The sequence below is a fragment of the Stenella coeruleoalba genome, assembly GCF_951394435.1.
Source record: "Stenella coeruleoalba genome assembly, chromosome: 15".
Taxonomy (NCBI): domain Eukaryota; kingdom Metazoa; phylum Chordata; class Mammalia; order Artiodactyla; family Delphinidae; genus Stenella; species Stenella coeruleoalba.
The window spans coordinates 23338470-23481055 of record NC_137161.1 but is presented as its reverse complement, the minus strand read 5'-3'; the positions used below and the strand labels follow the sequence as shown (position 1 = coordinate 23481055).

Here is a 142586-nt window from a genome sequence, read left to right as displayed (position 1 = left end):
CAAACTGTCAAAAATTAAATACAAAGAAAACATATTAAAAGCAGCAAGGGAAAAACAACAAATAACACACAAGGGAATCCCCATAAGGTTAACAGCTGATCTTTCAGCAGAAACTCTGCAAGCCAGAAGGGAGTGGCAGGACATATTGAAAGTGATGAAGGAGAAAAACCTGCAACCAAGATTACTCTACCCAGCAAGGATCTCATTCAGATTTGATGGAGAAATTAAAACCTTTACAGACAAGCAAAAGCTGAGAGAGTTCAGCACCACCAAACCAGCTATACAACAACTGCTAAAGGAACTTCTCTAGGCAAGAAACACAAGAGAAGGAAAAGACCTACAATAACGAACCCAAAACATTAAGAAAATAGGAATAGGAACATACATATCAATAATTACCTTAAATGTAAATGGACTAAATGCTCCCACCAAAAGACACAGATTGACTGAATGGATACAAAAACAAGACGCATATATTTGCTGTCTACAAGAGACCCACTTCAGACCTAGAGACACATACAGACTGAAAGTAAGGGGATGGAAAAAGATATTTCATGCAAATGGAAACCAAAAGAAAGCTGGAGTAGCAATTCTCATATCAGACAAAATAGTCTTTAAAATAAAGACTATTAGAAGAGACAAAGAAGGACACTACATAATGATCAAGGGATCGATCCAAGAAGATATAACAGTTGTAAATATTTATGCACCCAACATAGGAGCACCTCAATACATAACGCAAATACTAACAGCCATAAAAGGGGAAATCGACAGTAACACATTCATAGTAGGGGACTTTAACACCCCACTTTCACCAATGGACAGATCATCCAAAATGAAAATAAATAAGGAAACACAAGCTTTAAATGATACATTATACAAGATGGACTTAAATGATATTTATAGGACATTTCATCCAAAAACAACAGAATACACATTTTTCTCTAGTACTCATGGAACATTCTCCAGGATAGATCATATCTTGGGTCACAAATCAAGCCTTGGTAAATTTAAGAAAATTGAAATTGTATCAAGTATCTTTTCCGACCACAACGCTATGAGACTAGATATCAATCACAGGAAAAGATCTGTAAAAAATACAAACACATGGAGGCTAAACAATACACTACTTAATAATGAAGTGATCACTGAAGAAATCAAAGAGGAAATCAAAAAATACCTAGAAACAAATGACAGTGGAGACACGATGACTCAAAATCTATGGGATGCAGCAAAAGCAGTTCTAAGAGGGAAGTTTATAGCAATACAATCCTACCTTAAGAAACAGGAAACATCTCGAATAAACAACCTAACCTTGCACCTAAAGCAATTAGAGAAAGAAGAACAAAAAACCCCCAAACTTAGCAGAAGGAGAGAAATCATAAAAATGAGATCAGAAATAAATGAAAAATAAATGAAGGAAACGATAGCAAAGATCAATAAAACTAAAAGCTGGTTCTTTGAGAAGATAAACAAAATTGATAAACCATTAGCCAGACTCATCAAGAAAAAAAGGGAGAAGACTGAAATCAATAGAATTAGAAATGAAAAAGGAGAAGTAACAACTGACACTGCAGAAATACAAAAGATCATGAGAGATTACTACAAGCAACTCTACGCCAATAAAATGGACAACCTGGAAGAAATGGACAAATTCTTAGAAAGGCACAACCTGCCAAGACTGAATCAGGAAGAAATAGAAAATATGAACAGACCAATCACAAGCACTGAAATTGAAACTGCGATTAAAAATCTTCTAACAAACAAAAGCCCAGGACCAGATGGCTTCACAGGCGAATTCTATCAAACATTTAGAGAAGAGCTAACACCTATCCTTCTCAAACTCTTCCAAAATATAGCAGAGGGAGGAACACTCCCCAACTCATTCTACGAGGTCACCATCACCCTGATACCAAAACCAGACAAGGATGTCACAAAGAAAGAAAACTACAGGCCAATATCACTGATGAACATAGATGCAAAAATCCTCAACAAATTACTAGCAAACAGAATCCAACAGCACATTAAACGGATCATACACCATGATCAAGTGGGGTTTATTCCAGGAATGCAAGGATTCTTCAATATACGCAAATCAATCAATGTGATACACCATGTTAACAAAGAAGGAGAAAAACCATATGATCATCTCAAGAGATGCAGAGAAAGCTTTTGACAAAATTCAACACCAATTTATGATAAAAACCCTGCAGAAAGTAGGCATAGAGGGAACTTTCCTCAACATAATAAAGGCCATATATGACAAACCCACAGCCAACATTGTCCTCAATGGTGAAAAACTGAAAGCATTTCCTCTAAGATCAGGAACAAGACAAGGTTGCCCACTCTCACCACTCTTATTCAACATAGTTTGGGAAGTTTTAGCCACAGCAATCAGAGAAAAAAAGGAAATAAAAGGAATCCAAATCGGAAAAGAAGAAGTAAAGCTGTCACTATTTGCAGATGACATGATACTATACATTGAGAATCCTAAATATGCTACCAGAAAACTACTAGAGCTAATCAATGAATTTGGTAAAGTAGCAGGATACAAAATTAATGCACAGAAATCTTTGGCATTCCTATACACTAAGGATGAAAAATCTGAAAGTGAAATCAAGAAAACACTCCCAGGGCTTCCCTGGTGGCGCAGTGGTTGACAGTCCGCCTGCCGATGCAGGAGACACGGGTTCGTGCCCCGGTCCGGGAAGATCCCACATGCCGCGGAGAGGCTGGGCCCGTGAGCCATGGCTGCTGAGCCTGCGCGTCCGGAGCATGTGCTCTGCAACAGGAGAGGCCACAACAGTGAGAGGCCCATGTACCGCAAAAAAAAAAAAAAAAGAAAAAAGAAAACACTCCCATTTACCATTGCAACAGAATAAAATATCTAGGAATAAACCTACCTAAGGAGACAAAAGACCTGTATGCAGAAAATTATAAGACACTGATGAAAGAAATTAAATATGATACAAATAGATGGAGAGATATACCATGTTCTTGGATTGGAAGAATCAACATTGTGAAAATGACTATACTACCCAAAGCAGTCTACAGATTCAATGCAATCCCTATCAAACTACCACTGGCATTTTTCACAGAACTAGAAGAAAAAATTTCACAATTTGTATGGAAACACAAAAGACCCCAAATAGCCAAAGCAATCTTGAGAACGAAAAACAGAGCTGGAGGAATCAGGCTTCCTGACTTCAGACTGTACTACAAAGCTACAGTAATCAAGAAAGTATGGTACTGGCACAAAAACAGAAATATAGATCAATGGAACAGGATAGAAAGCCCAGAGATAAATCCACGCACATATGGTCACCTTATCTTTGATAAAGGAGGCAGAAATGTACAGTGGAGAAAGGACAGCCTCTTCAATAAGTGGTGCTGGGAAAACTGGACAGCTACATGTAAAAGTATGAGACTAGATCACTCCCTAACACCATACACAAAAATAAGCTCAAAATGGATTAAAGACCTAAATGTAAGGCCAGAAACTATCAAACTCTTAGAGGAAAAGATAGGCAGGACACTCTGTGAGATAAATCACAGCAAGGTCCTTTTTGACCCACCTCCTAGAGAAATGGAAATAAAAACAAAAATAAACAAATGGGACCTAATGAAACTTAAAAGCTTTTGCACAGCAAAGGAAACCATAAACAAGACCAAAAGACAACCCTCAGAATGGGAGAAAATATTTGCAAATGAAGCAACTGACAAAGGATTAATCTCCAAAATTTATAAGTAGCTCATGCAGCTTAATAACAAAAAAACAAACAACCCAATCCAAAAATGGGCAGAAGACCTAAATTGACATTTCTCCAAAGAAGATATACAGAGTGCCAACAAACACATGAAACAATGCTCAACATCACTAATCATTAGAGAAATGCAAATCAAAACTACAATGAGATATCATCTCACACCAGTCAGAATGGCCATCATCAAAAAATCTAGAAACAATAAATGCTGGAGAGGGTGTGGAGAAAAGGGAACCCTCTTACACTGTTGGTGGGAATGTAAATAGATACAGCCACTGTGGAGAACAGTATGGAGGTTTATTAAAAAACTACAAATAGGGCTTCCCTGGTGGTGCAGTGGTTAAGAGTCCGACTGCCGATGCAGGGGACACGAGTTTGTGCCCCGGTCTGGGAAGATCCCACATGCCGCGGAGCGGCTGGGCCCGTGAGCCATGGCCGCTCAGCCTGCGCGTCCGGAGCCTGTGCTCCGCAACGGGAGAGACCACAGCAGTGAGAGGCCCGCGTACCGCAAAAAAAATTTAAAAAAAAAACTACAAATAGAACTACCATATGACCCAGCAATCCCACTACTAGGCATATACCCTGAGAAAACCATAATTCAAAAAGAATCATGTACCAAAATGTTCATTGCAGCTCTATTTACAATAGCCCAGAGATGGAAGCAACCTAAGTGTCCATCATTGGATGAATGGATAAAGAAGATGTGGCACATATATACAATGGAATATTACTCAGCCATAAAAAGAAACGAAATTGAGCTATTTGTAATGAGGTGGATAGACCTAGAGTCTGTCATACAGAGTGAAGTAAGTCAGAAAGAGAGAGACAAATACCGTATGCTAACACACATATATGGAATTTAAGGGGAAAAAAATGTCATGAAGAACCTAGGGGTGAAACAGGAATAAAGACACAGACTTACTAGAGACTGGACTTGAGGATATGGGGAGGGGGAAGGGTAAACTGTGACAAAGCGAGAGAGAGGCATGGACATATATACACTACCAAACGTAAGGTAGATAGCTAGCGGGAAGCAGCCGCATAGCACAGGGAGATCAGCTCGGTGCTTTGTGACCGCCTGGAGGGCTGGGATAGGGAGGGTGGAAGGGAGGGAGACACAAGCGGGAAGAGATATGGGAACATATGTATACAGTAACTGATTCATTTTGTTGTGAAGCTGAAACTAACATACCATTGTAAAGCAATTATACTCCAATAAAGATGTTAAAATGAAAAAAAAAATTTATTTACTTATTTATATTTTATTTTTGGCTGCATTGGGTCTTCATTGCTGTGCACGGACTTTCTCTAGTTGCAGCAAGCAGGAGCTACTCTTCGTTGTGGTGCGTGGGCTTCTCATTGTGGTGGCTTCTCTTGTGGCAGAGCACGGGCTCTAGGCACGTGGGCTTCAGTAGTTGTGGCATATGAGCTCAGTAGTTGTGGCGCACAGGCTTAGCTGCTCTGCGGCATGTGGGATCTTCCCGGACCAGGGCTCAAACCCGTCTCCCCTGCATTGGCAGGTGGATTCTTAACCACTGTGCCACCATGGAAGTCCTAAAAGGTGTTTTTAACAGTATGAAGATTCCTCAAAACACTAAAAATAGAGTTGCCATATGATCCAGCAATCCCACTCCTGGGCATATATCCTGAAAAAACTATAATTCAGAAACATACAGGGAGGGCTTCCCTGGTGGCACAGTGGTTAAGAATCTGCCTGCCAATGCAGGGGACACGGGTTCAAGCTCTGGTCCGGGAAGATCCCACATGCTGTGGAGCAACTAAGCCCATGTGCCACAACTACTGAGCCTGTACACCTAGAGCCTGTGCTCGACAACAAGAGAAGCCACCACAATGAGAATCCTGTGCACCACAACAAAGATTAGCCCCCACTTGCCACAACTAGAGAAAGCCCACGCGCAGCAACGAAGACCCAATGCAGCAAAAAATAAAATAAATAAAAATTTAAAAAAAAGATACAGGGAATTCCCTGGTGGTCCGGTGGTTAGGACTCTGCGCTTCCACTGTAGGGGGTACAGGTTCGATCCCTGGTCAGGGAAATAAGATCCTGCATGTCGCACAGTGCAGCCAAAAAAATAATAACAAGTAAATAAATAAATAAAATATAACCAAAAAAAGATACATGCACCCCTATGTTCATAGCAGCACTACTCATGATAGCCAAGACATGGAAGCCACCTAAATGCCCATCGACAGATGAATGGTTAAAGAAGATGTGGTACATATATACAATGGAATAATACTCAGCCATAAAAAAATGAAATAATGCTATTTGCAGCAACATGGATGGACCTAGAGATTATCATACTAAGTGAAATAAGTCAGAAAGAGAAAGACAGATACCATATGATATCACTTATATGTGGAATCTAAAAACACTTCGTATCAGTTGACAGAAATCTTCTTCATTTTATTTTACAGCTGCATAGTACTCTGTTGTACGGACATAGCACAGTTTATTCAACCCTTCTGCTATGTATGGGCATTTAATAAGATTTGATTTTTAATGGTCTTCCATCTTTAGAAATTTTATTTTATTATTTTCAAATCTGCCCAATTTTTATAGCCTTTTGTTCTCTGCGTGTGAAATCATTTTAAACTGTTTTAAACCGTGAAGTAATTTTAAGCTGTTTTATATTTCTAATATTTGAAAATTCTAACATCCAAAGCCCTTAGAGATCTAATTCTCTTTTGTGTTGTGTCTTTCTGACAAATTTTCCTGAGATTGTTTTCTTATATATTTTATAATTTGGGACTGTGAACCCAAATTTGGTTATCTAAATCTAGGGAAGTCTGTGAAGCCTGATTTGGGACTACTTTAAGCCAGTCTCTCAACTTTGAGTTTTGTGGACTAAGCAGATAATAAAAATTCAAGTCTTAAATCAATGTGAGGGCAAAACTCTAATAGTAAATCCTCAGGGAAGACATTTTTTCTATTTCCCCCAATTGGAACAGAGGCTGAGATAGACCATTTACCTTACAGGCTTCTTTCCCAGTGGGTGGGCTTCCTCTTGCCCACCTTTCACTGAGAGTAGAGCCCTTCCTGGGTGCTGCTTTGAGCAAGGGTCTTGGTTGTGTCTCCCACCTTGTATAGGCTATTAGATATTAGAACCTAAGACTTGGGGTCCAGGTATGGACAAATCCTCTCAAGAGAATCTGACTTCAGGGCTTGTTCAGGGATTCCTGCTGTTTTCTCATTTTGGCCCATTGGGAATTCCCTTTCTTATGAGCTTAGCATTTGTTTAAAAGATTGTTTATCTAGCATTTCTAGATCTATTATATCAAGAATTTATTTCAGACCATCTGGTCTGCAATGTTGCTAGAAGTAGAAGGTCCAGATGATGTCTACTCTCTGATGTATGCACTAGGATGCTTACATTATGGTAGAAGAGTGCCACAGAATGTTTCTTGAAATTACGTCTTAGTCAGAATGCCTATATTTAAACTAGATAAAAGTACAGCATCTGCTCTGTGCCGGGAGTGAAGGGGTAGCAACCCACTCATTCCCCTCTCACTCCCTGAGATGCCTTTAAGGAAACTGCAGGGCCCTGTTGAGCACTGTATGAAAACTGCAGCAATGGGAGGACCTGTACAAAGGTATTTGATGACAGGCCATCACAAAGCTTTAGAGTTGTGCTCTTCCTGGAATTATACTCCCCATTCTATGAGACTAGAACTACAAATAAGGAATTAGGGGATCTAAGCTCTAAATTCAGGTTCTGCCGTGAGCAGGATGTGTAACCCTGTGAAGTCTCTTAAGTTTGTGCCTAAGATTTCCCATCTGAAAAATGAAAAAGCTGGACTCTGATCCCTTCAGTCTGTAGGTTTTGTGTACATTACCTTTGCTGGAGTTAGAGGCGTGCCAGGCCAATGGCTGCTCACCTTTACAACATATACTCTGACTAGGAGCTTGATGGGCCGATTCTGTGTGGGATCCCCCTGGAGATCTGGGGATCAGAGAAGGACACTGCCTCTGATTCAGGGTAAATGAGGTAGGAGCCCTGAGTGGGATGGGGGGATATGGAGCAGAAAAAACACTGGTAAGACAGTCTTCTTCCTGCATCCCCACTTGTGCTCCCTGGTCCCCCATTCCTTCCCGAAACATACCTTGAACTTGCCCACAAGGTTTCCAGACCCTTCTTCCTCTCCATCTCCATCCTGACCTCCTTGCCCTCGATACAGGGGAAACACATTCAGCCAGTCTTCAAAGTGGTTAAACTCTTCTTCCAGGGAGCTGTTGTAAATCTGAAAGGCGAGGGCCTCAGTGACAGCTCGTCCAGAATCCGAGCAGAATCCCCTCTTGCAACACCCAGTCACCTTCAGAGTGGCGATTGCTTTTTTCTGGGACACAGAGCCTTTGACTTCAGCCTTACCCTGGTCTTGGGCTTCCCCATCCACAGAAAGGAGATTGCCCCCATCTGGGAACAGCAGAAATGCCCCGTTAGAAATACTGGTGTGGGGGAGGGAGGGAGACACAAAGAGGAAAAACAAGAAAGCCAATCTCTTACCTGAATCCCCAACATCATCCATTTCATCCTCATCAAAGTTGGTCTGAAATCAAAGCGCAGGTCAAAGATTCTTCCCTACCCTTTGCCTCCTTAATCTACCCCTTTTCCAGGATAGGGAGTTGGAAAACTTTAGCTCAAGTTCCAGCTGGGTAAGCCACTTGCATTTTCAAAGCCTTAGTTTATCATATAGTCCTGATATGTAACCACCAGGTACATGTGGCTGTTGAGCACTTGAAATGCATCTGGTCCAAACTGAGATGTGCTGGAAGCATAAACTACACACCAGATTTTAAAGACTAGTATAAAATAAGATTATAAAATATCTCATTATTGAGCTTTCCCTGGGGGCACAGTGGTTAAGAATTCACCTGCCAATGCAGGGGACACGGGTTCGAGTCCTGGTCCGGGAAGACCCCACATGCCGCGGAGCAACTAAGCCTGTGCACCACAACTACTGAGCCTGCGCTCTAGAGCCTATGCTGCACAGCAAGAGAAGCCACCGCAATGAGAAGCCCTCGTACCGCAACAAAGAATAGCCCCCACTCACCACAACTAGAGAAAGCCCACGCACAGCAACAAAGACCCAACACAGCCATAAATAAATAAATAAAATAAATCTATTAATTAAAAAAATCTCACTATTAATTGTTTATAATGGTTACTTCTTGAAATGATACTATAGATATACTAGGTTAAATAAAATATATTATTAAAATCATTTTCATCTGTTTCCTTTTACTTTTTTTTAATGTGGCTACTACAAAAGTTAAAATGACATATGTGGCTCACACGATATTTCTGTTGGACAAGACAGCTCTAGATAATGGAGTAAATAATCCCCAGCTTCTCAAATTGTTGTGAAGATGAGAAAAGATGGCTGTAACAAAGAGTTCTGAAAAACTGTAGAGCTCCATGTTTGATGAGATCCTTCTTCTTACCATTTACCCTCCTCTGTCTCCAGCCCCTCAACCCGCAGAAGCCTGCTCTGCTCCCACCTGCCCCTGGAGCTCCTGCAGAGATGCATAGTACTTGGACCACCAGTCGAGCTCTTCAGGATCTGGGATGTCCTCCTCCAGCTCTGGGCCTTGATTCAGGAGGCCTCCCAGAGGGAGCTTCTTCAGAGGAGCCTGAGGGAGCAAGAACTCAGCACCTCTAACCTAGCACCACCCCAAGCCCCGCCAGTCCCTTCTCCACCCATCCCCCATACTCCATCACCTTTAGGAGCCACCTGAGTATCCCCACTTCAGCCAAGAAGGGATCCCGGGACCTCTGTTCTGAGAGGGGATAAAAGACACCAGGAGGTCAGGTAAGTAGAAGCCAGACTCAGTGCTCCACTGGAGGGTCCCCTGGAGCCATCTCAGCCAGGAACCAGATGGACTTCTGTCTGGTGGCCCCTAAGGGGAAAGCCCCCTACCTTGAGGTACCTTGGGCACCAGGTCCCCTGTCTCCTCCTCTCCTTCCCCCTCAGGGGGATCCTCCTGACTCCAGAGTGTGACTCTCAGCATATGGGGGACAATGTGGGAACCCACGAGCACTGTGCGGCCAAAGGCCCAGCGCTCAATCACCAGGATGCTGAGGGGGGCTGCAGATAAGGCTGCTCTGGCAAGTCCTGGGGGTAGGGAGAGAGGACCTGTGTCTCTGCAGACTGTGGAGGGAGGAGAGGCAGCAGCAGAGATAGATGAGAAAACGGTGTAGCTAAATACGCATTCAAAGCCCACAGCCTCACTGAGTCATCTCTGGTGAGTCATTGCTTTCTGAACCCATTTCCCAGCTAAAAAGGGGACACAATCCTGGACTGGAAAGACTCTTGTATCAAATGATATAAGAGTACAAAAATTCTTTGGAACCTACAAAGCGCTATCAGAAATATGAGGTTGTTGTTGTTATTATCATTATGTAAAGGACCAATGCTCAGTTTGCTAATATAGATTTAGAACCATAAAACTACGTATGCTCTTTAATCCAGAAATTCTATATCTATCAATGGATCCTAAGCAGGGGGCAGGAACAACAGTTATAATACTGTATTGTTGGCTTTATTTTACATATATGTGACAGTTACAGCACAAAAGGGGGGAGGAATGAATGGAGTTATAACGGAGAAAAGTATTTCTATTTTACTGGTACTAAATGAGTATTAATCTGAAATAGATTGTGAAAAATCAGTATGCATACTGTAATCCCTAGAGCAGCTACTAAGTAAATATCAACTAAGGAATTAAAGCAGTATACTAACAAATATCTATGTAATACAAAAGAAGGCAGTAAAGGAAGAACGAAAAATATGAGACTTATAGAAAACAAATAGCAAAGAGGCAAATGTAAATCCAACCATATCAATAATAACATCAAATGTGACTGTATTAAACAGTTCAAAGACAGAGATTGTCAAACGGATTAAAAAAAAAGACGCAACTACATGCTGTTTAAGAGATGCTCTTTCGTGAGATACATATAGGTTGAAGGTAAAAGGATGGGGAAACATATGCCATGCAAATACTAACCATAGAGAACTAGAGTAGCTATATTATCAGACAAATAGTCTTTAAGACAAAAAAGAGAGACAAACTAGAGACAAACAAGGACATTTTGTAATGATAAACAGATCGATTCATAGGAAGTTATAACAATTATAAATATATATGCACCTAACAACAAAAACTGAAAATACAAGTAAAAAAAGACCAAAAAATAGGGCTTCCCTGGTGGCGCAGTGGTTGAGAGTCCGCCTGCTGATGCAAGGGACACGGGTTCGTACCCCGGTCCGGGAAGATCCCACATGCCGCGGAGCGGCTGGGCCCGTGAGCCATGGCCGCTGAGCCTGTGCTCCACAACGGGAGAGGCCACAACAGTGAGAGGCCCGCGTACCGCAAAAAAAAATAAAAATAAAAGACAAAAAAATAAAGGGAGAAACAATTCAACAAAAGTTGGAAACTTCAATACCATATTCTCAATAATGGATAGAACAACTAGGCATAAAATTCCCAAGGAGGCTTTTTTTAGGAAAGCTTGAATAATACTATCAACCCAACTTGACCTGACTGGTATCTGATATAGAACATTCCACCCAACAACGAAGCATTCACATTCTTTTCAGGTGCACAGTGGAGAGAAGGGTGTTTTCCTCAACTTGCACTATGAAATGGGAAATGAGAGGAACACCCCCTAGAAGTTCAGCGAGCAAAGTGCTTTCAGTTTCATCATCTTATAGCACAATGAAGTTTTCAAACTGAAAACTGCTGCATGTGAAACAGAGACATGAAATAGTGTTGCGTTTTGTTGTTGCTGTTGCTGTGCTCCCCCTTGCAGTCGGGAACCACTGTGCTTTGTCCCAGTCCCCGCCTTGCCCCCCGCACAGCACTCTTCAGATTACAAAGCCCTTTCACCAAGATCCTTTCTTTCATTGGCTCCTTATAGCACCCTTTCGTCCCTTTTTTAAACAAACAAACAGAAAAACTAAAGCTCAAATCAGACAAGTGATTTGACAGGCTCCTAAGTGACATTGCCAGAATTTGACTCCAAAGCCCATACTAGAGTACAGTAATTACAAATTAAACAAAGAATGTATTTGTCTTCATGGCCCCTGGTGTCTCAGATTCCTTTGGACTCACACTTCATGACTTTTGGCTAATCCACTCAATCAACAGAGCCAACAGAGCACAACCAGTTCATGAATTAATCCAGGGGTCAGCCAATTATTGCCTGTAAACCAAATCTGGCCTGCTGTCAGTTTTTGTAAATAAAGTTTTATTGGAACTGCCATACTCATTCATTTCCTTGTCGCCTATGGATGATTACATGCTATGATGGCAGAGTTGAGTAACTGCAACTGAGACTGCATGGCCCACAAAGCCTAAAATATTTACTATTTGGCGCTTTATAGAAAATTTGGTGACCCCTGGGTTAATGTAATATAACCAGCCGGGAATTCACCATCCCACTGCCCTCTTTCATTTCTCAGCCCAGACTTCCGGCCTCCAGCCCATGTCCTCACCACTGTCAGATGCCTGACGAGCTCAGTGAAATTGGGGTTCTCACGGTAACTGGTCAGGACCTCGGACTCCACTCGCCGACCGGCCACCTCCAGCACAACCTGGGGCTGCTCCACCTCAAACAGATGCACACGGCCAAGGCCCCTCAGACCCCAGAACAGTACCTGGGGTTGGGAAGTGGGAGATTCAGGGGCCTGTACCTGACTGAAGGACACCCAGGTGTAGGGAAGGGAGGAGGATGTGAGTGCCTGGTGCTACCTCAACATGGAACTCCCTAAGCAGTGGGCGCACATGCGGTGGCAGGGATAGGCGTCCGGAGAGGGGCTCAACCAGGGCGGTCAGGTCCTGGGGCTCCACATCACTAGGCACTGAGGGCTGAAGGGAGCAAGAGATCAGAGGTCAAAGAGGAATCAGGCCAAAGGAGGGAAAGCCTGGGCTCGGGGAAAAGAAATGGAGGACTGCTGGTGAAATATAAAACCAGAGGAACCTGGCAAGGCTGGATTGATGGGAGGGGGGTGTCTCAGGAAACAGCCATGTACAGGAAGGAGGATGGGTGTCTGAGGCATGAGGGTCAACCTGGGCTTGGGTTCTCTGGGGTTGGAGGCCTGGCAAGGTGAAGCTAGTGTAGGTCTTCTTCAAGTGTTACCTGGAGTCAGGAGGTCCAATGAGGCGGTCCCAGGACAGACCTGCAGCCTGCATTCTCTGGGGGTAAGGGAGTTGGAGGGGTAACCCTGGGACATGCCCACATCCCTGGAGCTGGATGACCTAAACAAATAGCAGAAGCGATCCACGGTGTGTCCAGCTAGTCCACAGCACTCTGACCTCAAGTCAACTACTGTAGTCCAGTTCAATGAGTTCAAAGGTGGCGATGAGCTCCCCGGCTGCCCGGGGCCCCTTCCTCAGGGGGAAGAACTGCAACTCAGGATGCTGGTAAGGGTCCTCCATCAGCTTTACCCTCAGGGCGGCCAGCGTCCTTCCCAGGAACACAGAGGGGCCCTTCGGGGAGCAGGGCAGTGAAGACAAAAGTAGAAGAGGCTCAGGAACCAGGGGAGGGCACATCAAGACAAGAAGAGGGGATCCTTGGGGGTGGGAACCCAGGTGGAGCCCAGGCCGCACTCACAAACTTATTATGGTCACAGACATTGACAATCACTAGTGGGGTCTCCTCCTGCAGGTGCTCCCTCAGTCCACGAATAACTGATCAAACACCACGAGTTCATCCTACAGAGGGCTCAGCGTCTGCTCCAGGACCTTGAGGGCCATGCAGGGAAGGAGCCAACAGCAGTTGTCAGAAGAACTCCTCACCCCTAAGACCCTCTCGTTCTACGCCACCCCCTAAATCAGAGCAGTCTGATCCAGTATCCTGTCCTGAAAATCCAAGGCAGGAAGAGAGACTTAGGGTCTTGGAAAAAGCTCAGCCTCCACCCCGCCTTGTCTCCCAGTGCCCCTCCAGCAGCAGCCCAGCCCAGCCCTCACCCCTGTGGTCTGGCACTGGGTAGAGATGAGGACTCGAGCAAAGGGGTCCGAGAGCCCACTGTCATCTGCTGCTAGCATACGTCGGGCCTGGTACAAGAGAGCCCGGAGCTGGAAGTAGCTGAAGTCTGGGGTGGAGAGAAGGAAGGGGTCATGTTAGCTCAGGGACCACTGGAGTCCCTGACCCCAGACCCCTCTTATCCGAACCCCCAGCTGAGCATCTAGCCCCACACCTCAGGCAAATAGAGAACTGGCCCCGCCTGCCCCACGCCCCGCACTCCCAGTCCCGGTCCAGGCTGAGGGGCAGCCCAGCCGAGGGCTCAGGCAGCAGGTCCGGGGGGAGCTCTGAGGTGCAGGCCTTGGCTTGCTTGCCCAGCTCCAGCCCCAGGAAGAGCTCCAGCTCGGCAGGGACCTCGCCAGCGGCTTCCCCAGGTGCCTGCTGCGGGGAGGAAGCATGTTAGGGACCACCTCTTATTACCCCAGCTAGGCCAACCATCTTGCTCCTCCAAGGCAGGCCCCTACTCTCTGCATCACCAGATCCTTAATCCAAAGAGTACTCCTTGTACCCCACCCTCCTCATGCCCTCTATCCAATGCCCCATCACCCTTAAACTCCCTCTCATTCCCTATCCCTCCTGCCCCAACACTGTCACGTCCTATAGCCCAGACCCCAGACCCCAAAACTATGCTCTGAGCTTGCTCTCCCCTACCCCACCCTCACCCATCTGTCCCCTCATCCCCAGCACATTTAGATTCCCCGTCCCTTACCCCTGTGGTCACAGCTTCTCACCACTAGGGAACCCTGCTGGTGTCTCTCCCAGGGACACCTCATTTACAAATCTTTTGCCTCCAAATCAGCTGTACTTATAAGGAACTAATTAGTCACACTCCCATTTTCATAGCCCTGCTCATCTGTCAGAGCCTAGTCAGCAAAAGGGCCAGTTCAGGCCCAGAGATGACAATATTTGGGGTTTATCTCACGTCAAAGCTCACCTGGGTAAAGGCACAATCTCCTTTTGGCACTTTGGATAATTAAAAAGAGTTTGGTACACTTTAAAAAATAATAATTTTAAAACAATTTTAAAAGTTAAAAAAATTTTAATTAAAACATTTTTTAATTGAATAAAATTTAAAAACTTTTTGACCGGAAACTTAATTTAAAAAAATAGTTTGGAGGGAATTCTCTGGCAGTCCAGTGGTTAGGACTCCACACTTTCACTGCTGAGGGCACGGGTTCAATCCCTGGTCAGGGAACTAAGATCCCGCATGCAGCATGGCGTGGCCAAACATTATAAACAAATAAATAAATAGTTTGGGGACCTCTGTTGCGCTCCACCCCAATGTCTGTGCTGCCCTATGAGCCTCAGCCCATTCTAGTCCCAGCACCCTCGCCCCCGGGACCCCTCACTGTGAGCAGCAGATTCTGGCTCTTCCCACAGTCCCGGCCCCGTTCCTCCTCCACCACAGAGAACAGCACATCCTGGGCGGGATCCGGGCCCAGGCCACATGGCGCCGCCCACTGAGCTTCCAGACCAGCACATCCAGGAGGGATTGCTGGGGCTGCAGGCAGAGAACTGGGTTACAGAGGTGAATCTGGAGTTGAGATCATCTGCTCCCACAGCTGCCACTGGATGGACGGACCAAAGTCCATCTCCAGCCCTGACCTCCCCCCCAACCCCAGATCCATCTGGCCACCTGCCTCCTGGACATCTCTCCCCTGTGGATGCCCCACAGGCCACATCAGACTCAAAAGTCCAACCTGACTTTTATTTTCTGGTCTCTCTCTCTTTTTTAAATTGTGTTAAAATACACATAACGTAAAATTTACCATCTCAACCACTGTTAAGTGTACAGTTCAGTATGACATTCACTTTTTGTTTTTTTTTTTTTTTGGCTGCCTTGGGTCTTTGTTGCTGCACGTGAGCTTTGCCTAGTTGCCGCAAGCGGGGGCTACTCTTCGTTCTGGTGCGCGGGCTTCTCATTGCGGTGGCTTTTCTTATTGCGGAGCACGGGCTCTAGAGCGCAGGCTCAGCAGCCATCACTACCGCCCACTCCGGAACTTTCTTCATGGCAAAACTGACACTCTGTATCCGTTAAACACAAAGAGACCAAAAAGCCCAACTGCCACTTTTGAAGAGCCTGGAGCAAAAGCAAGGGGGTCGGGAGCAAAAGCAGCGTTCTGCGCATGCCTCCTGCACACCACACCACCTAAGGGGTGGGCAAAACACCTAAGCCGCCCCTCCGGCCCGACCCCTAGACACACCCCTACCCTCACCCCATATAAGGAACAAGCTCGCCCCGCTTCGGGGAGCGAGCCAGCAAGGGAAACTTATTTGTTGTCACTGCCCCCTGCTGCAGCAGGGGCCCCAATAAAGCCTTGCCTGAAAAAAAAAAAAAACCCACTAACTTTCCATTTCCCTCTCCCAGCCCTGATAATCACCACTCTACTTTCTCTCTATGAGTTTGACTACTCTGAGTACCTCATATGAGTGGAATCATTTGTCCTTTTGTGACTGGCTTTTTTTCGCTTAGCATAAGGTCTTCAGGGTTCACCATGTTGGAGCCTGTGTCAGCCTGATTTCCTTACTTTTCCCTCCTCTCAACCTGCTCTCTCCCCAGTGATCCCCACTGTGTGCCCATTCACATCAGCTAAGTATTTGAGCTGGTGTCAGCCTTCTCCTCCAACATCTAATCACCAAGTCCTGCCAATGTCCCCCTTCCTCACTCTCTTAGATCAAGACAGTCCACTCTTGTCCAGACAACTGAGACAGTCTTCCTGTCTTCAGTCTTCCCTTCCAACTCATTCTCTCATGAATGGCTGGCTTGCTACCATCCTCTGGGTCTCAGTTTAAATGCTGTCTCTGCAGAGAAGTCTTCCCTGACCACCTTATGTAAGCTGGTTCTCCCCTGACCCCTTAGCTTCTATAACATCTTCTTTAGCAATATCTACAGATCATCATTATTTTTCTCATGCATTTAAGATGCATAATCTATCTCCCTCGCCAGAACATAAGCCCCAAAAGGGCAAGAAACATGACAGGGGTGGATCCCCAGGGTCTCATACAGAGCCTGGCATAAAATAGGACTTCAAATATCATTGAGGAAGCAAACAAACAATAGCTAGAACTGATCACTCTAAAGCTGACCCTCTCCTTCCCCTATTTAAAAATCATCATGCCTTGTAAATCAATGAAGTTACACCACACACAAAAATAAACTCAAAATGGCTTGAAGACTTAAATATAAGACAGGACAACATAAAACTCCTAGAAGAGAACATAGGCAAAACATTCTCTGGCATAAATTGTACCAATGTTTTCTTAGGTCAGTCTCCCAAGGAAAGAGAAATAAAAGCAAAAATAAACAAATCGGACCTAATCAAACATACAAGCTTTTGTACAGCAAAGGAAACCATAAACAAAATTAAAAGACAACCAACAGACAGTGAGAAAATATTTGCAAATGATGCAACCAACAAGGGCTTACTTTCCAAAATATATAAACAGACCATACAACTCAACAACAAAAAACAACAAACAACCCAATGGGCAGAAGACCTAAATAGACATTTCTCCAAAAAAGACATACAGATGGCCAACAGGCACATGAAAAAATGCTCAAACATCACTATTATTAGAGAAATGCAAATCAAAATTACAATGAGGTGCCACCTCACACCAGTCAGAATGGCCATCATTTAAAAAATCTACAAATAACAGATGCTGGAGAGGGTGTGGAGAAAAGGGAACCCTCCTATGCTGTTGGTGGGAATGTAAATTGGTGAAGCCACTATGGACAACAGTATGGAGGTTCCTCAAAAACTAAAAATAGAGTTGCCATATGATCCAGCAATTCCACTCCTGGGCATATATCCAGACAAAACTCTAATTCAAAAGGATACATGTACCCCAATGTTCACAATAGCACTATTCACAATAGCCAAGTCATGGAAGTGACCTAAATGTCCATCAACAGATGAATGGATAAAGAAGATGTGATATACATATACAATGGAATACTACTCAGCCATAAAAAAGAATGAAATAATGCCATTTGCAGCAACATGGATGGACCTAGAGATTATCATACTAAGTGAAGTAAGTCAGAAAGAGAAAGACAAATACCATATATCACCTTTATGTGGAATCTAAAATACTGCACAAATAAACTTATTTATGAAACATAAACAGACTCACAGACATAGAGAACAGACTTGTGGTTGCCAAGGGAATGGGGGGTAGGGGAGAGATGGATTGGGGGTTGGGGATTAGCAGTTGCAAACTATTATATATAGAATGGATACACAACAAGGTCTTACTGTACAGCATGGGGAACTATATTCAGTATCCCGTGATAAACCATAATGGAAAAGAATATGAAAAAGAATATATATATATATATATATATACACACACACATATCTGAATATATGTGTGTATATATATATATTTATATATGAATCCCTTTGCTGTACAGCAGAAATTAACACAACATTGTAAATCAATTACACTTCAATAAAATAAATATTTTAAAAAATTATCAAAAAGAAAATCATCATGCCTGACTTCCATCTCCAGTAATATCATGAGCTAGGAATTAAGACCTACCTCTCACTAAAACCAACTAAAATGACTTGAAAAAATATTTTTAAATATTTATTAAAGGCAGTGGTGAGATAATAAGAATGAAGAATTATCATACTAAGCCCTGAATGAAGACAGGAATCCAGGGAAGTTAACAGAGCATTTCAGCAACTTTTGCCACAAGGGCATTTGCCAAACCTGGCAACCCTGAGCTTTTCATGACCTGGCAGTGAGTAAAAACAATATAAAGAGCTCAGATACCATTCAGAACAGGAGTCTCATAGGAGATATCTCCCCTCCTTAAAAACTAGAACCCCAGAGAATCACACCTTCAGGATAAAGATAAACCATAATGGAACCTGCCCCACTTTCTCACATCCAGTGATCAACAAAGAGAGTTGTCTGGCTGAGTGTAGTGGAAGGTGGAAATTGTCCCTGAAAAGAATAACCACAAGCCAATTTTTTTCACTGTGCCTGGGTGTTGCTAAACATCAAATTTCAGTTTAAGGTGATCAAGGGCAGAAGCAAAGTCATATGTTTTCTGGAAGAATGTACCTTTATTCCAGGACTCAAAGAAGTCCCACAAATAATTTTTTGAGGAAACTATAATGAATAGTTCACAGTTTAAAGCAACTAAGCAGAGAAGGAAACAACCATGAGGAAGTATCAGCAGAAACAGAGAGTGAAAACAAACCCTCAAAAACTGACTACTGGAATCATCTGACATTATAAAAACAGCTCTGCTTACTATTCTTAAATGAAACAAAAGACAAACCTGATAAATACTTACTGGGAATAATAAACAGTGAAAAATAACACAGCGGATTTGAAAAAAAAAGAACTTACAGAAATTAAAAGTGCAGGGACTTCCATGGTGGCTCAGTGGTTAAGAATCCACCTGCCAATGCAGGGGACAGGGGTTCAAGCCCTGGTCCAGGAAGATCCCACATGCTGCAGAGCAACTAAGCCTGTGCACCACAGCTACTGAGCCTGCGCTCTAGAGCCTGCGAGCCACAACTACTGAGCCTGTGTGCCACAACTACTGAAGCCCACATGCCTAGAGCCGGTGCTCATCAATAAGAGAAGCTGCCACAATGAGAAGTCTGCACACTGCAACGAAGTGTAGCACCCGCTCACCACAACTAGAGAAAGCCCACGTGCAGCAACGAAGACCCAACACAGTCAAAAATAATTAATTAATTTTAGAAAAACAAAACAAAGCAAAAAAAATGTGCAATGATTGAAATGAAAAATTCAACAGAGGAACTTATACAACCTCTTGATTTTCAATTAAAAAGCCAAAGCAATTCAACAGGAAAAAGAAATCTTTTCAACATATGGTGCTAGACTATCTCAATGTCCATATTTTAAAAATAGGATTTTGACCCATATGTTACACCATATGCAAAGACTAACTTGAGAACAGTTAGAGACCCAAATGTAAAATCTAAAACCATAAAACTTTTAGGAGACTATCTTTATTCTCCTAAAAGCATAGGAGAATATCTTTGTGGCTTGGAGGTAGTAAAATTTTCTTACACAGGTAACAGAAAACAGAAAAATTAGTTAAAGTAGACTTCATCAAAACTCTCTGGAGATATTATTTATTTTAGCCTCTACTGTTCTTTTATACAAAACTCCAGGTACCTAATGAAAAATTATAAGAATAGGAAAAGCAAAAAATGTGACCCATGGTCAAGACAAGAATAATCAATAGAAGTAGACCCACAGATAACCCAAATGTGGGAACTATTAGAAAGCGATATTAAAATAACTGTGATAAAAATTCTAAAGGGTCTAGTGGGAAAAGTACAGAGTTTAAAGTGGATAATTTCAACAAACATAAGAAAACTGGAGCCAGATGGAAATAATTGAATTAAAACATGTGATTGGAGGCTGCAATATACCACTTTCAATAGTGGATAGAACACCTATACAGAAGATCATTAAGGAACCAGAGGACCTGAACAACATTATAAACCAGCTAGACCTAACAGAGATATATAAACAATGCATCCAACAGCAGAATACACATTCTTCTCAAATGCACATAGAACATTCTCCAGGATAGACCATATAGGTCACAGAACAAGTATAATACATTTTAAAAGACTGAAATCATACAAAGTATCTTTTTTTGACCAAAGTGGAATGAAACTACAGATCAATAATAGAAAGAAAACTAGAAAGTTCACAAATGTGTGAAAATTAAACAACACACTCTTAAACACCGCATCGAAGAAGAAATCACAAAGGAAATTAGAAAATACTTATAGGTGAATGAAAATGAAAATGTAACAGCAAAACTTATGATATGCAGCAAAGATAGGGCTCAGAGGAAAATTTATAGCTATAAATGCCTACATAAAAAGAAGAAAGAGGGTCTTCCCTGGTAGCACAGTGGTTAAGAATCTGCCTGCCAATGCAGGGGACACAGGTTCGATCTCTAGCCCAGGAAGATCCCACATGTCGCAGAGCAACTAAGCCCATGCGCCACAACTACTGAGCCTGCACTCTAGAGCCCGTGCTCTGCAACAAGAGAAGCCACGACAAAGAGAAGTCCACCTACTGCAACAAAGAGTAGCCCCCGCTTGCCTCAACTAGAGGAAGCCCATGCGCAGCAACCAAGACCCAACACAGCCAAAAATAAAAACAAATAAATAAATAAATTTATAAAAAAAAAAAGAAGAGAAAGATCTCAAGTCAATAACCAAACTATATACCCTGAGGAATTAGAAAAAGAAGAGAAAACTCAACCCAAAGCTAGCAGAAGGAAGTAAATAAAGATTAGAGTGGAGAAAAATAAACTGGAGAATAGAAAAACAAAAGAATCAATGAAACCAGAAGTTGGTTCTTTGGAAAAATCAACAAAATTGATGAGCTTTTAGCTAGACTGACAAAGAATAAAAGAGACAAGATATAAATACCTAAAATCAGAAATGAACATGAGGGGCTTCCCTGGTGGCGCAGTGGTTAAGAATCCGCCTGCCATTGCAGGATACACGGGTTTGAGCCCTGGTCCGGGGAGATTCCACATGCCGCAGAGCAACTAAGCCCTGTGTGCCACAACTACTGAGCCTGTGCTCTAGAGCCCACGAGCCACAACTACTGAGCCCACATGCCACAGCTACTGAAACCCGCACACCTAGACCCCATGCTCAGCAACAAGAGAAGCCACCGCAATGAGAAGCCTGCGCACCGCAACGAAGAGTAGCCTCGCTCGCAGCAACTAAAAAGAAAGCCCGCTCTCTCTCTCTCTTTTTCTCTCTTACTCCTCTTCCTCTTTCTCTTTCTTCTCTTTCTCTTTCTCTTTCTCTGCTATATGAGGACACAACAAGAAAGCAACCATCTGCAAGCCAAGAAGAGAGCTCTCACCAGAGCCCAACCACGCTGGCACCTTGACCCCAGCCTTCCAGCCTCTAGAACTGGGTTGATGATGAAAAGTTTGGAAACTTCTGATCCATTTTCATGTTCCTGCTTCGAGAAGTGCAGGGAGCAGCTTTCAGATGGAAAAAGTTGCCACGAGGACCAGAAGTAGAATAAAGGCATTTATGTAAAAAAAAAAAAAAAAAAAAAGAAAGCCCGCGCACAGCAACGAAGACCTAACATGGCCAAAAATAAATTAATTAATTTTTTTAAAAAAGAAATGAACATGAGAACATTCCTAGAAACATAAAATTTATCTAAACTGACTCAAGGAGAAATAGAAATCTCAACAGACAAAACAAGAGATTGAATTAGTAATCAAAAACCTCCCAACAAAGAAAAGCTCAGGACCAAATGGCTTCACTGGTGAATTCTACCAAACATTTAAAGAAGAATTAACACCAATACTTCTCAAGCTCTTCCCAAAAATAGAAAAGGAAGGAACACTTCCTATTTCATTCTGTGAGGCCAGCGTTACCCTGATATGAAAAACACACAAAGATACCATAAGAAAAGAAAATTACAGAATAGTATCCTTTATGAATATAGATATATCCCTTAGGAATAAGTTCTGAACAAAATATTGGCAAACCGAATCCAACAGCATATAAAAAGGATTATATACCATGACCAAGTGGGATTTATCTCAGGAATGCTAGAGAGGTTCAACCTAAGAAAATCAATCAACGTAATTTAGCACAATAATAGAACAAAGGGAAAAAACACAAATGAGTATCTCAACTAATGCAGAAAAGGCATCTGACAAAATTCAACATCCTTTCATGATAAAAAAAAATACATACTCAGAAAACTAAGAACAGAAGTTAACGTCCTCAACCTGATAAAGGGCATTTATGAAAAACCCACAGCCAACATCATACTTAATAGTGAAAGAATGAAAGCTTTTCCTCCAAGATTAAGAACAAAACAAAATGGAAAATTACAATTTTGGAAACACGGTATCTCTTGTATCAGCCATTGTAAGCTTGACAGCTTCCCAACACTTAAAGATTTTTCTAATGAGGTTTGTGATGATATTAACGAATATGATTTCTTAATACTGTATAATGAAATGCATGAACATTTGGAAAGTATGCATAATTCAGGGAAGCAAATTTCCAAGTGACCTATGTATGATGATTCAAAGTCATTCAAGGATAATAGATCCATTCAAAGTGCAAGACAGACCAATGGATTTTAATATAACAGAGTATAAAAATTCTTTGCCAGACATTTGCAAAAAATGTAAAGCAATATCGTTGTTCTCACTACATTTTTTGTTTTGGAGAATTTACTTATTTTACTTTTTTTTTTTTTTTTTTTTTTTTTGCGGTACGCGGGCCTCTCACTGCTGTGGCCTCTCCTGTTGTGGAGCACAGGCTCTGGACGCGCAGGCTCAGCGGCCACGGCTCACGGGCCTAGCCGCTCCGTGGCATGTGGGATCTTCCCGGACCGGGGCACAAACCTGTGTCCCCTGCATCGGCAGGCACACTCTCAACCACTGTGCCACCAGGGAAGCCCCTATACTTATTTTTCTAAAAATATATGTATGTTTCCCTATATAAATATACAAAAAAACATGTAATAGGTTTACTATTGTTATTTTAAATGAATTAATAAATAATTTTTTATTTCTATGGTTTTAAATTTTTTCAGTTTTAGTTTATATAATAGGGAATATCAGTAGATACATCTATATAAACAAAAGCTCATTTGGGTCCCCAGTAATTACTCTGAGGCTGTAAAGGAGTCCTGAGACCAAAAAAGTTTGAGAATCACTGCCCTAGAGACTCTTCCACTTACATCCAGGACATGTATAAAAATAGTCTTGGAAACATTGTTTCTAACCACCATGCGTTGGAATCAACACACATATCCATCAGTAGTGGGATGGATAAGTGAATTATAGTATAGTCATACAGTGGGATATTATACAGCAATGAAAATGGACAAATTACAGCTATATACAATAAACATAATATTAAGTTTTAAAAAAAGCAAAATAATATAAACAGTATTATACAAAGTTTGAAAAATAGTGAAACTAACCTATATTATTTCAGGAGGCATATTTAAATCAGAAAATGTTTTTAAATGTCAGCTGACAACAGAAGGTTTTCATTCCAAATAAATAAAGTAATTTGGGGACCTCCCTGGTGGAGAAGTGGTTAAGAATCCACCTGCCAATGCAGGGGACACGGGTTTGAGCCTTGGTCTGGGAAGATTCCACATGCTGTGGAGCAACTAAACCCATGTGCCACAACTACTGAGCCTGCCCTCTGGAGCCCATGAGCCACAGCTACTGAGCCCGCGTGCCTAGAGCCCATGCTCTGCAACAAGAGAAGCCACCACAGTAAGAAGCCCGTACACCGCAACGAAGACCCAATGCAGCCAAAAATTAATTAATTAATTAATTTTTCTAAAAATTAAAAAAATAATAATTTTGCACTAAAATTCACTTTAATAAGGTCTCTATTCTGTATCTCCTTCCACTACTCTGCCTTCCAGCTGCGCCTTTGCACATGCTGTCCATTCTTTCATATTTGCCAAACTCCAACGTGCCCTTCGAGATCTGAGACCAATATCCAAACTCCTCACTGTTTGACCCTGAGGACATATTGGCCCCAGCGATCCAAACTTTCTGTGCCTTTGGGAATGACTGAGCTTCAGAGTGGGGCAGAACTGGCTTTGAATTCTAGCTCTGACACTTAACCAGCTATGACATGGTGGATCAGTCACTTTCCCTCTCTAAGCCTCAGTTTCTGCACCTGTCAAATGGGGTAACATCTTCCCAAGGCTGTTGAGTCACACGAGGTAATACATGCAGATGCTTAGCCAAGGAAGCTTTCTATAAATGTGAACTTCCTTTACCCTTCCCGTGTGTTGTGTTCAGAGCTTCAAACCAGGAAAGTCATGCCAAGGAAATGTACTCTCAGACCTTCTTCCAAAGAGATCTTGCATGTTCCCTGTATCCCTGCTGGGCCCTACAATGTACATCGTCACCCTTAGCTACTCCAAATGGAGCTCAGTCCTATGCTCAGAGCAACAGGTCCCATGGCCTGGTATCAATCCACAGGACAAATGTTAGGTCACCCCTGCCCAAAGACCTCCAGTAGGCTTAGAAGAAAGGGTATTCAGGGTGGGGAAATGGGTGGGTGAGGCATTACCTCCTGGGCCAGGAAGCGCAGTTTCACCAGGAGCTTCTTGGCCAGTGCCACCTTCTCTTGCACATTGCTCTGTCTCAGGCCCCGAAGGAGCCACAGTCCTTGCTTTGCCAACAGGTTCTGAAAGGGCAGGAAGAGAACATGAGTGGAGGGTCCTTGCTGGGTGCCCCGATCCCCCTTCCCCAGACTGTACCAGGCTAAACGCCAGCTGTTTCCCTTGGCATCTGCATAGATCCAGCGCGTTGGGCCGAGTCATTGTCCTGTGCTCAGCACCGTGGCAAAACTGTCTGCAAGAGCAGTAGCGGGTGTGGCAGGTGGGAATCAAAGGAGAGAACACTGACCCTTAGGGGCCACCTCCCTCAGAGCAGGCCTCCCATGCCCAGCCTCCGTCACAGCTCCTCTCAGTCTTGTTCTCAAGGAGGCATCCTTCCTCAGCCAAGGATGGATTCTATATTTGAACCACTCCCCAACTCATCAAGGCCAGCCTCACTTTGGAGACCCAGAATGTACTAGCATTTAACTATTTACTGCCCTGGCTACTCAAAGTGTGGCCCAGGCCCAACAGCATTGGTATTACCTACTTAGAAACGTAGAATCTCAGCCCCACCCCAGACCTGCTGCATCAGAAATCTGCATTTTTATACCTGGAGGATTCAGATGCATGTTAAAGGCTCACATGGGCTGTACTTGACAGTTCCAACACTGACCAAAGATAGTTCAAACATTACATGCTCAAACCAAGTGCATGAGTTCCAATGACTGCTCCAGGCCCCCACCTTGAAAGCGAACCCTGCTTCACTTCAAAACTTCCAAGTCATCCTTCACTGCTCTTTCTTTCACTCACATTCCACATCGATCCCATCAGCATATCATTTAGGCTCTACTTTCAAAATATATTCAAAATCTGACCACTTTCCCCCTTTTCCAGGACCACCCTAGTCCAAGCCACCATCACTTCTCACCAGGATTATTGCAACACCCTCCTAGCTGTTCTTACCACGTCCACTCTTACCCTCTCTCCTACGGAATATTCTCAATATAGCATCCAGAATGAGCTTTTCAATGCTTTCCAGACCATTTCACTCCTCTCCAGAAGTTTCTCATCTCAGAGTTAAAAATAAAATTCCGGGCTTCCCTGGTGGCGCAGTGGTTGAGAGTCCGCCTGCCGATGCAGGGGACACGGGTTCGTGTCCCAGTCTGGGAAGATCCCACATGCCACGGAGCGGCTGGGCCCGTGAGCCATGGCCGCTGAGCCTGCGCGTCTGGAGCCTGTGCTCCGCAACAGGAGAGGCCACAACAGTGAGGGGCCCGTGTACCGCAAAAAATAAAATAAAATTCCTTTTTTTAAAAAATTTATTTATTTTATTTTTGGCTGCGTCGGGTCTTCATTGCTGCACGCGGGCTTTCTTTAGTTGCGGGGAGAGGGGATACTCTTCATTGTGGTGCGCAGGCTTCTCATTGCGGTGGCTTCTCTTGTTGCAGAGTACGGGCTCTAGGCGCACAGGTTTCAGTAGCAGCGGCACATGGGCTCAGTAGTTGTGGCTCGGGGGCTCTAGAGCGCAGGCTCAGTAGTTGTGGTGCATGGGCTTAGTTGCCCCGTGGCATGTGGGATCTTCCCAGACTAGGGCTTGAACACGTGACCCTGCATTGGCAAGTGGATTCTTAACCACTGTGCCACCAGGGAACCCCCCCAAATAAAATTCTTTAAATGGCCTAGAAGGCCCTACATGCTCTGTTTCTCTTTATCTCCCTGTCTTCACCAAATATTACTCTCCCCTCACACACAGCCCTACAGTCACACTGGCCTTTTTGCTGCTCCCTGAATACGCCAAGCCCGTTACTACCTCAGCACCTTTGTATTAGCTGCTCCCTCTGCTGGACTGTCAGGCCCCTAGATCTTTCCATGGCTCACTCTCCCCTTCTTCATTCAGGTCTTTGCTCAAATGTTATCTCTTCACAGACCTTCCCAGGTCATCCCCTCTAAACAGTCCCTGCTACTTTCTCCACCCTCATACTCTGCTTTATCCATCTCTCCAAATAGAATGTAAGGTATGGGGCTTCCCTGGTGACGCAGTGGTTAAGAATCTGCCTGCCAATGCAGGGGACACGGGTTCGAGTCCCAGTCTGGGAAGATTCCACGTGCCGCAGAGCAACTAAGTCCATGAGCTACAACTACTGAGCATGCACTCTAGAGCCCACGAGCCACAACCACTGAGCCCATGAGCCTAGAGACCATGCTCCACAATAAGCCCGCACACCGCAACAAAGAGTAGCCCCCACTCACCGCAACTAGAGAAAGCCTGCACACAGTAATGAAGACCCAATGCAGCCAAAAATAAAAATAAATAAATTTATTTTTAAAAATACATTAAAAAAAAGAAAGTAAGGCATGGCGGGGACTTCATTTTGATTACCACTGTAACCTCAGGGCCTGGCACCTAATAGATGCTCAAAAAATATTTGTCAGGTAAAGTAAAATGATTTTTGAAACATGATATTTTGGTCCCTTTTTGACCCCTAATGATGTCTTAACTTTTTATTATGGAAATTTTCAAAAATATATAAAATAAGTGACTCCAAGGATTTTTCACCTAATACTGCTCCCAGAGCTTATCTTTTCAACTTACTAATGCTCTTTGCTCCAAGACTTCTATTGGCAGAAATAATCTGACATAAAATAACACAAAATAAAACTGACAAGAGTCAAAACTGCACCTATTTAAATGTCAATTATACCTCAATTTAAAAAAAAACTGCACTTATTGGGACTTCCCTGGTAGTCCAGTGGTTAAGACTCTGTGCTCCCAGTACAGAGGGCCCAGGTTTGATCCCTGGTCAGGGAACTAGATCCCTCATGCCGCAACTAAAGATCCCACATGCCACAACTAAAAAAAAAAAAAAAAAAAATCCTGCATGCCACAACGAAGATCTCACACGCGGCAACAAAGATCCTGCATGCCACAACTAAGACCCACCTCAGCCAGATATATAAATAAATAAATAATAAATAAAAACTGCACTTATTAACATTTGCTATTGATTAAAAATTGACAGAAGAGGGGCTTCCCTGGTGGCGCAGTGGTTGAGGGTCCGCCTGCCGATGCAGGGGACGCGGGTTCGTGCCCCGGTCTGGGAGGATCCCGCATGCCGCGGAGCGGCTGGGCCCGTGGGCCATGGCCGCTGTGCCTGCGCGTCCGGAGCCTGTGCTCCGCGGCGGGAGAGGCCGCAGCGGTGAGAGGCCCGCGTACCGCAAAAAAAAAAAAAAAAAAAAAAGTTGAAAAAAAAATATTGACAGAAGAGGGGCTTTCCTGGTGGCGCAGTGGTTGAGAGTCCGCCTGTCGATGCAGGGGACACGGGTTCGTGCCCGGGTCCGGGAAGATCCCACATGCCGTGGAGTGGCTAGGCCCGTGAGCCATGGCTGCTGAGCCTGCGCGTCCGGAGCCTGTGCTCCGCAACGGGAGAGGCTGCAACAGTGAGAGGCCCGCGTACCGCAAAAAAAAAAAAAAAAAATTGACAGAAGAAAAAAAATCTTCTTGACAAGATTTAGATCCACAAAATTGGATTCAGGGAAATTAGATCCGCTAGAAATAATAGCACCCCCACAAACCCACACACACACACATCACACTGGATAAAGCTATAAGAAGTGAAATACAGGGACTTCCTTGGCGGTCCAGTGGTTAAGACTCTGTGCTTCCACTGCAGGGGGCACGGGTTCAATCCCTGGTTGGGGAACTAAGATCCCGCATGCCATGCAGCCAAAAGAGAAAAAAAAAATTTTAATAAATAATAATGCTGTTTTTTAAAAAAGATGAAATATGATTTGAACAGATCTTTCGTTGAAAGTTCCCTGACAAAGAATAATTTTAGTAATAAAATAATTTCAGTAAAGTGAAAATGGAAAGAGTTTAATTGCACCTTATAGACAATCAAGCAAGGAATTAAATTGGATTAAAGTTTGTTGCTCTTTTGGAAACATAGAGAATGTAGACAGAGAAGAGAGGCTTACAATGAAGCCCTAAGACATACCCATATGAACGTTTGGAACATTCAGAGGTAAAGAAGATAGAGAGCGAGCAAAAGAGATGAGAAGGAATGGCCAGGGAAGCCGAAGGAAAACCAAGGGTATGGAAATCAACACCAGAGTCTTTCAAGAAGGAGGGTGGGGTCAACTGTGTCCACTGATACTGAAAGGTTGAGTAAGATGAGGACAGAAAAGTGACCAACAACCAAGTCCTTGGCTGAGTCCTCCTCCTTGACCCTCCCTCTAAATGCTGGAGCTTGCCAGGTCCTTAGATTTGTTTGGGGTTTTTTTGGCCTCGCCGAGCAGCATGTGGACCAGGGATCGAATCCAGGCCCCCTGCCTTGGAAGTGCAGAATCTTAACCACGGGACCACCAAGGAAGGAAGTCCAGATTTTTCCTTTTTTTTTTTTTTTTTGTTCCCTAGGTGATCTTATCCAATCCCATCTACATATAAACACCCTGCAATTTTACATTTCTAGCCCTGAACTCTCCCCAGAGCTCAACTCCTATAGCTAACAGCCTGGCAGACATATCCATTTAGAAGTCTAACAGGCATATATCTCAAAGTTAACATGTCCAGGGACTTCCCTGGTGGCTCAGTGGTTAAGAATCCGCCTGTCAGTGCAGGGGACATGGGTTCGAGCCCTGGTCCGGGCAGATCCCACATGCCGCAGAAGAACTAAGCCCATGCACCACAACTACGGAGCCTGTGCTCTAGCGTCCGTGAGCCACAACTACTGAGCCTGAGTGCCATAACTACTGAAGCCCGTGTGCCTAGAGCCCGTGCTCTGCAGCAAGAGAAGCCACCCAATGAGAAGCCCGGGAACCGCAATAAAGAGTAGCCTCCGCTTGCCGCGACTAGAGAAAAGCCCGCACGCAGCAACAAAGACCCAAGGCAGCCAAAAATAAAAATAAATTTAAAAAAAAAAGTTAACATGTCCAAAAAGGGGCTTCTGATATCCCCTCCACTCCCATCAGAACTTCTCCTTCTCTTGTTTTCCATAGCTCAGTAAATAGCACCATCTACATAGCTGTGCAAGTCAAAATCTTGGGAGTCATTCATGACTCTCCTCTGCACATTTTCCTCCTCCCCTAAGCCTATTCATTAGCCAGTCCTGAGGTGTCACTTCCAAAGTCTCTACTGCTCTTGAATTCATTCCCGTCACCCTGTATCCACTGCAACCACCCTAGATTCATTTCATCATTATTGGTCACCTGAATTATTACAATGCCCTCTATAGTACTCTCTCTGCTTCCTCTCATATCATCCCTCCCACACTGATCCTTTTTAAGGATAAATTAGAGCATATCCCTTCTCTTTTCAAAATGTTCAGTGGCTCCTCATTTCACTCAAAGAAGAAGCCAAGGCCGCTACAATGGCCTATGTGACTCCCACATGCCTCTCCCCACTATCATCCTCCTTTCCCCCCACACCCTCCAGCCTCAGCTACTCTGTTCATTCTGCTGCACTCACACTGGTCCCTTGCTCTTCCTCAAACACACCAGGCATGCTTCACCTCAGGGCCTTTGCACATGCTGTCCTTGCTGCCTGGAACACCCTTACAGACATGGCTTGCTCCTTCATCTTCTTAATGTCAACATCACCATGGCCTCCCCTTGCCATCTTTTCTAAAATTGCAATGTCTCTCTGAAATACTTCCTTGCTTTATTTTCTCCCTAACACTATCCTTATCATACTTCTTATATTTCTGCCTTGTTGTTTACATGTTTATTATCTGTGTCTCCATTCAGCCTCCACCCCCACAAGAATGTAAGTTCCAGAAATCTTTGTGGACAAGAATGCTTATTCACTGTTATTCTTGTGCCTAAAACAGTGTCTGGCATAGTCAGTCTTATAAATATTAGTGAGTAAATGGATAAACAACCCTTTTGAGAAGAGGATCAGAAAAACACTGAAGTGCCTGGAGCAGGTTATGGAATCCAGGGCAGTGAAGGTCAAAGATGGAAGTGACTAGAACAAATATATGTGGTTACAGTAATGACCTGGTAACTAGGGACCAGTTGGTGCTGCAGGAGAGAAAGTGGACAATTGCAGAGCTAATTCTTCCAGTAGGTGAGAGGAGATGAAATCAGGATCACAGCTGTGGCTTTGGGAGGAGGTCACCTCCTCTGCTGTAGCAGGAAAAGAAGGAGAGCAGATGGTTGCAGAAGCTGGCAAGACAGTAGACTGGATGGAGGAAGATGAGGCTTCTATTTTCTCCATGAATTAGGAAAGGAAGCCATTAGCTGGAAGGAGTGTGGAGGAACAGAGCAGGGGAATCTGAGGAGAGAGGGAAATGCATAAGCCTATAGGAGCTCGGCAAAGGGAGTTTATTGGAGGGGAGTGGCCTAACCCCCAATAATTTCTATCAAGTTCCCTCAACAATCATCTCCTCATTCTTCTGTACAGTGCTGAGCAAACGCAGTTTCCAGAGCCCTTGGGTCCAGACAGCCATCATGAGTTTCCCTCACCCTGGAGGTGGCAGCAAGGAGGGGGAGGCTCTCAGCTCACCTGCTCCCAGCCACCAGCTCTTCCAGTGCCTGCTTCAGCCGTGAGCAGGTCCCGGAAGTGGGGCTGCGCTGCAGACTCTCAACCTCCTGCAGCCCCCGGTCCTGCGGCACCAGGTGAGAAGGTCAGACTCCGACCTCTTTTACACCACACCCTCATCCCGAGGCCCCGCCCACTCACAACTGCACCTCTTGGCCCCACCCTTTGACTCCAACTTGTTCTCTGTTCAGTTTTTCAAGCCCTTTGCTGGCTCCGCACCTTTCTAAGCGGAGCTAGGTCGCGAGGATGGGGTTTGCAGTCGGAGGCGGGACCCAGGGCAGAGAGGGCCCAGGCAGAGGCTGCACGCGTCGTCCAGATGCGCTCACCCGCCCCGCCCGGATGCGAGATCTGCCTCAGGTCCAGCAAGTGCGTGGCGAGGGCCACATCGACCAGGGGCGCGTCGTCCCGTAGCTGCAGACGAAGGCGGCGCATCAGCGGCGGCAAGAGCTCCACGAAGCTCAGCTGCTCGTTCCACTCGGGCGCCGTCGCCTCGCCGCGCAACGACGTCTCGCCCTGAGCGCGGCGGCGAAGACAGGCGGAGAGGGGTCAGCGCCGATCAAGGCCTAGGCCTCCGCCGAGTGAGGACGGGAGGGACTTACCTGCTGCCCCAGGAAAGACACCCGCACATAGGGGTCCATGAGGACGCGCTGGTCGTGCAGGGCGCGGGCCAGGCTGCCCAGCAGACCGGGGCGCAGCGCCGGAAGCCCCTCGGCGCGGTACACACGCACTCGCAGCCGCGCCCACGGCCTCTCCGCTGCCACCCGACGCGGCAGCAGCAGGTTCCTAAGGGAGCCGGGCGCTGAGGGTCCCAGAAGCCCGAGGCTCGGCCCCTCCCCGTCTCCGCATCCCAGAGGCCACGCCCCGTCCTAGTCTCCCCTCCCCATCTCACCCCAGCTCACTTCTCGATGTCCGAACTGTGGCCAGGGCCCGGGGGTGGCAGCGGAGGGGCCAAGGCCCCGCGCGCCCTCACGGACAAAGTGACCTTGACGAAACCTTTGGTCCCGGCGCATGTATCCCGGGAGTCGTGCAGAGAAGCCCATTTCTGATAGAAGTGGCCATATGGGGACGGAGGAGCAGACCAGGGGTCAGGGGAGACCGGTGGGATGCGCAGGGTGGTCGTGGGGCTGCGATCCGAGTGCTGGACAACGGCCGGGGTTCAAGTCCAGCTCAGGAAAGAGGAGCGGCAGTGCGTGGAGGTCAGACGTCGGAAGAGATTGCTGTCTCACAAGTTAGTACACTGGGCTCAGGGCCCAGAGGTTCAGCTTCCCTTGCCCGTGCAGAGGAGTCTCAGTGAGGGGAGGGTTCAGTACCTGGCTGGTCGAAGATAATGCCCAGGTCCATTCTGAAGGTGCCTATCCGGGTGGCCATAAAGGGGAGGGTCTACGAATGGAAAGCCTGGGGAAAGGTGGCGTTAGTCCTGGAGCTTCGGCATCTCCCCTTCTCTGACGGAAACCTCTCACCCCTACCCGCCTCACCGTGATCTCCAGCAGCAAGTCCTGGAGGTGAAGCCGGGTCTCATGAAATTCAAACAAGAAGTACTGGGTTGAAGTGGGGAAGCGAGAGAAGTGAGAGAAGGTTATACGTGAAGGGTTCACGCCAGGTGGTCCCTGCCTCTGGCAAAGAGAACGCTCTCCTTCCCCACCCTACCTCACCACCACCGCCCGCAACTCGGAGACCACACCTCTTTGCACCCTTTCCCGCAAAGAGCCCTTAGCTTCAGGCCCGCCAATAGGCTCGCTTCCACCTAGGCTACGCCCCCTCCACACAGTTCTTATCCTGGGTCCCGCCCATTCCCTCCGGCTCCCCCGTCTTTGGTTGCACCCACTTCGTTGAAGAAGGGGCAATTTGTCCCGCGCTGCGTGGCGGTCACTCGGCGTTGCTCCCCAACGCGCACGGCCACGTAGGGATTAATGTTGACTCCCACCAGCTTCCGGGCCTCGAGCACCGTGACCCCCACCTAAAGGATGGGGAAGGAGGAGAAAAGGAAGCTAAGCCTGCCTCGGTATGAGGGAAGAACGGGTGTGGAGGGCGGGTGGTATTCCCCAAGGGTTCAGGCCTGGAGGGGGAGCGGTACCTGGAAGTCCTGGGCCCTGGATACCTGGAAGGGATCCCCGCGGGCCAGGTCCCGAGCTCGGCTGCGGAGAGGCTTACAGTCAGCTCTCACTTCACTTCCTCCCCTCCACCCCGCCGTCCACACACACACCCTTGCTTGGCGCTGGAGATAAGATCTCTCCCTCTGAAGATTCTGAGTCCTTCTAGCCTTATCTTGCCTCCATCTCAGTTCTACACTCAGAATTTGACTCATTCCTGGAGCCCAAAAACCATGCATTCATTCAACAAAGATTGAATGAGCACCTTCTATGTACCAACACTGTTCTAGGCACTGGAACACTGCAGTGAACAAAGGAGGCAACATTCCTTGCCCTCAACAGGATTTCATCACTTTCATGGGTTCCAGAGGCCATGTGTGAGCCAGTGTAACTGTGTGTGAATGTAGCAGTGTCTATGCCTAGGAATGAATGACCCTTGACCGCAGGATATCCACTCCCCCACCCATACCCTGAGACCATGTGTTTGTGAGGGTGGACAGGCACAGGCCTGCATGTATGAGTGAGTGAGGTTGACACACTGCTAGGCTATGGGAGCAGGTGCTCAGTGGGTACAAGTTACCTCTTGAGGGGGCTGAACGCGACGCCAGAAAGCTCCACATCAGGCTTGTCCTCCAGCTCCAGCTCCAGCTTGTTGTCCTCATCGCCCTGCGGCCCAATGCCACTGCCCACTGCTCCAGCCGGGCCTCCCCAGGCCTCACAGGAAAGGCCGTCAAGGAACATGTCTTGGACTTACCACCCATCTCTGGGCACCCATCTCTGACTTCCCTGACTCTAGGACCCACCCCTGCCCCTTGGTCTGACCCCTAACCTGGGAAACCTCTAGTTCCAGAATTGACCCCTGATTCTAGGACTGAGTTCTCACCCTGGAATTGGTCCAGTACTGATCCCAGACCCAGGGACTGACCCCACATCACTGGCTCCCAATCCCAAGACTGACCCTGTAATCCCAGGTCATCCCCACGTACTCACTCCAGCTCCTGGAAGCCCACATTGGGAATGATCAACTCTGAGCTGGGAGAAGGAGAAATGACAGGAGAGGGCCATGCCTGACTACAGAGCTACAACCTGGGCAGCACGGGTCCAAGGGTCACCATATCCAGCAGATCCACAGTGGAATTGGGTACCACTTCTCTCTTACCAAGGCCTGCCTGGGCCTTGGTTAGGTGGGTGGGAGGGTTACCTGTCCTGAATGGGTGCTCCAAAGTCCTCTTCTGCCCAGGCTCCAGTTTCACCCTCTGGGGGCTGGTACTTCAGGTCAAGTTCCACCTGGACCTAAAACCAGATACACAGTAGGCCTTGGACCCCTCAAACTACCCTGATGCTAAGAAAAGCCCAAAGACAATGCCTTTTATTCCACCTATAAACAGAGACCCTCCTGGCCTGCATCTCTGATGACTTGTGGTTCCTCTATGATCATTAATAATAGTGAGTACTCATAAGCTATCAAGGGTTTCCCTGGTGGCGCAGTGGTTGAGACTTTGCCTGCTGATGCAGGGGACACGGGTTCGTGCCCCGGTCCGGGAAGATCCCACGTGCCGCGAAGCGGCTGGGCCCGTGAGCCGTGGCCGCTGAGCCTGCGTGTCTGGAGCCTGTGCTCCGCAACGGGAGAGGCCCACGTACCACACACACAAAAAAACAAAAAACATAAGCTATCAAGAGCTTACCTGATGCAAGTAACCTCTTTAAGGGGGCCAACACAATTCCAAAATTCTCTCATCGCTCTTGGAAATCCATTAGTGTGGCCTTCACAGCTCTGCGTGATCTGGCCCCTGCCAACATTTCCAGTCCCATCCCTTATGGGGTCTGCTCCTGCCCTGCACCCTGGTTATGCTCTCTCAGGGCGCTGGGCTTTTGCATATGCTGGTTCTTCCGCCTGCAACATTCTCTCCTCCCACTTATTTATCACCTATCGTATCCTTCAATTCCAAGCTCAAACATTACTTCCTCAGGGAACCTTTTCTGAACCCCAAATAGGTCACAGCCCTCTGTTATACATTCTCCCAGCCCACTACCAGCTCTTTTGTAACACCAATCGGTGTCAATTTTACATTTATTTGTGTGAATATTTGTTTAATGTTTGCCTCTCTCTTCAGATATGGAGCTCTAAGAGGGCAAGTCCTTATGTGGTTTTGTTCACCACTCAGTCGTCATTGCTCAGCACTGCACTTGGCTTATACTCAGAGCTCAGCGAATGACAAAAGACTGAATGAAAAGCTGGACATTTTGTACAACTCCACATAAGGTAAGTAAGGAAACAACCTAGAGAAGCTGAATAACTTGTCCAAGTTCTCAGCTGGGAAGTGGTGGACTTGAGATTTGAACCCAGGTTCATTTCTACCAGGCTGTACTGCCCCTCCATGAAACACCAGGAAAATCCAGCCAGGTTCATCTTCGTCCCCTACAGGAGCTGCGCCTGGTACGGGGTCAGGGAGCAGCACGGAGCTCCTTATCTTCCCTTGCCACACAACTCTGGCCCTCAGAGCTGAACCTGAATCTTGGCCTGGGGGCTGTAATGAAAGGCGCCCTGGCTCAGGGGCCTTGTTACCACTCCTGTCTGGGTCTGGGTTTTCCCCCCGGAGAAACGGAACCCTCTATCTAGAGGGACTCTCAGGCTTGGGGGTGGCAGGCTGGGGGCTGACGGAACTCACTGGGGACACGCGCAGATTCTCATCCACTAGGGCCTCCTGCAGCACCAAATGCCCTGCAGTCTGTAGCTGCTGCAGGGATATCACCAGCGTCCCCAGAGACCTGGGGGTGTGGCATGAAGCAGAAGAATGACCCAGGAGAATGGTCGCAAGCCACCCTCTCCCCCTACTTGCATCCTTGGCTCCCCAGGCCTGCTCACCTGGGGCTGAACACATGGCTGCAGCTGACCACCTGTACAGACAGTCACTCCCCAGCCAGTGGAGCCTCATAGTGTGGCCAACGGAACAGCTGGGAATTGGAGGAACCTTGTGACACCCAGTGCTGGGCTGACACTGACCCCTAATCCAGAGTCTGAAATAGGAGCCAACCCTAAAAACTGAGAGCTAACTCTATGACTGATCTCCTAAACCTGGAACCAACCCTCCCAAACTAGGGCTGATCTGGGGCTAACTACCAATCAAGAACTAATCCCCCCCAGTCTTGATTCTGACTTGCCCAAACTGAGTCTAACCTCTTTAGCCGGAAATCAACCCCACCTCCTGAGACTATACCTCCCAAAGCCAGGAATAAACCTCCCAAACCAAGGATGGACTCATATGGGGCACAGATCAGCCTCTCCCCATCCAGAATCCAACCCCACTGACCTCACTGATATCTGCTTCTTGACCACAGTGAATTCTCCTTGTTTTCTGGATGAAACCTGCTCAGAATTGAATCTAGTCATTTATCAGCTCCTCCCCACGCACACAAAAAAATCATCCCTCCATTCACTCTTGGCCCAGGGTCTAATCCCCCTGGACTCACCCTTAAAGAGACATAGAAGATAGGGAGGGAGGGAAGCAGAGAGTTGGAGACATTGGACTTGGGGAGAAAGGGGACAGGCTGTAGAGATGCCTAGGGATGGGGTGGGGGGCCTGGGGAATGGAGGAACTGGAGCTCTCCAGTTCCAAAAATTCTCAGAGCACCCCTGCAAACCTCACCTCGAAAGCTGAGCCTCACCTGTAGGTCATGGGTGCCCGGCAGCCCTGTCAGTCACCGCACACACACGGTCAGAGCCATTGTCCCAGGGCCAATGGCTCTGCCTCTGCCTGCTTGCCCTCCTGCCCACCTGCCCACCCACCTGAATCGCCTCTGACTCACTGGACTCACTCAGCAGGTTCAGCAATCCCTGCCCTTTAGTCAAACACAAAATCAGCAGGCCTGGGGGTCACGGGTAGGGAGGAAGTGGGAAGACAGAGAGATAGGGGTAAGGTCCCTGTGGTCAGTTCAGTCCTCCCTGCCTGCACCAGCTTCAGCCTCCTTCCTGCCTCCTTGTAGGGTGGGAGCTGCGACAGGGTGGGGATGGAGGCAAGGGGAGAGGGCCAGACCCCAGGCTGGTCTCTGCTAGCCTGTGAGGACTCAAGGACATGGGACCTCATGTTGTTCCTTGTTCACTTCACTGTCCTCAATGCCCAGCTCAGGGTCTGGCACATTGCAAACCCTCAAAACACGGCCCGAATGGATGTATTAATAAATGAATCCCCTAGCTCCCAGCATTAGCATGGAGGCACTCAACACATTTATTGAATTAATGAGTGACTGAATGTGTGTCCCTAGCTTGTACATAGCAGGTGTTCAAAACACTTCTTAACCAAAAGCTAGAGGTCCTTCACTTGGGGTTTACTGGTGGTTTACTGGTGAGTACTGAACTCCAGGGCAGGATTTTGGAATTCTAATCTTTGGTCTCAGGAAAATCCTTTCCGCTCTCTGGACCTATTTGCCTAGCTGTGTAATATGCACAGGATGAACTGCGCTGCTTTTCAAAGTATGGTCCCTAATCAGGATCACACATGTGGTTGTTAAAAATGCACATTTTGGGCTTCCCTGGTGGCACAGTGGTTAAGAAACCGCCTGCCAATGCAGGGGACGTTGGTTCGAGCCCTGGTCTGGGAAGATCCCACATGCCGCAGAGCAACTAAGCCCGTGCGCCACAACTACTGAACCTGTGCTCTAGAGCCCGTGAGCCACAACTACTGAGCCCACATGCCACAACTAATGAAGCCCGCGCGCCTAGAGCTCGTGCTCCGCAACGAGAGAAGCCACCGCAATGAGAGGCCTGCGCACCGCAATGAAGAGTAGCCCCCGCTCGCTGCAACTAGAAAAAAGAAAGCCCGCGTGCAGCAACAAAGACCCAACGCAGCCAAAAATAAATAATTAATTTTTTAAAAAAATGCACATTCTGGGACTTCCCTGGTGGTCCAGTGGTAAAGAATCCACCTTACAATGCAGGGGACGTGGGTTTGATGCCTGGTCGGGGAACTAAGATCCCACATGCCTCCGGGCAATTAAGCCCACATGCCACAGCTACTGAGCTCGCGAGCCTCAACTAGAGAAGAGAAAACCCTCGTACCACAACTAGAGGGGAGCCCGCGCACCGCAAGGAAGAGCCTGTATGCCACAACTGAGACCTGACACATCCAAAAATAAATAAAATATATAAATAATAAATAAATCTTTAAAAAAATATACATGAAAATTCCTGCGCCCACTCTAGAAATGCTAAAGTATCTCAAGGTGTGCCTGGGAACCTGAATTTCTATAAGCTGCACTGGTACTATCCTGTTACACAGCAGGAGTTTGGGAACATCTGGTCGCTTGGCTGTGATCATGTGTGATTCCTCATTCCCTTCTAGGTGACTCAGATGATCTGAGTGTGGGTATGGAGATTGGTGGGTACTGAATTCTCACCCCACAGACCCCTGGTGAATATGGGTCTGGGAGAGGAACCCACAGATCCCTGAGGTCAGAGTTCTCTGGCCTAATGACTAGGATGAGAGGAGGGGCCTGAAGGGTTGTAGAGCAAAAGAGACTAAGAAACTAAAAAGACTTTATTGAGAAGTGCTGTGGGTGATCCCTTGCTCCTTAACATTTATTCATTCACAGATATTTGAGCACCTACTACATGCTAGGCCTATCTAGGCACTGGAGGATACAGTAGTGAACAAAACAAAAATCCCTGCCTTCATAAAGTTTACTGCTGTACTGGGAGTAACAGGTTATGGAAAGAGAGGAAGAAAGGAAAGAAAGAAAGAAAGAAAGAAAGAAAGAAAGAAAGAAAGAAAGAAAGAAAGAAAGAAAGAAAGAAAGAAAGAAAGGAAGGAAGGAAGGAAGGAAGGGAGGAAGGGAGGGAGGAAGGGAAGGAAGGAAGGAAGGAAGGAAGGAAGGAAGGGAAGGAAGGAAGGAAGGAAGGAAGAAAGAAAGAAAGAAAGAAAAAGAAAACACATAGCATGTCAGTAATAAGTGCTAAGGAGAAAAACAAAGCAGGAAGGGGGACAGAAATTCTTTTACGCAGAGTGCAGTTTTGGACGGGGTGTCCTGGGAAGTGCTGTGATGTCACTGCTTGCTTTAACCTGGGAAAGAATAAGAGAGACTGCCAAGGCTCCCCAGTGACGTCACGACTAGCTCTGTGACTCCACACCAGAGCGTTCGGCGGAGACCCTGGTCTCCTCTATGAAGTCAGCAGCCAGGCCCAGATATAGGGGAGAGGGTTGGGTCAGGCCGCCGGGCACGCTGGCTGCACGCAGAGTCCTTGGGGTACCGGCGGCGCGCACCTGCTGAGGGAGGGCCGAGGGCCTTGGCGGCTCAGGCGGTGATTCTGGCGTCCGTGAGGGGGGCAGCCCGGGGTCAGGATGCAGCGAAGACCCCGCCCGGGCTCTGCCGCGTTCCCGCACAAGCACACGCCCAACTTCTACAGCGACAACAGCAACAGCTCTATGAGCATCACCTCGGGGGAAAGCTGCGGGCACCGGTCAGCTGGGCCGGAGCCCGGGGAGCCCGAGGGCAGAAGAGGCCGGGGCTCTAGCTGCGGTGAGCCCGCCATGAGCGCTGGAGTGCCCGGAAGAACCACAAAGGCTGAAAGCTCTCGGCTGAAGCCGGCGTCTCGGAGCCACAGTGGGCCGACCGCCTCTGGCGCGGCAACCGTGAGGGGCGGGGCCTCGGGTGCGGGCGGGGTCGAAACCGGGGGAGAGGAGGGGCCTAAGGGGTGGGGCTTGGCGCGGAAGCGGGATAAAACTATCCGGGCGCCTCCTAAGGGGCGGGACCTGTAGGGTGAAAACAGGAGGTACTAGATAAGATGCCCCAAAGGGGGGCCTCGGTGTGGTGGACTGTCCTGGGGAGGGGCGGGGAAAGTCCTGTGATTGGGCACCACTGAGGAGGCGCGGCCTCGGTGTTAGCATGAGTTGGCTACCAGGGAAATGGGGCCGTATCAAGACCTAAGGCTGGGGGCGGGGCCACCGTTTGGGAGGTGGGACCACGTCTAGACTGAGCTTTCTGGGCGCGGGGGCGTCAGAGTGCTGCGAGAGACCCGGGATGGGGCTGCATTGGGACCAAAGCCCCTGAGGCTGCTCTGCTTCTGGGCTGGGGAACCTGCGGCCAGGTGCCGGGGAAACAGCGGGCCTGCGGTGCGCAAGGCCTCAATGGAGCCCCTTGGGCTCCCGCAGAACCGGCTGGCTCTCCCGGTGTCCCTGAGGAGCAGCTCGACCTCTCGACTCTGGATCCGAGGCAGGAGATACCTCCCCCGCGAGTGTCCAAGAGCTTCCTGAGTACGGGCCAGGCCAGCCCAGATCCCCTCTGACCCTCTGGCCCCCCTCTCCGAATTCCGTTTCTCACCTCTGGGGCCCTGGTTTCAGTTCTGAGCCCCCAGCCCGTGTCTGATTCTCCAGCTCTTTCTCTGAGCCCGATCCATCTTCCCTGAGAATGAGAATCCAAATCATTCTCCTCGCCCGCATCTAATTCTCCTAGCCCACACCGCTGTTCCTGAGTCCCTATCCCCGAGCCCCCTTCCTGAGCCCCTTCTGAACCTCGAACACCACGCTCTGTGAGCCCCTCACCTCTCCCCCTCCCTAAGCCTAGTCCCTTCTCTGAGCCCCCTCTCTTCTCCTCAGGCCCACTCTTCCAGGTGCTGAGCGTGTTGTTATCCCTGGTAGGAGGTGTGCTGGTCAGTGTGTACAGGTCAGAGGGAGGGAAAGGGGAGCCCCAGGGGCTGCTCCTTGAGGGGGTGGGGAGCAGGGCCAGACCCGGCTGCGGCTTGAGCCGATTCACACCTGTGTTCACAGGAGCTGGGTCTAGGACACTGGGGTGGGGTCCGTGGGGTTCGCTAGGGTATCGGGGCCTCAGCCTCCCTCCGGTTCTTTAGGGAGGTCTGTTCCGTCCGCTTCCTGCTCACGGCTGTGTCACTGCTGAGCCTCTTTCTGGCAGGTGAGAGGGCAGTGAATTCCCTAGGCCCTAGCCCTGGCTGCTTTGGAGGCAAACGTGGTACATTTTCTCCTGTACCCTTCAGCCCACTCAGTCTCTTCAGAGGCTCACAGCTCCTCACAGTCCCCTTCAGAGCCTTCTAGTCCCCCCCTCAGACTCAGCCCCTTCAAGCCTCTTCTCTCCCCACTGTCCCCTTTATGCCAGGGAAACCCTCTCCCTTCTCTTCCCCTGAGACCAGCCCCCTCTTTCTCCAGCACTCTGGTGGGGACTCCGGTACCTGGCCCCTCCTTTGGAGAATGTGAGTCGGGGAGACTGTCCCGGGGTGGGTGGTTGGCAGGCTGTGAACCTGCAGGTTGTGTGGAGTCCCCTGGGCCGCTGGGAGCAGGGCAGTGCTGGAAGCTATAACCCTAAGGAAAGGCTGGATATAAACAGGAGATTTCTGAAGGATTGTGCCCAGAGGTGCTTGAGGGTCTGTCTCTGAGAGGTCCTGGAAGGGCAGGGCAGGGGGGCAGGGGTTGGCAGTCCTCAGAAGCAAGGCCCTTTGAGTCTGGCCTCCCACACTGAGGTGGGAACAGAGGTGGGTGGGAGCTCAGCAGCACTGTATTTTGTCCCTCCCTCCTCCCTCCAACAGGAACCTAAGGAGATACTGACTCTAAGGTGAGAGAGAGCACCTGGGGTGGGGAGTTGGGGGCCTCAAAGGTGCTGAAGTGTCCAGGGGGACAGGGAGCCAACTGCACCGTGCCAACCTTCTGTCTGCAGCGAATACCACGAGCGCGTGCGCTCCCAGGAGCAGCAGCTGCAGCAGCTCCGGGCTGAGCTGGTTAAACTCCACAAGGAGGTGTCCAGTGTTCGCGCAGCCAACAGCGAGGTGAGCCCCGCAGACTCATCCTGTTCTCAGAACCAGGTCCAGGAGCTCGGGCCCCAGGAGCCTGGCCCCGTGGCTCTGCCCATTGCACAGTCCCGGCCCACCTTGCAGCTCTGCTCCCTGAGTCCTGAGCCTTAAGGCCCTGCCTAGAGCCCCGCCTTTGGAATTTCTCCCGGGGCCCACAAAGTCTATCCCCAGAGAACTCTGCCCCACTATAAAAGCTGCCCGCAAGCCCCGCCCCTCCAGGCCCCGCCCTCTCTCTTTTCAGAGAGTGGCCAAACTCGTATTCCAGAGGCTGAGTGAGGACTTTGTGCGGAAACCCGACTATGCGCTGAGCTCTGTGGGTAAGACTCAGAGACACAGGCAGAACTATGCACATGAGCGGCTCTAGGAGACCAACCTCAAACAGACCCTGCCCCAGCTGTCAGTCAGGCCTAGGAGCCCCTGAGTGGTTGCTTCTCCCTGCTCCAGGAGCCTCCATCGACCTAGAGAAGACGTCCCCCGACTACGAGGATGCGAACACTGCCTACTTCTGGAATCGCTTCAGCTTCTGGAACTATGCGCGACCGCCCACGGTTATCCTGGAGGTGGGCCTGGAACCTAGATCCCTGAACGGGACGTGGGGCGGGACTCTGGGAAAAGGATCCCCGCAGCTCCCCTGGGGTGGGACCTGACTGAACTGAGGGCGTGGCGCCAGGCGGAGCCCTGCTGGGCAGAAGTCCTGGAGGCAGGGCCTGGCTTGTTTGGGGTGAGGCTCTGGGTGAGGCCGAGACGTGATACTGAAGAGACCTGGCCCTACTAGGTACTGGGGCCCTGGGCAGACACCGGGCTGGGGTTGGAGGACTGGGCGGGGCCCATGATGGGGTCAACCTATCCTGTGGTTCTGATGGGCTGTGTGTCTGTCTGCCCGCCTGCAGCCAGATGTGTTCCCTGGGAATTGCTGGGCTTTTGAGGGCGACCAGGGCCAGGTGGTGATCCAGTTGCCGGGTCGTGTGCAGCTGAGCGACATCACTCTGCAGCATCCACCGCCCAGCGTGGCACACACCCGGGGAGCCAAGAGCGCCCCGCGTGACTTCGCAGTCTATGTAAGTGGGGCTGAGGCCAAGGAGGTGGGGGATTTTTGCCTAGAGAGCACAAGGCAGTCATGAAAACTGAGACTACTGAGTCTTTGCTCGCTCATCCATAAAATGGAGATACTACCACTTGCCTCTCAAGGCTGCTGCAGGTTATAATTATAACCATATTCAAATATTAGTTATGGTTTATTGAGTGCTTACTCTGTGCAGAGTACTTTACATGGATTATATATCCTTGCATCCACACAACAACCTATGAAGTGCAAGTGGTCGAACTAAAATTTGCAACTTGATTTCTTTGAGCCCACATTCCACACTATACTATCCTAACACCAAAAAATAAATGAGAATATGCATACAGATACTGAACAGAGTTGGTGCTAAACAGTTACTCTCCCTCCTCCACCTGTGCCTCACTGTTCCTCCACTCATTCTTCACTTACTAGGGCCTCCAGGTTGATGATGAGACTGAAGTTTTCTTGGGGAAATTCACCTTCGATGTGGAGAAATCTGAGATTCAGACTTTCCACCTAGAGGTATGTTTGTCTCACAGTGAAGGAATATTGGGGAGGAAGGCAGTCCTTGGGAGACCAGGCCTTGGCATGATCCATTTGTCTCCCCAGAATGACCCCCCAGCTGCCTTTCCCAAGGTGAAGATCCAGATTCTAAGCAACTGGGGCCACCCCCATTTCACATGCTTGTATCGAGTCCGAGCCCATGGCATTCAAACCTCAGAGGGGGCAGGGGACAGTGCCACAGGGGGGGCCCATTAAACATGCTGATTGTTGGAGTAGAGTGGAGGTCTATGCTGAAAGAAGCTGGATCAGTGCTGGGAGGGCTATTGCGGGAAGAAGGGTGTGTGGCGCTCTAGTTGCCTTTGGTATATAAACATGGTTGGGGGGTCTACCGAAACGCCCTCTTTGAGGGCGCAGCAGTAGATGATGTTTATGGAGTGTTTACCATGTGCACAAGACAGTACTCTGGACGTTATATGCCTTACCCTAACTAATCTTCACAGCCACAGAGGCGGAAGCCACTCAGGTCAGGAAAGTTGCTCAAGGTCACACAGCTAACGAAGAGCTCAAACACAGCAGGACCCCAAGCCTACCACCCTCTTGCAGAGCTGCCAGTCAGCATGAAGCCATGCTTGTGCACCTCAATTCTCACCCCAACTCTTGCTAGGTGCAGGTGGAGGAGGAACTACCCCTTCAGGTAAAAACTAGGGAGACTTGAGAACCTCTAGGAAGCATCTGAGTCAGAGTTGATGCAGGCCTGGTCGCCTTTACTCAGGTTGTCTTTACTGGGACCTGAGTGCACGACTATGCTAGGCACAGTACAGGTGGTCTAGTATTTACCAGTCCCTGCCCTCAAGGACCCTGATAGGGGAGAGACGATGCTCCAGAAAAATGGGAGAATTCATTGATCCAAGAACTCTTCACTCTAAGGGTCAAAAGTAGAATGGGAGGGAAAAAGAGGGAGGAGACGGACATTAAAGGGTTAATGAGTTCTGCCCAGGCCAAGAGGAGAAAAGGAAAACAAGTGTGAACAAAGAAACGTGCAACATCTTGACTATTAGGATCCTTTGTAGTGTGTTCATGTTTTGGAAGAATATATAGACTATTAACAGTGGTTACACCTCTAGAAAGTGGAATGCATGAGTATGTGGGGGGAGTGGAACATGCATCCATCTGTTTAAATTTTGGGGTTATTACTCTTAAAGCCTAAGGTTTTCTAACTAATGAACTAATACAGCTTTTCTAGAGGGCAACTTCATAGTAAGTACCAAAAGCCTTAAATTTTTTTTGCAGTACGCAGGCCTCTCACTGCTGTGGCCTCTCCCGTTGCGGAGCACAGGCTCTGGACGCGCAGGCTCAGCGGCCATGGCTCACGGGCCCAGCCACTCCGCAGCATGTGGGATCTTCCCAGACCGGGGCACGAACTTGTGTCCCCTGCACCGGCAGGCGGACTCTCAACCACTGCGCCAGCAGGGAAGCCCCAAGCCTTAAATTTTTTTATACTTTTTAATCACTGCAATTCCACTTCTAAGCATGGATCCAAAGGATACCTAGGTATAATCTAAGTTAATACTTTAAGGATGTCCATCCTACTGTTGTTCATGAAGGAAAAAACTGGAAATAGTATCTAAGAAGACAAAGTACACTACAAAAATAATATGGAGACAATAGAAATGGTAATATAAGGGCATGTTTAATGTCATGAAAAGTAAATAATGATATATGGATAATTTCTTAAAAAGCAAGCTAGGTTGGTATACATAAAAATTTTTAATTTCCATATCCGAAGAGTTACATAGACCAAAAGATACTATAACTGAAAAGACAATAGCCTTGGAGGAAATATTTTCAACATGTATTAATAACTGAATAACTGTAACAGAATAAGGGCTATAAGGACAACAACAACAATCTATAAAAAGGCTGTTCAGAAGAAATACAATCGACAAATAAACATATAAAATGATACCTAGCCTTCATAAATAAATTCAAACTAAAAATGAGATTTTTTTTGCCTGTCAGATTAACAAAATGGGTAAAAAATTGTTATGAAAGGCAATTTATAATATCTATTAAAATGTTAAATATTCTTATCTTTTGAGCATTTTCACTTGTAGGAATAAATCCTTCAGAAACATTCCTGTAAATGCACAGATAAATGTAGAAGGATATTCCTTACAGCACTGTTTGTTATAACAGAAGAAAACTAGAAGGGACCCAAATCTTGATAAATTAGGGATTGGCTAAATAAGCTATAGTACACTCATACACAGAGTAATACACAAGCATTAGAAAAAATGAGGTCAGCAGTAAGTTCTAATGGATAAAATACCCAAAATATAATAAAAACAAAGTGCAAACAGTATAATATCTATTTAGGGAAAAATCTGTCAGACCTAGAAAATACACCCTGCTCCATAATCTATTTTATACAATATTTATATTTGAAATAATTTTGTACTAACTAGCACACATTTTAAAAACATTTAAAGCATACTAAAATAGTATGTATGGTATGATCCCAATTTTGTAAAACAAAAAAACATGTATCACTAAAAATATGCATAAAGTATTAAAAAATATGCACCAAATATTTTATTGGGACATAGGAGTTTGGGTGATATTTATTTTTTCCTAAAATGAATATACATATTTATTTTCTAGTAAGAAAAAAATTAGCTATTAAAAAATTTAGGCTTATAGCCCATTTTTAGGACTAGAATCACCACTGCTCCATCCCTCCAGGAAGTCTAGCATAGCTCCTGCTCCATCTTAAAACTCACCCCTCCCCTAGCACTTTCCACCTTGTCTGTGTTCACAGCTCAGCTCTGCTCTGAGGCAGGGCAGGCTAGGTGTTTGGCTTACATTCAGTCTTTGCATTTTCAAAAACAGAGTCAGTGTCTCTAGATATGTGACCAGGAATACCCAATTTCTTTGAGTGGGGCTATTATATCAGATGAATCCTTCACTCAACAATCTCTAAGGTCAACAAATAAGCTCAGAGAGAAGTAAATGTGGCTAATAGCAGACTCCCACCCAGAAACACAGAGTGGTAGCAAAGTGTGGTCTTCATTGATCTTTATTGAATGAGAGGCTCCAGGGACAAGCAGGTGAGATCAAGAGTGGCTATAGCAAGTATAAAAGTAAGCATAAAAGTATAAAACATATAAAAGTATAAAACAGGGTTGGGGGACCTTAGGAACACAGGACTGAGGACTGGCCACAGTCTACCCCTCCAAGGGAATCTAGGCCTGAGGGACCTGTGCAGGGCACTTGGCTGCAGGTGGAGGTGCTTTGAGTGGGGCCCAACCTTGGGCCTTGAAGTAGGAGACCAGTTGCGTGGGTACTTCTGCAAGTACAGTCTGCGCCAGTGCCTCTCGAGGGGCCTGCCAAGGAGAAGAGGGGCAGGTTCAGTGATGACCCATGACAGCTTCCCCAGGTCTACATTTCATACCCCAGAAAGGATACAAAATCCAACACCCAACCCTGCCCCAGGCTCAGATGAAAGGGTAAGTATCCCCACTCACATCAGGGAGAGGTGGAAGACTAAACTCCACTGAGCTTGTCCCTACTCACATTCTGGAAGCGGCGGTAGGGCACAAACTGCACTATGTCACGAGCAGCTGCCTCCCCGGAGCGTGTACGCAGGGGTCCACCATCAGCATCCAGCTGCTCCATGGCCTCGAAGTCAGCGCCACCCACACCCACGATGATCACTGACATGGGCAGGAAGGAGGCACGAACCACAGCCTCACGTGTGGCCTCCACATCTGTCACAGCACCATCGGTCAGCAGCAACAGCACGAAGTATTGCTAAGGGCAAGTTCGTTCATATACTGAGGCAGACCCTCTAAACATTCCAGCCACATATTCCCACACTGACAAGAAGCCTCCTGTTACAAGGGAGGCCCTGACCAAGTCCCCTCTCCCCACCCACTACCTCCCATGACCCTCACCGAGGCCGTCCTCTGATGTGCAGCCTGGGCTGCAAACCTAGCCACATGGTTGATGATGGGTGCAAAGTTGGTGGGGCCATAGAGCCGAACTTGGGGCAGGGCCTGGCGGTAAGCATCCACAATGCCCTGGATGCCTAGAGAAGAAAGGCAAAGAATACTGTAAAATACTGGGCCTGTCAGGGTTCAGCTAGTCCTGACATCACTCTATACTGGCCAAGGAGATTTAGGAACCTGGGTGCATTTCATTCAATTATCCCTGTAACCCACAGTTCTACCCACATCATCCCACATCATTGGGTAGAACATCAGTTCTACCCAATCATCCCTGTAACCCACAGTAAACCCAGATTAGGGGGAATCCCCTGAACAAATCTAGGAGTGCTGAGAGCATCAGATTATAACCCACTTAATAAAATAATGAATTATAACCCATTTAATAACATAAGAATCCACAGAGATATTAAATAATGGGAGAGAAGAAAACGTTCTTCCTTAATAAATGTAGAAGGAGAAATTATAGAATCATTTGACAATCAGAGATAACTGATTCAGGCAAGGATCATCAATGGATTCTAAAACTAGAGGGTAAAAACTGATGAGTGATTGGATATTTATACAGCCTCAAAGTATCCTCCCAAAGGATACTTATTAATTAAAAGGGAAAAAAATCAGACTCACACACCTATGGTCAATTACCTTTGATAAAGGAGGCAAGAATATACAATGGAGAAAAGACAGTCTCTTCAGTAAGTGCTGTTGGGAAAGCTGGACGGCCGCGTGCAAACCAGTGAAGTTAGAACACTCCCTCACACCATACACAAAAATAAACTCAAAATGGCTAAAGACTTAAATATAAGACAGGACACCATAAAACTCCTAAAAGAGAACATAGGCAAAACATCCTCTGACATAAATTGTACCAATGTTTTCTTAGGTCGGTCTCCCAAGGAAATAGAAATAAAAGCAAAAATAAACAAATGGGACCTAATCAAACTTACAAGCTTCTGTACAGCAAAGGAAACCGTAAACAAAATGAAAAGACAACCTACAGACTGCGAGAAAATATTTGGAAATGATACGACCGACAAGGGATTAATCTCTAAAATATACAAACAGCTCACACAACTCAGTAACAAAAAAAACAACCCAATCGAAAAATGGGCAAAAGACCTAAACAGACACTTCTTTAAAGAAGACATACAGGGACTTCTCTGGTGGCACAGTGGTTAAGAATCCACCTACCGGGCTTCCCTGGTGGCGCAGTGGTTGAGAGTACCCCTGCCGACGCAGGGGACACGGGTTCGTGCCCCAGTCCGGGAAGATCGCACATGCCGCGGAGCGGCTGGGCCCGTGAGCTGTGGCCGCTGAGCCTGCGCTCCGCAACAGGAGAGGCCACAACAGTGAGAGGCCCACGTACCACAAAAAAAAAAAAAAAAAAAAAAAAAAAAAGAATCCGCCTACTTATGCAGGGGACACGGTTCAAGCCCTGGTCTGGGAAGATCCCACATGCCGTGAAGCAACTAAGCCCATGCACCACAACTACTGAGCCTGTGCTCTAGAGCCCACGAGCCACAACTAATGAAGCCTGCATGCCTAGAGCCCGTGCTCCACAACAATAGAAGCCACCGCAATGAGAAGCCCGTGCACCACAACGAAGAGTAGCCCCTGCTTGCCACAACTAGAGAAAGCCCACATGCAGCAATGAAGACCCAATGCAGCCAAAAATAGATACATTAAAAAAAAAAAAAGACATACAGATGGCCAATAGGCACATGAAAAGATGCTCAACATTGCTAATTATTAGAGAAATGCACGGAATTCCCTGGTGGTCCAGTGGTTAGGACTCTGTGCTTCCACTGCAGGGGGCATGGGTTTGATCCCTGGTCGGGGAACTAAGATCCCACATGCCACGCGGCACAGCCAAAAAATAAAAATTAATTAATTAAAAATGATTAAAAATTAGAATTAAAAAAAGACGTGACACACACACACACACAGTGGAATACTACTCAGCCATAAAAAGGAGTGAAATATTGCCATTTGCATCAACATGGATGGACCTAGAGATTATCACACTAAGTCAGTCAGAAAGAGAAAGACGAATACCATATAATACCACTCATATGTGGAATCTAAAATATGATACAGGGACTTCCCTGGTGGTACAGTGGTTAAGACTGAGCTCCCAATGCACGGGGCCCGGGTTCAATCCCTGGTCAGGGAACTAGATCCCACATGCATGCCGCAACTATGAGTTCGCAGGCCACAACTAATGAGCCTGGTGGCCTCAATTAAGGAGCCCACGAGCTGCAACTAAGGAGCCCGCCTGCCGCAACTAAGACCCAGCGCAACCAAATAAATAAAAAGTGAAATATTTTAAAATATGATACAAATGAACTTGTGTACAAAACAGAAACAGACTCACAGACATAGAAAACAAATTTATGGTTAACAAAGGGGAAAGGGGATAGGGGAGGGATCAATTAGGAGTTTGGGATTAGCCAATACAAATTACTATACATAAAATAGATAAACAACAAGGTCCTACTGTGTAACTCAGGGAACTATATTCAATATCCTGTAATAAGCCATAATGGAAAAGAATATGAGAAAGATATATATGTGTGTGTGTGTATATAAACTGTATTTATATATATAAACTGAATCACTTTGCTGTACACTGGAAACTAACACAACATTGTAAATCAACTATACTTCATAAAAAGAATTTTTTTTAATTACATATAAAGAAAAAAACAGCAGTGGTTGAGAGTCCGCCTGCCGATGCAGGGGATACGGGTTTGTGCCCTGGTCCGGGAAGATCCCACATGCTGCGAAGCGGCTGCGCCCGTGAGCCATGGCCGCTGAGCCTGCGCGTCCGGAGCCTGTTGCTCCGCAATGGGAGAGGCCACAACAGTGAGAGGCCCGCGTACCGCAAAAAAAAAAAAAGAAAAAAACAGACTTGTATAGTAGAGAAACCTGGTAGACTCTACCTTAACCAAGTGATCGAAGTTAATATGACTTGTAAGAGGATAAATCAACATCATGTGCCTCCTGAATACACAGCATGGCTTCTGTGGTATTCCCGCCAAAAATGCATAATTTGAATCTAATTATGAGGAAATATCAGGTAAACGCAAACTGAAGGACATTCTACAAATGATCTGGCCTTTAACCTTAAAAAATGTCAATATCATGAAAGACATGAAGAACTCTGGAAGACAACTGAATGAAACGTGTGATCCAAGATTTTCTTTTGCTATAGAAGAGGACAACTGGAAAATTTTGAATAAATTTTATAGATTGAGTAATAGTATTGTATTGATGTTAATTTCCTGATTTTGAGAATTGCACTGTGGTTATGTAAGAGAATGTCTTTGATTTTAGGGAACACTGAAGTATTCAGGGATAAAGGGCCATGCAGATGATGATGAGTGTAAAGTTGATGGGGCCATGGAGGCAAACTTGGGGCAGGGATTATTCACCACAGTTCTCAAACATTTCTGGAAAAAAAATGTATATATATATAGAGAGAGAGAGAGAGGAGGAAGAGAGAAAATCTGAGTGAGAGAATGACACAGCAAATGTGGTAAAATGTCCATGTCTGAGGAATCTGGATGAAGGTAAACAACAGCCCCTGTGACCCAGGCCCTGACCCCGGATCCCCAGTGACCTGAATCCCTGTAATTATTCTTGCAACTTTTCTCTAAGTCTGAACCCATGTCAAAAATAAAAACCCAGGTCAGATCAGGTCAGGTCAAGTTTTCCACTTCAGCTTGTTGCTCTTGTGTGGGTGCTAGGGAAACACTGGGTTTGGCCCTCTCTAGACAAAAGAGTGTGGGGCAAAAAGTACCATGAATAGAGCTGCAGGGAGGCACCAAGGCTTCCACTGATGCCCTGTGAGCTTCTAGGCAAAGATAATAATGATAATATAATAGCTCTCATAGTTTAGAGAACACTTAGTATATGCCAGGCTTACTGCTTCAAACTTTATATGCATCTTCTTAAATACTCAATATCCTATAATATTTAGTCTTATTATGAAGCCAAAGCACACAAAAGCTAAGCAACTGGCCCCAAGTCATATGATTAGCAAGTGGCAGGATGAAGATTTGACTCCAGAGGCCTAGCTCTAAAATCCACTCCTCTGGCCAATGGAGTCAGGTGTCTATCTCCCCACCCCCATTCTCCCTTGCCTCTCTAGATATGGACAGATATACCTTACGCTGGAGGATCGGGGACTTACCTGCACAGTAGGGGTTATTAGGGTTGAAGTTCAAGGCAAATTCATGGGAGACCTGAGGGCAAGAAAAAAATGAGGTTCTTTCCCCATGACCACTTTTGTGCTAAGAAAAAGGGCATTATGGTACGTACCAAGCAACATACAGAGATATTTAGTCCTGAGCATTTGTTATATACATGCCTGTAAGGATACATCCCTGCAACTCCGGGATGCCAAGCAGCAAGTTTACCACATCCCCCAAAATCAGGACCCTGAAACTAAAAACAGGAGTAGGGGAGGGGAAAAAACACTCACCTGCCAGTCAGGGGGTACCTGGGCCCCAAATCCAAATGCTGGGAACAGCTTGTCCCTGTGGGAAGACAGTGAATGGGGGAAGAAGCAGTGAGAGGACCATGAGCCCAGAGGCTAAAGCATCTGCAGGAAGTGGGGACGGGCAAGAGACAAAGTTACTTACGAATCATAGTCCTGAACCACACTGCCCACACTCCACAGTGCTGTCAGGTACTCATTGACCCCTGTTGGGCTCAGGTAGTGCAGGGAATCAGGTGAGGAAGGGTCTCCATTGGAGCCCGTGAAGTCCACACCCACCTGGGAGAAGAAGAGGAGGGGAGCTGAAGGCCACCTTGCACCCTGGATCTGTTCTCCTGCCCCTGATGAAGCAACTTACAGTGAAGTTGATTTGACAGCCTCCCATCACATAGTCCAAGAATGAATATTCTGTTTCTACCTGTAGATGAAACCATGGTCATAGCTGGAGTGAAGGGGTTGGGGTCACGGAGCTTAGAAGTCAGAGACTGGGTCACATGGGCTATTGTCTCACCTGACAAATCTTGACACAGATAGTTCCAGAGTTCTTGTAGCTTTTCTTTTTCTGCTGTTTCTCAAGGTGGATGCATTCAAACTCAGCCTGGTAAGGAAAGAAAAATTAGAGTAGGAAACTTCTAGAGCATTAGCTAGGATTGGAGCTGCCCTGCCCTCCCTCTCTTCCTGGAGCTGTAGCCCCTAGGCCCACCTCAATACCCCTGAGCCAGCACTCACTGGGACTGCTTGCAGCTGGGCCAAGCTGGTGTGGAAGGTACCAATGAGGTCATGTGAACCATCACTGTCATAATCTGAGCATCGCACCTAGGAGGGAAGGTGTGTGTGTGTGTGTATATAAAGACCAGGAGGCAAGTGGCAGGTGAGAATAAATCCCTCCCCAGGCTCTCTGCCCCTGCTCAGTCCACTCAGGAGGCAAGCTCCTCACCTGGATGGGTGTGTTGGGGTCTCCCCCACAGAAATGTTGAAGGGGAACAGAGAAGCGCTTCCAAGTAGGGTTCAGGTTGTTCTTGATGACCTGAAGGTGGAGGGCAAGGCCTCTAGTGAGCTCTGCGTTGGCATGTGGGGAGCTGCCATTCTTCTTACCCATATGCAGACTCTTTAGCCCTGTGCTCCAAACCCTGGTAATCACAAGCCCCAGGAGATTCTCTCCTACCCCATCATACCCAATCCCAGGGGTCTCACACCTCAGATCTGTATGCCAGGTGCCATTTCCCATCACCCTGATGGAAAAACTCCAAGAACGGATCCGATTTTCCCAGGAAGTCCTGTCAATATCACAGAGACCGCAGTTTAGACTCAGGCACCTGACAACCACTATGAAAGACCTTCCCACCCTTCCCCTTCCAACACACCATCCCTGTCCGCTTAATTCTTGAACTCCCAAGACCTCCTTCCACACACACCTTCTTATCTAGGTTTCTGGCCTCCACCTCCATGGTCACTACACGACTATCCTTTAGCTCCTGAGCTGAGACCTAGGTAGGGGAAGAAGCAGGAGACTGTACCATCTCATGAATTCCTCATGGATATAAGTACACAACCACCCACAAACCCCAGCAGAGTTCCTCCTTACCGTGATGGTCCCTCGCCCAGCAGGTTTTCCAGGCTTCAGCATCAAGGGTAGAGTTAGTATCCGACTGGACACAATCTGGGGCAGAGCAGGGGTGGGTGGGGTACCAAGGTCTCAGACAAGGCTAGGTCCTGTTTGACCCCAACCTCCAAGTTCCAAGCAGTCTGGTTTATCTGACAGTGCTCTTACTTAACCTGTGTCTGAAGGATTCTAATCCCTGGCTCTGCATACCTGTCCTAGGGAACACTCAGCCCCTCCTAGGAAGTCATCATCCCCCAGCTCAGGCGTCTTGTTGTCTATGTCATAGATGCCAAATCGGAGCTTTTGGACTGTTTCAAAGTGGTACTCAAGCTGCAGAGTCTTGGAGAACTCAGGGCTCGAACAGTTCCGTATTCGCTCAGTCCGGCCAAGCTGTGGGCAGAAGCCAATAAGCATCACAGTCATGCACCTTCCAACCCAAAAGAGTCCTAGCCTCCCTCCACAACTTTATCCCCCATAGTCCTTCTTACCTCAGCCCATTTGCCCCCTCCCACATCCTGTAAAAGGACGCAGAGTGGGTCAGACTTGGAGCTGATGTCCTTGTCAATGAGGTGGTCACATGAAATGGACAGCTGAACCAAGGTCACGCAGTGGGCCATCTGGGGGGAAAAAAGACCTGAATCAAGCACCTTCCTCACCCCTCCCTGACTGTAGGTCCCAACTTGTAAAGTCAGCTGGCTTCAACCAGGCAGGGCTGAGCCTGTGTCTACCCCCATGACACTCAAGGAAGAGAAGGCCCTATAGCTTCCATATTCCTCCAATCCCCCTGGGTAAGCTCAATGGGATGGGAGATGGTGGTTACAACCAACCCTGGTCCAAGAATATGATGAGAAGATGCAGAAAAAGTGTACTGGCCTCCAACAACAACTTTGACCCCAAACTAGTCCTCAGCCCAAAACTGGTCCCTATCCTAATAATATTCCCCAGACCCAGACTCCAACCCTGATCTTCTCACAGACCAATGAATCTCACTCTGATGCCTTTACTGGCCCCAGACCAGGCCCTAATCCAAGTTCCAAGCCCAATATTGCCCCCAATACAGCCATGATCTAGATTCTGCTCCCCAAAGTCTCTTCCTCCAATGATTTCCCACTAACCCTGGGGCCCTACACCTTGAGGCAGAGTTATGATCCCCCACACGGATTCTCCTAGCCTATAATCAGCTGTTCAGGTCCAACTCCTATTTTTTTTTTTTGCAGTATGCGGGCCTCTCACTGTTGTGGCCTCTCCCGTTGCGGAGCACAGGCTCCGGACGCGCAGGCTCAGCGGCCATGGCTCACGGGCGCAGCCGCTCCGCGGCATGTGGGATCTTCCCGGACCGGGGCACGAACCCGTGTCCCCTGCATCAGCAGGCAGAGTCTCAACCACTGCGCCACCAGGGAAGCCCCAACTCCTCACTATTTGCACTACCTAGTCCAAGCCATCATCATCTCTCACCAGGCTTACTGCATTACCCTCTTTTTACAGGTCTCCCTTATCCTATGCCATCCTCACCTCTACTCCCTCATCCTCACACCAACAGGCTACTCTCAATACAGCAACCAGGGTGATCCTGTTAAAACATAGGTCATGTCATACCTCTACCCAAACCCAATAATGATTTCCCATTGCTTAGAAAAAATCCAAACTCTGCATTGGCCTACAAGGTTTTGAAAGATCTAGATCTCTCTAACTTGATCTCCTAACACCTTCTTGCTCACTCCATTCTGGCAACACAGGTCTGCTTGTCATTCCTCAAATATGCTTGTTTCTACCTCAATGCCTAGAATTTTCTTCCCTCATATAACCCACACGGCTTGCTGTTCCTCACATTCTCTCTAGGTCTCTATTCAAAATCATCTTCTTGGGCTTCCCTGGTGGCACAGTGGTTAAGAATCTGCCTGCCAATGCAGGGGACACGGGTTCGAGCCCTGGTCTGGGAATATCCCACACACCGTGGAGCAACTAAGCCCGTGCGCCACAACTACTGGGCCTGCAACTCTAGAGCCTGCGAGCCACAACTACTGAAGCCTGTGCTCCTAGAGCCTGTGCCCTGAAACAAGAGAAGCCACTGCAGTGAGAAGCCCCCGCACCGCAACAAAGAGTAGCCCCCGCTCGACGCAACTAGAGAGAAAGCCCGCGCGCAGCAACGAAGACCCAACGCAGCCCAAAATAAATTAAAAAAAAAATAATCTTCTCCAGTTTGAAGGAAAAGTTTCTCCTTTTCTGGCCACTCTAAAATTTCAACCCTACTACCACTGATACATCACATACCCATTTCCTGTTTTTTCTATTTAGCATTTATCACTGTCTAATATACTATATATATTTATGTAATTTGTCTTCCCCACTAGAATGTAACCTCCATGAGGGAAGGGATATCTGTCTGTTCTATTCACTGCTCTGTCTCAAGCACCTAATAAATATTTGCTGCATGAAATCCAAAAGGCCATCTCCAGTCTCTGCTCCCAGCTTAGCCATCTCCAAACTGACTGGCAATCAAACAGCACCAAGGTTCTCCATCCATTCCTTTTGCTAGAAACACTACCTTCTTGCATGGATCACCATGACTCCCATATAAACCCCGCCTCCTAAGTCACCATAACAGTTATCCTCAGACTCCTCACTAACCCTATGTCCCCCCGACCGATACGCCTGCGACCATCTGTACCAAGAGTGCAGACGAAGTCAGATCTCTCACCCAGCTTCACTCAGCATTCCAGGTTTCCCAGCACTATACCCCAGGACGCCTCCAGCCTCAACCTCCCCTAAACTGACCCTCAGTCAATCCCTCTCCCAACCCTGCCCAGTTAGTGCTATTCCCATCTTAGTGCCTCATGGTCTCTGTCTTGAATGCTGTTATCAACCAAAATTGGAATGATTCTTAGAGTTCAACTTGCTTCACATACCGTCCCCTCCATAGCACCTCAGTCTCTGCTTGAATGCACCCAATGATGGAAAACCCACCACTCTTATAATCCAATCATCAGAAAGTCCTGCTCCATAAAGTCCTACCCAAACTAACCCAAGTCTGTTGAATTCTCACTTCTACGCATTATTCCTATTTCTTCCCATCTAAAATTCCACAAGAAAGCCTTATTCCGTCTCCCTCTGAGAACCATCTGATACCTGGAAGCAGTGAACTGCAAGCTAAAATCTGGAGAAATAGCCCCAGTTCTTTTGAATATTGCCACTAGAATGTGGCTTTTAGACTTCTGACCAGCCTGATCACTGCTTTGGAGGTTCCCCAAGGACAGATCCAGAGCACAATACATACTCCTGAGGGAACAGAACCACAACTTCCCCCGTCATAATCCGACTCCATGCTTCTCACCTCACACATTCTCTCAGGCAGTGTTTGCATAGTACAGAGACAAATAAAGAAGAATGATCATTTCACCGTTGCTCAGAACAGTAAAAAACCTGAGACCACTTAAAGGTCTACCAATTAGGTGGTGACTAAGTAAATTACGGTACTTAGTCAATGGAATGCCAAGTAGCGGGTAAATAAACAATTAAGGCAGAAGTATACTGGTATCATATGAAAAAATAAAGTTGCAAAAAAATGGTAAGAAGACTATAACCCCATTTTAAACTTCAATTGTATGTGTATATACAATAGATTTAAATACATATACAAAATAAATACACACAAAAAATGGAAGACACACCAAATAAATGCAACTTTTAGGTACACCTCAGAGGAATGGAATAAAGGTGAGAATTTTACACACTCTTATACACTTCTGTATTGTTTCAATATTTTATACTGTTTGTTTTGTATTTTTTAAAGGGACTCATCAGCTTTTTGCCCTAATCCACACCTCATGTCCTCATGACAATTCATTCTAACCCCAAAGCCTCTATACCTTCACTTCAACAACTTCTACCTAACTTCAGGCCCCATTGTTTCTTGCCTCCTCCCTGGTTTTTAAAACATCCATACCAGTGCCTTACCTAGTCATCCCTGACGCCAGCTTCCAGAAAATCTCTAACTAGAAGCCCTGTATAGTAGCTGCTCATGGCCCTTAGTTTCAAAGCCTAACTCCCTAGCATGGCCACCTTGTGGCACAACTCCAGAGGGCCCATCTATACAGAACTAAGTAATTGTCTAATACGATGACCCTGCACCTGTAATTCAACCTTCAAAGCCCTTCTTAGACTGTTCTACCTCCTGCCGTTCCACCATCCACCCAACTAGTCATCCAAAGCTATTTCTCGTTTCTCAAACACACAGACACAACACACGCTGATACCTCTGACTTTTCTGCCTAGCAAATGCCTTGTCATCCATGGTTATGCTGTGACATTATTCTTATATGAAGTTTTGCCCACCTTCCCCAGGTTGGATTTATCTCTCCTCTGGATGACTGCAGTGGTTTCTTCACCAGTTTTTCTGTATGTGTGTGTTTGCACATGCACGTGCATGCGCGCGGACACACACATACACACTCACAGCGTTTATTAGCCAAACAGAAACCAGCTCATGCCGCTTCTCTGCTTAAAACTCTGGAATGGCTTCCCAAAACACTCAAAATAAAATCCAAAGTTCTTACCATGGTCTACAAAGCCCTGCAAGATCTGACCATCACCTAACTAATCATCTAGTCATGCAAGTACGTTCCAGCCAGGTTTCATTTCTGATCCACATACACGCAACATCAATCTCATTCCCCATCTCAGGGGCTCTGCACTGTCTTCCCCCACATACACTCCAGAAAACAAATAAGCTGTATTAGAGTAGGAACTATGTCTGGTTCGCCTACCTCTATATGTACAATACCTACAACAGTACCTATCCTATAGTAGGTACTCAGTAAATATTTAGTGACTTAACGGTGAAACCACTACATCAGAATTTTTACTTTTGTCTGTCTACCCTCATAATCTTGGCTCCTTGGAACTGGGGCTAGGTATTATTTCTGTATCCCTAATACTAATGCTTAGTTGGTACTCATAACCATTTACTGAATAAATGGTAAATGTGCTTCTGCTCAACTCAAACCTTCATGCCTTTTCCATTTGAACTAATGTCCAGCAGTAATGCAGAAGTTGTACTCTTCTACAATGCAGGACTCCTAGAATTCAATGTTAAATGATAGTCAATTAAAAAATGGGCAAAAAAATTGATCTGATACTTCATAAAGGAAAATATATGAATTGGAAATAATCAAAGGAAGTGATCAATAGCACTAGTTATCAACGAAATACAAACTAAAACCACAATGAGATACTACTACATACCCATCACAATGGCTAAAAGTAAAAAACTGACAATACCAAATGTTAGCAAGGATGTGGAATTCTCATACGTTGTTAGTGAAGGCACTAAATGTACCATTTTGACGGTCTGGCAGCTTATTAGAAAACCAAACGTATATCTAGCCCAAGAGCAATTACACTCTAGATTTTTATCCAAAATAAATAAAAACATTATGTTCACAAAAAGATTTGTACATGAATGTTCATGGCAGCTTTATTCATAATAGCCAAAAATCTGAAACAGCCCAGTTGTCCATCAATTTGAGAATGGATAAACAAACCATAATGTTTGTATATGTAATAGAAAACTACTCAGCAAAAGAAGAAACAAACTATTAATATCTGCAACATGGATGAACCTGAAGCATAAAATGCATAGTTACACTTTATAAAGTTTTATGACAGGCAAAACTAATCTATAGTGAAAAAATTCAGAATAGTGGTTGTTCTTCCCCTGTCCCCCAGGGGAGGGGGAGGTATTAACTGCGAAGAGGCAGAAGAGAACTCTAGGGAGAATGTGAAAGTCCTTTACCTAGGTAGGAATGTGAGTCATAGGTGAATTTGTCATTTTCATCCAATGGTACACTTAAGGTATATACATCCTACTGCATGTAAATTTTATCAACCCCTACCCCAAACCCATAAACAAATATTCAGCTCAGGATAAGGCATACGGAAATATTTATGGGTGAAGTGTGCTGATGCTCGCAACTTCTATGAAATGCACCGAAAATTAAAATGGTGTGCTGAATGGATAGATGTGGTAAAACAAATATAGGAAAATATAAACTGTAGAATCTAAATGGTGGATACATGGGAATTCACTGTATCATTTTTTCAACTTTTCTTATGTTGAAAGTTTTCATAATAAAATGTTGGGGAAAAATTTAAATGGAGGGCTACAGGTTTATCCCTGATAAAGACTTTGTTGTGGGCCTTCCTTGGTGGTCCAGTGATTAAGACTCCGAGCTTCCACTGCAGGGGGCACGGGTTTGATCCCTGATCCCACATACCGCGCAGCACGGCCAAAAAAAAAAAAAAAAGTTGTGAACTATGAGAGCATTAGCAGTAATTAACTGTGGTGGTAAGATCACAGGCAACAACTGGAACTGCTGCCCTTCCCCTCACTCCATAACTTCTGAAAGATCCCAGAAAGAGATGCTTTTGGTGGGGGCCAAATACATGCAGAGGGTCAGGAGCTTCCTCCTGTGCTAAGCCTCTATTTCTAATAGACTATTCTTTTCTAGTCTGTTAGCATTTCTACCACTTTCTCCACAGCTGGTCCTATTCTATCTTTTTTCAGTTTCTTCTCTGCCCAGACTAAAACCCCAACCAGAATGCTGTGGGCCCACATATGCCCCAGGAGCACACGGGGCTAGATTTCATTCTGAGAGGTCAGAGCTTCCTGGATAACTACAGTTTTGTTTTTTCACAAATCTGACTTCTACTTTCTCATTGGAATTAGTGACTCTTATAAGCAAATCTTTATAATGTGCAGTTTTCTATCCTTTGAGTCATATTCCCTTTAAATCATCTAATGCATGAGATTATTAGTATCTCCTAAATCCTGTTTATCTCCTTTAAAATTTACCTCCAAACCTACCTCTGTTTGGAAATCTTCTGTAATTAAAACTAGTTCATGTCACTCTTCTGTCCCCTATCCCTTTAACAGGTACATACGTTACATCAGCCTCATTTACCTTTCATCTAGTCTCATTAATCTCATGGGATTGTCAGCATCCTTTATAGGACTGGAGCTTTACAGTTTATTAAATATTACATTTAAGTGACTCAATAAAAGGAGTCTCAGAAATTTTTTTCATTTATTTTTGTAAGAGACATCTGGCTAATACTCGCCAGGTCTTTGTGCACTCTCTTCTGAATCAGCGTATCTTGCCTGGATGTCTGTAATAGTCTCCTTCTGGTCTCCCCATTTCCACTCTCAGTCCCTGCCGATCTCTTTTCCATATTGAAATCAGAGATCTTCCCTGATTCCAAACCAACAAAACCCAGCTTCTCATAAACCTATCAAAATGTGTAACTTACTTGCTTATTATCTATTTCCCTACCAGATTATATAAATTCAATAGGGGATGGACCAGATCTGTCTTATTTCCATTCCAGTGACTCATACATAGCAGGTGCTTTATAAATAACTGCTGAACTAATGCTAAAAGAAAGGAGTGATAATCCAAGGATTCTCAGAAATAACCCAAATCTAGCCCTGGCCTGCTGCAGAAGCCATCAAGGGAGAAGTGAGCTTTCCAGGAATATTCAATACAAAAGCCAGCTTGTTATCTCTGTTTGCACCCACAATCCACACCTTTCCATCTGGGAAAGTGCAAATGGAAACAACTGAGTATTCAGCACCAACCTTTCCTGCTTTTGCTTTCTACCACTTGGAGTCTCATTCCCTTCACTCGCCCTTGTAGACCGCTTTCCTCTGCTTACCCCCATCGCCAGCCAACCTTAGTGCTTCCCAAGCCTCGTACCCTGGCAGGGCACTTTCTCCAGTATTCCTTAAAGAAACTATACACACTCTCATTTTTATAACTTAAAATTCACAAAATGTCAGAAATTAAAAGAAACTGAGTGATCATCTTATCCAAGTTCCTCAATTCAAGGCAGAGAGGGAAGAAGTGATTTGGTTACGGAGACATACATCGTTAAGTAAAATGAGGACCAGAACGCTTATTCTGACTCCCACCTAGTCTTAAGACTTTAGACTGTAGTTAACACCCTTCTCTACTGGAATAACCTCCCTTCTTATATTTAATAGCAATCTGATATAGTGGGCAAGAGTATGAGTTCTGCGGTGAAGTAACCAGGCTCCAAGTACTGGCTTTACTCCTTTCTAGCCACAATGAGATACTATTACACACCCACCAGAATGATGTCCTATCTCTGTAATTTGGGCAAAATTTTTACTCAGGTGTAAAGTAAGGGATATTATCTATTTCTGAAGATTGACATAAACAATGTATGCAAGATGCTTAGTACAGAGTCTGATACTATTATCACCAGTAAGTGTTAGCTATTATTATCCTTCAAGCCTAGCTCTCATATGCTCCCCTTTTCATGATCTTTCCAGCACTCAACAACTTCTCATTCTGGACTGCTATACTCAAGCCGCACCACAATTGTGCCCTGTCAATGTTTCTAGCTCCTGTCAATGAAATAACAAGGTTCTTTAGAAAAGACGCTGCTTCAGCATCTCCTATGTCACACAGAACAGACCTGAGCACAGAATGGGAATTCAAAACACCTGAGGGAGGCTTGCAGCAGCATGCCAGAGCAGGCTTGTACAGTTTGCAAGAGAGAATTGTAAAGGAATTTGTAAGCAGGTGGCCTCGTTAAGTTTTAAACCACAGAAATTGGGCAAATGCTAAAAATCAGGGCTTCCCTTTGCCCGACTAGCACGTGACTGTTGATAGGGAATCTCACTGCCAATAGGCAGTAACTCACCCTTCATTTTCTTCAGCTTCCCCTCTCCTGCCTCGGGAGATTCTATCTTGGCTCTTATAAATCCAAGAACAGATCTTTCCTCCTGGATCTAGTTGGATCCAATTCAGTGCCAACTGAGCTGAAACTCTTCAGTCGTTCACGTTCAGGAGTTACACTGCCTTCCTCCATTCCCAAAAGCCTAACAAGGCAAGGCACCAGACTTCAACCCCATTTCCAGGCTGTGAGGAGGAACAGAGCACCCATCTGTATGGCAGGATCACTCATTCACAAACCAAAGCCACGCTCTCACTCCTGTTGCCTACCTTGGCACACTGGAGCAGCTGAGATGCTGGATCAAATCTTGAAAACCCAACAGGAAATTCTCCATAAGTTCCCAATGGGAGAACACCACCCAACGGAGTACTCTTTTCTCATAAGATTGAAAAAGACAAACTACACCCATCACCACCACTCTTCTTTTCCCTCTCTGCCTCAAGGGACATGATGAAGGTAGACAAAGTATTTCTATCCCTGCCTCTCCCTCTATAACTCAGGAATTCCCCAAAATTAAATCAGCAGCCTCAAGGACAGTCCTCTTAGATCACGAACTGAATCCAATATGCAAATCCTTACTACAAAACTACACATTCTTTATTCATACATCTGACTAAGAGCTACTAACGTGTTTATAAACGAAAATCTTAAGCAATAATTTGGTTTAGATCCATATAATACTAGGAAGTCTGGCTGCCATGCAGCATTTGGCAATATTAGAAAGCTTAAAATGTGCATGTTCACACAAAAAGTGGAAAGTGGGAAAATAATGGTACAGTAAATGGTCACAGGGTTTCCCATCCTGCTGTATTCTACAATGGTCAAAAAAGTTTGGAAGCCACTGATCCAGCTCCAACGTCCCAAAAAGACTTATCCAAAAAATGGACAAATCCAACCTGTGTGCAACTCTCCAAAGGGAAGCTAGCTTGAGGAGAGAATTAGATATGGGAAAGGAAGCAAACCAAGAAGGAACACATGGCCTTCCACCAAGATAGAACTGTATCTGAGTGGACATTTTTCCCCTCGTGACTTTGAATGTGCTTCAACAAAGCCGCCACCTTCTTACTTCAAAGTAAGCATTTGGAGCATCGGCACAAGACTGGAGCCCCTTCCCCAGCCAGCTCGGGACCCATGACAGAAGAGTGCTGCCACTGGCCTCCCATATCTCCCCCACAAAAGTCAGGGAGAGGAAGGAAACAACGAGGAAAGGAGGCGCTCTGCCTCTAGAGTCATGCAGACAGATGATGACTGAATAATCTCTGTTCACCCCTTATCAATGAGACTTTGGGCAAGTTATTTTGCTTCTCTTTGCCTGGATTTCTCCATCTGTAAAGTGGGGATAATAATAGTGTCAACTTTAGAGGATTATTTTGAGAATTAAATGGGGCTAACCATGGAAAGTGCCCCCTGCCTGACCCAGTTTAAGTGCCCTACATGTGTTAACTGCTCCTCTCTTCAGTGCTCATAAACGGATCCTTTTACTGTATGGTATCATCTACTTGTTGGCTGACGAGACACCCAGGAGGAATGCCTCGGTCTACCTGCTCCAGAGGACCTAAATGGCAGGAAAGGAACAGCCTCCAAAAAGGGAAAGACCCTTCCCTCTTTTCTCTCCTAATGAAGTTCTCAAGCTTAAGTGTGGAACTGCTATCACAAGCAGTAGCCAGATCAAAACTTTTAGTTCCACTGGCCTCTCTTTTAAGGTTCAAATTAACTACAGATTTCCAGAAAGAAATGAAATAGCTGGGTTCATAGAATCACAGAAATTTAAAACTGAATATAATGAGCTTATCTAATTTAACCCCATTTTGTTAATTAATCCCATTACTACTAAAGACAGAGAAAGGAAATAACTAGCCCTGGGACACACAGTAACTTGGATGAACCACAACTCGCTTCCCTAAGGATGTCATTTCCATCCATTTTACCAACAGCTCACACCTTGTGTAATCCAGTTCAATCTGAAGTCCACTTGGCCACTAAAAGAGCAGTGAGGCTCATGTGGCCTCTTCCCATGATCTACACTAATCTTGCACACAGATCAAAAATAATTCTGCACCCACCACACATTCTCCCTATTTGTCTGCCAAGGCAAAGGAATCAAAGGAATAAACTTCAAATAACAAGCACGAATACAGCAAATAAAGTAGAAAATGTGACTTCTACCAAAATTTTCAAAGAACACCTACTGGGCAGCCACCTTTGCCCTCATCCTGCCCTGGTGGAATCTATATATTTAATCTATGTACTTTAAATGAGACACCTGCCTCTCTATTGCCTGCAGAGTGTCTAAGACAACAGTACTGGACCACCTTCCTTACCATCTCCAGGGCAAGGGCATCAACAAGAACTTGTGCATCTCCAGTGTGCAGTGTGACCAATGGCACAAAAGGTGTTGAGTTAATGAACAAAAGCAGCAGACCAGAGCCCCTGGAAAGGAAACCAACCTACTGCTGATAACGCAAGCCCCCTCACTGGAATAAATTTACTTGGGATACATGGGAAATCTTAAGATGGGTTGATCTTCAGAATTCATTATGTTAGGGAAGCTGAGAAATTAAAGAGAGAGGATTTCAAAAATAAAGACGCTACGTTACAGACACACAATGACTTGCCCACTTGCCATTGTGGATGGCGTACAGAGTGGAGGGGAGAGATTCTACTTCTGTGGCTGCTTCTAGTGCAGGATTAGTAATGTTACAATATAAAACTGTCACCTAGTTAACCTCCAGTGTGGCCCATAAAAAAGGTAACTGAGGCAAATTCTCAAAAGCAAAACTAACCTGCAAACACAACAGGAGGGGTAAAGGTTAGGAGGAATGCAACAAAATTTGAATACTCAAAAGTGAAGAAACAGCTGAAAGAGGCAGCAAAACTAGGAGAGAAATGGCAGTGAATAACTTTTTTAATATTCTAAATCTGTGCTGTCCAAAAGGGTAGCCCCTAACCACATGCAGCTATTGAGTACTTGAAATAACGCTTAGTTCGAATCACAATGTGCTGTAAAATATACACTGAATTTTGGAAACTTAGTACAAAAACAAAAATGTAAAATAGCTCAATAATCTTATATTGAGTATAAGCTGAAACTGTAACATTTAAGATCTACTGGGTTAAATATATATATTTTTTAATTTTTATTGGAGTGTAGTTGCTTTACAATGTTGTATTAAGTGTATTCTTAAATTTCACTTGTTCCTTTTAACCTTTTATAAATGTGGCTACTAGAAAATTTTAAATGATGTCAAGTGATTCTTATTTCTATTGGATAGTGCTGCCTAACAAGATCTCCAAAGATCAGACCTGGGAGAGGAAATCTGCAGCTGCACTGTGAATCTACAGTTGTGCTGTTCAATACAGTAGCCACTAGCCACACATAGCTATTAAAATTTAATTACCATATTAGTACACATGAGAACATTTCCATTGGAGAAAATTCTATTGGACAGTGTTGGCCTAGAAGAACAAGAACCAAAAGGTGGACATCTCAGACGGAAAAGCTAAAACTCTGTGTCAAATTGATCTAAAACCACAAAGGAATGAATTTCAGGTAGACAACTATGCATATACGTGGTTAAATTGATGGGGAAATTCACTTAATTCTGAGTTGTTTATGAACGTATTAGAGCATTTGTTATCTGGCGGCTAGTCAAAAGAGTATTAAAAAGATAAAAGGTTCTGTCCCTCTGCTAGGCCAGGACATCCCTAGAACCAACCTTTGCCTTGCCTGCCTACCTGCTCTGTAGACCATTCAGCTCAGTCATACCAGTTAGGCTGCCAGAACCTCAAGCTATGCTGTTATGGGACAACTTTAAGAGCTTTCAGGACAGGCACAATTTTAGATACTGCTACTGTGCTCCCTCACACAGTCATTTCATTTTACTAAACTAACAGTATTGTGTCCCCAAGAACACTGGTTAGAGATCGCACCTTCCCTCAGCTTACAACTAAGGATTCCATTACACTTATTTCTGTCTGACCATTCAGCAGCTGGCCAGGAAACCCTTTATCTAGTTCCTGTGAGTCATGAGTATACCCTGAACATGTATAAGTACAACTGAGCACTTACTTGCATCATTTAGGACTTTAAAGTCTTGAAGAACAGACATTTTTTAAACTTCCTTTTCCAACACAATGTGTTAAGTGCTAGGTGCACAACACCACTCAAAACATTTAATTAGCATGGGTTACAGCTATGGCTAAGCTGTATATCCATGTGAAATTGTCTTAAAGTTTGGAGTTAACAGATGTTTCCAATTCCAACCTGTCAATTCAGTGGTCACAGAAGCAAAGGTAATCAGCATTATCTACTTCAGTAAGAGGTGCATTTGTCTTTCCACCACTTAAGCCAGATTTATAGCCAAGGGATCCTGCTGGGCCCACACTACAGAAAGGAGTTATGTATAAAGGACATGACACCCCAACGTGTGGGGAAGTGTGGAACAAAAGAAAAATGAGGAAATTAGCAACAGCACCTGTTAGTACCATTTAAGACCCCTTAAGTAGCTGAACTTCTTTACCCTTAAGATGTTCCCACTCTTTGAGGACTAACAAGTGATTTGCAGTACAATGTGGTTGTTACATTTGATGTGTAGCACAAACGCATAAGTGACAAATCTTATTTCACTAATCAAGAGCTGTGAGTGAACTCACACCCACCCCCACCCCAATTAGGAGGTTAGGGCTACAGAGACACCAGTGAGGGGGCTTCAGTCTAAGTAAAACTCATAGTGCTGGTTACCAGCAGGCTTACTATACAAGCAGGTAAAAGGGGAAAACTCAGAGCATCAAAATAGAGAGGGAATCAAACACCAAGGGGCAGTCTGTTTGAACATAGCACAGCTTGCTATATTGTAATACTGGGATGTGTTATGCTTATTCAACATCTTTAACTCTGTCCATATTTAATTATGTTCTCATAGCTCTATTTTCCCCAAATAGTCACCTCCTCCTTCTCTCAACATGAAATGGCAGGCCATCAGTTGACTAGGAAAAATGACATTAAACTATTAAGTCACTGAAATCACAGTCCAGATGTCCGGAACAGCTAGGGTGCCAACTCCAATGCTCTGCTGTGCTATTTAACCACTTCTCTACAGCTGGTGTTTGCTTAGTCTCTATGACCTAATGGTCAACATTTTTGCTGGGGAGAGGTTCCTGGGACTCTTGACAGAATTCAAGGAATATGGTTAATGAGCACTACACTACTTCCCTGTCCTCAGAGTTTTAGAGTGCTGCCCTCTGTCCCTGGGGCTGGAATGTTTGCATTAGGTGGCTTTTTGCCCCTTCAGTAGTAGAGCAATATGTAGAAAAGCAGCTGCCACCTTAGTTGCTTGTTGCTAGTTATGTTGATCCAGAAAACGACCCATATTCTAGGATGCTTGTGAGATCCTCTGGCACAAAATAGCTCAAGGCACCAAGGAACAGCACAGTGAAGAATTAAGATTTACATGAGCAGGCACCAATAAGAGATGAGCTTGCTTATTTGTTGAACAGAAGAGTTTTCCCAGAAAAGTCACTACAGCATCAGAGAACTGTGCCACCACGAGAGTACACTCTTTCCAGAACATTTTACAGTAAGTCAGTGTGATCTAAAGATTTTATGCTAAAAAGACAAAACTGATATCAAGCAATTTTTTTAATTAAAAAGGATAGCCATAAGTTTGGATTCTACCATATCCCGTAAAAGCTCTACTTTTGGGGGGTAAGGAGAACGGTGGCGATGCACAAAATTGATAGACTATTACTTGCTGTAAAACAATGGAAAGCAGACAACAATGCATTACAGAAGTTGAGTGATCACTCCTGAGCAATAAACGGAGACATATTAGCACATAGTCCACCCTTTTAAGATGGTAAACGCCATTCTGGATATCCTTAGGCAGCCGATTTCACTCTGTGATTTTTCAAATGCTTAGTCAAACTGTCGTAATTTTAAAAACAGATCAGCAACTACCTGGAATTAATTATGTCTAGTCTAAACCTCTCTAAAACAAATTGGGTATTCAAACTCAAATACAGGCTAAAACTTTCATGATAAAGATAAAAGTTACAAACATTTTTCAAGAGTCTTGGTTAAAAGGAACAGCCCACTAATTTCTCTGCAAGTCCAATCCAGATTTTTTTTTTTTTTAAAGAGACTCTGCGGAGTTTACAGAAACTTTTTATTTGCTAATTTTTTCAGTAGAAGTTGAACCAATGTGGAAAGGACAAAACCAGAGCATCAATGTCGGAGAGCAGCTATATTTTTGATTCCTCTCCCCTCTTCCCCACCTCAAATACCTCACATACTAATGCAAAAACAAATAAGTAAACAAAAAAGAAAAACAAAGCTTTAGAGGTATGTGCAACTGACAATGTATTCTGAAAATTTGTTTTCCCATTTCCTAAAGTAATCAGTTTTAAAAAAACAATTCACAGCCCCCTTTAAAACTCCTTTTGTGAAAAGGAGTATCTGGCTTTCAGTTCTTTCTGAGTCCACATAACAAAGTGACTTGCTAGCAAAACTCATGTTAAGTCTGAAAAGGTGGATACCACAGATTTGACCTAGAGTCAAGATTCCTCCCTGCAGTTCCAGGTATCCTCTTCTTTCCACACTTCAGCATTAGCAGACAAGGATAAGCAACAATTGTTACCTCCAAGATCACCAAAGCCACCTTTCCAAAGGCACAAAATATTTTCAGGAGTTTTTAAAAAAACCCCAAATACCTGGTATAGCTCAGTAAAGTACTCGTGTACAGTTAAAGCATTAAAAGCATCAGCCTGTTTTATTTCGTGACAAGTTTATTGAACAGTATTCAAGACTTTATCTATATAAACAAAAATCTCTGCTGAATGAAGCCAAGGCAGTATTTGCTGGCACTGTTGTGGCCACATTGGCAATGAGTTATTTTATTGTGTTTGGTTTCTAAAGTTTGGACTACTACAGAACTGCCAGTAAAACAATTTAAATGTTTGCAAGAGTGGGAAATAATTTTTAAAAGTGATCACTGCCAGAAATTCTTTCCAGAAGATTTGACTAGCAGCAATTTTACATTTTCTTTACACATTTTTAAAGTGTTCTTCAACTGATGAGTGGATTTATTTTTAAACCTTGACCCACACCTCTACACAATGACGGAATCCAATAAAAGGGACTTTGAGTTTGATTAAGGCTTTCGTGCATCCTTATTTTTATCTATTTCCACCCAAAATGTATGTTTGCTTACTTCCATACACAGCCCTAGATTTTCATCCAGTGGGTTAAGACTGACCTAATTACACTGTTACCTCTCTGAAATTCTGAATAAAGTTTCCTAATGGAATTTCCACTAACAATGCTTTGACAACTTGGAGCACAAAGCTAGAAACTACATTTCACTTAACAGTGTTGCATTAAAAAAAAAAGCCACTAATAATTATACATCCAAACTGCAGTGGAAACACAGAACACACCTCCAAATTTTGCTTACCAACTGTTTCACTAAAGTTCAGGAAAAGTTTACAAGTTTGCTTATTTATAAAATACATTTTGTAGATCTCTCTAACCCTTTAAGCTAAAAAAAAAAACCAAGCAAACAAAAAAATGGGGGGTGGGGAGGAAGGTTTAAACCTAATGGAAAAGTTTCTCTTCTATTAATGTCAGAGTCACCAAAAACAGGCAATAAAATTTACACATAAGATTGAAAATATCATGATAGTGTTTACAAATACACACCACTTTAAGTGAAGCTTTACAAATCCTTCATACCATACAAAGCAAATGAGAAAATAATGTAAATTTTCACCCCAAACCTAGTTCTTACGAGAAAATTTGCAGGTAAGAGAGGTATGAATAGTTGCACAGAACATATTTTCAAGAATTTTTTAAAAAGTCAAACTCCAATGCCCAGAACAAGATGAACAGTATGCTTAGCAGTTAGCACTATGTTAATAAGTCTCAGATACACAAAAATCAAGTACCAGAGGGCAAAGCATTTAATTACATTTCACAACAAGAGAAGCACTGTTGTGATTCAACCAAATATGAAACACAATTCTCTCCAATTTCTACACAAACCACTATTTTCTTAATTTATTTAATTTGATGAACAATGAAATCAAGTTTTCCTTTTCAGCATTAATCTAAAACGTAGAAATAACAAAGTAGTTGCAATAAAGTATATGAAATATTTAATAAGAACGTATGAACACATAACCAAAATAAACTGTGAAAAAAGATAAAAAGACTTTCATCTTCAAACAACCCATTTTTCTAAAATGAAAATAGTCAGCTTTCCAATGGGGAAAATAATCTGCAGTTGAAATAAGACTCCCAAGCAGCGCTGAAGTTTTTTGCACTCTGTCTTTGGAATGAGAAATGATTACTTAACAGAAAACTTAAATTGAACAGCATATACAAACATCATATTGCTTTTTTAGTTGAGGAGGCAATACCTAGTTATCTGTCAAAGCAAATTTGTATTCGTGAATTAGCAAAAGACCCACAACACAGCCATTTCTTCTTTGAAAGTCTAAATAATCCTTTCCCTAAACAAAATATCCTGTACTGTCAATCCTCTAAGATTGTAGTGATGAAAAAGCTTTCCAAATCTTAGCACACAAATGAACTGTTGCCACTCTTAACTCTAAATTACACGACGCTGTATTTCAGTGTTCCACTGAATTGCAACACCCAAAAGGCACTATTTTTCTTAAATAGAAAATATTTCTTTTAAAAGGCTGACCCCTTTGTAAGTAAATTGATTTGTAGGAAATGTTGGGGATGTTTCAAACCAAGACAGAGGCCCATGTAAAAGACAAAATTTGTTTTTCATGATATCTCACCAATCTCCCATTCCATGTTTATAATATAATGTGACACATCTTTAGAGCATTTTAACTAAGAAGAAAAGTAACTATAAGTAGAGCCTTTTGTGGCAGTGAGCAGGACGTTGTAAGGCAAATGTTTTCGTGACAAGGACACTCACCAACCAGAACCCACGTGGTCCTCCTGCCTTAGTCCTGAATGCCAGAGTATGAAAGGGCAAGGAGCCTCAATTCTCTCCCCTCTGGCAGCTGCACTTGTACTCTGTATAAGGAATTTTTGTAACCAGGCTCCTGATCAAACAACTAGACCAAAAAGCCTCCAATTAACAGGATTAAATATATATTGATCTATGGACCAGCTTATGGATCTTTTATTCTGTTAACACTACTGCTAACAAAGCTAACAATTTCAACTACAATTTTAAAGACCTATATATAATAATGCTTTCTTATGAATGGACCCTTTTTGTTTAGTTACAGGTCAAAATTTCACATAAATTTGGGACAGAAGGAAATTGCCAGAACATTAGTCCATCTTGGGCAAGACTTCAAATCAGGCATCTTAAACAATGACCATTAAAAGTGGTTTCTGGTTTTTGATGCCATCCAAACAACATGAACAATTTTTAAACTGACTAAAACTTGGCGGTCAAACCAAAAAGGCTCTGGTAGGTAGAGGACTCCATATTTTATTTTTGTGGCAAACGTCTTATTCCACACAGTTTTAAGTGTGACTGACATTAGAAATCAAAGTTCAAGGTTATAGCACAAACCAAGTGTGGAGTTTTATATTAGAAAAACATCAACAAAACAATTCTGCTCATTTACAAATGAGTCAATTAGGCAAATAAAGCAGCAACTTCAGAAGGACTGTCTATACAGCAAGAACCCTCAAGAAGCAATAAAGGTACATACAGTGAATCTGTACACAGAGATTTTATTCAATTTTTAAAGAAAATGAGGACTTTAGACAAAGCTTTGACCCTATAACAAAGCAAATCTGTCCAGCTTTAAACCAAATTCCAAGAGTAGCCAGCTTCTATTTTTCAGCAGCTGGTAAGAGCACCCTCAATGAGCTCTATTGACATTTCTATTTTCTTCACCCCATATGGTATAAAACAAAACCAATCTAGACTCCTGGATAAGCTTTATGTGGTCATTTGAGTTTTACAAATGGTTTCTCTAATAGTATGCCAAAATCATTTTTGTGTTCTCTCCGGAAAGCTTTACTGTAACATACAGCAATGTTTATCCTGGTAGTGAGTCTTCTGTAAACAGTAAACCAATGCTCTATGTTATGGAAACCAATCTATATGCAATTGAAACAATCCACAGGCTCTAACCTGGAAACACTAGGAAAACAATCTGAATGCATTAATCACAGCACTATGAAGACTATATCTACCCTATGAAGAACTGATGTGAACAGCTACCCTAATACGAGTTTTACTTTCCTAGAGCCAATAGGTCTGTCATTTAAGTCAATGACAGCAGCTGTGGCTTCATCCCGAGATTCGAAAGCCACCATAGCTTCACCTGTGGGCATACCTTTTTCATTGTATTTTAAACACACTGAGCCTGGGATCACTTGATAGCCATAAAAGAAATCTAAAATCTCATCAATAGACACAGTGAAGGGCATGTTCTGTACTTTGATTACTGTTGGTCCTGGTTTTCCAGAACTAGATCCAAAGCCAGGAGGACCACCAACATGGACTGGGCCTGGGCCTGGGCCAGGGCCAGGGCCAAAGGCTGGAGGCCCACTCAAATGCCCAGGGGCACTTCCAAGGCCAGGAGGGCCGCTTCCAAAGCCAGGGGGGCCACCTAAGCTACCAGGGCCATTTCCAAAATTCTGAGGGCCCCCTCCAAATCCTGGTCCACTTAAATTATTTGGTCCACCTCCAAAACCTGGAACATCCAGTCCTAGACCAGGCAAACCACTATTTCCAACTGAAGGCATTCCAGGCCTAGCATCACCAAAGGCCCCTCCTAATCCTGGAGGAGGGAGTGGTGGTCCAAAGGCATTTGACCCACCAAAATTACCAGGAAAGTTAAATGGAGGCCCATTGTTGGCCTCCTTAGATCCTACAGTCAAGAAGGCATGCTCTTCACCTCCTGCACTAGGCATTCCCGCACTAGGCATTCCCGCACTGGGTATTCCCACACCGGGCATTCCAGCACCGGGCATTCCTGCAGCAGGCATTCCCGTATTGGGCATTCCTGCATTGGGCATTCCCGCACTGGGCATTCCCACACTGGGAATTCCTGGAACTGCGGGATTACCTGGCACAGGCATCTTTAACCCCTTTTTTCCTTGGGCAGGAGGATTTTTCTCAATCTCTCTCATATCTTCTAGAGTGACTACATGAACAAAAGCTTCTCTCCCATTAAGTTTTTTACGGTGTAAGCGTTCAGACTTACGTGCATCATCTTCATTTTTAAACTGAACCAATGCCTGTCCTAGACCTTGCCCATTGTTATCAACAAGAACATGTACAGCATTTTCATCCACTGGGATTCCTTCTAGGAACTGGAGAACATCCATCTTGGTAATGCTGAAGGGAATATTTGTTATATGCGCACAGACTTTGGCAGAGGTGACATCCCCCTCCGGATTTAACATCATTTCCCTCTGGTCATAGCTGAAGTTCTGCAATCTTTTTCGAATCATATCTATCTTTTCTAGCATACCTTTCTTGGTAATTGGATGAACTTGAATAAAGCGATTGCCCATGTATTGTTTATGACGACAAAGAGCAGCCTTATAGTCAGCCTCATTCCTGAACTCTACGAAGCCTTCACCCGTTGCTTTCCCATTGGGTCCATAAGCAATATAAATACTATCTTCCACAATATCCAACTTTTTAAAAAAATCAATGACATGTTTGTTTTCTGCTTCAAAGGGTAGCCCTTTCAAGTAAACACAAAAACCAGCCTCGTGTGGTGATCTTGACCTTGACCTTTTCTGCCCACTGGGCGATTTTGACCTGGGAAGTGCCTGAGGAGGGGGATGGTTTTGTCCAGAAGGTCCTATACTTTGCTTAAAAGTGATATGGCCTCCAGCAGCTACCCACTGTCTCTCTGTGGCAGGACTAACTTCCACATAGCGTTGAATCATCAGCATTCTGTTTCGCTTCAAAGCTTCAAATGTATCTTGAGGGGAGAGAAACTTAACCAATCCATTCCCATTATTTCGACCTACATGATCTTTCAACAAATGCACGGCATCAACACGGAGCCCATGGAAAAAATCTCTGACATCATTTTCCATTGCAGAAAAGGGCATTCCATGCACACTGACATACAGATCATCAGGGTTGATGGGAAGTGGTTTCACACTGCTTTGAGAGTTCATCTGGATAGGGTTAACAGGATTCAATGGACCCAGAAACACAGGGTTCAGGTTATTGTTCAGATTCATAGGTGCTCCAGAGCCATTCATTCCAGCAGGTAGAGGTGCCACAGGTGGCGGGTTCAAGGGTGGCATGCCTGACATGGGTGGCAGTGGGGTCATGGGTGGCACAGAAGGGACTGGGGGTATTGGGGGCACAGGAGGCACAGGAGGCAATGTAGGTACCGGGGGAGGAACTGGTATTGGAGGAATGGACGGCATTGGCGGCAAAGATGGCATCGCTGGGATTGGAGGAATTGGTGGAGGTGGGACTGTGTTCATTGGAGAGGCTGTGCTCGGAATGGTTGAGCTAAACGTTGGGCTCCCAAAGGAGGCCCCCATATTTGGAGGAGCCGTTCCTATGCTGGCTGTGGAAAATGTCTGTACGTTTTTGTTGCTTTCATGAACAGAAGTGGCGGCAGTAACTACACTGGGTGAGGGATTATTAAAGTTGGGTACTGTCGTAGGCAAGTTTACCCTGCCACTCATTCCTGAACTAGGTGGAGGTCCTGATCTACTAGCATTTGCTGGTGGTATATCTAAGTTGGCAGTTTCAAAACGCCTACGACTCAGTTCAATCATATTCTGCATTTCCGTTTTACTACTCAACAATAGTGTTACTTTTGACCCTTTAATTGTACCACCTGTGCGCATCATACCAAGCCTTGCATCTTCATCAGTGGCAAAAACGATGAAAGCCTCACCCAGTTCACCCCCTACAATATGCACGCCCCCATCAGGGATGGTCAATCCAGAGAAGAAGTGGCGAATGTCCATGGTCCCCGCCACAATTGGGAGACCTTGCAAACGGATGACCACAGCCATGCTGCGCTGAAACCACACACACCTGCAGATGAGAAAAGGCAACGGCCAGGTCAGACTCCTGTTTATCACACCAAGTTTTCAGCTACAAGAATGACCATCTACCGTATTAGGCCCTCAAGTATTCCCTCAAACTATCACGAGCAATGTCGTTTTTTAAATTTGGATATTCTAAAACTGAATATTATATGCCATTTACAATGTAAAACCCAATTTCAACATCCAAAAGGCATTAATTCTGAAAACACTTAGAAGTTCAGCCCCAAGACTCAAAAATTTCAGGAAAAAACAACCATAGGACAAGAAAATCACCAATTATATCATCATTCAGACCACTAATTATTCAATAAGATTTAAAAGAAATGTGTAAGTCAAATCAGGAAACAAAGTTTAACAATCTACAGGGGAAAAGATACAAAGGATGTATCAAAGTTAATATTTAAAACTGGCTCAGCATCTTCCTTATAAACTTTTGACAACTTTGTAGAATTATTGGTATCATTTTATATGGCTTAATCTCAAAACAACAGAAACAAAGCGGGAATAATACTGAATTTCAAATAATACTTAACACTAAAGCAGATTCAAGTCTCAAATGAGAACTGATTTCATATTTCATCCTAGGATGAAACCACTTTATTTATTAAAGAAATAGCTTTACTTATTAAAGAAAATGACATATGGAATTACGTATTACATATAAGGTTAATACATACTAAGTATCCAGAAGAAATACTGAGTAAAACAGCCAAAATATCAGTTACCTGTAGTCATCATTCCAAAAAGTAGAACCTGGTTACAGTGCCATTCACCATGGCTATTTTAATTAAAACCCAGGTCCAAAGACTCATTCTCATGCCCTCCATTTAATAAAAAGTCTTGTTTATCCCACAGGGGAGGGCTGATAATGAAAAAGAGGGATTTTTTTATTTTTGAACTAGTGTACGAACTTTATTCAGTGGTTGTGACCCAAAATAACTCCTGTGGAATTTCTGGGTACTCACTAATCTCTGTAGATAATGTCCATTTTGATATAATCAAAAAAGAAAAGTTTCTCCCAGACTTAAATACAATTTCAGTATTTCAATTCATATGGTTTCTAAGAGTAAATGGAAGGGCAGCCATGTATAAAGTAATCCAAAACAAACTCTTGCGACTGAAAAAAAAATTAATTTGAAATTTATATGGTTAACAACAAAGGGTGTTATCCAAGCCATTTTTAAAATCAACTTTTAAATATAAACCTATATTAAACTGGCTCTGTGATCTTAGCAAAATTATGAATTATTTGAGCTTTGGTTTCATCACTTTCAAATGAGAACATTAGAAGAGCAAAGTTTCCTGCTCCAAGAATTCTGTAACTCCGTGAAAGCAGTTTTTCAATGTCAAATATTACATGAATACTAATTTAAGGCAACAAAATCTGCAATTATATCTCAATATTACACTTGCTGCACACAAAAGAGTAATATATTGTTTGGCTTTTACACTTTTCTCACACACACATACACAAAAATAAAAGCCACCTTCAAACTTAATCCAGAAAAATGGACTGGCAAACAGAAAACGAGACCGTATAAAACATTAGAAATTTGGGAAGGGGCAGGGGAAGCTTTCCATTTTTGGTCTGCAAGCGTCAACAAGAAAAATTAATACTAAAAACGTCATACCAACAGACTCTTTTGCCCTTATTTACTATTTAGCAGTCTTTAAGAAGTTCATCAAGAAGGTTCCGATTCATTGAATCAAATTCTCACTCCTTACTAACTCTAGAATATTGGCTGTACGCAAAGATGAGATAGCATTCCGTTCAACTTCAAAAATCACTTAATCACTAACTGGGGGAAACATCATGGGTAATCTAGATCCCCAAAACTTCAGAAAGAGAGAGAGAGATGTTAGTTTGCATTAGCACAATAAAATGGAAATTTGATATGGTCCCAAGAATTAAGCACAGGGCTAAAGTGACCTACACAATTAAGTCTTCAAACCATCTGCAGCTGAGGGAAGGGATTTAGTGAAAGTCTGTACAAGGTACATGTGAAAACATGATATTGAAAGTCTGCCCAAATTACCATCTAGAAAAGGGCTGAGTAAACCAAAGCAGTGCACAAGATTTATTCATAAAGTCATCTAAACAGGAAGAGTTTTTAGGTTCTGAAAAACGTGAAGTAAGATATGCTATTCTGCTACAAAGTACCTGTTTGACAGATGAGTCATTTCAACCTATCTTGCTTGAGTCTACCTTAGTTATTTAACAAGAAGTTAGGTTCCAATCACTAAGGTTCCATCTAAAGTCAATTTGTACTCTAAAACATGACCCATTTTCTATACCTATTCCGCAAAGGAATATTAAAAAACCGTACCAATAACAAGCACCCATATTTGTAGTTAGTCTAGAATGCTACTGAGGGAAAAAAAACAGCTACTTACTGCCTAATAATCAGGAATTCAGCAGAAGAAATGCATCCATAGAAAACTGACTCCCAAAGGAAGCAACAACTGTTCAAGACACCCAGTCCACCCCTCTCCCATCCCTCAAGTAAGCTTATTACAAACAAAAACCCACAATTTAGTTATTATACATATTTTCATGTTATTTAATAAGCTATCTCAATTTATTTTGTATAAAAATAAACCCTCTATTCAAAATCTCTTACCTGATAAAACAAGAGATGTATTTTCTTAACAAGAAGTAGAGGCCAAGTCAATCCTGTGGGCAACCAATTAAAACCAACTTTTAGACTGCAATAGAGAATAAATGGAGGCAAAAATCAATGCAGGAAACACAAAACACGCACAGGCCACACTGAACTGTATATTAAAGGGCGAGTCTGAAACCACTGGAGTACATCATTACAATGTATTAGGAAAAAAAAAAAAGACGTACCAAAATCCCACACGTTTATTATTTGGTTGCTTTCAAGTTGCTTTCTCTCAAAGCATTATATATTTACATACATCAAGAATGTGTCATAAATTAGCCCAAGAAAGAATCAATCGAAAACTAAAACAGTCATAAAGATCGGCTTCACAGCTGGTAATTGCTTTAATCACTTGATGATTAAACCAGTCCAGAAAATTCCATAACACAAGTCCAACGGCGACCTATTTCCTCAGGTTCCCACCAAATTTTTGATGAAAAAGCACAAGTTCACATAGTAACAGTTCCTGGACAAATTAAGTCATCAATTCAAGGATATTCATGGAAATTACTGCAATTACTCTTTCAACATATTTTCCTTTGCACCAAAATAGCAATCGAACAACAAATAAACATAAGTGAAGTGAAAGGTCTGGCCTATAAGGACTAATTCCTGGCTAAAACCACTAGAGTTCAATATATTAAAGAAGAGTGCTTTTTCTTCTAACACCAAAATGGTTCCAAGAAACTTATTAAAAAAAAAAAAAAAAAGTCCGGCATATTAAGAGTCCTTCCAAAGTAAAAACAGGTCACTCATCTTTCACTGGAATTTCTCCCAAACTAGTGAAGTTATGAACAATTTACAAGCAATTTATATGACCAAATGATTAGACAACTATATTCAAAAGAGTAGAAGAAAATCGTCACTGTTAGGTATAAGATTACCCATAGACACCTACTTAGAATGATGATGCTTATTTTTAACTATCTTTCAAGATCAAGATACCACCATTGAGCTTAATATTCATCACCAGAAAGACATATTCAAACGTTTTAGCATTACTCCAAACTTTTTCTGAAGAACAAGCTAAACATCACCTGGACAACCACTCAAATTACTAAAGAACAGTGTGTTTTGCCACAAAAAGCTATGCTGTATATCATAAGCAACACCTTCAGAAACCCAGAGCATTGTGTTAATCTTTTAAATGTTGTACAATCGATCCTCTAGATCAATTAATTAAATTAAATCTAGAATTTAAATTAAATTAAATCTAGAATTTTAAGTCTTCATTTAAAAACAAGCCACATCTAGTAGTTTATCTAATGGGTCACAAAGGGAAATGTAAAACAGAAAAAAGCTTGCTTTACATAAAGTTTACACTCAACAGGGAAGAGCATAAATTATTGCAATATTTTTTTTCTAAATGTACAAGTTTAACTCTATGAGCCTCAGAATCAGGGTAATTTTTTAGTTAAACACTTGTGATGACTCCTACTGAAGATTCCAATTCAAAAGGTCTGGTGTGGGGCCAGGACCCATGGCCTGAAGGTAAGGGAAACAGGTTCCTCAGCCCCTTTCCTTCCAGATCCAAGAAGGTACCATATGTCCACTGGAGAGGAACAAGTTCGGGGTCAGCCAGTTAAGCCCAAAGAAAACATTCTAGGTCTACTCCCTAAAATGTTTACAGGGTTGCCAGAAATTACTAAACAAGGAGAAAAGGTGAAAGGCCCAGCTGAATTCAGCAAATCCCTAGTTCAACTCATTCAATTTAAAGTACAAAATCAATCTAGTCATAAATTTGCTAATCTTTTCTATTTCAGCACAAGGGAAGATACACCTCACCCCATGCCAAAGGAAAGTACACAGAAAGCTCAGGTTAGCAGCCAGAACTTCACAACTCTTGGTGTTATGGCTCTTCCTTCAAATAGAAATTGAGAACTCAAATACTTTTGTTTTCAACAAAAGTATTTTGTTTCAACAAAAGGGGCACAATAATTTAATAGAAGTATCACTATTTTCCAGGAACCTACTTATTCCTGCGTTCTGTCAGCTAGCAACTGAATGTAGGATACCAGTCACTCCAGTGACTTTTAAAAATTCACTCCACTCACCTTTAAACTTTGGTGAGTTTTAGAAAGATAAGACTGAAACAATCCTAAGCAACAAAACACCTAAAATACATGTTTTACCTATTCAGAGAGCATAACGGAAAGAGAAAATGGGCTTGATTTGCCATTAAATCCATTGATGTACTTCAGAAGATCGAAGACAAGAAGCTTTAGTATACTTTTGCACTTTATCTTGAAAATTAAGCCACATAGTGGCTTTGTTTCTTACAAATTCCAGATATATGCACAATTACAAAAAGCTACTACAAAAGTTTAGCATATTATTATGACAAGACAGATTTTCTTAAATACTAGCCATTCCAGAAACTTGGAATTGCAGGATAAAATGTCTGACAACAATCCTCTTTACCAGGAAGCCAAGGCAAAAATCAGAACTTGACCATTTCCACTCTTCATTTGGTAATAAACATCCAAAAGTGAATTTTAACTTTGTTCAATAGTAAGTCTTTGATCAACAAGAACCAGGGTACAGCAGACCTAAGTTCTTCAGATTCAAAAGAAACAATCACCCTTCAAATGTTCACCACAGAGATGAGCAACAGAGAACCAATCATAATGGGCACAATGCTACAAGCAGCATAATCATATTATGGTATGTATTATGGAAAAAAACACAGCTTCATCAACTTGATTTTGTCCCCATCCCCAAATGGAACACATTTCAGGTTCTGGGACCATTCTTAATAAAACAATTCTTCTGACACTGAGGGAGATATAAACCTTTGATAGCATGTTACTCAACTTTCCCATTAACCTCCAGTCAGTACTCAAAGACAGCAAATCAAAAGACATTTCTAAATAAGATATTTATTCTCTTGCCAAAAACACTACAATATTAAGTTATTTTTCAATCCCCCCCAAATGCCAACAAAAATGTTTACTTGCTTTAAACTTCAAAGAAACAATATTTCTTCTAACCTAGCCAACCACATTCACCCTCACTACTGGTTTTAAGGCTTTAAACTTAATGAACTAAACTCTATGCAAACCAAAATGTATATGTGTGGTGGTAGTAAAATCTGATAAAACTAAAGATTGATTTTTCTTAGTTGACCTAAAACACTTAACAATATTCACTTATTCACAAATATTCATCAAGCAGTTATGGGCCAGGCAGAAGATTACAGAAATGGATGACAGTCCCTGCATTTTAGGGAGGGATATCTAAAAACATCTTTTGTGCAACGGTTACTGACAGTTCTTCCTACCTCATCTACAGAAGAAAATATTCAACTGAAATGATGGAGTGACCATCTACAAAATGGAATAAAAACAGCATGAACGTTGTCGGTGGATTTCAGCACCTGGAACACACTGGCCCACAAAATCAAGTTTCACATCCACAGATTGTACCAACAACCCCCAAACTCACGCAAAAATCAAGTCATTTGGTATGTCAAAGAAAGTGAAAGAAGCCTGAAGTTTTCTGGTATTAGCACATAACAGTATGTTCCAAGTAACTACCACAATGGTTTCTAAAGCTTCACATTTTTCACCTAACAGATATGAACATAAGAAAAATTGAAATTATGCATCACAATCCATAAACAAAATAATCAATATATAATAAGCATATAAATGATATAAAAATGCATTCCCTGCGTCATTTTTTCCAGCAATAATACTAAGCACATCCTCAACTTTTATATAAACACGCCAAACATTTTTCTTCAAATATTAATTACCATAAATTTTTTTAACCACCTGTAACAGTTCTTCCCAATTGTTTTAATATTCTTGGAAAATGCCTGAGCACAATTTCCTTCCACTAAATCCAGAATCCTCCACGCTATCAAAACTACCAAATTTCAAAACAAATACAACCAGTCTTGTATTATATTTCTATAATTAAAAAACAAAATTCAACAGGAACGGCCTATACATCCAGACTTCTAGGATTTTTTTCTTCAACTGCAAAGGCTCTGAAATGCATCAACAATGTAAACTAGATAACAAAGTCCAAGGCAATTCATGTTGCTAGTACTGCATTTTACAAAAATTATACCATTTACAACCATTCAAGCAAGAAGCTCTAAAAGAAATACTCGTCACAAGTCTCTCCTTCAACAAAACCTTCAGTTGCAATCACATTTTTTTGTTAGTAGCTTATATTGACTGGCATCACCCTAGTCTTAAATAATATAAAATGGTTCCTGCCAACTATCCCAATTTACATTAGGTCATCTCTGGGAATCCGGAGTCAAGGAGGGTTTTAGAGTCCAGAAACCTCTCTTACGGAGCCTGCTATTTTCAGTATACAACTCTCGGCAGGTTCAGGGCTGAATAACCGAGAGTAACCCTCACCGGAGCTCAAATTTTTCACTATAAATCACACATTGGAAGCACACATACAGTCCATGCACTTACAATCTAGCAGCTAAGCCTCCTGCACTAGTGACCATCCCCGTCATTAACCTGCAGATTCTCAAAGCCCCTTCACCCACTTCACGTGGCCGAAAATACCACCTCCAGCCTTCAAAAGAGAAACTCAGTTCACTCTCCATCAAAATCACTCAGCCTCCACATCCCATTGGACCTCCTCTTTCTTCGATGCTGGAGGCTCTCTCCCAAGGGACGCGTAAAGGTGATGCTCTTAGCAGCCCCCTCCCTACTCCGGGACCAAGAGGCCCGGGAGGCGGACTCACCCCACGCTACCGGGGCCGGCTTCTCAAATTAACGACACCCCGGAGGGTAAGCCCCGCCCCAACGCTGGGCTTTGGAAGCGTTTCACTGCAACCGCCTCCACCTTGAGGCCAAGAAGGCGGCCAATTCCGACTTCCTTCCTACACTCACGGGAGAGCACCGACTACAGCTCCTTTCCCCCACGTGTGTCCAGAGACTGTAGTCCCCTTTTTCTGGTAGGCCACCGGGGCCTCCATTCCACTTCCGGTGGAGGGAGTGTCCTCACTACGATTATCTCCTCACTTCGGGGCACAGTTAACCTCTGCCCCACGTGGGGGCATAAAGAATCTTGCTCATTCGGGATGTAGTGTATTTTCACTGCAGTTCCCGTTCGTTCGCAGGCCGCTGGGCCACCCAGTTCTGGCCTTCTCCCTCTCAGACCACGGGGGCGTCCTCGCTACGGCCTCGTCCCCTCTTCGGTAGGCAGGCTCCTCCTCTCTTGTGTCCTACTTGCACCCTCTCAGGACCGAGAGGCACAAGCGGCGCCCCAGGCCCCTCGCAGCCATGCCCCGACCCTTCAGCGTAGGGCGCTCACTGCGGCGGGCTCCGAGGCCTCCGAAGGCCCCGCCCCGGGCCACCAAGGGGCGGCTCGAGCCCCGCACAGCCCCGCCCGTTCCGAGGCTGCGGGAGTCTTACCGGGGAGAGCTGCGCGGCACCCGAACCCAGACCCGAGTTACCCCCCGCGCGAGTGCCTCCGCCCCGCGGTCGGTAGCCCCAGCCCGAACGGCTTCCCGGAGCCCAGAGCAGCCACCACCTCTTTCGCCGCTTCACAAGATGGCCGCCGGCCCGCTCCGCAGCTCCGCGTTCCAGAAAGGGCGGGATGGAATGGTTGACGTCACGGGGCGGGGTGGGGCGGCGCAAGCGCGCGGAGGTTCTCGGGTAGCTCCCGGAAGTTGCTTGTGTTTGTGGCAGAGGAGCTCGGCAACTTTTGCTTGCTAGCTCCGCCTTAAGGGAGTGAAGCTGCTTGTTGGAATCCGAACAGTATCTGGCGTTGGGCTTCGTGCAATTGCTTCACTTCTTCGAGCCTCTGCGAAAGGAGGGAAATACTGCCTACCTCGCAGAATTGTATTGAGGATTAAATGGACCACAAAATGGTGCCTAGTTCTACTGATGATGCCCTGACAGAAGAACCAAAATCTGATTCTTTTTTTCCCATTTAAAAATTTCAATCCAGGACTTCCCTGGTGGGGCATTGGTTAAGAATCCGCCCGCCAATGCAGGGGACACGGGTTCGATCCCTGGTCCGGGAAGATCCCACATGCTGAGGAGCAGCTAAGCCTGTGTGCCACAACTACTTGTACCCTCACTTCTGGCTCAGTAAATTCCTTTTTTTTTCTTTCTTCTTTTTTTTTTGCCGCACCACGGCATGCAGGGTCTTAGTTCCCCCACCAGGGATCGAACCCCTGCCCCCTGCCGTGGAAGCGCAGAGTCCTAACCACTGGACTGCCAGGGAAGTCCCTGGCTCAGTAAATTCTTTTACCGCCCGCGTTGCCATCCCCATCGCCACACTCCGCGGCATTTTGGTGGCGGGTAGGGTGCTCTCTCTGCCCTTTCCGATCTGTCTTCCACCACGTAGCGATCAGCCTACTGACTCCAGGCAATTGAAGGTCCCCAGCCTGGGCTACTCCTCGGCGGGAGGTAAAGGCCTGCGGGACGGGACTCCGACTCGCTGTCGACCTAAGGGGTACGTTCTGGAAACGGTCTTTTCGCCTCTTCAACACTGCCTATGGTCTGAGGTCCCTGGAGACCGGGGATTAAAGCGTCCTGGCCGAGGCGACTCTTCCAAAGACCTAAAACCCGGTCCCATACTGAGCGACCATTCCTGCCCGATAGGGTGGCAGTGTCCTTTGGCCCTAGCCTTGGGACTCCTCACTTCCAACGGCTGGCGCAGTCGGCAGCAGCAGCTCGTTGGGGCGAATCCAGGCACACTGTGAGATCCCCTTTCTCTTTACATCCTCCCTTGACGACCGTCCATCCTGATCCGCCAACATCTCCAGGTACTTCAAACGAGTCGCCACAAAACCAGTGAGTTTCCCCCTCTGGGTTGGCCCGAGACCCACTTCCCTTCCTGGTCTTGGGGTGATCGGCCGGGCCTCAGGAAGCCTCTGTCAGACAGAAGGCGCCTCAAGAGGTCCTCTGTTCGGGGGTAGCCCCAGTCTAGAGTGCAACCTCAGGTCCCTCGCGGACAGGGCATGAGGCCTGTTTCCCTCTAGGGATGCCTTTTGTTGTTTGGTTTTGTTTTGTTAATGTTTATTTATTTGGTTGTGCCTGGTCTTAGTTGCAGCAGGCAGGCTCCTTAGTTGCGGCTCACTGGCTCCTTAGTTGTAGCACGTGGGCTCCTTAGTTGCCGCTGGAACCTGGGTCCCCGGCACTGGGAGCGTGGAGTCTTATCCACTGCGCTACCAGTAAGTCTCTAGAGATGCCTTTTCGGTAGACGCTGTGCCTGGTTAAGGTCCAATATGGGTCTAACACCCTCTATTCTTGCTGACTCACCTTTGGGATGTATTCTTAAAAATTGGACTTGGAAGTTCCCTGGCAGTCCGGTGGTTAGGACTTCGCACTTTCACTCCTGTGGCCCCGGGTTCAATCCCTGGTCTGGGAACAAAGATCCCCAAAGCCTCCCACAAGCCGCACAGTGTGGCCAAAAAAAAAAAAGATTGGATTAAATTTGATTTCCAAACTCTCTCCGACATTTGGTTCCGGATCAGGAGGTCTGGCCTCTCAACAGGTCCCTAAACTATAACACCATCCTGCAGCTTGATCTCTTTTGTCAAAACTCGGGAAGGACTCTGAGGTCCCCTACATTCAGGCCTTCATGGCCCTGTCACAAAACCCCAAATTATGACAAACCTGTCGCATATGCCTCTCCAGATTCTGCCCTCGAAGCCTGACACAGATATTCTCCAACATCCCTCCTTTAATCTCCCACGCACTCCTCTTAACCCACTCCCCTCCTACCGCTCCCCATTCCTATCCCGACACCCTCTCACCTTCCCATCCCCGTTCAGGTGCCTCATATCTGAACACCCTCAACCCCCTGAAAATCTCTTGCCTCTCCATGAGGTGGCCAATGGAGAAAAGGGCACTATTCAAGTTCACATCCCCTTGCCTATGTCTGACTTGTCACAAATCAAAACTAAATTGGGATCTTTTGGTTGGGACCCCACCAATTTTATTCGGGAATTCAGAGGAACTCACGGTGGCTTTCGATCTGACCTGACAGGACATCTATGTTGTCTTGACCACCTGTTGTACCCTAGAGGAAAAGTCCTGTATTTGGTCCCTAGGGTGGGCTTGGGCAGATGAAGCACATGCCTGCACCCCTGACAATGCCCATCCACCTGGGGCTGTCCCTGACACAGAACCAAATTGGACATATCAGGCCACCGACACAGGGCCTACATAAGGACAAGGCCGCTGAGATTACATGATTACCTGCCTAATTGAGGGGATGAAAAAGGCTGTCATCAAGCCAGTAACTTACAACAAACTTCATGAAATAACTCAGGACTTCTCTGAAAACCCTACCTTATTTCAAGCCCCCTTAGCTGAAACTATGCATAAATACACAAACCTAAACCCTGAGAGTCCAGAGGGACTAGCTATTCTGGCCGTTCACTTTACCAGCCAAGCTTCACCTGATATCAGACAAAACTCCAAAAACTTGGGCTTCCCTGGTGGCGCAGTGGTTGGGAGTCCGCCTGCCGAGGCAGGGGACGCGGGTTCGTGCCCCAGTCGGGGAGAATCCCACGTGCCGCGGAGCGGCTGGGTCCGTGAGCCATGGCCGCTGGGCCTGCGCTTCCGGAGCCTGTGCTCCGTGGCGGGAGAGGCCACAGCAGTGAGAGGCCCGCGTACCACAAAAAAATAAATAAATAAATAAAAAACTCCAAAAACTTGAACAGGGACCCCAAATTCCCTTTGCCGTCCTATTAGATACGGCCTTCAAGGTCTTTAATAACCGGGAGGAGGCCTCGAGAGTCCAAAGGGCTAAATGGGAAGATGAAAGAGGTAAACAAACGGCAGGCCCAATACATGGCAACCGCAATTGTTAGCTTGCTGTCCATTTCGGGCACCCCCATGGCTTGTCCCAGCCAACCAAAGGGGACAGCCGCCCTGGCCCATTCCTGCTTCCACTGCAGCCAACCAGGGCTCTTCAGTTGGGAATGTTCCAAGCCTCTAGGGCCTTGTCTCAACCGCAAGCAACGTGGCCACTGGAAACGCGACTGTCCCTCTCTCCCTCAAGGGGGAGGGCCATCCCCCACTCAAAGGCCCCATGCGCCACAGGGAGGTCCCCAAGCCCCAAGGGCCCCTTCCCAGGGACAAATGCCCTTGACGCCCAAGGGTGACCAGAAGAGACCATAAAAGAAGCCCAGTTTCTCTCCCCCAGCAGACCCCCTCTTGGTCTCGCCTGCTGCTCCCTTGCAGTGTATTCAATAAATCTCGCTTTCTACCCTCACTTCTGACCCAGTAAATTCTTTTATCACCTGCGTTGCCAGCCCCATCGCCGCACTCCACGGCAATAATGCCATCAGCAGCAACATGGATGGACCTAGAGATTATCATACTAAGCAAAGTAAGTCAGAAAGAGAAAGACAAATACCATATATTACTTATATGTGGAATCTAAAATATGACACGAATGAACGTATCTACGAAACAGAAACAGACTTACAGACATAGAGAACAGACTTGTGGTTGCCAACGGTGGGGGGGTGAGGATTGGGAGTTCGGGATTAGCAGATGCAAACTAGTATGTATAGGATGGATAAACAACAAGGTCCTACTGTATAGCACAGGGAACTATATTCAATATCCTGTGATAAACCATAATGGAAAAGAATATGAGAAAGAGTATATATATGTTTAACTGAGTAACTTTGCTGTACAGCAGAAATTAACACAACATTGTAAATCAACTATACTTCAATAAAATTTTTAAAAATATCTGTGTGATGTACTCTAAAATTTTTTCTCTCACCCTTTCTAGTGCTGGTAACATCCCACCTGTGGTTTCAGACCCACAAATGGAAAAATTCTACTCTGGCTATTTTGGCCTTCTCTCAGTTTCTCAAACACACCGTGTTTCTTTATGCCTCAGGCCCTTTGCTCTTGCTGTTCCTTCTTATTCCTCACTCATCCCTAGCTCTTTCGATGGCTAGAAATCATGTTTTTTGCTTAACACCTGCTCAAAAAAATCTTTCCTGGTACACCCAGCATGGTAGGTTTTCTCCATTACTTCCCCTTACCACTCTATTTCTGCCACAGCACTCATCACAATCTATAATAGCCTTTTTGTTTAATTCTTACTTTCTGTCTACTAGAATGAAAGCTCAATGAGGGTCCTTTTTGATCCTGTTAACCAGTTTATCCCCAATATCCAGAATAATGTCAGGCACCTGAGGGGCATGCACATTGTTGACGGAAGAGATAGGCAAGCAGACTCAGCTATGGAAATCAAGTGGAGCGGTAGTCTTACTCCACAATTCCCAAGTACAGATTGGAATTCTCCCTGAGCCTCTCATAAAGTCACAGAATAAATAGAGGAAGGTGATTTTATTTCTCTAATTTGCAAATTAACAATTTTTTTAAAAGAAACAAATCAGTACAATAATAGGTAGAGTCATACACGTATTTCTGGCTCCATTAGGTCAAAAGAAAAGAAGGACAAGAACACAAAGGAGACAAGCCTTCTAAGAAACTTGCTGTTCAGTCTATAGTCAATATGAAAAGGTAGCCTTTGGAGCCACGAAAAAGATGAAATCGTAGATGATTATGCTTGATTCTGAAGGAGTCAATCTCTCTGAGCAGCAGTAAGCAACAACTCAAATGTCCAAGTAGAGCATCAGGGTCCCTGAACAAAGAGCCTTCTTCTGGTTCCTCGGGCTCCCCCCACCAAGGGTATGGGCTCCCCAAGCAGTAGCAATATCATTCATAGCAAATGTCCCTCCTGTTTCAGGATGAGAACATCCACCCACTACAAGACTACAGAAGGACTCCTGGAGAGAAATGGGTAGTGTTCCCCACCAAAGGAGCTGAGGCTGGAGAAAGATAGTTTTCTCATGTTTCTGTCTTGGAAGCAGGCCAATGCTGAAGTCAACTGGGCTATACCAATTCTGGTGTGAACATGGAGCAGCCACTGGGGGTAACAAGGTACCTGGCTGTGCATGGGTTGATGAGGCAGGAGACGCCAGGCCAGCACAAAGTCAGAGGCCCACTCTTCTAGTGTTGGGTCCACTTGATGCTCTTGAGGTCAATGCCATCCTGCACCATCTCCCAGAGAGGGCTGCCAAAGAGAAGAGGTATTTGGATGAGTGAAGGCTTAGGAAGCAGCCAGCACTGGCTACTAGGCTGTAAGCCTTGACTTGCCTCCATCTGCTCTTGTCTCTCCTCTACCTCCTTGCCCTGATAGACCCCAACACAAGAGGTTATCAAGTCTTTCTCAGCTATATGTAAGCAACAACTACTGAAGCCCACGTGCCACAACTACTGAAGCCCGTGCACCTAGAGCCTGTGCTCCGCAACAAGAGAAGCCCCTGCTCGCCCCTGCTATAGAAAGCCAACACGCAGCAAAGAAGACCCCACGCGGCCAAAAAAAAACAACAAAAAAAACCCTAAAGAACTGAATAAATTCAGATGTTTTTCATTATTTAATTAAATTTTATTTATTTGGCTGCATGGCTTGTAGGATCTTAGTTCCCTGACCAGGGATTGAACCCGTGCCCCCTGCAGTGGAAGTGCAGAGTCTTTTTTTCTTTTTTTTTTTGAACAGAGAACAGGAGTATTTATTTATTTATTTTAAAATTTATTTATTTATTTATTTATTTTTGGCTGTGTTGGGTCTTCGTTTCTGTGCGAGGGCTTTCTCTAGTTGTGGCAAGTGGGGGCCACTCTTCATCACAGTGCGCGGACCTCTCACTATCGCGGCCTCTCTTGTTGCGGAGCACAGGCTCCAGACGCGCAGGCTCAGTAGTTGTGGCTCACGGGCCTAGTTGCTCCGCGGCACGTGGGATCTTCCCAGACCAGGGCTCGAACCCGTGCCCCCCTGCATTAGCAGGCAGATTCTCAACCACTGCACCACCAGGGAAGCCCTGAAGTGCAGAGTCTTAACCACTGGACCGCCAGGGAATTCCCCGTTATTTTATTTTATTTTATTTATTTATTTAAAATTTTTTTAATTTATTTTTATTTTTGGCTGTGTTGGGTCTTCGTTGCTGTGTGTGGGCTTTCTCTAGTTGTGGCGAGTGGGGCTCTGTTGTGGTGCGCGGGCTTCTCACTGCGGTGGCTTCTTTTGTTGCAGAGTACAGGCTCTAGGCGCTCAGGCTTCAGTAGTTGTGGCTCGCAGGCTCTAGAACGCAGGCTCAGTAGTTGTGGCGCACAGGCTTAGTTGCTCCGCGGCATGTGGGATATTCCCGGACCAGGGCCCAAACCCGTGTCCCCTGCATTGGCAGGCGGATTCTTAACCACTGCGCCACCAGGGAAGTCCAGTTCTTTAGTTTTTAAAGACACCTTTTCATACTCTGAAAACAAGTAGCCAAGAGGATCCACTTTCCTGCTTTGTGGTATCTCTAAATCCTAAAATTCAAGGATTCTCAAACTTTAATTTCTGGCAGTGTGAATACACAGCCTAAGGATAAGAGAGGAGCCAGCACAGCAATTTCTTCCAAAGGGTCTCTGGTACAATAGTGCATACCTCATTTCTCGAAGACGCTTCACATGGTAAATGCACTTCTCCACTGTGTAGTCTACTTCCTCCTCTGTAGTGAAACGGCCGATTCCAAACCTGAAAAAGACACAGAGAGGAGCTCTGCATCAGACCTGTGGCACCAGGGTAAATTCATTCAGCAAATACTCAATGAGGATCTACTCCACAAAAGACATGGAGAGAACATGGTCCTTCCCCTAGAGGGCAGAGTTTCTGCGAACATGGTCTGTGTGCCACCTGAGAATCACTCTAGAAGTTTCCTACTCCTCCTCCAAACCTAATGAATCAGAATCTCTAGTGTGGCACTCAGACCTCTTCATCTTTCACAGACTTCCCAGGTGACAGTCAATAAGGTCTGCAAAACACTGCTCGAGAAACTTTCATGAAGAATGAAGAAGGGATAAGTTTAACTAAATTGAGGAAGACTCTAACAGGAGAAGAATAATACAAAAGAGGATGCCTTCCATAAATGCTGCAGCTCAAATGACTGACCTGATAGAAGAGTGAGCTAAATCCTCATCAGTGCCAATTGCTCGAAGGACGTAAGAGGGCTCCAGGGATGCAGAGGTGCAGGCGCTGAGGAGAAAGACACAGAGCCTTGCTCAGTTCAGCAATAAATCTGCTTTTGGCCACAAACCTCCAGTCTTGCTCCCACCCCCAGACCCCTGGAGTCATACCATGGAGACAAAAGAGACATTCTAATCTGACACAGCGAAAGGGCCAGACGCTGCTAGCTGCTCTGGCCCCTGTGAAGGATAACCTCCTTGAGAAGGACACTGCCAAAGCATGACAGAGCATGATACCACGTGAGCTAGGTGTGACACCACGAGGCAGCAGAGCACCAGGTGCTCACTCCCCTACAACCAAATGCATTATCTGTACAGGCCTGGACAGCAGCTAAACCCTTGGTGGCCTCTGAAGCATCCTTGAACTCTGGAGGCCTGTAACAGAACTACCAGAATAACACTAGAACAGATACATGCATCTCCTGGGACCACAAAAGGCACAAAACTCTACCACAGGAGGCCCTCCTAGGGTGGCAAACTTTAGCCTGTGCCCAACCAGCTAAAAATAGGTGCTTACAAAATGACTTTTACTCTCAACTAAGAGCTCTTGTGCCTGTCATCTCCACAATGGGAAGCTTATTAACCTAACACTTAAAGCCAGACTAACTGGTCCTGCCACAGTCCCTGTCTATCCAATCCAACTCACCTTCCCGAGGATAAGGCAACATCCTTGAGTGCCATCAGCAGACTCTCCCCTTCCACATATGCAAAGGAGAGGTTGATACAGCCTGGAAGAGTGAATTACTATGAAAGAAGGCTCAGAGTCTCCAGCTCTGCCAGATGGGGACAGAATGGGCACGTCTGTACCTGGGTAATGGTGCTCAGGGTCCCCATTCATCACCACGTCTGGAAGGCTCTTCATTATCTTCCGTGTCAGTCGTTCTGCTAACTTGGAGATCCGCTTGTGGTCATACTGAGGAGCAGGCAAGGGAGGACTAAGCATAGTGACCATTAACAGCTCAGAAACACACAGGACGAGGAGCCCTGCCTGGTGCCCAGAAGTGACTGGGCATCTGACCCACCTATTGCCCTGTGTTGCTCATGGAGACCACTGTATCCCCAGCACTGAGCACAGAGATGCTCAATAACTGGACAGATGGTTTCAATAACCCAGAATAAATGAGCTGATAACTACTGAAGGGCCTGGATTTTGGAGCCCATAACACCTCCCTCAATAAGATGCCAGAAGCACTGGGACAAAGATGGTTTTCTTAAACCTCCTCTTCTGGCGAAGATCTGACCCAGTCATGCCCAGAAGCCTCAACACAGGAGACCCAGCACAGGGGAAGAATCTGTGGGAGGGAACTGCTCTCCGCATACCTCCATCTCTTGCTGTGCCACCTCACACGCAGCCCCCAGCCCCACCACCAAGGGTGTTGGGACTGTCCCAGACCGCATGCCCCGCTCCTGCCCCCCTCCACTCTGCAGGGCCTCCACACGCACACGGGGCCGGCGGCGAATGTAGATGGCACCAACCCCTGGGAAACAAAGTTTATTATAAAAAAAGAGAAAAAGGAAAATGCAGATGAAACAATATATCACTTTTCAAAGGGGTCAAAATATTCTTTCAACTTTTCTGTAAGCTTGACATTTTTCAAAAAAAAAAGATTGGGGGAAAAGAAGAAACAGCAGCAAAAGCATAATATTTATCAAAATTATTTTGTACCAGAAGGAGTGACAGCCAAAATGGTTTAAAGTAGCTCCCTATGCATGTATAAAATGACATCATGCAATGCAGCATTATTCATAATAGCAAAAAATTGGAAACAACTTAGATGTCCATAATCAGGAAAATGGGCAAATAAATTATGGTACATCCATGCCTGAAATTCAAAGGAGGTGTATAAAAGAATGAGGAAGCTCCTGTACTACCACTATAAAATCTCCAAGATACATTGTTAGAACACTGGTGAAATGTGATAATGTCTGTACTTCAGTTTAAAAAAATTAAAGATGCATTGTTAGGTGAAGATGCAATGAGTGTAGTATGCTACTGTTTGAGTAAAAAGGGGAAGAGGGGAAGTATATATGTGATTATGAATGTATTTATTTATTTATTTTTGGCCACGTTGGGTCTTGGTTGCCGTGCATGGGCTTTCTCTAGTTGCGGTGGGCGGGGCCTACTCTTTGTTGTGGTGTGCGGGCTTCTCATTGCGGTGGCTACTGTTGTTGTGGAGCACGGGCTCTAGGTGGCGCGGGCTTCAATAGTTGTGGCACGCGGGCTCAGCAGCTGCGGCTCGTGGGCTCTAGAGCGCAGGCGCAGTAGTTTCAGTGCACGGACTTAGCTGCTCCACGGCATGTGGGATCTTCCCAGACCAGGGCTCAAACCCGTGTCCCCTACACTGGCAGGCAGATTCCTAAACACTGTGCCACCAGGGAAGTTCCATATATGTGATTATAAATGCATAAAATAGTTCTAGAAAAATACTCAAGAAACTGTCTCCCTAGGGGGAACTGCATGGCTTAGAGACAGAGGTGAGAGACTTTCCACAGTGTACTTTTTTGCAGCTTTTGAATTTTGAACCATATTACCTTGTCTAAATAGAATAAAAATTTTTAATTTAAAAAAAAATTAAAACCTTGAGGGGGAAAAAAAGGGGAGAAGTCAGAATGGAAGTAAAAATTAGCATAATCTCCTAGGGTCTATCAAAACTTAAAAATGTATACAACTTGTGACTCAGCAAATCTGTTTATAGGAATTTCATACCAAAATATGAGCACGAATGTACAAAGATATTCACTAAGTAGCCAAGGGTTTTGAATAGAGTGAGCACTTGCTGAAGGTCACCTTCTCCCTCACAGAACAACTACTGACTTACTGAGGCAGAGACTACAGGTACCATAGCAAGTAAGGCAATGGTTCCCAAATTTATTATGAAGGACCCTAGTTTTAAAATAATTTATGTGCCAAGCTGCATTTATTAAGAAATATTTCATTTCCCCATTAAAATAAAATCAAATTCAAGTATCCTACACTGTCTGAATCTCTGCAGTTCCCAGGTTCAGAGAGTCAGTGCTCAGATACTACATCTGGATAGTGAAGGATACAATGTTATCTAAATCTGTTTAGGTCCTGAGTTCAACAAGCAAGAGTTTGGATAGTGAGGGATACCTGTACACATTTACGTGCTGATCAGAGCTCCTGCTCAATATGAGTTAATTTTATCAAAACAGATTTAGGTACAAAAAAAGCCAATAAGCCAATTTTAGTTAAAGACAGAACACCTGTTGGGCTTACAAAAACACTCTTTACAACCTCTGGGAGCCTTTAGAAGAAGCCCCTCTTATATACTTCCAGGAGTTATCACACCTTTTTCCACAAGGTGTACATCCAGATGACACACCCCGCAGACACAGCAAGCGTACTGGCATAACCAACCACCACAGGCCCTCACCCAAGAGACAGAGAAGGAGTTGTTCATTTTGGATGGCTACCTCCATAAAATAGAGGACAATAGTCTCTTCCCAAAGATTGGGGTGCAGAGGCAGAATTCCAGCTAGAAAACATTCCTAGGCCAATAGGACCATAGGAAACAGACAAGTATCCTTGAGAGATTAATAGGAGCAAAGACTACTAAAACTAGGAACAAACACCAAGAAACATAAAAGCCCATACAATCTTCCCCTAAGGCTAAAGCAAGACACGAGGGAATGAAGAACTCAAAGAATATTGATCTGCAAATCACAGTGGGGTAGACAAGATAACTGGACTTATCCAGCTCATTTGATATGACAAAACCTTTGTTCCTCAACCAAATTAACATCTACATGAAAGTATTTTCTAAAGAGACCAGTGAAGAATGGCCTGCTATATAGTAACTGCTAGAAGCTACCAATAAGCACATGTTAGCACATCTAGCTATTGCTAAATGACACTTGCATTCTGCAGGGCACTCTGAATATACAATTTCCTCTGAGAGCAGTGGGAGTGCCCAGTGAGTCCCAGGAACACCTGTCAAAAAGTTTGCCGGGAGGTCCAGAGAGGAGGAACTCTAGGAGGGGCTAGTACCTTTCGGACCATAGATTTTGTGACCACTGATGCTCATGAGATCAATTTTCATGTCGTTGACGTCAAGTGGGATTTTTCCAACAGCCTGGGCTGCATCAGTATGGAAATACACCTTTCTGGAACTGCAAATGTGCCCTGAGAAAACAACAAAGGGGAAGAACCAGAGCACAATGTTAGGAAGTAACCTGGCAGTGGTCCCACAATGTACCATGAGATCTAAGGCAAAATTATACATGGCATTGGCCACTAGCCACATAGTAAATCACTTCTCTCTCTTTCTGTCTCTGTCTCTCATTCTCAGCTCTAGTGTCCTTGACTAGAATAAACAAGAGCAAGTGCAAAACACCCAATCAAAACACCCCCGATATTCTGATTCATAAGACTCTTCCTACCTCATTAACACTGGCCTTCCAATATATCAGATTAACTTTTAGATCCTTTTGATTTAAAAGAAGCAAAGATTAACAGATCTATTTGCTAATGTACCTAAGAGGTTACAGGGCGAGTGCCTCTGGCTCTATGAGCATAGTAAAGAGATGTTCTAAAACAAAAAAGGTAAAAGAGGAAGAGAAAAAAGGTGGAGGTTTTTTGTTTTGTTTTCTGCACCAAGTGCAATAAAATGAAAACAACATAAAGGGTACTACACCTGGATTCAAATACTAGCTGTGCTATTTACAATATGTCCTTGATCAAGGAACTGAAGCTCTCTCTCTCTTGGTTTCCTTACCTCATTCTATAAAGTGTTACAGATCCTAGTCCAGTCCTGCTCCTCAGATGGATCTCTGTGGTGGGCAAGCGTCAGGGTCCACCCATGATACTCACCTATTTCTGCAATGGGTTGCTTCACTCCAATCTCATTGTTCACAGTCATGACTGAGACCAGACTGGTATCCGGCTGGATGGCAGCCTCTAGTTCCTAAGAACATCAGGAGTAAGGAAACTATATAGTACCAACACAGTCCTCCCTAACTCAGAATGTATGCAAGCTTAGTCTTGAAAAGGGGCCTTTCACTACACACCTACCGGAGTGGGTAAAATTAAAATAGTGACAACACAAAATGCTGGCGAGGAGGCAACGAAACTGGATCACTCATATACTACTGGTGGGAACCTAAAATGGTACAACCACCTGAAAAACAGTTTGGTAGTTTTTGTTTCTTATAAAACTAAACATGAAATTACCATATGACCCAGTAGTTGCACTCTTGGGCATTACCTCAGGGAAATGTAAACTTAAATTCACACCAAAAAACCGACACATAAATGTTCATGGTAGCTTTATTCATAATAGCCAAAACCTAAAAACAACCCAGATGTCCTTCAACAGGTAAATGGTTAAAGAAACTGTGTACTTCCATTACATGGAATACTATTCAGCAATAAAAAGGTACAGACTACTGAGACATGCAACAACTTAAATGACTCGCCAAAGACTTATGCTAAATTAAAAGAGTCAATCCCAAAAGGTTACGTACTATATTATTCCATTTACGTAACATTATTGAAAAGACAAAATTAAAGAAATGGAGATCAAATTAGTGGTTTTAAAAGAAGACCATGGGACTTCCCTGGTGGTCCAGTGGTAAAGAATCCGCCTTACAATGCAGGCGGATCTGATCTGGGTTTGATCCGTGGTCAGGGAACTAAGATCCCACATGCCATGGGGCAACTAAGCCCATGCACCACAACTACCGAGCTCGCGCGCCCTGGAGCCTGCGTGCCACAACTAGAGAAGAGAAAACCCGCAGGCCGCAACTAGAGAGAAGCCCGCACACCACAATGAACAGCCTGCGCGCCGCAACGAAAGATCCTGCATGCCTCAACAAAGATCCTGCGTGCCACAACTAAGGCCTGACGCAGCCAAAATTAAAATAATTAATTAAATAATCAATCTTAAAAAAAAAAAGACCATGAAGCGTCATTGTAGTGATAGTTACAATGAAACTACACATGTGATGAAACTGCATAGAGCTAAACACACACACAAGTGTGTACAAGTAAAACTGGGGAAATCAGAGCAAGATGGATCAACATCAATATCCTGGTTGTAATATTATACTATACTTCTGTAAGATGTCATCATTAAGGGAAACTGATAGAGGGTACATGAGATCTCTCTGTATTACTTCTGACAACTGCATGAGAATCTATAATTATTTAAAAATTAAAAGTTTAATAAAAAAAAAGAGGGGGAGCCTTTCCTACATAAGGTTGTCAGAGTAAAAAGCAGCAAAGAACAAAGTAAGTAGTAAAAAACAAGGCTACTATTTTCAACACTGAGGTAGGGACCACATTTGACTAAAATATTTGTCTTAAAGAAACTAGTAATCAACCTCCCAACATCTATTATACTTTCCCTGACACTGGTCTAATGTAGGTTCTGAATGTTATGTTTCTCTCAGTTTCTTGTTTACTTCCTTTATTGCATATATCTCAATTCATAATTATTTCATTTATGTGTTTGTTTACATGTTAACTGTCCCCTTCACTAAAATATAAGCTCCTTGAAGGCAGGGACTAACATCCTACTTAATGGTGAAAGCTTTCATCTAAGATCAGGAAGAAAACAAGGGTATCTGCTCTCACCACTTTTATTCAACTGGGCAAAAAAAAAGAAATAAAAGCCCTCCAGGTTGCAAAGAAAATAGTAAAATTATCTCTATTTGCACATCACAGGGATCTGTCCAGGGATGGATTTGTCTAGGGATGTCTAGGGATGCTGACATCCAAAATTTGGTGGAGAAGATACTCGGACCCAAAATTGACATATAAAGATATGGGCCAAAAAGGGAAATATTATTCACAAAAACTACACCTACTCTTTTGAAGGATGAGAAACATCAGTGCAGGGAGAAGGAGGCCAGAGCTTTCCCGCGATGGCTGTCACACAGACCAGGAAGCACCAAAAAAGCTGAGAAACAAATCTTCAGCAAAAAAGGAGGATGGTACACACTCAAGGGGAACATACTCTGAGTCACACTGCAAGGCATATTTCTCTAAACCCCTCCGTCACCATTAGATCTAGTCCTTCAAGCTCCAGCTGAGGCTGAAGAGATAGATTTATAGGCTGAAGCCAGGCTCCTCCTATTTTGTCCCTCTTACCTTCAGGTCGATGATCCCACTCTTCGTCACTGGGAGGTAGGTGACCTGAAAGCCCTCAGCTTCCAGTGAACGGCAGGAGTCCAAGACACATTTGTGTTCTGTCTGCGTGGTGATCAAGTGCTTTTTCCGTGATCTGTAGAACCTGGCCACCCCCTAGAAATTGGCAGTGGTGAAAGGAAGAAGAATATACTCAGAGAGACAGCAGTGACTTCCATCCTAGTTGTAGGGAGTAAGTGGACAAAGGCAGTATGCTCCAACATCAATCATCTGACACCAATTGCATGTCCTATAATTCAATTTAATTCTGACACTAACTATCCCAAATTAGCGCAAATCCCACAGGTTAAGGGCCTCAGTCCCCCAAGACTGCCTCCACTTCAGATGCCAGCCGTAAGGCCTAGGTGTCACAAGTCACCCACCCATACTTCCCCAGCTGGCTGCAAATACAGGGCTTCCCACAGTCCCCTAAGGTTCAATAATTCTCTGTGATTCACAGAACTCAATGAAAACACTATATTACTATCATAGCTTTATCACAAAGGATACAACCCAGGAACAGCCAAATGGAAGAGATGCACAGGTGAGTTCTGGGGCAGGGAGGGGCACAGAGTTTCCATGCCCTCTCCCCGTAAATCTAAGAATGCCACCTTCCAGTACAACCATGAGTTTGCCAACCTGGAAGCTCCTCTGAGTTTTGTTTTCCAGAGTTTTTATGGGGGTTTCATAACACAGGCACAACTGCTTAAATCATTGGCCATATGACTGGACTCAATCTCCAGCCCCCCTCTCTTCCCCAGATGAAAGTTACAACTCTCTAATCACATTCTTGGTCCTTCTGGAGTGGCCAGCATGCCCCTTGAAACTATCTAAGGGCCCACCATGAATCACTTCATCACCAGAAACTCAGGTATGGCAAAGGGGCTTGTTATGAATAACAAAACACATTCCTAGCATTCAGGAAACTGCAAGGTTTTAGAAGCCCTGTGCCAGGAACACAGGACAAAGACCAAATATATTTTTTATTGTACCATAGGTGGAAAATGGGGAACATTGCTATCCTTGCATCCCAGGAAAAGTCTGTCTCTTTTATTTCTATTTAAATACAAAACATGCAAATATGGTGATACCCAAAGCTGGCAGTGCAGAAGTGAAACTCATAGACGCATTCCTTGCTGATAGCATTATTTACACTATAATCTCTTCAGAAATCATTTACAAAAATGTCTTAAAAGCTGAATTCACACTCTTTACTGTGATTCCTCTTTTGGGAATTTACCTTAGGGCAGCGGTCCCCAACCTTTTTGGCCCAGGGACCGGTTTCATGGAAGACAGTTCTTCCATGGATGTGGGGGGTGGGGGCAGGGTTCAGGCAGTAATGAGAGCGATGGCGAGCGGCAGATGAAGCTTCACTCGCTCGTCCGGCTGCCACTCACCTCCTGCTGTGCAGCCTGGTTCATAGACCGGTAGCGGTCCATGGCCCGGGGGTTGGGGACCCCTGCCTTAGGGAAATATTTCAAAGGATAGATGAAGCTTTAGAGACAAAATATGCTTTAGTTATATTTACAATCCTTAAAAAAATAGAAAGATTAAACACCAACAACAGAGAAATGAACAGTAAACTGCAATAACACAACTCCATGAAAAAGAATATAGTTAGTTATATTAAAAACTATCGAGTTTGAAATGGAAAAACATAGGATATGTTATTAATGGTTACAGAAGAATAAATGTAGCATGCTACAATATGTGAAAATATTAAAAGCAAATTCATATGTATGTATAATTTGTTTTCTAGAACAATACTAAACAGACTTGAGGTCAGAATAGGGGAGGAAGAAGTGGAAGACCTACACTTTATTTTAAACCTTTCCATAGGGTTAAAAAAAAAAAAAATCTCACCACATATGCATGAATTCCTTTAAAAAAATTAAAATAAATAAAATGTGCAACCCAGTCCCTCCCAGAGCTTATAAGAATACTACTTTAAAAGCAGAATATGAAACTAATTAGGCCAAAATTATAATTACATAAAAACTGTATGTTCTTGAGGACAAGGAACATAAAAATGAAAACATTAGAAGTTCCCTCCCCACCTCCTATCTCACTTACCCAAAGTGTTGAATCCTCTAATAGCAGACAGATATTTACTCTACCCGTCCAGGAGACCAGAGGAAAGCTGTCGCAACTACTCTAGCAATCCTTGGCCTCTAGGTTTGGGAATCTGCGGAAACCTTCAAAGCAAACATTTTCTAAGTTCTGAAAATGCTCCCCATTCCAGAAACCATTCTCATCTTTGGAGAGACCACACCCCTGGCTCTGTGGCCTCTGCAGTCCCAAGGAAGGATACCTTCCTTCTAAAGGGATCAGGCAGAGTACTGATGACTCTGGAACCTGGCCCATGTCTAGGCCTCCTTTACTCAGTCCAAGGTCAGAAAAAGCCATACTGGCAACACAGGTGAGAGACAGTGGTGAGAGAGGGTAGAGCCAGAGTTGAACCTACAGCAGCCCACAATTTATCAGAGCCTTGGTATTTACACAAGTGACCCTGGCAACCAGACCCAGTCAGACGTGTTTATGTTCTGTGAAACACCGACATGACTACTGAGACTGGAATTTTACTTTTGTTAGCACCGAAGATCGGTAGGTCCTAAGGATAGAGTGACTAATCTCAGAATGGGTGATCAAGTGAATGTCTGCAGAAGGCACCACAGCAACCAGTACAAAACGGGGACATCTAAAGAAAACAGGAGGAACTTGCTGCAGACAGATCTCATCAGAAAGAAAGGGAAGGCTGAGAGGAAGGCAGCCCTGAAATCACAGATATGTGTGAAGCTGGTAACAAGAAGCAGAGAAATATATCCAATTACAAGTGTATTCTGGACTTCACTGTGACTAGATCAAAAGGATGGGGAAAAGGGTTGAGTCACCATTATTTACTCTTTGAAGTAGCTGTCGTCCAAAACACCACATGGTTGATGGTCCAAGAGCCACCTCCTTTCCTATGCAACTACCTCACTGAACTCAGTTCAACAGGAGCAAAGACTTAAGATAGAGTAGACTGCAAAGGGCTGAAGGAAGCAACAAATCAGAAAGAGTATGTGTCTGTATTTTCTTCACAATAGGGTGAAAGTGGGTAGCTGGGAAATATATATGAGCCTAAATGATGGCAGGACACCACCTCCCAGGTCAGGAAAGCCCAGATATGCCCTTTGGTTCCCTTCTCTTACCTTAATTGCTATGTTGTTGGATTCAGTAGCGCCACTAGTGAAGATAATCTCACGAGGATCAGCCCCAATCAGAGATGCTACTTGCTGCAAGCCAAGAAACAAAAATAAGTAGCATCAGTTCCCTAGGCAGGAATGCAGCTGCAGAGACAACTAAGACAAAGGTCTGGAGCAAGAAGAGCTCCACTGTATTCTATCAACTGCTCAAGAAGCAGCTCTGTACCCATTAGAATCAGACAAGGGGATATACTCAGCTACATCCCAGATCCCAGGCTCTTTTCCAGCCCAATACAAAATAATAACTTTGGTGTTTTTGAAAAAGCACTTATTGAGCTCTTAGCATGTATACGCATCATGTTAATAAACACATCACCAGGGCTTCCCTGGTGGCGCAGTGGTTGAGAATCTGCCTGCCAATGCAGGGGACATGGGTTCAAGCCCTGGTCTGGGAAGATCCCACATGCCGCGGAGCAACTAGGCCCGTGAGCCACAACTACTGAGCCTGCGCGTCTGGAGCCTGTGCTCTGCAACAAGAGAGGCCGCGACAGTGAGAGGCCCGCACACCGTGATGAAGAGTGGACCCCGCTCGCTGCAACCAGAGAAAGCCCGCGCACAGAAACGACAACCCAACACAGCCAAAAATAAATAAATAAATAAATATATAAACACGTCACCAGAATTGTCTGATTTAATCCACCCAATAACCCCAAGAAGTAGGAACTACTACAATTTCTATTTTCTTTTTCTTTCTTTCTTTTTTTGGCCATGTTGGGCGGATTGCAGGATCTTAGTTCCCCAACCAGGGATCGAACCCAGGCCCTTCCCAATCTCCATTTTCAGTGTGAGGAAACTGAGGCTTCGAGAAATCAGATAACTTGCCAAAGGTCACTTAGCTAGGAAATGTGGGAACTAATCAAATGCCTTCAGAGGGACTCCAAAGGCCTGTTCTTTGAATCTCTTCCTGAGAGAGCCCCAAGCCATTTCCACCTCCACCCACAGCTACAAAAAAAGAAATGCCTCCCACAGGCCACTGACCCTCTGACATCAGAACCTCCTGGAGTCCTCTGTACTAACCTGGCGAGCACGTTCCATGGCTGCCTCACTCTCCCAGCCATAAGCATGTGTCCGGGAATGTGGGTTCCCATAGTAGTTGACTAGGTAAGGGAGCATGGCATCAAGCACCCGAGGGTCCTGAGCATAACAGAATAGATCAGTCTCCTTGAGCCCACAGTTTACTCGGGCCCCACTCCATCCCCTGAGACCCGCCCAACCTGCCTCAGCACACTCCCAACCCTTCAGACCCTGCCTAGATTAGGCCTCAAACATTCTTCCATCCCCTCAGGTACTAACCAAATGTTAGCCTAATATACTCCCTTACCAACCCATCTTAAATCAGATTATTCTACCATCTGCTCAGATAATCTACAAACATTGCCCTGTTCTGATAGCCGTGTCTGCAGGTGTTTCCACTCCTGCCAAGAAATGTGATCTAGGAGAGCCCAGGACATGACAGAGTCCACATGTTGATGAAAACGTGCATTAATATTCAAGTGTTTATCATGCGCCAGGCGCTGTTCTAAGGGCTACTTTATGTCTTTTAACCTATTTAATTCTTGCCCAAATTCACGTAGTAAGTAGCAATCCGGCTAATTCCAGAGCCTATGCTTTTAACTACTACCAGAGTGCCTGCACTGAGTGATGTGTCCAAGATCAATAGCTAGTAAGTAGTAAAGCCATTTCTAGAGGATTACAGCTTAAGCCTCCTGACTCCTGGCTCATTGCTTTTCCCAACACACAGTTCTCAATGGCTCTTACTTCTACAGGGATTCAGCCATTTCTGTGCATTGCCACTTCTACAATATAATTCCTAAAAACAGCTTGGGGAAAGCTGCCCCTCGATCCTTACCAGAGGAGTTGTAGCTTGCACATCCATATACAGAGGTCGCAGCACTGATTCCGCCTCCGGAGCAGTGGCTGCATCTGAGGGAACAGCAGACTGGGGAGCATGGTCTACAACTGACAAAAAATAGAACGGAGTGGCCACGTGAGAGGATGCAACTCTGCACACAGGGCATCCAAGACAGCAGAAGGTAAAAGCTGGATGGAGGTGAGATAAATTTAAGGGGTGCTGAGGTCGAATCTCAGTGGAAAAGGAAACAAAACATCAGAAAACTTGAGCCAACTGTAAAAAGAGGTAAGGGAGAGAGACAGGGTTCTTGGAGGGGGGTGCTGAGACAACATTAAAATTGCATAGTTGGGAGTGAGGAGACCTCTGAAAGGGCAAAGCCACTGAGAAGGAATGTGGAGACGGTATGTAAGATCTCCTTCAAAGGTTACTGGCTGGACGACTGGCATCTCTAAAATTTGGCCAGGAAAGGTCCGAAGGCCGAGCATCAAGGGCTCTGAGGGCCTGCAGGGAAGGATCTGAAGTGCGGGAGGGGGGCGCGCGGCGAAGTCAACCGTTCGCAGGGCCGGCATGAGAAAGTTTGAGGGGTGCAGCCAAGAGGAAGGGTCAGAGGGTCTGGGTAGCGGGCGGAAGAGGGAGGCTCCTGAATATGCAGGTGCGTCCCCACGCCCAGGGGAGAGATCCTCGCCTCCGGGGAAGTGGCAGCGAGCGAGCCCCGGAGCGTACCGCGCAGGCGCAGCCCCCGAGTTGGTGCCTTCGCCCTCGGCCACAGAGCGGCGGGGGCGGCCGCGGCCACCAGCCTCCAAGAGGTTCTCAGTAGCATCATCTCGGTGGCAGCCCTGCGCCCGAAGCGGCTGCCGTCCCCAGCTACAGGCCCCCGGAAGTACTACTCCGCGCCCCGGAAGCGGTTCCTCTGGCCGCGAGTGCGCTCCGCCTCGCGTTCCGTGTGAGACGTGGAGCTGAGCGACCAAGGCCGCGAGCAAGGTAAGGTGGGGGCACCGTGGCGCGGGGACTCGAACGCTCAGCGGGTGATGGAGCCGGGCTACACCCTTCTTTTCCTTCCCGGATTTCCCCGAACCCTCCGGCCTGCTCCCTGCCCCACCTCCTACGCCCCCTGCCCGACTCGGGCTGGCGGCTAGGCCCACTCTCCCCAAGCCTTCGAACTCCGCAGATGCCGGTGGCCGTGGGCCCCTATGGACAGTCACAGCCAAGCTGCTTCGACCGCGTGAAGATGGGCTTTGTGATGGGTTGCGCCGTGGGCATGGCAGCCGGGGCGCTCTTCGGCACCTTTTCCTGTCTCAGGTGAGGGGCCTGGGCCGTGATCTCTGGGCGGGACTACCGGACTTTCCCGCCCCACTCGGCCTGCCGCTGGAATAGAGCCTACTTCTTTCCAATTCCCTCGCTGCCCTATAACGAGCGAGACTGATTTCCTAACCACCTTCAGTCTGGGAGGACAGGTTGGAAGCCTAAATGGTTGAGAATATGAGCTCTGACTCAAACCACTCAATGGCCCCTTACTCATTTTGTAACCTTAGGCAAGTTGGAGCCTGGGTTTCAAGTGTAAAATGAGGTCAGTAACCTCTACATCATATAGAGTTATAAGGCTCAAATCAGAGCACACTTAGCACACAATCTGGCACGTGTTAAGTGCTCAATAAAAGGCTGTTCTTACCGTCTTCCTGCTGTTATATTTATTTCCAATTGCGCATAGCGAAACAAACGATTAAATTTACTGGGAACAGGATGTAGAAATTAAGCAGATAAACTCTACACCCTGTCATTTCCACACATAAAAGAGACTATTCCCATTTTTCCAGATTGTAAATTATCATTTACTGAGCACTTACTGTCAGTCACGGTGCTAAATGCCCTGTTATCACGACAGGGCTGTGAATGCTGTGCTCCTCATTTTACACTTGACACAGCCTGTAAATTGCATTCTTAGTTCTTGAACCCACGTCTGACATCCCTATCATTGTTTTAACACTAGGAAACCGTCTAAAAGACAGATGTCTTATTGGATCATAAACCAGCACAAAAAAATGGTTTCCCTGTCCATGTACTTTATACTGCTTCTGTTGCCTCCCACAAACAGAAGTCAGTTGATACATTCATCAGAATCCACCTAGAGACCCTAACAGACCCTTTTCCTTGGCATTACACAACCCATATGGGAAGAGAAAATATCCTGCCAGACTTCAGCAGTGCCCATTATAAACACAAATTGTAAAAGGGCAGTTAATGTTCCCTGCATTTTTGTTCCCAATTGGCCCCATCTTGGTTTCCTCCTCTCAGGATCGGAATGCGGGGTCGGGAGCTGATGGGCGGCATCGGGAAAACCATGATGCAGAGTGGCGGCACCTTTGGCACATTCATGGCCATTGGGATGGGCATCCGGTGCTAATCAGGGCAGTGGTTGCCCACAACATCCACCCCCTCCCATCATTCCCAGCCCATGTACTATAATAAAACAAGTCTGAGTATTCTGAGTTTCTGTTAGAAGCATTTTTTCTCTCAGCCTGTTACCCAGCTCGGTTAGAGATCTTTGCAGGTGAGCTAGTGAGGTTTGGTGTCTTGTTTCACAAGACCTTTCTGTTAATCCAAAGTTGGGGGGACTTCCCTGGTGGTCCAGTGGCTAAGACTAGGTGCTCCCAATGCAGGGGACCCGGGTTTGATCCCTGCTCAGGGAACTAGATCCCACATGCCACAACGAAGACCCAGCGCAGCCATAAGTACTTTTTAAAAAAAGTTTAGAATGATTCTGCATACCTGGGACTTTTCATAGATTCTAATAAATCCTTATTATTCAACCCTTTAAGGTTGATGCTATTAGTTTTTCACCTTTAAAATGTTAAGTCTAGATTTTCCTTAAGGTCACAAGGTTAGCTATTACATTGTTCACCTAAAAATTGTCCTTCAGATATGACTTGATCAGAAAAAAGAACAAATTCAAACCAACTAACCTCTCAGCTTCATGAATCCCAGATAATTTTCTAACCAGCCACCAGTGAAGATGTAAACTTTACCAACTGACCCCCCCCATTCTATTAATTGGCTTAAGGTAGTTTCATTTCCCTCACCTGTACAAGCAACATATTCCTTGATATTGCCGAGTTCCCCTCAAATATTTCTCAATCATTAAGAAGATGGTAATAAATGTTATAATAAACTACACTGGAATATTTGGGGGGCATAAAGACACTCAGATCTAACTGCAATCAAGGACACTCCCAGAAATTACAGCACCTAAAAAATTCACAACCAAATTGGATGTTGTCTCAGGAATTGATTAAAGGATCTCACTCCGAATAGCCATTTGAGCTATCTTCTATTTGACTGAACTCTTTAACAAATTTGCTTTGAACATCATTTACAACCCAAATTTCTTTTAGCTAGCTTTGGCTATGTTGGGTCTCCGTTGCTGTGCACGGGCTTTCTCTAGTTGCGGTGAGCAAGGGCTACTCTTGCACGGGTTTCTCATTGTCGTATCTTCTCTGGTGGGGCACAGGCTTCAGTAGTTGTGGCACAGTGGTTTAGTTGCTCTGCGGCATGTGGGATCTTCCTGGACCAGGGCTCGAACCTGTGTCCCCTGCATTGGCAGGCGGATTCGTAACCACTGCGCCACCAGGGAAGCCCTACAACCCAAATTTCATTCTTTGGTGGTGGGCAAATTTTTGCCACGTCTTAACAGATGAGATTAAATAACATCTGAAGGCACCTTTGCTGGCCCAGTTCCCTAGAAAGGAATGACAGAACAAACCTGATAGTAACTTGATCCAAGAATACATTTTTAATTACTAGGAGATAATCTGGAAAGAAAAAAGTTGGCATTATGTATGTCTCTGCCACCCAATAACACTGCTGCTTGGTGTTCAAAAATAAAGTTGAATCTTGAAATTTTTCTTCAGGTTAAATAACTGAAGCAAGTAAGGGAATTACAAACATCCCTCAAAAGGGTTGGTAGAAAACTGTGATGCCTCTAAATTCAAACTGAGTTATCTTGATATCTGAATAAACCTGTAATACTTATGATTCAGCCCTAACAAATCAATACAGTAGTAACAGAAATTCAGGCAGGTGAGGAAATCAGTATTGGAAGGAGCAATTAGCAGCAACATCCCCTACTCAAAAGATTCAACCTAGACACAAAAACTTGAAGCAGAGTTCAGAGTACAAATCATGAAGGGTTGCTGCCCAAGTAAAGTTAAAGCTCATAAATGCAGTTAAATCAATTTGGGAAACCAGTTTGAACTTATACCATTTTCTCCAGTATTTGCTTTTAAATAACAAGGCATTTTTTTCCCCCACAAATACGTCCAGAAAACGTAGGAGAGACTTAAGGATGCCCAGGTTTGAGGCCTGGTCAAATCAGTTTGGTTTTCTTTTGTAAGTTCCTCAGTTTTGATATAATACCCTAAATAAGTAGTACGGTACTAAGACTGATACAGAGGAATGTAGAGGGACAACTTGAGGGCAACAGTTTCACTAAGAATTTTCCCAAAGAGGCAACTAAAAAGTCAAAGAAACTAATATTCTATTTCCAAGTTTCTGTGACTTTAAAACATTTCAAAAATGAAGATTTCTTGTGGCCTTTTTAAGAGAATTTTATTTGAGTGGTTCTTACAAAGATTGTTGCAATATGAAAGTCATTTGTTTGATAGAAATATCAAGCTGTCTTGTCAAACACACTGAAGTAACCCAAAAATATATTTCAGAGCTCACAGAGCTTAAAAAGAGCAAAGATTATATGCAACCAGACAAAACCTATTTCTGCATTTCCTATTTCTTGCTCAGACTGCTTTGCTTACCAGACTGTCACTAAACATCTTGAGGAAATGCAGGGATCATTTTGTTTGGAATCTTAGACACACCCGAACACATAATATTTACAAAGAAACTTTTACAGATACATTAATTGAAAAGATACCATCCAGAAATGTAATTTTGAAATCTCCTTTTCTTGCCAGTTGATCAGAATGCAAGATGAGATGTTAATCAAACAGCCCTTTTAGCTGTCTTGAATTTCCATAAACTATGTATTCCAGAAACCTCTGCTAAACCATTAACCAAATATCAACATTAGTGAAATGTAACTGCTGTGTAAAAAGTTAGGCTTCTGAAACATTAAAAACATCATTACATCCCTGTCTGCCTTTTTATGTTAAGCACATTTGTTCCCCTAGAGCTATTCCTATAGATCCTTAATGTAATTTTCTACATGTACATTTAAAAGGCAGAACAAGAGAACAGCTTTGTATACAGTGGGATTTGCTAGTTAGGGAGAATGAGCACACTGCATTCCTGTTAACATTTTTATTTTTTCAAGGTAACAGGAACTGTATACAAATGACAGCAGACCCTTGCCTCTTTATTTTTATCTAAATAAAAGATAACTCAAGATGAATTCTCAAGAAAGAAAAAAAGCTATGTACATAAGGGACTATATTTTCCTTCATCGTCTACTTGGAACCAGTAGTTGTGTTGCTGTCATGGAATCAGGAAAGAGGTTGTGGTAAGTTGGAAGAGGTACATACGCTGCTGTTATCATTTTACCTGTTGAAAGAAACACATATGGTCGTTTAGCTTCTTCACTTAGATTAGACCATTAAAAGCAATCACTCAGAAAAAAGGTCAAACTCACCAGCAAACCACCTGCCATGCAATGCATTGACAGCAGCAATGGCTGCAGCAATTGATGGGCACTTCACATACACATTGCCCTAAAATACAACAAAAAAGGTTAAAGGTGTGATATACAACATGGATTCCAATAGGTTTATTCAAGTTACCTATAGAAAAACTGCTCTATAACTTTTCCACTAGCTAATATATATAACCTAGAAATTCACTGAAAATACTTCATCATCCCCCAAACTGGCCTTGTTACTATCTTCTATGATGTGAAAGCTGCTGAAGAATGAAATCAAGGTGCCAGAATTTCATGGCAACCTTTGAACACTAACCAGCAACAATAATGCTACATGATGACCTGAACTATTTTAAAAGTGTCTTTATTTCGTAGGGGGTGTATTTAGTCAGTATGCTAAAGCTTCTCTCAGGAGAAAACAAAAAACCCCAACACGCTCTAAGGAAAAACAGTGATCATAATATGCCCCAAGTGTGTGAAAATTAAGACACAAGAAAGTAACAAAATACCTGAGCTGAATTTTTGTCAACATAAATATGAATAACTCCTCCATGTTTATTACATTCTTCAATCACATCATCTTTAATCTCTGTATCCCATCCAACTTCTTCTTCTCTGTAACAAAGTATTAAATCTATGAGACACTACTCAAACTTATAAAATGATACACATATATTCCAATCTGTCTAAAAAATCTTAAGTGTGTTATTTTAAAAATCATTTGCTTAACATTTAAGTGGTTAATTGACATCTTTCAAAGATACTTATACCAAGTTTATCACCATTTCATAGGACTAAGAAAAGTATATTTGTATACTGGTGATACAAATAAATACTGATACAAACTTCACAGAAAACTACTAGATATAAATGGAAAACATAAAATCTACAAAGTTTTCAAATGAATTCCAATCTTACAAACACATTCAAGGAGAATAATTCATAATGTGCAGAAAAATAATTATACTAAAAGGATCAAAATTGGGGCAGTGTTTGAACTACGAAATATGTTGAAAACATGCTAAATGTTAACTTAGACAAGTTAAACATTAAAGATTTCACAGCATACCCTTTTGAACTTGACCAAAGTATATTACTTACGTTTGAGGGTTAAACATGTTAGAGAGTTGGAAACACTGTGTTGCAAGAGGTTGAACAGAGGCAGCTGCAGCTAATGCTGAAGCTAAAAAAAAAAAAGAGAAAGGGAGAAATCAGTTTCATGGAAAATGCATCAGAATATCCCTATGAATAAAACAAAGCCCAATATAACCACTGGACCCACAGGGTGAAACTAGGGTAGTCAGTCACTTCACTAATTCACCATATTCAATAATGCTATCAAACATCAGTGTATATAACAATACCCCATTTTAGCTGCCAGAAAGCTAAGGCAACTTAGTATTTGAGACAGCTGATCCTAAGTTGGGACTTTTGTTTTTAGAAGGGAAGTTAAACCTTAAATGTAGTGAAAATTCATTCAATTAGACAAATATCAATAATACAAACAAGAAAATAAAAACAAGACTGATTTCGTAGGACTGCTGGAGTTAATACCCTGAGAAGCAGGGGATGATGCAAATACAATATTAAAATGCCAACTAAATCTATACCATGTTTTATTTCTTATGTTTCTGCCTATGAATATATAGTTACATATTTTCTTTTAAATATATAAACATTATAAAAGGATGAAGTTTTAAAAATAATATACATAAAACCATCCAAGTATTTAAGATTTAACATCTTAGGACTGTAAAACCTACAACATCAAATTAATATTTTTTAAATGATTAGGTCTGTTCTAGCAGGAGAAAACACTAAAAAGAGTAATATGTATCTATAATAGTCATTGTTAAAAATAAAAAACTACTGGACACTAATACTTAGGAGCAAATTTAAACCAATGTTGGTTTTAAGTTTGAAGTGCATTTTCCAAGACAGTTGCTCCATTGCTTTTATGTGACTTAGAAAACATTACCAGTAGCTGTTACAGAACTCACCGTAATCATAATATTTGACCAAATTTCATTCCAATACATAACAATAATAAACAAAGCTATGGATAAAACAGTGCATTAGAAATTATGGTAATTAAAATGAACAATAACCTGAGTAAGTATAAGAAACATTCCACTGAATAAAAACTAGGGCTGTGCATGAAATACATCATAAAAAAGATAGTTTCTGATAGAGTAACAAGTACTTTTTGCTTCTTTATAGTTTACTTCAATAAACAAGTATTTGTCTTTCATAAAACTGTATGAAAATAAAAATGCTAAGATAACTAACGTCAAATTCTACTGAAGAAAGTTAAAGATGCAAGTGTGCTTATATTACAATAAAAAAATGAAGCCCACTGTGTACCTTTATCATAAACAAATGGAATGAAGTATGCTTGGAAAAAACACTAGAAGGTCACTGTATGCTATGAATACTGAAAAATATTAGAAAATATATCATGGAAATATTCCAGCTCAACCTAGATGAATGCAGAACACAATGAATTCAGCATAGAAATATAACTAAGAGGAAAATCCACCAGTTCTACTTTTAAAAATCTGTTAGGAAAAAAAAAAGATTGAGTACAATTGTCTCTTTTGCTGAAAAAATTAAGATACACATTTAATTCCTGACTATCAAGGAACAAGAAAAGACCTTTTTCATACAGAATCATTTACCTAAACGACTTTAAGTATATCCTATAAGATACCAAATTACTGCAACAAAATGCTATATTAAGTGGCAGAGATTTACTTGATAATTGAAAACTAAGAAAATAGCCTATTTTATAAATTGTTTCACAATCTCTGAAATCTGCATGCAATTTAGTTCTGGATAATCTCATTGCTTGGTACTGCTTACACAAATCACTGGAGTTAGTTTTTCCTAACCTTATATTAAGTTCACAGACTCCATGTTCTAAAAGATTTGTCTACCAAAATGACAAGTTTCATTTTCTGACATTATAAAATGTACAATCAGAACACAAAGATAGGCATACAAAGTTGAAAATAATTCTAAGCAAGCTATAGCAAAAAAAGCATGGACATTTATCATCTTTATTCATGTAATTGTAATGACTTGGATTAGGCCTTCTGGCTTACTGTTAATGACACTGTATGTCATTCTGACAAAACTGGGCCCAAAATACAAACTACAGTAATAATTATGATAAAATATATATACACAACTATGTCCTGCTACATTAACATCCACTTCAAAAACAAATAAAAAACTCAACTCACCTTCAGTCTGTTGGGAAAGTCTTGTTTGCAAATCTATAACAAAAGAGAATTCTACAGCTCAGTGCAGGAACAATGAAGAGCCTCAACTAACAGGGTAAATGTCAGGAAAGCATTAATAAAAGAGGACTATGGTATAGCAGGGTTTATCAAAATGAACTTATAGTAAAACCTGGCAGCCAAACCTCCTTCCCCATTCCTCATTGACAAGGCTGTGGGGCCTTTTTCTTTCCTCCTATCCTAGGAAACTTATGCCTCTCTATTCCTATTCCTAGAACTCTTCCACATCTCAAAGGCATTCCACTATACTACTCTTCACATGGGAATAATGGGAAATGGGGAAAGGGAAGCACACCGGTCAGAAAAATGCATGAAAACCCTGATCTTGAGAATTCAATTCCAAGTACTTGGGATATTCAACTATTTATTGTTCTATCAGTGTCAGTAAGCATCTTAAACTTTAGAAGTTTATGGTGAAAGAGTAAATACTGCAACAGTACACGTCAAACACTTTCAATAATCTACCGATTAAGTAGTGAAAAACCCCATTCTAACCATATGTATATATTATTTAAGTTCTTTTAAGTTGTCATGTCCAGCCCAGAAGGTGGTAGTTTTATTAGGTCTGATTTCCTGGCCTATTCTGGAAATTTAATGAGGCAGGAATGAAATCTCATCAGATTTACTATATGTAGTACAAGAAAAATCTAACCATCTAGTCTGTATTAAAAATAAACAGAATGGTGATTTCTACCAATATGTTTTCTCATATAATCATTAAAATTCTACATGAGAAGGCCAATTAAGAGAAAGCTGCCATCAAGTGAAAGCAGCAGCAAGTGTGAAACGTGAAGAAAATGTCACAGTATCCAAAGGTATCTTGCAGTTTAAAAATTATAGATATATATACAACATAGAAATTGTTTGAATTCAGTAACCTAATTTTCAGTAACACGTGATTCAACTGCAATACTTTATTACCATTGGGGCTTCTTGTTGAGTATACAAAATGATCATAAAACATAGGCAAAAATGAAAAGGGATCTGCAGCCCAAGTCACCTGGGGATGTAAGAATACCTGGGTCCTAGGTGCTCAAAACTGGCATCCCAGGGAGCTGAAGAAATGTAACTGGTGTATACTGAAGGAACTTGAAGATATGACCATAGGAACATTGTCAATAAACTTTAAATTATAAAGCAATTTGTCTTTTTTTCCCTAAAATGGGAAAAAATGTATAGGTATCAGAAATCCATGCTATATTAAGTGTATATAAATCAAAATTTCAAAAATGGTTCTTCAGGTCATTTGTAACAAGTTAGGAAACAAAGCATGGGTTTCATACAGATAAGAACTAACTTATCTTAGAAAAGACCCGTTAAACTTCCAGAATAAAGACATGTGGATATAGTGATAGGCCACTCTTGGTTTCAAAAAACAACTTTTAAGAACTTCGGCAACAAGGGCCTCAAATATTGACATCAACACCAGTGATTTATCTTATTTTAACAAGGAATGTGTAAGGTTTTAACGACAGAAGAAAAATACCCAGTTATGTAAATATTCACCTTAAAATAGAGTGCTGATTAGTAATTCAGTAGTAATAGCAATTTACTGGAAGTTTTAAGAAAACAGTACGAAACTTTAAAATCATCTATCAACACTAAAAAGGGGGAATATAACAAATAATTAACTAAATGGCTATTTTAAGCAATCCATGGACATTTAGAATTTTCAGCCTTAATATAAACTACCCAGTTAAGTGTGCCCAGGGAAGTACAGTCATTCTTCATTCATCGTAAGAGAAATAATGGCTTAGGGAAGTAATAATGTCTAACACTGAAAAACTATAGGCGAAGATATTGTTTACAAACCAAATCAACACATTTGATACAGCAGCCAGGATATAACAGAAGATTGTTTAGGAATGAATCATATGTATTTGTATTAAATCCCTAAAGGCACCAGCCTCTAGTGAAATATCTAGAATATGGTAAACACTCTAGCATTTTTCTAAATTATTGAAAGAATGACCTGAACAATGGGAAGCAACACACGGATACAGTTTTCAGGTAAAATAGTTAACTGTCAAACCAGAGACTAGGATATATTTCTGAAGTGATGGGTTTCCTTTAGTATCTTCAATTACAGTACGTGACATTCTATGACTACGTGTTCACTGCAAAGAAATTAAATGTCTAATACTTGTTTAAATCAAAACAATAATTTATTCATAAATACAGAAATGCATTAATAGTTATAACTCTCCTTCTCATATGAATACACTAACATGATTGTCAGTAATTTTAAAGAACTACCTATCAGATTTCAAAATATATCGGTTTGAAAGGAAGCACAAGACCCTAAAGTACTCACAAACTTTCGAATAGTCACTAAAAAAAGGAAAACACAGAAGTGCCCCCTATAAAGAATAATGCAGATGCAGAAACGATCCTCTCTATTAATGGCTTTTCAATTGAAAAGGAAATCATGAAGCAACCACACAGAACTTTTTATATATTCAGATGCAGTACCATGATCTTATATTGCCATACTTTCTTGGGTTAGTGTTTCTTGTCATCTAAAGTACAAACTACAAACGGTTCTTCTCAGATATTCTAAAAGCAAGACTTCAACATCTCAAAATTTAATACTATCCTAGCTCATAGATTTGGGTTAATTTCAAGTACCTGAGCCACAAAAGAGAAGAAAACAATGTGATTCATAAACTAAACCCATTGTTACATAATCGTAAGAAACTATCAATTCTCTCCCTCTTTTCCTCACCTCTCCAGGCACTTCATTCTATAACTCAAAATCTCAAAATACAGTTGACCTTTGAACAACTTGGGGATTAGGGACACCAACCATCTGAGCAGTTGAAAACCCATATGTAACTTATAGTAGACCCTCTATATCCTTAGTCCTTCCAAATTCATGGATTTAACCATGTGGTATTTACAACTGAAAAAAATCCATGTGTAAGTAAAACCCTTGCAGTTCAAACGCATGTTGTTCAAGGATCAACTGTAGTATGTTCTAATTAGGAAAGCAGTATTCTCTGCACTCTTAACACTGTAATTATTTTAAATAAAGCTTGATTCAAAGGCCTCTGGTAGCTTTCCAAACAAAAACATTACAGAAACTATTTTTCCTTTGAAACAATATAAACTTTTTGGTCTTCAACACAAGTGACAGATTTAAAGAGACTTAACAACTTACAGGGACTTCCCTGGTGGTCCAATGATAAAAGAATCCGCCTTATAGTGCAGGGGACACGGGTAAGATCCCTAGTCAGGGAACTAAGATCCCACATGCCACGTGGCAACTAAGCCCACGCGCCTCAACTACTGAGCTCGCATGCTGCAAGCTACAGAGCCCACACACCCTGACACCTGCACACCACAACTAGAGAGAAAACCCGCATGCCACAACTAGAGAGGAGCCCACGTGCTGCAACAAAAGATCCCGTATGTCGCAACTAAGACCTGATGCAGCCAAAAAAATCAATCAATCAATCAATCAAAACAAACCCAAAATACAACAGCAATTTCAACTAAAAATTGGTATGCAGGGTTCAAAAATACCCTGACAGTTTATTATGAGTGGATAATTATGTCCTGTATCACCACTTCCTTACATGAACTCTTGAAATCTGTAAGTTAAAAGTACTTGATGAATTGAATTCTCAGTAAGTCCTTTTAAATGCAAAAATTTGGCAAATTTTCGAATTAGGTGAAAAAACAATGATTTCAAATAGAAAAGATTCAATTCCTACCTGCCACAGCACCAAATGCCAGAGAGCCACTCATTTGCAAAGCCTGCTGTGCTGCTGGTGGGATCTGCAAGCCTGTACCTGTAAAAGAATAGGTCTTAACGTCCCTGCTTTAAAAGTGGGAAAATCCTAGTTTTCTGGTTGCTTAATACGAAAGTCACTTCATTAAAACAAATTACAGTGGTCTTTGGTAGCAGGGCAGGTGAGATTTTCCAGGATCTCCTCGGGTATCAAAATCCACAAATGCTCAAGTCCCTCATATAAAGTGGCGTGATACAGTCTGCCCTCCGTACTCAGATGCAGAACTCACAGATATGGGAGGCCAACTGTACAGGCAGGACATAGTATTAAGCACTGCAACTGAATTTATTCTGAAGTATGAGGATATAATAGAAAGCAAAAGAAATCCTGTAACATATGCTGTGGTACTCAAAAAGCACCATCATAAAGTAGATTCCATTATAATTAAGGCAATGAATTTCACCTATGAAACCACATGTGCCGCCCAAGGATAACAGTCAACACCAAAATAAGAAAAAATAATTTTCCATTTATTTGTCTGCATGGTTACCTTTCTCATTACGGTATCAACAAATCATTCACAACACTAGGATAAACTTACCCTCTGCGAGTCTAGCCATTAACTGGAGACGACCAGTTGTTCCCAAGTCAATTCCAGTCCTTTCCAGTTCATCACTGTCCAAAAATGAGCTAGCACTGGAAGCATCAGTACGTTCAGTAACATGACCAACTTTCATCGGCCTTCCTGCTAGCTCAAATCCATTAAGTTGTTCCAAAGCTTTCTTGGCACATTCTGAATCAGAAAACTATACAATTGAGAGGGGGATAAAAAGTCCAGCAATTATTTACATATGCAAGGTAAAGAAACCCTTACTTATTAAAGCTAGTATATTCAATAATTACATCTGCAAGGATGATAAAGTAACAAGTTCAAGCTATAAGTAATATAACCTAAATTATCAGACCACCAACGTTTACGCATATTAGATTTATTAATGTGGTGGTTTAAAGGGCAAGACATTATCAAGTAATGACACCTGTCTTTGGGAATAAAGAATCTCAGTAACAAAATGTGAAAAGTAGTTTTTCAAACATCAAAACCCTTTTTAATATGCTGGAATAAATTAAAATGTTGCTTCTTTTCTCTCTTAAAAGTACACTATTCAGGAAAATTAAAAGTTCAACTCGGAAAAAAAAAAAAAGTTCAACTCGGGCTTCCCTCGTGGTCCAGTGGTTAAGACTCTGCACTTCCACTGCAGGGGCATGGGTTCCATCCCTGGTCAGGGAACTAAGATCCCACATACCACAATGCAGTCAAAATAAATAAATAAAAAAGAAAAAGAAAAAAAGTTCAACTCAGGTTTTTAATACAAAACTTAATTTTTAATACAAAATTCTGAGTCATTGTTTTATTGCCAGTTAAGTAAGTATTAGTCTTAATTTCAGGATGCAGACACAATAAAACTTTAATTCACACAATCTGGTTTTAATATAATGGAAGAACGGGCTATATTCTAATTCCACAGCTTCATCTTTCATCAGAATGTTGAATTGTTTAAAAATAATTTTTTTCCATTATTGAGATGGGAACAATTACAGATAGTAGTTACAAAATATAAAAACATTTACACACACAACAGAACCATGTAGATTTACATGATCTTGCTTTAAAAAATATATTTCTTTATTTATTTGACTGCACCAAGCCTTAGTTGTGGTAGGCGGGATCTTCGTTGCCACATGCAGGAGCTTCGTTGTAGTATGCGCACTCTTAGTTGTGGCATGTGGGCTCTAGTTCCCTGACCAGGGATCAAACCCTGGGGCCCCTGCATTGGGAGCTTGGAGTCTTAGCCACTGGACCACCAGGAAAGTCCCTACATAATCTAGCTTTGCATACAAATCAGTAAATCATAGGAAATAGTTCATACTTGATTTATGTTAAAAAATTAAAATGCTCTGCAAAATGTCTTCATTGTTTACATGACATTTAGTAGTGTTCTAGTGAAAATATGGCCAGTGAGCAAATATTCAAGCACTAAATCTAGCACATAGAACACTAAATACTTTAGACAGTAGGAGAAAATATTTGTAAGTTGCATGTAAAATCCCTTGAACACCTTTTTTTGGGGGGAAGGGGAGATCATGCTAATGTTACTAGTAACAAATTAGCATGTTGGTGTTTTATAACTTTTTTCTTTTCACCAACACACACTGAGATAGATAAAATCCCACTGAACGGTGGAACGCATTATCACTACAGAATAGGTTTCAATTTTATCTAAATTTGGTTATAAGACACAATTGTAATTTCTTGATAAAATCTGGGATCTCTATATTTTTAAATTTTTTTTGTGTATAATGGCAGCAATGGTGACAACTACCTGTATTTTAAACTAAAAATGTGTTTCCAGCACTTTCCAAGGTTAAAAAATAATTTGAAAAACTGTTCTCATGTAACTGGATTGCATCATGAACATTAATATTTACTTTTAAAAGGGCACCTCCATTCACAATTATTCACAATTATTCCAAGCTGCCACTTCATACCCTATTCAGGCACTGGGCTTCAACGGTCAGCTACAAACACTTTTAATAAGGCAATCCTGGTCATGGTTGTCCGACGTGTCCATATAAAAAGTAAGAGAATTCCAAGAGACCTTTATGCAACTAACATCCTGTGTCACAAAAGAGACTGAAGAAATCCTAAAGGAGTGAATGACTTCAATTACATGAACAGTTGGCTAACCAAACTGACCATAAACAGAATGATAGCAAACTGCTTTAAGTTTCACATTTGGTGGACACCTTTAGCTACTAAGAATTGGCTACTAACAGCAAAATAAGTTAAACCACTTGAAAATATTAACCTTACCTCCTTCCCCACTATCAATAACCAATAAAGCTTTACACTACGCTATTCAAATCAAAAACTTTTAAGTCATGTTAATCATGGTTAATTGCTTACCGTAATAAATCCATAACCCTTGGATCGACCTGTTTCACTGTCCATCATGAGCTGGATACTTTCAATCTAAAAATGAAAACCACAATTATTATTTATATAAATGAAAAAGGGGTGCAAAAGTATTTTACCCCTTGAAACATGATTTTAAAATGGCTCCCCCTAAAACATAATAGAAAACATATCACAATCCCTCATACCCAAAAAATCTTTCTAGAGGCCGAGGAACTTCCTAAACACGAAGTTATGCACTGGGAAGTCTTTTGCATCAAAACCCACTAAAAATCTTAAATCCTTTGCAGAATACAATGTTAAAAACTAAATCAATCTTTTTTCTTCCCCTTTGCTAAAATACACCAAATGTTAATTCTCAATTATGCCAGACACAATAAATTGCCTGAAATGTTGGAATAACTAAGAACAATGGGATGTGGCTGATGGTTGCACAACACTGTGAATATGCTACAAAGCAATGATTGTTCACCTTAACTGAGGGAACTGTATTTACTACATCACAATATCCCAACAAACTCGGTCATACAAAGGAAGCATGAACAATTAAAAAACAGCACCCACATATTATATTTCATGTTCTGGTTGTTTCAAGAACGTATTCATTTTGTAATGACTGACCAACTCATACAATTATGATTTGTGCACCATTAATATGTGTATATTTCCAATAAATATAAAGCACCCACAAAATTCACCACCCCAACTTTATCATTATTGACACATAAAACAGTTTAACAAAGGGGTTGAGTGGGGTAGTGAAAGAAAACAATGAAATGTATATCCAAGGGCCATAAAGATTAAGTAGTGGACAAGGTACGACAGGAACCAAGCTTTTTATTCATGGCCACACAATGAATTTTTTAAACCAGAGCACAGCCTACTAGTAACATTTATTCTAACATCTCTTCTAAAATGAGGAGAATTAGACTTACCCTGGTGATTCTTTTGAAAAAAATGCATAAAAAAATCAAATTACTATGTTGTGTACCAGGAACTATTAGTGTTGCAATTCAACTGTACTTCAAAAACAGACTCATGGAAAAAAAGATCAGATTTGTGGCTAACAGAGAGGTGAGGGGTCGGGGGTGGAGGGCGGAGGGAAGAGTTAGATGAAAGTAGTCTAAAGGTACAAACTTCCAGTTATAAATCAGTACTAGGGATGTAGTGTATCACCACACTGCTGTATACCATAAATTAAGGCTCAAGAGTAAATCCTAAACGTTCTCGTCACAAAGGAAAAAAATGTTATTTATTTCTTTAATGTTGTATCTGTATGAGATGACAGACGTTCACTAAACCTATTGTAATAATTTCATGATGCATGTAAGTTTAATCACTATGTTGTACACCTTAAGCTTAGACAATGCTGTGTCAATTTTATCTCAATAAAAAAAAAAAAAAAGGAAAACCTTTTCCTCAGCTTCCGCTAAGGTGCTCAGTCCTTCCGAGGAAGCTAAGGCCGCGTTGGGGTGAGGCCCTCACTTCATCCGGCAACTAGCACCGTGCCCGGCAGACCCTGCCTAGCCCTCGCCCGCACCGTCTCGGAGCTCGCCTACATCTACTCAGCCCTCATCCTACACGAGGATGAGGTAACAGTCACGGAGGATAAGATCAATGCCCTCATTAAAGCAGCCGATGTAAATGTTGAACCTTTCTGGCCAGGCTTGTTTGCAAAGGCTTTGGCCAATGTCAACATCGGGAGCCTCATCTGCAATGTGGGGGCAGGTGGACCTGCCCCAGCAGCTGGTGCTACACCAGCAGGAGGTCCTGCCCCCTCCACCACTGCTGCCCCAGCTGAGAAAAAAGTGGAAGCAAAGAAAGAGAAATCTGAAGAGTCTGATGATGACATGAGCTTTGGTCTTTTTGACTAAACCTCTTTAGTAGCACGTTCAATAAAAAGCTGAGTTCTTTAAAAAAAAAAAAAAAAAAAGAGGACTAAATGGGCATAAACAGTCTAATTCTAATTCCTTACATATTAAGTACAGAGAAGCTTATATACCCTTAAATTTTCAGTAAGAAATACTATCCTAAGAAACAAACCAAGAAAAAAAAATCTCTTGCTCCAATGCACAGTACATTTTATCATTCAGGTCGATTTTTTAATAACTGAAGCTAATACTATGCATTTCACTGTAGCATTACAAATGTTGACAGATTCTGTCTTCAAATGCTATCCTCAGGGAAACTATCTTGATCTAAGTTGTCTCAAAAACTTTATAGAACCACTCCAATCCTAACATTAATCTCTTAGAAACATGACAAAGCAAATAAATTATTGTGCAGTTACATCTGTTTCAAGATTTAGGATCCACTAAAAAACTTGGGACTTACCCTTCCAAAAGGCTCAAAGATCCCCCGAAGCATATCTTCAGTTATGTTAAAGTGTAACGAGCCCACATAGAGCCTCATAGGTCCAGCACTTCCCTTTTGTAGATTGTTTGCCATCGCTGCAGCTCTGTTTTTTTCTGCCTACAAGTTAGTTAAGACAACACATAAGGCACATCACACATCCACTTAAGAATGAATAAATACCATTTTGAGCAGAGTAGCAAATCCCACTCATACCTTAGGTTTGCTTAATGACAACTGATATCAAATTATGCTAAGTGTAAGTCATACATAAAAGAATATTGGGGACTTCCCTGGTGGCGCAGTGGTTAAGAATCCGCCTGCCAATGCAGGGAACACGGGTTCGAGCCCTGGTCCAGGAAGATCCCACATGCCACGGAGCAGCTAAGCCCATGCTCCACAACTACTGAGCCACTGCTCTAGAGCCTGCGAGCCATAACTACTGAGCCCACGTGCCACAACTACTGAAGCCGGAGCACCTAGAGCCTGTGCTCCGCAACAAGAGAACCCACCGCAATGAGAAGCCCGCGCACCACAACCAAGAGTAGCCTCCGCTCACCGCAACTAGAGAAAGCCTGCACACAGCAACAAAGACCCAATGCAGCCAAAATTAAATAATAAAATTTTTTAAAAAATTTAAAAAAACCCTACATTATGCCAGTCTAAAGCAGCATCCTGGTAACAGATATGCCAAATGTGGAAATACAAGATTATCTCCTGAAGTGTTAAATACACTCATTATTCATGTGCTCTCAATATCACTGTTACTCAACATACAGTACACCAACTGGCTGTCCATCTTAAAAGGATTAACATCAATATAAATCAAACCAAGTAAACCATTCAGTTCAGCAGTCATTTTTTCCCATACCAAGTACTTCTCAAAGGAAACAGTTCTCCATTTATACTCGAACACAAACTCCTTTAACAAACTGGGGCATAATAGGAGGTTAAAGTTAAATGAATTCAAAATCTCATTTATCAATGTGATTCTTCTGAGCCCTTTGCCAGGCCAACGTACACACTATTAGGTTTGTCCTCCATCATGGGAAATGAATTGAGCAATGATTCCCCCCAGCCTGCTTCCTAACAATTCTTTTCTTACTGTGACATATGATCAAATGATAAGTACCCAATATTACATACTGCTAAAACACTATGTAGGACCTACCATCGTCTTTTAGAGATAGAAGGTAGTAATCTGACCACAGTTACAGCTTAACAGTGAAACTGGAATTTCACTTAAGATCTGGTTACAAATTTTGTGCCTAACTACAAAATGATGTAAAAGCTTGATGAGTAACCAGATTTTTCAGGAGTTGTAAGGAGTATTTGTTTCAGGGGTTTGAAAAGGAACGAACATAACAACTGTTATTTTGTATCGCTCAAAAAATATTCTTTAAATCCTCAGGAATTCCCTGGCAGTCCAGTGGTTAGAACTCGGCGCTTTTGCCACTGCCATGGCCCGGGTTCAACCCCTTGTGGGGGAACTAAGATCCCACAAGCCGCTCAGCAAGGCCAAAAATAAATTCTTTAAATCCTATATTCTCCATTTAAAAAATCTAAGTTATCAGGTTGTCACAGAAATCAACTTGTTTCTTAGTACAAAAAGGTACTGATGAAAAATCAAAAAACTACTTTCACGTTAATATACTCAATAAAGGGGCTTCCCTGGTGGCGCAGTGGTTGAGAGCCGATGCAGGGGACACGGGTTCGTGCCCCGGTCCGGGAAGATCCCACATGCCGCGGAGCGGCTGGGCCCATGAGCCATGGCTGCTGAGCCTGCGCGTCTGGAGCCTGTGCTCCGCAACGGGAGAGGCCACAACAGTGAGAGGCCTGCGTACCACAAAAAAATATATATATATGTACTCAGTAGAATGATATATCCCAATTTTTCCATACCTAAATGAACTAAAATATTAACACTAATTTCATTTTTACAAAGGCAACACTCATTTATTGTGGAGCATCAGCAAAGAGGAATTAAATCATAATTTGGATTATCTTAAAAAACATTCTCCAAATTAGTCTGAAACATCTTACTTTCAAGAAATGCTAGAACTAACAGCTAGCTGTTCAAACTATTCTTAACATTATATAAAATCTTTCGCAAGTATGTATTTTAAAACAGTGAAAATATTAAATTTACTAAAAATGTCAAAACCATTCCATTTAAAAGATCGGAAGGGGAAAACATGTTCTTAGATGCTTCTATCCCCAAATAAGAAGTCATCACAAATCAGTAAAATTCTAGAACAAGTTCCCAAGTCTTTTCCATGAAATAAGTATTTACAACTTACATTAAAATGGAACAGGATGTTATTAAGAACACACAATTATCAAAGAAATCAAGGCAAATTTTTTTTTAAAAAGCTACCCTGAGAACATCTGACTTATGGTAGGAAGTGGTGATTGTGTAAGGCTCAAGGCGTTACAACACAACTCTAAGAAACAAGTTTCTAACACTACCAATGATCAAATTCTTAACCAAGAAAAAAGTTACCTGTGACGCCTGTACTATGATTGGCACTCCTAAAACCCGCTGGCCAGTTAATCCTATTGCTAGAGGCACTGAGCTAACATCGACAAATTCCACATAAGCAATTCCTTTGGAACGTCTTGAATTTCTATCAGAAATCATCCTCACATCTCGAACCTAAAAAGAAAACACACACTTTAGGTTCTGTTTGTGCAACCATTCACAGTATAATAATTTCAAAAGACAAAAGAGGCATATCAATGATATTGCAAAGCAAGCCATTAAAAAGATTTTTTAAATAGGTAAATTTGTAGGCCCAATTCATTTATCAACATACATCAATTCCAACACTATTAACTTCCAAGTGAGGCAAAAAGAAATGGTATCAAAAATAAATTCCCTGGACTTCGTTCAGTGGCTAAGATTCTCCACTTCCAATGCAGGGGGCCAGGTTAGATTCCTGGTCAGGGAACTAGATCCCACATGCCGCAACTAAGTTTGCATGCCGCAATTAAGACCCGATGCAGCCAAATAAATAAATACTAAAAAAAAAAAAAAAAAATTCCCTAACTAAATTCCACCAAACAAAAAAATGTATTTAGATGTTTTCTAATTTTATCTGTCACACTGACAATTGCTAAAATGTTGTTTGCAGTTTCTACTTAAATTAGCTCTGTAAATAGGCTTAGATTACCTTTCCTACTGTGGAGAAAAACTCTTCCAAATCCCTTGGCCGAATTCTTGCTGCCAGCTGCATACAGAAAACGGTCCTTGCATCTCTTTCCTCAGGAGTCAGATTATCAATAGGCTCCCTAACAGGGGTAAAGAATATAGAATTAACTTCATAATTTATTCTTTTAAAATAACTCTTAATGCACATTTTCAGTAAACAGAATAAACTTTCCTGAAACCAGTCTGTCATTACTCCCAAGCCCATTTTAACTATGATGTATATAAAATGTCCATAAAATAATTCAGTGTGACTCAATGCCTTCAATATGATGATAATTTCTAAATGTTTCTTCTGATAGTATCTTACATTATCAGGACCAAAGTCCACTGGCCTCTCAATCTTACAAATGGTACTCTCTCCAGGATAATAAAGGGCCAATCAGAAGCCTGAGAGTTTAATGACAGTCACAAGTAATAACCCCTGAGTCCACACTAATGTTGGACTGGTCCAAATTAGTAGAAAGGATGTTTCCCCAAAAGGAAATCATAAAATAAAATTAAGTTTCATAATCACAAATGACAAACTTGAGAGTAAAACCCCAAATGATGAAAACTATTTGACTCTAAGAATTTTTTTTCACAAACTGAGATAGATACATGGAATACTGAGGCAGCTGTTTATCAGAATTAGATCAGTCTTACTAAGACTCTACAAATTCAATACCCGAAAAAATACTTGATGGTTGTAGAATACAGAGACAGGAACAATTAGCAAGTCAAAAATGAAAAGCAAGAGATTATCTAGCCGAGTAACAATAGTGGGATTTAATCTACTCATGCTTACAAATAGATGGTGTACACTTCTAAATTTACAGAGGAAACTAAAAGTGCCCAAATATGTGAGAAAAGTAAAAGAGCACAAGAGATAAATTTAACTTAATGAACGTCAAGGAAAAATAACATTGTCTACTGACATTATTATAAATAATTCTACTAAGATTAAGGTTCTAAGTAAATCCTTAAAAATGTAAGCATAAACATGCTCTTCCTTAACCATGTTCTGGACATTCTCCGGAAGAACTTTACAAAACTCACGTTACATCCCCTTGAGAAATCTGCAAGTAATTTTAAACCTATTACCGTAACACAGCGGTACAAAGCTGACTATATCCAAAGAATGAGAACTAAACGCGAGTTTTCCCATGAAAGAAAACTAAATATTAAACAAAAACTCAGTATCTGTTACGAAGAGCGCCTTTAAGAACATTAAGGCTATCACTAAATCCTAGGGTTAGAATACGTCAAACAAGAAGATAGACTCAAAAGTTAAAAGGTACCTTTTAAGGGAAGCCAGAACAAAAAAACAATGCTATCATGTTAACAAAACATTCCTTGAACCAAAATGGTAGACTGGATAGATCAGTCTTATCTTTTTTTAAGAGTAAAATACCTCGCAGAAACACTCAAAAACATAATATTACTACTTGAAATCAAGTCAACTCGGTTACGATTTTGGAAATTAAATACTTTTCTCAAGTTAATGGAGCCAAATGATAAAACTCATGACTATTTCAACTACTTTCCCACAAGAAGTTATTTCAATAACTTAAAATTTATTAACTCCAAAGGTGAGTCAAGGCTAAAGTTTTCTACAGCTACCATTAAAAAATTTTAGACACACTGCCAACACATGAAAGAATGCTCAACATCATTAATCATTAGAGAAATGCAAATCAAAACTACAATGAGATATCACCTCACACCAGTCAGAATGGCCATCATCAAAAAATCTAGAAACAATAAATGCTGGAGAGGGTGTGGAGAAAAGGGAACACTCTTGCACTGCTGGTGGGAACGTAAATTGATACAGCCACTATGAAAAACAGTATGGAGGTTCCTTAAAAAACTACAAATATAACTACCATACGACCCAACAATCCCACTACTGGGCATACACCTTGAGAAAACCGTAATTCAAAAGGAGTCATGTACCACAATGTTCATTGCAGCTCTATTTACAATAGCCAGGAGATGGAAACAACCTAAGCGTCCATCATCAGATTAATGGATAAAGAAGATGTGGCACATATATACAAGAGAATATACTCAGCCATAAAAAGAAACGAAATTGAGTTATTTGTAGTGAGGTGGATGGACCTAGAGTCTGTCATACAGAGTGAAGTCAGAAAAAGAAAAACAAATACCATATGCTAACACATATATATGGAATCTAAGGAAAAAAAAAAAAGGTCACAAAGAACCTAAGGGTAAGACGGGAATAAAGACACAGACCTACTAAAGAATGGACTTGAGGATATGGGGAGGGGGAAGGGTAAGCTGTGACAAAGTGAGAGAGTGGCATGGACATATATACACTACCAAACATAAAATAGCTAGCTAGTGGGAAGCAGCTGCATGGCACAGGGAGTTCAGCTCGGTGCTTTGTGACCACATAGAGGGGTGGGATAGGGAGTGTGGGAGACGCAAAAGGGAAGAGATATGGGAACGTATGTATACGCATAACTGATTCACTTTGTTATAAAGCAGAAACTAACACACCACTGTAAAGCACTTATACTCCAATAAAGATGTTAAAAAAAATTTTTAGCTACTATAAAAGGGAAATAAAAGCACATGTAACATCTACACATTAAAGTGGGAATTTCTGCTCTGTTCTTCTCACATGCAAGTTATTGAAAACTTAGAAATTCACATTAATAATACTAGAATTGGGGGCTTCCCTAGTGGCGCAGTGGTTGAGAGTCCGCCTGCCGATGCAGGGGACACGGGTTCGTGCCCTGGTCCGGGAAGATCCCACATGCCGCGGAGCGGCCAGGCCCGTGAGCCATGGCCGCTGAGCCTGTGCATCCGGAGCCTGTGCTCCGCAACGGGAGAGGCCACAACAGTGAGAGGCCCGCGTACCGCAAAAAAAAAAAAAAAAAAAAAAAGAAAGAAAAAAAAGAAAAATAGTAATAATAACACTATAATTGGACTTCCCTGGTGGCGCAGTGGTTAAGAATCCGCCTGCCAATGCAGGGGACATGGGTTTGAGCCCTGGTCTGGGAAGATCCCACATGCTGCAGAGCAACTAAGCCCGTGCGCCACAACTACTGAGCCTGCGCTCTAGAGCCCGTGAGCCACAACTACTGAAGCCCTCACGCCTAGAGGCCGTGCTCCGCCACCGTGATGAGAAGCCCGTGCACCACAACGAAGAGTAGCCCCCGCTTGCCCCCACCAGAGAAAGCCCGCGTGCAGCAATGAAGACCCAACTCAGCCAAAAATAAATAAATCTTTTAAAAATTAATAATACTATAACTGCAAAATGAATCAAGATTTAATATGATCCAAATTACTATTTGTCATTAAATTTAGCAGTAACATAAGTTGTAAAAACTTTATAAAAGCTAAAAGTACAAAACAAAAGAAATAGGGACAACAGTTACCTCACTGGGCTCTTGTCTTTTCTGAATGGACTTTTGCTTCGGGAGCGTCGTCTGCTGCAAGTTAAAAAGTTTCAAAAGTTACCCAAACAAGTACACCACGTTAGTTCCTTGAAAAACAATTTAAACAATTCAGAAGTATGTTTAAAAACCTTAATTTGATGCTATGAGGCAACCCAATCTTTCCTCGGATGGCACTGTTAAATTTTGGTCCGGAGCTAAAAAGGAAACACAAAATTACACTAGTTACAGGGTTAGGGTCTTGCTAAGATCGCGTTCATGCGCTCTCCAGCAAGTTTAACATTGTTTAGGCTGCTTGTTTTCCACCTCAATTATGAAGAGGAAATAAAGAGACTTTTTCTTCTCTGAACTCTATCCCAGGCAAACTGCTCTTACAGTTATCCATCCTGGACCACTGAGAGGTGCCAAGACCAAAGGTTACAGCCTCAAGATTTTTAATATTCTGAAAATGCTCAATTTTCAGTCTAGTTCTCTTGAACTACATATTTATGAATACGTTCCTGAGATTTAGGGGGAAAAAAAAGACACAAAGTGAAAATTATCCTGAACTTCCCTCACACCAGGACTAACTATAATTAACAATTTGGTGTGCATCTTTGCAGATCCTTCCTAAGGAATATACATGTGCTCATATATACATACATATACAATATTCATGTATGTCTTCTTGTTTGAGGAACTCTTTTTTTATTTTTATTTTTTCAGGCCACACCGCATGGCTTGTGGGATCTTAGTTCCTCAACCAGGGACTGAACCCAGGCCCCAGGCAGTGAAAACGCAGAGTCCTAGCCAGGGAATTCCCTTGAGGAGTTTCTTTTAAAATATAAAGGAACTAATTCTTTCCATAATCATGAAACTCCCAACTTTTTCATTTAACAGTAAGTCTCCAAGACTGCATATAAGCGTATGTAGCATGTCACACACCTCAGTTCTTTTCGACAAAACAGTCCATGGTAAAGATGTGAAGGAAGGAAGTTCATCAATCCCTCAGGAAAATTCTTTTTTCGGGACTTGATATTATTAAAGGAGTGTTTTCGAAAAAGATCACAACAGTAACTTTTTAAAAAGCTTTATTCTGTAGTCTACAATATTCTAAAATGGCCCAGTAGTTTATGGCCCTTTTATTTTGAAAGACCAAACTAAGTTAAAAGGTCAGATCAGATGTTCCTTAGTGCTCATCCTGCTATCCTTTACCAGATGGGTAGCAAAATGAAAATATATAGTGGTCTTCAATCCACATTTGGATTTGTTTTCATGGACTCTACGTGCACGTATAACACCCAAGCAGTTCCAAATAAAATTGTATTAAATGGGTCCTTTGCAAAGCACACTAAAAGTGATCATTAAGAATATATATTTACTGGACAAATAAGAGTCTATAAGCTATTTCCTTTCCCCTTCAATTATAAAAGTTTCAGTTACTGCCTTGGTAGTTAAAAATCACCTGAAACCAAACATAAGAACCAAGTGAGTTTAAGTCAGACCAGAATCACAGGCTGACTTGAAGTATTCATCACTGATCAGAGATAATAATATTCAGAATTTATTAAAGCAATCCTTCCCCCCTATTTAGTTCATTCTGGTAAAAAAGAATGCAGTAAATTTTGATCAATTGGACAAAAAGCAAAATATTTTCTAATAAAGCACTCAGACGTAAAATAACATTGTGGTCCTTTTTAAGCTGTTAAAAAGTTTATAAAATAGTCAGCTAAGAGGACCTTAGAGAACAAGGAGTGGAATCCTTTTTATTGAAAAACCTGAATCAGAACTCCAAGTATTACTAACTTTATTGGCTTCAAATAATAACAAAACATTTCATCAATAACAGTATTGTGGGTGCTCTAATTTACATTCTCTTCTCATTCAAGACTCAATAGCCTGTCAGTGGTTACCTCCTTCTTAAAAGATGAGAAAACTAAAGCTTAAGAATGTTTCTTAGAGTGTTTAACCAATTTAAAGAGCCAAGGCTCTGATTCAGGACTGTTGTCTTTGAATTCAATCTTAATCCATTCAAGTTTTAACATTAAAACTGTTAATTTTAACGTATCCCACAGTTTACAACAGTATATTTACTAACAGGAAAGACCATCATAAATCACTAGGGATTGTTAGACTGAACTGCTTAAAGAGTTGCAAGAAGGCTCTTTCCGAAGTCATTAATACATTTTAGCTTTTTAAAAATTACTATTAACGAAAACATTTCCAACATGTTTAACCACATCAGAATTTCCATAGTGATTCAACCTTCAAAAGCAGTTTTAGTGCGTTCTTACTATTAAAACACCTTAAATACAAAGATGTGTGATCATTATCAAGAAGCATGCACTAAATTCACAACTGGTCTGTCATTTCAGCTGAAAACAGCCACACAGACAAGATTGTTAACTATGTATTTGACTGACTATACATATTTGCAATTTGTATCCATCTGAGCTTTAAAAACTTTATGTTCAGTAAAGGATACTGTGATAGCTCACAAACCTTTAAGCTTTCACATATTTGGCACTACAATATCAAATCCTTTTTTTAAAAGCACTTTAGTGCTTTAGTTTGAATTGGCACACAGTAATATTTTTAGATGGAGTAACAGAAAATGTTCTGCATGCCTAGTAAAACAAACATGTATCTGTCCACACAATGCATTTCTACTGGACTTTTCAATGCCAAAATCCTTATTTAATACTTTTTAACTAATCATATTGAAAAATAAAATTCCACAATTCAAGTCACTCCTGTTACGCTGCTATCTGTAGACCCAGAAAAATCTCTCAAACCAATATGATCATAATTATAGTTACATACTAAGGACTTCTGTAACGGCCTCTGAATCTGCGATCTCGACTTCTTGAACGGCTCCGTCTCCTTTCTTTGCTTCTACTCCGCTTCCTTTCACGGCTTTTGCTCTTTTTCCTTTCTCTATCTCTACTTCGCTTCCGTTCCTTACTTTTGCTTCTTTTTCGTTCATGACTACGACTTCTGCTCTTGCTTTTTTTCCTCCTGAGAAGAAAAAAGTCACCATTATCTTGCTGATTTAAGAATATGCAAAAAATATACTTCCTTTTATGGTCAGATATATTTTGCTATTTTTACTATCATACAATGATACATAATCACTTATGGAAAAATAATTCCTAGGTAAGGCAAACAACACCCCACCTTTGCCTTCTACTACTGAAAATCAGCAGCCAGTTGACAATGAATCATTTGAGTGAGAGGGACTATAATGACCTTTCTTGAGAGTCAGCTAAAGCTTTAACAAGGAGAGAACTTATTGGTAGGTATAAATCAAAACCTGAACTTTTAAATTTTTTTTTTTTTGGGCCATGCTGCACAGCATGCAGGATATATCTTAACCCTGACCAAGGATCGAACCCCATGCCCCCTGCAGTGGCAGCATAGAGTCACAAACCACTGGAGTACCAGGGAAGTCCCGTGAACTTTATTTAAAAGTTCTATCATATCTGGCCAACTAAGTATAACTGTAATCCAAAACATACAGTAATAGAATCAAAGTTATAATAGAATACTTTAAGTATTAGTGTTGGATCATATAAAAAAGTTGCCATTAAATACACTAATTTCTCTTAAGTAAGCCAATTTTGACCCAATTTGCACATATTAATATTATATACTTTCAAAGGGCCATACAGGCATCACTATTTCGGTTTTTATGGGCAAAATTATTGCAAATAATGACAAAGGACAATAAAACTAATGCCGTAAAATGCAATCGGACACTCCCAGACTTCAATGTGACCACTTCAGATACTTTCTTTTTCAAGTTACAATGAGTACACCAGATATTGAAATATGCCATCTTTATGCCAGTTTATACAAGCCTGTAGGGTACAACCAAAAGGGAAGAATCAACACCTTTATAAATCTTTATAAATTCTCAAGCTCTGAAAGGTAAAAAAGCCAGTCAGTCGTGTATCTTCCTGTTCATTTCTGTATTCCTCACAGCATACCACCCACTCAATTCCATAATTTTTATAATCTGTACCTCTGTCATCACCCAAATTTTAGAGGTGCCTTCAGATATTTCAATATAAATTGAAAGACATTTCAAATTAAACTTATCCACTTAAATGTCATTTTGTAGTGGCTAAAAGATTATGAAACATTTTGACAACTACATCATTTGGAAATTGAATTAACTGTTTAGTCCTTATCAAAGCAAAGTTAGCACAAGAGCAATTGAAGTCTGCCTCAGAGAACCTGTAAGCAGGTCATCTTAGAGTGCATTGAAAATAGAAAATGAAGACACCCACCTTCTGGAATCTTGAAACCCACACTCCAATCACAAGGAGATGTAGAGCTTTCCAAGGAGGCAGAAACTTTGTCTAAAATTTCAAGATAATCCACCTGACTGTCAGAAATGTATATGCTAGGTAGCACATGACAGAAAATTAGGCTACACTCATTACTTATACAGAAGTCATCAAAGCAATGCCCAGAAGGGCAACAGATAACATTCCAACTTTGTTGCCTAAAAACCTGAAACTATCTCTTAGATTAAAGAATTCTGAGATAGCTATAATCAAAAATCCTAAATATTATCAATTAGGGGACAAAGTAAAAACTCCATCCCCCACAAAAAGGACAAATAAAATTTTGCTCTGCTTATAATGGCCCATTGCAGAGAGGCAGCCAACCTCCCAAATTACCTCTTTTTAGGCCCAAAGTTTATTGCGCCAAAGGAAAGGACTCGAAAATTGGAGAGTTAATTTCAACTTAAGGTCTTCCTAGGACTTTTTATAAATGAGTCCCCACCCACATCTGAAGGCAACCCCAGACAGGTAAAAAGACAGCAACATACTAAGACATTCAGAAATATAATCCTCTTTATAAAGCCCAGACAAAAATTTAAGGGTGCAAGAAAGCAGTGTACTTCTCTATAACAAGATGAAGCTTCAAAGAACATTTATTAAGTTAACTAAAGAAGGGTTATCAAAATCCACACTAATAGTCAAATCCTGTTACAACTTAAAAGGGACTTTCCAAAGTCTTTAGTGGCAGTGGAATTTTGTACTGAACATCATTGAAGTAAATGGTCCACTGGGCTGGGCCTTTGGACTTTTTGGTTATATGGCCTCTGCTGTAAAGGTGTTTTGCTATAACTGGATTTGACCTCTTCCATGTAAGAAGATCTAAATTTTAAATGCAAAGTACTCTGGAAAATAAGAAAAAAAATAGAAAAGTCATTTATTCCAAAATTTATAGATAATCCACACCACAGTAGCCAATATATTTCAACTGTGTCATTTATTGTTTTTTATCCTTTTTTGAGAAATTCCAAAAGAGCTTAACTGAATGGATGCTGGTTGCGACTTTGCAAAACTGGTTATACTAACAAATAATACTCCCATAAAGGCAAGCGCGGGTACTTAAAAAGGCATACTTTGAGGTCTTGCCAAGCTCAGGAGTATAGCTTTTCAGAAAGAAGGCTAATAGACAACCAATTTGCGTTAATATTAAACTTAGTTCCTTTTACTATTACCTGAAGTCTACTGAGTGTATGTACTGAGAATTACTATTTTTTAAAAGAAAACATGTACTAGTCAACTCTCAATTTCTCATAATGTGCATTTTCTTACTACCTTAAAACTACATCCCAATACTCAATGGCTTTTAAAAAAACAATGAAGTTTTAGGATGAAAAATGCACATGGCACGTTCCTTTGGTTAAGAGACCTAATTTATACTAAAAACTAATACACAAGAACATTCTGCTTGTTTTATAATTTATGCCTAAATACAAAAATTTTTTTCTAGGTAACTTTTAAATTAATTTGAAAGATTAATTCCCTTCAGGAAAAAAATGGGTGAACAGTTACTGACTGACCAAGGGAGTCATTTATTTAATCAGCTTTAACTGAGAATGAGGAGAATGAGAAGTCTGACAAGAGAAATAATATGTACATTTAAAAAGAAACTAGATGATAGCTGTAGTTTTGAAAAGGTTCTTCCCTTAAACAAAGAATCCTATGGCCAATTAAATTGTCCATTCTTCTATTTAGTCCCATTGGACTCTTTACATTATATATATAAACACCACTAAGCAAGCACCAGTCATTGAGAGCTTAATGCTAAACTTCCTTGTAAAAGACTGGTAGTCTTAATGAGCTTAGTTGTAGGATGATTAACAAATATAAACTGGAGATGGTATTAGTAGCAAGAAATGACATGTAAGAATGATACAACAAAGAAGGCATGTGCCCTATAGTGTAGGTCCTCATTCTTTTGGCACTTAGAGTGAGATCTTTATCCATCCACTTGGCCTGATATCTAGAGACTGAATAATTTCAATTTATATGGTTACCCCTTCCTGGGTTTTCTTTTGATTACAGAATTGCAAATCACAACGATTAATTAGGAAACTTACTTTGGTAAAAGGTCTAAAATCAGAGGACATTACACCACGCAAAGATTGGTTGACTGCCTCAAATCATAACAATTCAAGACTAAACCCAACCCAATACCCCTAACATGATTAGTGAGGAGCTATAACAGACTCCCACCCAAACAGAATAAATATAGGACATGTCCTACAAATTGCATCATTTTGATCCATTACAATATTCTAGGGGTAAGAATATCGGTGTAGCAAAACCTGGACAATCCAGTCTATGTCCTCATCTATTTTATGAAATTATATTAACCTACCTTACAAACCTATCCTACCTTGTGAGGATATTGAGGTAGTATATTATGAAGCACTTAGAGCTCTTAGAAGGAAGCACCAAAAAGAACCAAATAAGTGGCTTATTCTATATCACTTTTCATTATGCATTATGGGGTCATAAACATGACAGAACGTTTGAATATGACATCACGAAGGCTAATAAAACGTCTTAATGCTTATAATACAGAGCATGTGATGTTAAGACTCAAATGATTTTAGAGCTGAAGGAAAACTCCAAGAACAGGATCAAATTTTATAAAGCACACCTATTTAGACTTCTTGTATACCATACTCTGTACTAGTCTGTATCAGAGTTCCTATTAAGGGTTACTTCTTTAACCTAAATGACACGCATAAATATTCATAGCTTTTTGAAACTCCATTCTCACTATTAAGTCTGTCAGAGTTTAAAAAGCTTAAGAGGACGAAAGCCATGTAAGAGGAACATTAAGAAGTACTTAAGTGTGCTATAACATTACTACAAAAAGAACCTTTAGGAGCATCAAGGAGCATAAATAATTCACAGCTCTGACTCTTTCAGTAATTTAGGACAAACAATACTTCTCCACAGCCTGGTTATTACCTTCTTCTTTCTAACTATCTTCAGTGGATATAACCATTTTACTGAGAACATTGATAAAATAATATTAAACCAAAGTTAATAAATTTAAAACAAAAGACAAGCTCTAACACTAGAACTCTTATGCAGATTGTCATGGATGGACTTGGAGGGGAAGGTGTCCAAAAAGTTCCTGACACCAATTCCTGAAATTAAGGGAAGAGTCCACAGTTTTACATCCTCAAATAGTCTCATCCCAGAAAGTAAAGAACCTACTTTTCTAAAAAAGGCAAAGAAACCCTTCAGGAGAGAACCTTGGGTTTGATGCTTTAGCCACAGGAATACAACTTAAAAAATCAATCACATATAGCTCCCCCCAACCCAAGTCCCTTCTTAAAACTTACTTTTTGCTACGTTCTTCATGGCCGTTGGCACTGCTCAACTTGTTCTCATCCTAAGCAGGGTTGATAGAAGAACATCATGAGGACGAAGTGGTAACATTTCAAGTTGTCAAAGGGTAAAGGGAATAGGAATAAGAAAATACAAAACAATTTTAAAACTAATTACTTATTTACAGTTTAACATGGAAGGCTATAAAAAAATTTAGATGGATATGTGTTTAACCACTTTGTTGCTTACAAATTAAGTCATCAAGATACAAAAATAAAAATGCATATTAACACGTCAAATTTTATTTTCTTACATAGTTAGATAGTAAGTTATCCAGATTTACAGTGTTGAAGTGGTTAAATAGAATTTCTATAAAACATGAATGAAGTCCTGTTGAGTTTTATTCCATGTGCTATGGCCCCTTTGGTCAGTACCATGGCTCTATTTCTGCCTAAGCCCCATGTGGCCATGCTAGCAGCCAGCCACTATCGATTTCCTGTGACCGATGCCATTCCTGAGATCTTCGCCCATTTCCGTTGGAGGGTTGGGACTGTAAGAGCTTGATGCCACCTCTGTCACACATCTCGCCCTGAAGCAAACAGGGATTCACACTGCTTTAGTAATGTTGACTCCCAAGAACCCAAGAAAGTCAATTAATAATCGACCAGTCCTACTTCCATACCTGTTTACATGGAATTACATCCATGTTAAACTAAGACAGAATCTTAACATTAAAATAGAAAGTAGCGCTTCAAGAGTCTAAGCATTACAAAACTACATACACTATTCAAAGCTTTAAAGAATTCATCCAAATTGGTACCACATGGTCGAGCTATACACTCCAAAAACAAATGTATTATTTTTAAAAGGTTTAGCGCAATGTTTATTTTAAAGTTTGATCACATCAGTTATAGGAGTATAAGTGCTAATTTACAAAGCTTACAGTTTGTGACATCAGTGATAACGCATGCATACTGCTATTTTCACCACCAACTGGTGAAAGAATGAAAAGACACTTTTACTGTGATACTGAAATGGGTCAAAGACTGTATTATTAGTCAAAATAACTCCTTTGTAGTTTTGTGTGTGAAATATGACAGGGACTAATTAAAAATAAAACAATATGGAGAACAGTTAAAACAGTCATCAAGTGACTCAAGTTGTGATATTGCCTCTTTTGCTTTAAGAATTTGTTTTATTCAGGGATCCAAGAATTTTGGTAATTTTTAACTGAGCAGATCATCACCTGCCTGTTTTAATATTGACTATTACCAGTCTCATGTATAGGATAAATTTTTAAATCTCACCCATTTCTTCTTGTAAGACTTGTCTTATTTAAAGATTTGCTTGCCACAGACTGGTTATGCTGTGTTATTCTTGGACCCCTGCTGCTTTCCCAAACCACTACATTCACCTTTTTGCTATACCAAACTGGAGCTGGTAATTCTTAGTTGAGTCATTTTACCTAGGGGACCACGGTACAGCGATAAGTCACTCAATTACTACCTTATGATTGACAGTTCACACTGGAATCAAAGGTGAATTCATGGGAGTAGAGGTGAGATATCGTTAGGCAAGTCTACAAAGAGAGATAGATGGGCATTTATTCATCACGCTGAAGTGAAACTACTGCACAATATTATTACATCAATAGCATATATTTACTTTTGTAAGTTACACTTAATGCATCTCTGATAAGATAAATCAAGAGGGCTCCGGGGAGGTTAGTTTACATTTCAGCAGTAGTTTCGTGAATAATGCTAAATTAAGAAATAGATAAACCTCACCGACTTGTTTTTTCTCACCTTCTTGTAAGGAGCCTCAAGCATTGCTTCAATATCAATATCGTCTGCCATTTTCTCTGAACGCCTAGGTGAAGAATAAGAATGAAAAATTCAATGAGTAAACAATTTTAAATTTTGCTAAATTTCCTTCTTACCGGACATATTCCAAAACTTCCGAGACGCCCCACAAAACGACTAAGGTGGGACGACGCACTTTAGTAGGCTTGACAATTAAACCTGAAATGTCCCCAAGACCGAACACGCTAAAGCAGATTAAGTATCCGATTTTTAAAAAGCCTGTAATGCCTCAAAAAACAACCCGAGAGCATCGAACGAAAGCTCCTCTTTCCGCGCAAAAACCCGCGCTGCCATTTTAGGGGCAAAGGGAAACTCCCTCGGTTGGGAGGAGTTCGGTGCCAAGACAGCATTCGGCTGGCGCCATGTTGGGAGGTCGCGGTCGTCGCAGGCCTCGAAGGGACAGGTCGCCATCTGCCCGAGGCCTCTCTGGAGCCCATGCCACCCGAAAACCCTGAAATCTACCCGACCGAAAAAGAAGGGCGCGGTCTTCGAAATGAAGCCCATTTCTCGAAAGCCTGCCCCCCCACCCCGTCGCTTAGGACCGCCTAAGGAGTGCCCCTCAACCCAGAAAAGAACCATACCTCAGAAAAGCCCTGCAAATACGGCGGTCCGCGACGCCTCCTTACCTGTGCGGGCTTTCGGGGCCCCAGCGGTGCTCGTATTCGGAAAGAGGGGGGTTGCTACTGCCGCCGCTGTTGCTACTGTTAAGCCGCTAGGCCCAGGCCGCAGTACCACCCAGCCCAAATTTCGGGCTCCGAGGGCGGATAGGCCCAAGAGAATCTAAAAGAAACAATGGGATTAGAGGAGCCCGCGCGGGAGTTCAGGAAGGCGGCTTCGGCAGCGGAGGATCCACCCCGGCGACAGCGTCGGCAAGCTCTCTGAAATGGCGGCCGCGGCTTCCCTGTACTAACATTCACCAACAGAGATATACACACACACAAACACACGGGGCCTCACAGAGCCCTCAGCACGGGCTCTCGCGAGAAGCTGCACTTAGTTTCAGTCCGGAGCAGCGGAAATATCGCGAGATCTAGCCATAGGGCCCAGCGACCGTGGCCTAATCTCGCGCAATGATTGCGCCACGGATATTCCCATCCCCCACTCAGAGAGGCGCTTTTGACTCCCCCCTCCAGATTGGCGTCTACATCTCGCGAGATCGCTCAAGTTGCTAGCGCAAAGACGGTTGGTACGTTTCCTGTCAATCTTCTAGAAAACTCACCGTTGAGTGGAGCATGGTGGTCACCGCCCCCTCGTGGCACCTCCCAGCGACTATCAGAAGGTTTCTCCCTCAGCGTTGACGGCTTTCCACCCCTCCCGCGAGCCTCCCATCTAGATGTTTGTCAAGGTCGCCATAAAGCAACCTAGTTCATATGGCGATAGAATAAAACGAAGACGCTCATGTATAGATTATCCGCCGGGGTGAAGATGGAGTGAAAAGCATGTGAGAGAGAAGTCGAAAAGAGACGTACAGGCGTAGGGAGCTAAGGGTGTAGAATAAAAAATTAGATTTCTCGGCCTTGTGGAGCCGGTGGACTAGGCACTGCGGCGACTGTCGAGCTTCAAAACAGCCTTGGAAGTAGTGGAAAAAGGCAAAGTGAAGGTGAAAAAACACTGCTTCTCTTGGCAGTGGACCAGCTTTGTGACCCTCGAATTTATAGTCTGGCCTTGTGTCGGGGTTGCTATTGTTTCTTCAAAAATGTCCCCCATCCCCCTGGAACTTGGCTTCTCGCCCCTGAAGTCTCCCATATGCCTGGCAGTTAGAGTGTACATTCACCGCTTGTTCTTTGGTCTACACGGTGAAAAAGCGGAGGGCAGAGAGATCATTGACTATAAGACTTTTAATTCTAAGATAAAAATGCTTGAAAAAATTTGGAAAGATAACTTAAAAGCAACAAATCTTGAGGAAGAAAATCTTTTTTTTTAAGGGAGAAAATCTTGAAGTCTGTTGACAGCTTAATGATTGAGGGCAAAGATTTGAAATGAGTTTGTAACTGCTTCAGCACTGTGTGACCGTGGGCCAGTAAATTAACCTCTCAGAGCCTACCCTCCCTTTCCTCCTGTGAAGAGTATAGTATAATTACTTAACTTCTTGATCTTGACATAGGCCGATAATGCTCACTAGTGAATTCTCAGCGCTTAGCCACATACCCAGCCGGGTGGACACGTAATAAATGAATGAATGAATGAAAGCCTAATAGTATAGTGAGGATTGAATGAGGTAATAGCTGTAAAATGCCTGGCAAATATTTAATCCTCAAAACAGTTAACTTCTGTTATTTCTAAACAAAATTATTTAGAGGAAAGTATAGAGAGGCTTTCCATTTCGGATTAACTTTCCACTCAGGTGTTTCTTTAAGAGGGTTAATAGATTTTGCATAATTAGTAATATTCCCTTCTTTTCCTAAAAACTCAGATCCTCTTTTCATTTTTTATTTTATTATTTTTAATATTTATTTAGTTAGTTAGTTGCATCGGGTCTTAGTTGCGGCAGGCGGGCTGCTTAGTTGCAGCTTGCCGGCTTCTTAGTTGCGGCATGCATGTGGGATCTAGTTCCCGGGCCAGAGATCAAACCCGGGCCCCCTGCATTGGGAGCACAGTCTTAACCACTGCGCCACCAGGAAAGTCCGTTTTTTAAATGTTGAAAATCACCACATTATATTGACGCATAATATATCAGAAAAGACAAACTAGCCTTTGCCTTTCTTTTCCCTTTAAGTGTTGTGACTTGTTAATTGTGCCAATATTAAAGCATAGGTGGTAGCCCCTGCTTAATTTTTTTCTTTGGGAACATGACAGAATTCGACCTTAACCTCTAGACTTCTTATTTGAGAAGAGAAAGGATTTAAGCTCTAAGTCACTTGAGTATTGAAAATCCCTTAAATTGTTTTCTGTTCCAGGAATATCAGAGTGAACCTGGCAAGTGAGCACACAATCAAGAAACATCTGCTGGAAAACTCAGTCTCTAAAACAAAAGTATTTTTATATATTTAAAAGAAAATATTAAAAACATAATATGCTTTTCATTCTCTTTGCAAAACCTCTCTCGCTCTGTCTGGCTCATGGACTCATTGCCCTTTCATCATTTTGTTCTCGAGTCATTTGCAGTGAAGGTCATTGGGTTAAATCATCTCCAGCACCAAGAATATCATTCTATCTTAAAACTTATGAAGGAGACCACAGCATAACTAAGTGCCAGGGATAAGGGAGGTAACAGATAATTTTGAGAATTTGGCTGAAAATTAAATATACTTTGCCAATGTGAGTTTTTTAATGTCCACGTATGATTTTTATGGACAGGGGATGCTATTTTTCACACTTGCATTTTAAAAACTCATATTCAACTTATATAGTAAGTGCATTTTATCCAGTTTTCCTTGAGTCTTTAAGACTGACTTAGAAAATTTGTTTTATTTATGAATCTAACTAAATAAAATTTTAGAATCATCTTCACTTTTTCTGTTAATATTGAGTTAAATTCCAGTTGAATGGCCTAAACTCCCTTCAAAAACTCAGTCCCATTTATGTTAGGCAAGTTTCTTCAAATTTAGTATGCTATCAATTTAACATGATGTATTATTTTTTAGTATTTTAAAACTTTCCGAAGTATGTAAACAATTCTTCTAAATCTAAAAAATTAAAATCACAAAGTGAGTTTTAAAACTTCTTAAACTATTCTAATGTAGTCTCATACCTTTCCAATTAAAATCACAAATCTCAAGTCAATTACTCAATCACATTTTTTATTTGAATTTCTAGTATGCCAAGTTCCCTTAAACATTACAATTTTTTTTAATTTATTTATTTAATTTATTTATTTTTGGCTGGGTTGGGTCTTCGTTGCTGTGTGCGGGCTTTCTCTAGTTGCGGTGAGCAGGAGCTACTCTTCACTGCGGTGGCTACTCTTCATTGCGGTGGCTACTCTTGCTGCAGAGCATGGGCTCTAGAGTGCAGGCTCAGCAGTTGTGGCACACGGGCTTAGCTGCTCCGCGACATGTGGGATCTTCCAGGACCAGGGATCGAACCCGTGTTCCCTGAATGGGCAGGTGGATTCCTAACCACTGCGCCACCAGGGAAGCTCCTAAACATTACAATTTTTTTTTTTTTTTTTTTTTTTGGTACACGGGCCTCTCACCGTTGTGGCCCCTCCCGCTGCGGAGTACAGGCTCCGGACGCGCAGGCTCAGCAGCCATGGCTCACTGGCCCAGCCGCTCCGCAGCACGCGGGATCCTCCCGGACCGGGGCACGAACCCGTGTCCCCTGCATCGGCAGGCGGACTCTCAACCACTGTGCCACCAGGGAAGCCCTAAACATTACAATTTAAATACAGATACATACAAACTATTCTTAACCTTAATATGAAAGTTTTAAGACTTTAAACTTACCTGTATAAAAAGGACATAGAAGGGTTTTACTATTTTTGAGTTTAACATTCCAAGAGAATTCAGATATTATCTTAGCGGACCAAGGTTCCTGATGGGCCAGAGTTTCTGACCTGGACCAAACACTGTGTTTGCATGGTTTCCCAGACAGATTCCAGCAATTCTTGAGCCACTGAGGGCACAATGAGATTTCCCCCCCCCCCGCCCCGCCTTAAGTTTCCATAACAATGAGAAACTCAATCCCGTTTCATACTGATGGAGGTAATTTTGCCACCCATATGACTTTTGCCTGATTTGAGCAGATCAAATC

The 142586-nt window shown here is 43.0% G+C and overlaps 7 protein-coding genes and 1 pseudogene across 22 annotated transcripts in view; 3 read left to right on the top strand and 5 right to left on the bottom strand.

Annotated features, from left to right (window-relative positions):
- Positions 1–37315, bottom strand: part of LOC307198033 (fer-1-like protein 4) — a 48044-nt pseudogene extending 10729 nt beyond the window's left edge. The window contains exons 1-30 of the transcript in view: positions 37237–37315; positions 36901–36956; positions 36456–36544; positions 36259–36358; positions 34791–34882; positions 34580–34621; positions 34170–34303; positions 33574–33634; positions 33325–33456; positions 32975–33037; positions 32810–32894; positions 32399–32558; positions 32099–32282; positions 31719–32012; positions 31464–31564; positions 25121–25214; positions 24931–25047; positions 15163–15314; positions 14034–14191; positions 13759–13876; positions 13403–13533; positions 13105–13278; positions 12541–12657; positions 12285–12446; positions 9705–9899; positions 9286–9564; positions 8291–8333; positions 8100–8200; positions 7890–8027; positions 7665–7783 (exon numbers count right to left, since the gene is read on the bottom strand). The product of the transcript in view is annotated as a fer-1-like protein 4 (transcript). The remainder of the gene's footprint in view (positions 1–7664; positions 7784–7889; positions 8028–8099; positions 8201–8290; positions 8334–9285; positions 9565–9704; positions 9900–12284; positions 12447–12540; positions 12658–13104; positions 13279–13402; positions 13534–13758; positions 13877–14033; positions 14192–15162; positions 15315–24930; positions 25048–25120; positions 25215–31463; positions 31565–31718; positions 32013–32098; positions 32283–32398; positions 32559–32809; positions 32895–32974; positions 33038–33324; positions 33457–33573; positions 33635–34169; positions 34304–34579; positions 34622–34790; positions 34883–36258; positions 36359–36455; positions 36545–36900; positions 36957–37236) is intronic.
- A 2594-nt stretch (positions 37316–39909) lies between these two features.
- SPAG4 (sperm associated antigen 4) lies at positions 39910–44590 on the top strand. The gene is made up of 12 exons (XM_079945790.1): positions 39910–40234; positions 40735–40836; positions 41179–41245; positions 41430–41491; positions 41743–41786; positions 42120–42145; positions 42248–42356; positions 42622–42697; positions 42825–42940; positions 43271–43438; positions 43876–43965; positions 44053–44590. The coding sequence occupies exons 1-12, from the start codon at positions 39925–39927 to the stop codon at positions 44200–44202; spliced, it is 1320 nt and encodes a 439-aa protein (XP_079801916.1). The 5' UTR covers positions 39910–39924; the 3' UTR covers positions 44203–44590.
- A 903-nt stretch (positions 44591–45493) lies between these two features.
- CPNE1 (copine 1) lies at positions 45494–84559 on the bottom strand. Of its 6 annotated transcripts, none has more exons than XM_079943974.1 (17): positions 84026–84056; positions 78473–78557; positions 54544–54672; positions 54266–54445; positions 54038–54112; positions 53868–53939; positions 53649–53729; positions 53390–53479; positions 53182–53268; positions 52964–53050; positions 52811–52870; positions 52598–52731; positions 52438–52492; positions 52147–52198; positions 47901–48034; positions 47521–47757; positions 45494–47330 (listed from the first exon to the last, which is right to left on the bottom strand). In XM_079943974.1, exons 3-17 carry the CDS (start codon positions 54670–54672, stop codon positions 47190–47192), a joined length of 1614 nt encoding a protein of 537 aa, XP_079800100.1. In that variant the 5' UTR covers positions 78473–78557; positions 84026–84056; the 3' UTR covers positions 45494–47189. The 6 variants fall into 6 exon arrangements, with proteins under 6 accessions (XP_079800100.1, XP_079800099.1, XP_079800103.1 ...); XM_079943973.1 differs by lacking the exon at positions 84026–84056 and adding an exon at positions 83908–83966 and having other exon boundaries at positions 78473–78525; XM_079943977.1 differs by lacking the exon at positions 78473–78557 and having other exon boundaries at positions 83949–84559.
- On the bottom strand, positions 62782–84060 carry RBM12 (RNA binding motif protein 12). Of its 3 annotated transcripts, none has more exons than XM_079943970.1 (3): positions 84026–84060; positions 78473–78557; positions 62782–75837 (listed from the first exon to the last, which is right to left on the bottom strand). In XM_079943970.1, the coding sequence occupies exon 3, from the start codon at positions 75813–75815 to the stop codon at positions 73029–73031; it is 2787 nt and encodes a 928-aa protein (XP_079800096.1). In that variant the 5' UTR covers positions 75816–75837; positions 78473–78557; positions 84026–84060; the 3' UTR covers positions 62782–73028. The 3 variants fall into 3 exon arrangements, with proteins under 3 accessions (XP_079800096.1, XP_079800097.1, XP_079800095.1); XM_079943971.1 differs by lacking the exon at positions 84026–84060 and adding an exon at positions 83908–83987 and having other exon boundaries at positions 78473–78525; XM_079943969.1 differs by lacking the exon at positions 84026–84060 and adding an exon at positions 83908–83960.
- A 4156-nt stretch (positions 84560–88715) lies between the features above and the next one.
- NFS1 (NFS1 cysteine desulfurase) lies at positions 88716–104729 on the bottom strand. Its single transcript, XM_079946166.1, has 13 exons — positions 104507–104729; positions 103781–103890; positions 102949–103065; positions 101878–101961; positions 98651–98803; positions 96371–96464; positions 95549–95683; positions 92860–93017; positions 92347–92452; positions 92186–92267; positions 91466–91549; positions 90962–91051; positions 88716–89554 (listed from the first exon to the last, which is right to left on the bottom strand). Exons 1-13 carry the CDS (start codon positions 104604–104606, stop codon positions 89491–89493), a joined length of 1377 nt encoding a protein of 458 aa, XP_079802292.1. The 5' UTR covers positions 104607–104729; the 3' UTR covers positions 88716–89490.
- ROMO1 (reactive oxygen species modulator 1) lies at positions 104634–106263 on the top strand. The gene is made up of 3 exons (XM_079946167.1): positions 104634–104764; positions 104952–105082; positions 106076–106263. The coding sequence occupies exons 2-3, from the start codon at positions 104952–104954 to the stop codon at positions 106182–106184; spliced, it is 240 nt and encodes a 79-aa protein (XP_079802293.1). The 5' UTR covers positions 104634–104764; the 3' UTR covers positions 106185–106263.
- A 1268-nt stretch (positions 106264–107531) lies between these two features.
- RBM39 (RNA binding motif protein 39) lies at positions 107532–138818 on the bottom strand. Of its 8 annotated transcripts, none has more exons than XM_079944750.1 (18): positions 138524–138818; positions 137841–137904; positions 136050–136099; positions 132669–132744; positions 131204–131395; positions 128533–128598; positions 128384–128437; positions 124963–125080; positions 124293–124445; positions 121772–121909; positions 119429–119494; positions 117065–117269; positions 116446–116523; positions 112673–112723; positions 110529–110610; positions 109937–110042; positions 109422–109500; positions 107535–109333 (listed from the first exon to the last, which is right to left on the bottom strand). In XM_079944750.1, the coding sequence occupies exons 3-18, from the start codon at positions 136066–136068 to the stop codon at positions 109233–109235; spliced, it is 1584 nt and encodes a 527-aa protein (XP_079800876.1). In that variant the 5' UTR covers positions 136069–136099; positions 137841–137904; positions 138524–138818; the 3' UTR covers positions 107535–109232. The 8 variants fall into 8 exon arrangements, with proteins under 8 accessions (XP_079800881.1, XP_079800880.1, XP_079800878.1 ...); XM_079944751.1 differs by lacking the exon at positions 138524–138818 and adding an exon at positions 137542–137614 and having other exon boundaries at positions 137841–137902; XM_079944752.1 differs by lacking the exons at positions 137841–137904; positions 138524–138818 and adding an exon at positions 137542–137790 and having other exon boundaries at positions 107534–109333.
- On the top strand, positions 119863–121761 carry LOC307197988 (large ribosomal subunit protein P1-like; the record flags this gene model as incomplete). Its single annotated transcript, XM_079944584.1, has 2 exons — positions 119863–119878; positions 120899–121761. The coding sequence occupies 2 exons, from the start codon at positions 119863–119865 to the stop codon at positions 121309–121311; spliced, it is 429 nt and encodes a 142-aa protein (XP_079800710.1). The 3' UTR covers positions 121312–121761.
- Positions 138819–142586: the final 3768 nt, after the last annotated feature.

Bases quoted from the DNA above. Each gene is read 5' to 3' on its own strand.
- SPAG4 (XM_079945790.1), top strand. From the start codon at position 39,925: ATGCAGCGAAGACCCCGCCCGGGCTCTGCCGCGTTCCCGCACAAGCAC. The intron at 40,235-40,734 runs GTGCGGGCGGGG...GGGCTCCCGCAG, and splicing joins CGTGAGGGGCGGGGCCTCGG to AACCGGCTGGCTCTCCCGGT. The intron at 40,837-41,178 runs GTACGGGCCAGG...TCTTCTCCTCAG, and splicing joins AGTGTCCAAGAGCTTCCTGA to GCCCACTCTTCCAGGTGCTG.
- ROMO1 (XM_079946167.1), top strand. From the start codon at position 104,952: ATGCCGGTGGCCGTGGGCCCCTATGGACAGTCACAGCCAAGCTGCTTC. The intron at 105,083-106,075 runs GTGAGGGGCCTG...TCCTCCTCTCAG, and splicing joins GGCACCTTTTCCTGTCTCAG to GATCGGAATGCGGGGTCGGG.
- RBM39 (XM_079944748.1), bottom strand. From the start codon at position 137,891: ATGGCAGACGATATTGATATTGAAGCAATGCTTGAGGCTCCTTACAAG. The intron at 109,501-109,936 runs GTATTTTGTTAC...GTTGTATTTTAG, and splicing joins TTGACAAAAATTCAGCTCAG to GGCAATGTGTATGTGAAGTG. The intron at 109,334-109,421 runs GTGAGTTTGACC...TTCTTTCAACAG, and splicing joins GCATGGCAGGTGGTTTGCTG to GTAAAATGATAACAGCAGCG.
- CPNE1 (XM_079943977.1), bottom strand. From the start codon at position 54,672: ATGGCCCACTGCGTGACCTTGGTTCAGCTGTCCATTTCATGTGACCAC. The intron at 54,446-54,543 runs GTAAGAAGGACT...TTCTGCCCACAG, and splicing joins GAGGGGGCAAATGGGCTGAG to CTTGGCCGGACTGAGCGAAT. The intron at 47,758-47,900 runs GTGAGGGTCATG...ACTTGCCCTTAG, and splicing joins CACATCAGAGGACGGCCTCG to CAATACTTCGTGCTGTTGCT.
- NFS1 (XM_079946166.1), bottom strand. From the start codon at position 104,606: ATGATGCTACTGAGAACCTCTTGGAGGCTGGTGGCCGCGGCCGCCCCC. The intron at 103,066-103,780 runs GTAAGGATCGAG...TGTTATGCTCAG, and splicing joins TGCAAGCTACAACTCCTCTG to GACCCTCGGGTGCTTGATGC. The intron at 91,052-91,465 runs GTCAGTCATTTG...TGTCTTTTTCAG, and splicing joins TTAGCTCACTCTTCTATCAG to GTTTGGAATCGGCCGTTTCA.
- RBM12 (XM_079943970.1), bottom strand. From the start codon at position 75,815: ATGGCTGTGGTCATCCGTTTGCAAGGTCTCCCAATTGTGGCGGGGACC.